This window comes from Hyperoodon ampullatus, assembly GCF_949752795.1.
Source record: "Hyperoodon ampullatus genome assembly, chromosome: 16".
In the NCBI taxonomy this organism is placed as follows: domain Eukaryota; kingdom Metazoa; phylum Chordata; class Mammalia; order Artiodactyla; family Ziphiidae; genus Hyperoodon; species Hyperoodon ampullatus.
In genome coordinates this window covers 28,891,506-29,035,684 of record NC_136929.1, presented here as the reverse complement: position 1 = coordinate 29,035,684, position 144,179 = coordinate 28,891,506, and the positions used below count along the sequence as shown (strand labels likewise).

The following is a 144,179-nucleotide window of genomic DNA, read 5'->3' as shown; positions in this document are numbered from 1 at the left end:
CCCATTTGTTTATTTTTGTTTTTATTTCCATTACTCTAGAAGGTGGATCAAAAAATATCTTTCTGTGATTTATGTCAAAGAGTGTTCTTCCTATGTTCTCCTCTAAGAGTTTTATAGTGTCCGGTCTCACATTTAGGTCGCTAATCCATTTTGAATTTATTTCTGTGTATGGTGTTAGGGAGTGTTCTAATTTCATTCTTTTACATGTAGCTGTCCAGTTTTCCCAGCACCACTTATTGAGGACACTGTCTATTCTCCATTGTATATCCTTGCCTCCTTTGTCATACATTAGCTGACCATAGGTGCATGGGTTTATCTGTTGGCTTTCTATCCTGTTCCATTGATTTATATTTCTGTTTTAGTGCCAGTACCATATTGTCTTGATTACTGTAGCTATTTAATATAGTCTGAAGTCAGCAAGTCTGATTGCTCCAGCTCCACTTTTTTCCCTCAAGACTGCATTGGCTATTTGGGGTCTTCTGTGTCTCCATACAAATTTTCAGATTTTTTGTTCTAGTTCTGTAAAAAATGCCATTGGTAATTTGATAGGGATTGCATTGAATCTGTAGATTGCTTTGGGTAGTATAGTCATTTTCACAATATTGATTCTTCCAATCCCAGAACATGGTTTCTCTCTCCATCTGTTGGTACCATCTTTAATTTCTTTCATCAGTGTCTTATAGTTTTCTGCATACAGGTCTTTTGTCTCCCTAGGTAAATTTATTCCTAGGTATTTTATTCTTTTTGTTGCAATGGTAAATGGGAGTGTTTTCTTAATTTCTCTTTCAGATATTTCATCATTAGGATATAGGAATGCAAGAGATTTCTGTGCATTAATTTTGTATCCTGCAACTTTACCAAATTCATTGATTAGCTCTAGTAGTTTTCAGGTGGCATCTTTAGGATTCTCTATGTATAGTATCATGTCATCTGCAAACAGTGACAGTTTTACTTCTTCTTTTCCAATTTGTATTCCTTTTAATTCTTTTTCTTCTCTGATTGCCGTGGCTAGGACTTCCAAAACTATGTTGAATAAGAGTGGAGAGAGTGGACATCCTTGTCTTCTTCCTAATCTTAGAGGAAATGCTTTCAGTTTTTCACCATTGAGAATGATGTTTGCTGTGTGTTTGTCATATATGGCCTTTATTATGTTGAGGTAGGTTCCCTCTATGCCCACTTTCTGGAGAGTTTTTATTATAAATAGGTGTTGAATTTTGTCAAAAGCTTTTTCTGCATCTATTGAGATGATTATATGGTTTTTATTCTTCAGTTTGTTAATATGGTGTATCACATTGATTGATTTGCGTATATTGAAGAATCCTTGCATCCCTGGGATAAATCCCACTTGACCATGGTGTATGATCCTTTTAATGTGTTGTTGGATTCTGTTTGCTAGTATTTTGTTGAGGATTTTTGCATCTATATTCATCTGTGATATTGGTCTGTAATTTTCCTTTTTTGTAGTATCTTTGTCTTGTTTTGGTATCAGAGTGATGGTGGCCTCATAGAATGAGTTTGGGAGTGTTCCTTCCTCCACAATTTTTTGTAAGAGTTTGAGAAGGATGGGTGTTAGTTCTTCTCTAAATGTTTGATAGAATTCACCTGTGAAGCCATCTGGTCCTGGACTTTTGTTTGTTGGAAGATTTTTAATCACAGTTTCAATTTCATTACTTGTGATTGGTCTGTTCATATTTTCTATTTCTTCGTAGTTCAGTCTTGGAAGGTTATACCTTTCTAAGAATTTGTCCATTTCTTCCAGGTTGTCCATTTTATTGGCAGAGAGTTGCTTGTAGTAGTCTCTTAGGATGCTTTGTATTTCTGCAGTGTCTGTTGTAACTTCTCCTTTTTCATTTTTAATTTTATTGATAGTTTTATTGATTTGAGTCCTCTCCCTCTTTTCTTGATGAGTCTGGCTAATGGTTTATCAATTTTGTTTATCTTCTCAAAGAGCCAGCTTTTAGTTTTATTGATCTTTGCTATTGTTTTCTTTGTTTCTATTTCATTTCTTTCTGCTCTGATCTTTATGATTTCTTTCCTTCTGCTAACTTTGGGTTTTGTTTGTTCTTCTTTCTCTAGTTCCTTTAGGTGTAAGGTTAGATTATTTATTTGAGATTTTTCTTCATTCTTTAGGTAGACTTGTATAGGTATAAACTTCCCTCTTACAACTGCTTTTGCTACATCCCATAGGTTTTGGGTCGTCGTGTTTTCATTGTCATTTGTCTCTAGGTATTTTTTGATTTCCTCTTTGATTTCTTCAGTGATCTCTTGGTTATTTAGTGACGTGTTGTTTAGCCTCCATGTGTTTGTGTTTTTTACATTTTTTTCCCTGTCATTGATTTCTAATCTCATAGCATTGTGGTCAGAAAAGATGCTTGATATGATTTCAAGTTTCTTAAATTTACTGAGGTTTGATTTGTGACCCAAAATGTGATCTATCCTGGAGAATGTTCTGTGCACACTTGAGAAGAAAGTGTCATCTGCTGTTTTTGGATGGAATCTTCTATAAATATCAATTAAATCTATCTGGTCTATTGTGTCATTTAAAGCTTGTGTTTCCTTATTTATTTTCATTTTGGATGATCTGTCCATTGGTGTAAGTGAGGTTTTAAAGTCTCTCACTGTTATTGTGTTACTGTCCATTTCCCCTTTTATAGCTGTTAGCAGTTGCCTTATGTATTGAGGTGCTCCTATGTTGGGTGCATATATATTTATAATTGTTATATCTTCTTCTTGGATTGATCCCTTGATCATTATGTAGTGTCCTTGTCTCTTGTAACATTCTTTATTTTAAAGTCTATTTTATCTGATATGAGTATTGCTACTGCAGCTTTCTTTTGATTTCCATTTGCATGGAATATCTTTTTCCATCCCCTCACTTTCAGTCTGTATGTGTCCCTAGGTCTGAAGTGGGTCTCTTGTAGACAGCAAGACAGTGGGTCTTGTTTTTGTATCCATTCAGCCAGTCTGTGTCTTTTGGTTGGAGCACTGAATCCATTCACGTTTAAGGTAATTATCGATATGTATGTTCCTATGACCATTTTCTTAATTGTTTTGGGTTTGTTTTTGTGGGCCGTTTTTTTCTCTTGTGTTTCTGACTTAGAGAAGTTCCTTTAGCATTTGTTGTAGAGCTAGTTTGGTGGTGCTGAATTGTCTTAGCTTTTGCTTGTCTGTAAAGCTTTTGATTTCTCCATCGAATCGGAATGAGATCCTTGCTGGGTAGAGCAAGGATCTGCTGAGAAATCAGCTGTTAACCTTATGGGAGTTCCCTTGTATGTTATTTGTCATTTTTCCCTTGCTGCTCTCAATAATTTTTCTTTGTCTTTAATTTTTGCCAATTTGATTATTATGTGTCTTGGCATATTTCTTGTTGGGTTTATCCTTTATGGTGCTCTCTGTGCTTCCTGGACTTGGGTGGCTATTTCCTTTCCCATGTTAGGGAAGTTTTTGACTATAATCTCTTCAGATATTTTCGCAGGTCCTTTCTCTCTCTCTTCTCCTTCTGGGACCCCTATAATGCGACTGTTGTTGCGTTTAATGTTGTCCCAGAGGTCTCTTAGGCTGTCTTCATTTCTTCTCATTCTTTTTTCTTTATTCTGTTCAGCAGCAGTGATTTCCACCATTCTGTCTTCCAGGTTACTTATCCGTTCTTCTGCCTCAGTTATTCTGCTATTGATTCCTTCTAGTGTAGTTTTCATTTCAGTTATTGTATTGTTCATCTGTGTTTGTTCTTTATTTCTTCTAGATCTTTGTTAAATATTTCGTGCATCTTCTCAATCTTTGCCTCCATTCTTTTTCCAAGGTCCTGGATCATCTTCACTATCATTATTCTGAATTCTTATTCTGGAAGGTTGCCTATCTCCACTTCATTTAGTTGTTTTTCTGGGTTTTTTTCTTGTTCTTTCATCTGTTACATAGCCCTCTGCCTTTTCATCTTGTCTATCTTTCTGTGAATGTGGTTTTTGTTCCACAGGCTGCAGGATTGTAGTTCTTCTTGCTTCTGCTGTCTGACCTCTGGTGGATGAGGCTATGTAAGAAGCTTGTGCAAGTTTCCTGATTAGAGGGACTGGTGGTGGGTAGAGCTGGCTGTTGCTCTGGTGGGCAGAGCTCAGTAAAACTTTAATCCTCTTGACTGCTGATGGGTGGGGCTGGGTTCCCTCTCTGTTGGTTGTTTGACGTGAGGTGACCCAACACTGGAGCCTGCAGGCTTTTTGGTGGGGCTCACGGCAGACTCTGGGAGGGCTCACACCAACGAGTACCTCCCAGAACTTCTGCCGCCAGTGTCCCCCTCCCCACGGTGAGCGATAGCCACCCCCTGCCTCTGCAGGAGACCCTCCAGCACCAGCAGGTAGGTCTGGTTCAGTCTCCCCTGCGTTCACCGCTCCTTCCCCTGAGTCCCGATGTGCACACTACTTTGTGTGTGCCCTCCAAGAGTGGAGTCTCTGTTTCCCCCACTCCTGTCAGAGTCCTGCAATCAAATCCCGCTAGCCATCAAAGTCTGATTCTCTAGGAATTCCTCCTCCCGTTGCCGGACCCCCCAGGTTCTGAAGCCTGACGTGGGGCTCAGAACCTTCACTTCACTGGGTGGACTTCTGTGGTATAAGTGTTCGCGAGTTTGTGAATCACCCACCCAGCAGTTATGGGATTTGATTTTATTGTGATTGCGCCCCTCTTACTGTCTCATTGTGGCTTCTCCTTTGTCTTTGGATGTGGGGTATCTTTTTTGGTGAGTTCCAGTGTCTTCCTGTCGATGATTGTTCAGCAGTTAGTTGTGATTCTGGTGTTCTTGCAAGAGGGAGTGAGAGCACGTCCTTCTACTCTGCCATCTTGGTTCAGGCTCTGTGTTCTTTATTGTACAAGTATTGTAGCCAGCTTCTAAAGTGGTCCCAGTGATTCTCACGTGATAGTCACTCCCTTATACCTATAAATTGTACCTAATTAACTAGATGCTCTAGCTGAAATGATTTCCAGGTGGAGTGTTAATGTGCTGCCTGGCTTCCTCTTGATGATTATAGTAAGATGTGAAGGGTAAAGTGACAGGTAGAGTAGTCAACATGAGGGGTCACAGGAATTGCTGGTTTGAGGAATTATCCGTCTCTTTATGTTAATAAATGGTGATTTTTTTTCAGAAAAAAATCAAGAGAATTGAGAAATGGGTTTTTGGCAGAGATCAAATGCAGAGCACTGGCAGGAAAACAAGATGGTCTAAAGATGAAGCTGAGGGTGTGGCTGTACAATTGCTTAAGATCTTAGAAAGATACAAAGTGGTGCCTTGGAAATCTGTCTGGTCTAGCAATAGGGCTTCTAAGAAGCTTAAGGGTGGTGTCCCTCAGTCATCTCAGCAGATGAAGAGAAGGGCTTGTCTTGAAGGAATTCATGGTTGTGGCTTTTGTCTGAGGGAGTGAAGTCCAATAAGATTCACAGAAGACGTATGGTATTTTTGAGGGAATTGTATTTGCAGAAACTTTGAGGGAATCGTATTTGCAGAAACGTTGTAAACTTAGCCTGAAAGGGACAGAGGATGACAAAATAAAAAGACCTTTAGTCCTCCAACCTTCTGCAGCCAGGAAGCAGACTGAGAAAGCTGCCCATCTGCAAACACAGGCTACTTTCCAAGGAAATGGAAAGATCATTTTTAAGGTGGAGCCAAGTGTTCGGAGAGTGAAGCAGAAAACCATGAAGGAAGTGTTCCCTGGCCTTGAATCCTAATGAAGGACCTGCCAACCTGTGCTTTGCAGGACTTCAGAATTTCTGTGGACCAGTGACCTTTCATTTCTGCACACATGGAACTGGAGTGTGTCTGTTGGTTACCGTACACCTGTCCTGCCACTGTAGGCTGGGTGTATGGGGCAGGTAACTTGTTGCTTTAATGCACTGGCACTCAAGTTGAGAGAACGATTCCAGGGCTGTTTCTAAGGCACTACGCCTCAGGAGCGTACTGCTCCTCAGCCTGAATGCCTTCCACTGAGCTGTTCAACTTTTGACTTAAGTTCCTGTAATCTTTGACCTCTATTCAAAATGAAGAAAATGAATCATGGATCGCAGCTTGCAGCTAGGTAGTTCACGCTGCCTTTTCCTGATAGTACGTACACTAGACTAACATCCTACCGCTACAAACCGGTTTTTTTTTTAATGCCCCTGAGCTCCCTAACAGCATTGCTTTTCTCTGCCATACCTTTGCTTCCCCTTTCCCTAAGTCCTCTCACGCGCCAAGAACCCAAACTGTTGAATTTAGCCTCCTTCACCTTCCTTCATTTATTTCCCTTTCGATCATTCCCTCCCACGTTGCCATCGCAGCCTGCCTTTTCTTCCTGTGGAGATGAGCTTCCCAGCGTGGGAAGAGAGTAACTGCCTCTCTCCACGTGGCAGAGAGGAGCCTCACGGCCACCTGTTAGGGAGTGAGGTGAGGTTTCAGGGGGCCTGAGAGGCTCACCCCTCAGATGTGGCGTTGCCAGCAGGTGTGTGAGGGGACCAGCCTGTGCTGGCATGTGAGGAGGCCATTCTCTTGCCTGAGAACCTAACAAAGTGAAGGTGAAGAGTTGCGTGGCACGTGCACAAGCTCAACCCCATAAAGGGTTTTGTTTTTTTGTAGTGGAGTAAAGATAGAAGCCCCAGCTAATTCTGCTCACCCAGTGTGTCTCTACTGTTGTCAGTGTTGGTGCAGCTGTTTACGTGAATGAAAAGCCTTGGTTTGTGAATGGAGGATTTGGGTTTTGAAATTAGGTAGGAGGGCAACCTAGATTTTCACGCTGTGGAGGCACTTCCTGAGGCAGGTGCAGGGCGTGAGTAACGACCACACCTCAACTCTGCGGTTCAGCCAATGATCACTGGGCTGCTCCTGGGTCCTATAGTGTGGTTTCCCTGTCTGTCAAGAGCCGGCTAAGCAACCAAACCCAGATTCCAGGTGTGGTATTCCACAGTCGTTCTGTAATTTGTAATCATAGAAACAGAATGTTCCTCCTCTTCTTTCTTCCCTGCCAACAGTTTCTGGGTGGGTGAATGTCAGTAGCTGGAGTTATTTTTAAAGAGGAGAGGTGAGGCTTGTCGTGCAAAGCTGGGAAGAGGGCGTTTGTTTGCAGAGCAGAGCTGACATCCAAGTGTAGATTACTGCTCAGTGACCAGGCACTTGTCCTATAACAGGTAATGTTTAACGTGCCAGTCACAAAGATCACAGGAACAGCATATGCCTGGCATAAGAGAGCACTGCCGTTTATGGTCTGGAAAACTGAAAGGCTATACATGCGCATGTATGAATATTATTTTTTTTACATACATGAGTGGCCTGGTCTTGCTTCCTCCTTTTTTGCTGGCTGTAATTGGACTTTGAAGCTTGGAAGTTGTATCATAAAAATTGATAACCTTTGTCTGAGAGAGAGCTCGGCTAAGCAATCACTTTCCACTTCTTTTCACAGGATAATATAAACGTTTTTTTGAAAGCTTGTGAACAGATTGGATTGAAGGAAGCCCAGCTTTTCCATCCTGGGGATCTACAGGATTTATCAAATCGAGTCACTGTCAAGTAAGTTTCACTGGTTTGTTACATGTTTTTTTAAACTTAGGGCTTGTAGCTTAAGTGTAAATAATTCCTGAGAGCTCTGATTACAGAAAAATTGTCCCTCTGTCTTCCTCTGTTTGCATTCCAAAACAGACCATTTAAGAAATAGCTTAGGGATTGTGAGTGTGAAGCTGTCTGTAACTGAGACCATGATATGTTATTATTTTAAATTCCTGTATTAGCCAAAATGGTGGTTTATATTTTAATGCTTGTCCAACATCATAGTGTTTGGTTGCTAATGGTGAGGCTGCTCATTATATTTCTAAAGAAAATGGAGAAGGTCATATTTTAGCTTACAGAGTAAAAATTATTTGAAATTAAGACATGATTGCGAACATAAAAATGAGAGTGGGACAGTGATAAAAGAGACTTAATATTTGGAAAGCAGCGGTGCTTGGGACCAACATGTACCGCTAATGACTTTTGTCAACTGGCTGATTTCTAAGAATGAACTGTTTTTCACTCTTTTAATAGTATGGATGAGAAAGTGAAAGTGGGGGGGTGAAAACATGTGCGCAGGTGTTTGTGTTGTGTTTTAGATGGAAAATGCCATTTGTGTTTGAGTATATGGTTTCAGGAAATCTGGTTTTAAACTCTTGTAAGATTTTTCTCTTATAAATCTAAATTTGCTTTCAGTGAATCACAATAAACTCATGTTACCAGATCAATGTTACAGGAAAATGATTTAATTTTGTAATAATGACTTCCTCCTTATCATGGCTCTTAAACATAATTAGCATTTTTCCACTGGAAAAAAATAAGCACCTTATTCTATCTATAGAAATAATAGAAATGAAAAAATTAGCTTTTACCAATTCAAAGACTAAGTTTGAAGAGTTAATATCCCTGTTGTAATAGCTTTAAAGTTATTAAAAAATGACTGTAAAATCTTCAATATGGCCAAGATTTTTTTCTAAAGAAGAATAACCCTGTCTATAAATATTTTTATAGTAAACATTGTCTTTAGCCATATAACCTAAAAACCTGGGTAGGATTAATCTTTTAAAAGCAATGATATAGTTTTAAATGAACAAGCCATTTCATATCTATATGCTTCTAGTTCTGTTGAACAAGCATTTCTAAACGACACAGCAGTGATATGTGCATAGCGGGGATGGGTCTGTTAGCATTTCTGGTTAATTGGAAGATTGTTGAGAGATGCTAAGTTTCATCACCAAAATGGCATGTTTACTTCTGCAGTGTTCGAGGTCATGTTTAATTTCCATGAAAAATAACTATGGATGAGTTTATTTTTCCTAATCAGCATTCTCTCATATGACCTATCTGATGGGCAAAGAAATTTTTAACTTTCAAAGTGTTTTTCTTCAGTTGTTGCTGTCTATTAAGAAGAAATGTCTTTTCCCCTTAAAATCATACTGTTTTGAAACTCTGTAGCCGATGTTCGAGGAGGCTATGAACTTAGTAAAACATGTTTGTTGGCTTCTAATAACAAGAGTGCCCTGAGCGAAACTTGCCTGGAGCCTGTTTCATGAGACACTGGGTCTAAAGTGTTCAGGAAAAATCAGTATCTGGGCTCAGCCTTCAATGAAATTAAGTTAGTGACAAACTGAAACCGGGAGGTCACGTAGTTACAGCCGTAGTAGGAAGTATGCAGGACAACTTGTTTCAGTGGAAACCACAAGTCCATAAAAGCAAGATGTGTCCAAGTAGTCCTAGTGAGAACATCTGCATGAGGACCTCGACTCTCTTAATTAAGAACATCACCCCGACAGCTCCGTCTTGTTGGACCAAAGAACACAGGGGCCGATCATGGGGCTGCTGCAAAGGAAGTGGAGGGTGGAGAGTGAGAAAGCTGGCAGACGGCTTCTTTAAACGGTTGACCAGAGCTCTTCTGCCCTGAGATAGCATTTTTTAAAAAAAATTTTATTTATTTATTTTTGGCTGCGTCGGGTCTTCATTGCTGCATGCAGGCTTTCTCTAGTTGCGGCGAGCAGGGGCTACTCTTCGTTGCGGTGCACGGGCTTCTTATTGCGGTGGTTTCTCTTGTTGCGGAGCACGGGCTGTAGAGCGCGGGCTTCAGTAGTTGTGGCATGCGGGCTTCAGTAGTTGTGGCTCGCGGGCTCTAGAGCGCAGGCTCGGTAGTTGTGGCGCAGGGGCTTAGTTGCTCCACGGCATGTGGGGTCTTCCCACACCAGGGCTCGAACCCGTGTCCCCTGCATTGGCGGGTGGATTCTTAACCACTGCACCACCAGGGAAGCCCTGAGATAGCATTTTTATAGAAGGAAGGGAAAATGTGAAGGAAAGCAAATAATTCCTTATGAAGTAGTAATGCATTTCTCTTTAGTTTCAGTTCTTATGCAACGTGGAGGCTTCTGTAGGTCAAAGATCTTGTCCTATATTTATTGTAGATTAAAAGCCTTGGTGTTGGTTAGACTGGTGGTTCTCAACTGGGGGCATTTGGCAACGTCTGGAGATACTTTTGGTTGTTATAGCTGGGATGGGGGTGCTACTGCCATCCTGGGGGTCAGGGATGCTGCTAAATACCCTTCAGTTCAAAAGGGTATTTAGTGGCCTCTGTAACAAAGAATTTCTGATCGCAAATATCAGTAGTGCTGAGGTTGAGAGGCCCTGACTTCAAATTTTTAGATTTCCACTCTGCCAGCAAGATAATTGTGTGGAAGGGAGAATACTGACATACACTTTCAGCTGAAGTGTGACTTTTTACTTACTAGTATAATAACATGTATTTCTGTGTTAGTATGTTTGTTCATTTTACGGAAAGGCTCATTGTATTTGGAGCGTGCAGTAAGGTGTGATTACTTGGACATTATCTTGCCCATCCATATACATTAAAATTAGCAAAATTGTGGCAAACTATTTATTATTTTTTTTTTTTTTTAGATGTTGGGGTAGGAGTTTTTTTATTAATTAATTTATTTATTTTTGCTGTGTTGGGTCTTTGTTTCTGTGCGAGGGCTTTCTCTAGTTGTGGCAAGTGGGGGACCACTCTTCATCGCGGTGCGCGGGCCTCTCCCTATCGCGGCCTCTCTTGTTGTGGAGCACAGGCTCCGGACGCGCAGGCTCAGCGGCCATGGCCCACGGGCCCAGTTGTTCTGCGGCATGTGGGATCTTCCCAGACCAGGGCTCGAACCCGTGTCCCCTGCATTAGCAGGCAGATTCTCAACCACTGCGCCACCAGGGAAGCCCCCTATTTATTATTTTAAATGCTGTATCAAAATCCAGCCCCTAAGATACTGCATTAACAGTTCACAGTCCTGTTGTTGGTCGTCCTGCACATGTAATCTAAGATACATGTTTGCAGAACATACTGAGAGCAAAGAACTACATGTTGGCAAATGTGAGGTATTTTTTGTTGTTGTTAGTGGACAACAGTGTTTAAAAGCATAGGTGACACACGGACCTAGGAGAGTTGTGTGTGGTGAGAATGAGCGGCAAGAGCAGAAGCAATTGATTTAAGGACCCACCGCTGTTGAGTCACTTCAATAATCCAGACCCTAAGTACAAATCTTATTTTCCAGTAGTTTGAGATTTACCATTTACGTTGTAACAATTTTCACTAGTCAACCAAGCTAGGGTACTTTTTATATTTCTGTAATTATACATATTAATTTTCTAACTGAATCATTTTATTTGAAGGAAGTAAGAGTTTGAACTTTTCCAGATAGCTTTGAATTATTCCACTTATTTTGGGACTACATATATGCAAAAGTCAGTTGATACTTTTAAGTTTGACATTCCTGACTTTGATGGACAGGGTGTATCTTTACTCCTTTTCTTCCCAAAAGGGTAGTAAGCAAACTGGGGGCTTAGCCTCCATGAATGGTAGATTGAGGTTGAACCTATCCTAGTTGAGGTGTTTACTGAGGCCATGAAATTTAGCTTCTGCACCAATGATTAACTGCACTGTATTATTAACCATTTACCAAATATCCGTACTGAACTTAGAAACACACACAATCTGCAGAGAAGAGGGGTGCGACTCCCACAGGGCCATCTCTCCACACTTGCTCTAAAAGGCCTGTGGGGGAGCAAGCACAGTGACGGCAAGGCCATGCCACAGCGCACTGCAGAGCTCCTACAGCAAGTGTCATGGTCTTTGTGGTGGCATCTGGTCATTAAGAGGCACAGAACAATGACTCGTTGTGGAAAGCAACTCAACAGAGCAGCCCAGACGTCCTGTATTAGAGGATTGAAGTTGACAGAAAGGTAGAGTTGAACATTAAAGCTTTTAATTTTGTGTCTAGCATTTTGACTCAGCCTGAGTCCTGCATTTAAACCATTGCTCTAAACCAAATTATATATTGAAATCTTTAAGCTGAGAATTTGAACAGATTATAAACGTTTGTTCTTCCCACCCCCTTACCATTCCAATCCAGTTTTTCGCACTTCCTTAGATACATTCTGTTCGTAATACAGTTATAAGCTGGCGATGCTTTTGAACACAATATTTGTCATGCAAAGAAAAAGTATTTTTTAGTGTACACTTACTCTTTCGTTATTTACGATATTAATATTTTAGGTCTAAAATGTGACTTGAAATATTATTGACTGAGTTTTTAAAAAAGGTCTATTTATCAGATGGAGGGTGGAGAAATCAAGAATCTTATTCTTACATGTACTAGTTGCCAAAGGAACAGTAGTTGGAAGCAAAATTAGTGTTAACATATTTCCCTTGTGAAAATAAAGGAGGCTCAAAATGATATTTTAAGGATTTAGCTGACCTCTAAAGCTTCAAAAGGGTGCTTGATTTTGCAGCAGTACTGTAAAGTCATGTCTTAGGAATTAAGTTCCCAGATGGCTCTCTTTTACAGTCTGCCAAATTTGACTTGAGATATGAATGTGTATGTGTATTTTTTTAAGGTTGTTATTCATGTAAGTAAAAATATACCTACTTTGAATTGTATAATTTTCAACTTTCTCTCATTTAAACCTGATTTTGCTACTTTTTTTTTCAGATGTGTCTTTCAAATGAGTTTCTCAATGTCTTAATCTGTTTTAAAAAAACGAAAAGGAAAAAAGCAACCTTAATGGTATCCAAACTTGGATCTGTAACTTGAGTATGGGGACTTCCACCTGTCAATTCATGTTACTATTTTAAAATGTTCCCTCCCTTCCTACCAAGTACTTAGAACAGAATAAAAGAGAAAGAAAGTTTACTGCATCACATACATCTCTATCCCATTCATTCTCTGGTGTTAGGTAGATACCGAAAGGGGGACATTAATTCTTTTGGGTTGCCGAGGTCCTGTTTAAGGCCAGCAGCAAAAATATATGGTCACATTTTTCAAATGATCTTTAATTGCAAAGTTTGAATTTCTAAGAGTCTGCTCAGCTGCAGAGAAGGTGGTGGGATATGAGCTTCAGGGACAAACTGTAGAATAACTAGCAGTTTTATGTGGCATTTATTTCTCTCCATTTCTAGTTCTTAATTTATTACTTTGATAGATCAACACTTTCTGGATGCCAGGTCTCCTTCCTCAGCTCCCCACTCCCTCAAATCCAAAGAGCCATGGGGTCTGATTTTGTCTTGGTTTGCTGGGTGAGACTTCCTGTTATAGACTTTTGTGGCCAGGATCTTTATCTACAAAAGTAACCCATCCTAAATTCATTGCTCCAAAGAATCTCACTTGGTGGCTCATCTTGATTAGCCGTTGTCATGAGTCAGTTCATGGGAAGGTGGTAGAATTTGCTTCCCCTATCAGATAGCATTTGTTTTATAACGTGGTCCTCCAAGGGGTTAAACCAAAGAGATATTTTGGTTGAAGAGATTCTTTTTTCACCTAATTATCTATAGGGCTGCCTATGTTGAATTAATCAAACTTTTACAGTTACATGCACTGTAATATCTGTAGTCCTGTCAGTCATTTTTGAAAATGAGAGCTTCACCAGTCACTGGAGATGTTAAGCATTGTTTTCCCCTGAATTTCATGCTATATTCTGGTCTGATTTAACTGATTATTTGAGTGAAGGGTGTACATGTGAGGTGCGTGTGCTTACATCTGTTTCTGGAGCTACAGAGTAGAAAGTGGCAGTTCATCCAGCTCTGGGGAAATTTTGGTTTCATTCACTTGCCAGTCATACAGCAAGCATCGATTCAGTGTCTTCTCTGTGGCCGGTACTTATACAGACATAAATAAGATGGAGTCCTGCCGTTAGAGGGCTTCACATTATAATTGAGGAAATGTCCTCCTAAGTTAAGTTAGAATACATTGTGTTAAATGCACAGGGTTCTCTGGGACTATAGAGATGAGCAGTAATTTCAGCTTTTTCATCAGGAAACACTTCTAATTGAAGGTGACGTTGGTCTCTCTTCTGGGCTTTCAAAGCCTTTCTTGTTTTTACCTACATCTAATTTTTCCCTAGACTTGAAGCTCTTTGAGGGCAGAGATAATGCATTCCCTACTCCCTTTAATCTCCTCCTGACACCTTAGGTGTTAAATACTTATTTGAAAATCAGATTTTAATTATGAAGGTATCATGGAAATCTGAAAACCAGGCTCTGAAAATGAGACTGAATTTGTCTTTCCCAAGTGCTCCCCTCTTTCTTCCTCATCTTTCAAAATTGCAAAGCAGATCTGGGAAAGCAGTCACTAAACTTGTGGTTTGCTGGGTGAGACTTTTACTTATCATTTCAGAATATTACCACACAATCTGAAACGTATACAGTTTAAAAGAAGAATGTGTGTTTCCTCTCAGTTGTGTGGGTAAAACTAAAATTGGAATTTTGGGCCAGGTACTTTCCAGAGTATTTGGTGGAAGTTTTTTTTTTTTTTTTTTAATATATTTTAATTACCCATCTCTGACACATGGATTCCTACAGCTTATTTTACAGTTTTTTAAAAAATTAATTTATTTATTTTTGGCTATGTTGGATCTTCGTTTCTATGCGAGGGCTTTCTCTAGTTGCGGCGAGCGGGGACCACTCTTCATCGCGGTGCACGGGCCGCTCACTGTCGCGGCCTCTCTTGTTGCGGAGCACAGGCTCCAGACGCGCAGGCTCAGCAGTTGTGGCTCACGGGCCTAGTTGCTCCGCGGCATGTGGGATCCTCCCAGACCAGGGCTCGAACCCGTGTCCCCTGCATCGGCAGGCAGATCCTCAACCACTGCGCCACCAGGGAAGCCCTTGGTGGAAGTTTTAATCCTTACGCTGATGTCAGATGATAAATGCTAATATTGTTTTTAACTGACATTTGAGGGATGTTGTTCCATGCTTATATTTATATGAAGTTTTAGAAACATTTTAATGTTCTCATACCATCACCAATCTAAATGTATGCTTAAGACTTGGGTGGAAAAGTATAGTGGTTACAGAGGTAGCTGGAATATTTTGTAGAAGCTCAAGGGCAAGGGACAGAAAATTTTAAAAGCAGGAATCAAGAGTGGAGGTAACTTAACGGGAAGTCATTAAAGTTACTTTAATAAGAAGTTTTGCCAACAAGTTTACAGGAAGCCTTGTTTCTTCCAAAGTCAGGCTATCTGCCTTGGTACCTCTACTTTTGCCTAGCATTAAACACCAAAGCCAATTTGAAAGAAGTCACAAATTGCCTTTGACTTTGGCATGATAAAAACTATTTGAAGAATATGAGCACACAGAAACATGAAGATTTCTTAGCAATTCATTTGAATTGTTTCTAGTATACTCCAGGCTGAGTTTCTTTCTCACCCAGGATGGAATAGAAGTTCAGTTGATGTGCATCAGTTGTCATGAATATATAATCATCCTAACAATAGCAGGGACTTTAGGTGCCTGATGTGGGTTTAATCCCATCCCATTCAGTCACCTGGTGGCTGAATGACCTTAGACAGGTTAATTTTCCTCCCTGTGATCACTTTACTGCTCAGTGAACAAGAGACATGGAATGGCTAATATCCTAGAGCTTAGCAAATAATACAATTTGGGGGATAGCCCTACCCCGCAAGGACATTGTACTGATTTTCATAAAGTCATGTATGTAAAGTGTATAATGCTTGACATATAGTAGTGCTCAATAAGTGGTACTGAATTATCAATTGTGATCATTTATTTTATTTTATTTTTTTAACATCTTTATTGGAGTATAATTGCTTTACAATGGTGTGTCAGTTTCTGCTTTATAACAAAGTGAATCAGCTGTACGTATACATATATCCAGATTCTTGACCCTATGAAGTGAAGATATGTGTGCCCTGTAGAAGAACATGGAGGGAAAAATTTGGCCCCCAGCTACCTAAATTGTGATGATTGGCTATAGGCTCTTTGTTTTTTTATGAGAATTTTAGCCATTTTAGACTTATCTCTTCTTTCAATTAGGAGCAGATATTAAAACAGATGTTTTTCTGACATGTATGTTTAGTCAGCTTTTTACAGTTTATCTATTTTGTTAGAACAGCAAAACTGGAATCCAGGGGACATATATCTAAGTTATTTACTCTTCCTCCTGTTTATGTGGGACCAACATAATTTTATTAACTTTTTGAGACCTCAATTTTCTGTGTATTTTATGAAATGTTAGAAATATTGTAGTTTGATTTGTTTCCTTAAAAAGTTTCTATTTCCATATTTTAAAAAGCAAAAAAAAAAAAGACATAAAACCACAAGCAGTCTACAACACAAATCCAAATTCAAAACTTTACTTTGGTGATTGGTTTAATTCTTTCATCCCATTTTTCCTCTTCCGTGAAAATTCTTATCGTTTTGGTCATTAGGAGTGGAGAGGTGGTTATCCTTTGGATAGGCAAGATCAGATCAGATGCTGTTCTCTAAAAGTCTTTTGTAGGCCTTATGAATTTTTGGGGGGCGGGCAGATAGGTGTTCATAATGTTTACAGAATTCAAATGCACACTGCAGCTATGTTGTCCCCCAGACAGAAAACTTAGCTGCTCCTTTTGGGCATCTCCCATCTGTGCTGTCCATCAAAAGCCTACTGTACTGATACCATAAAGGTCTTGATTATATTCTCTAAAATATTTGTAGTTTTAACTCTGGACATGAACAATCATAAATATCAATAGGCACTGTTTGTGAGATCATAAGCCTTGGTTCTTATTTAGTTCCAGTTGTACATGGTGAAACACATCAATAAACTAGGAAGTATACTTTCATGTTGATGCTTTGACATAACATTATAGCTTGGTTCTTTTAAAATGAAGAGCCTCGCTATCAAATGTTGAATAGGTATAAAAGTTATATATTGATCATTTATTGGTTATTGTAAAGAGTCTAGGTTAATGGAGTAGTTATATTTTAGGGGTAATTGCCCTGGTATAATTTGTCATGCTGAGCAGCCATCCCAGGTGGGATTGGCTGCTGATGGACTGATTCTCCATTTTTCAGAGACATACCTTCTCCGTATCCCTACTGAACTGAGAGGCGGGGTGATGGTCACTTTTTCTTAAGAGCTTAAAAGCATTGCTTCAGATACTACTGACCAAAATATACACAGTAAACTTAAGAAAACATGTTCCCAAAGTGTTACTGAGAAACCTTTAATTTTAAGGAAACAGTGTACACCTGCTGTATAAATTAAGGATACTTGCCACATTAAATGCATATGATAGTGTAATAAAATTCCATTCAAAAATACGTAGGTTAAAAACATACTTGAATGAACACACTTCAGGTAAGCCAGTTTTTCTTAAGTTAAAAAAGGAAAAAGTGGGGGATCTTGGTGGCCTGGAAAAAGCAGCTGCTTTGAATTAAGCTCTGTTTGCATTAACCACCATCAATTTAAGAAGGGTTTGTGCTGTGTATTTTGAGCACTTTGGGGAGAAATCCCTAGATATCAGGTATCACTGTTATTACATTTCACCATTTCATTACATTATAATAACATTGATGGCTGCTAGACTTTGTTGAAATGCTTTTGTTCTGTATTTTTTCTTTCACATTTACTGAGATAAATGGAAATAATCTTCAAAAGAATCTATGGGTAGACAATTTGGCTGACATGTTACTAGGCTTCTTTTGACTTAATATTGAGAAGGAAAATTCTCTACTAAGTGGGGAGCTCAGACTTTATTTTGTGTATAATGTATTCATGTATTCATGTATAGTGTATTCATCTCAAAAGTGTGCAGTAGAGCACACACGTGTACACACACTAAGAACATATGTGAAAATTTGTAAAAGGCTTCAAAGAGTGAGGCACCAGACCCTGAGGGTCCCTAGATCCTTTTTTATTTTGGTGAAGAATTCATTTCACCAGAAGGGCTTGGTCCCTGTCTTGGAGGAGAAATAGGAATAGTATGATTAAATATTGGTGTCTAAAGCATGCCAAACCCAGATTAAGAAATAGAGCTCTATGTCCTTTCTCATATTTTTCATTCTCTTTTTCATTCTGCTTACAAGAAAGAGTCAGGGTAAAAAATTCCCGTAAAGACTGATATCCATTGATGTAAGCCTTGAGCTGCTAGAGCCAGAGATTACTGCTGCTGCGGTATCTAGAAGCAGCACAGTCCTGATGGGCTGAAGAGGGAGGGTGGGCAGGTACGTGAGGCTTAGCCTAGGGGTACTGAGTTCTCTCATCTGTACACCTTTTATCTTGTGGCTTGTCAACCGCATCCATTGAATATTTAATATGTGCTGTGTACAGACCCTGAATGCTGGGTGAGTAGAAGAGAAAAAAGACCTACTCTTTCTCTACCTCATTCTTAAAACCATAAATGGGGAAGATGAAAAAAGCATTCTTCAGTCTTAATGTTTGCTTTTGTGTCTTAAAGAGCATTGCAATGATTTACAGTTTACAACTGTAAGGGAACGATGGATTTGGACTGATGAATATCAACTAGGTGAGGGCATCACTGTACTAGAGTGTCCAGAGTATTTCATAAATACTCCATCAGGTTTAGACACCTGGCAGACAGCTAGCTATCTGTCAGGTGTTTTACATTAGTTATTTCTAACCTAGTAACAGCCCAGCCAGCCATTTTGCTTCCGGTGCATGAAATGAAGGGAGTCAGAGAGAAGAGTAACTTGCTTAGCTTATCTTGGGCAAATAACAGAGCTAGGATTTAAATTCAGGGGGTGTCTTAGCCTTCAAAGTTTGGATTGCTTCCACTGTATTGTCTAAACAGACTTGAACAGACTTTAAAAACTTGCTGATATTCTTTCTAGTGCTATAGGACTGAAATTGTCTGAGTTGCTGCTTAACCAGGCCAGCTATAGCCCAGATGGATTTGTGTGTATGATTGATATTACCTCATTTGATACATGGCAAATATCTTTATATTATAATTAAAATTTCCCCCTAGTTTGTGAGCTAAGTAACTTCAAATAGACATAATATTACTATGTGCCATTAAATCTAAGATCAGTGCTTTTAAGATCTCCTTATTTTAGAAATGTTAAATAGACACATGTGTGCCTTAGAATAGAAGAAATATGCTACATGTGGTCTGTTCACCCTGTCTAGTAGAGAAATAATAGAGTATTTGGATTTTATTGATAGGCACACATAAAGGTCTTTGTAGGTTTTATGACTGTCACACAGATAGTTATGAATGTTCAGTTGTATTTGCCATTATAATGGAACACTCCTGTTATAGGCTGTGGATTGTAAAACATTAATCTGAATTGCTCAGGATCATACTACCACAATCTGACCTTTACAGCATTGGCATGAAACCTATATTTAAAAACAGAACTGGCAGGAAATTATTCTAAATAAGTTATTTATTTACCAATTTTTGATGCTTCATTTTACTTGTTAAAACCAAACTAAAAAACTCTCCAGAAAGTGGGCATAGAGGGAACCTACCTCAACATAATAAAGGCCATATACGACAAACGCACAGCCAACATTATTCTCAGTGGTGAAGAACTGAAATCATTTCCTCTAAGATCAGAACAAGACAAGGATGTCCATTCCCGCCACTATTATTCAACATAGTTTTGGAAGTCCTAGCCACGGCAATCAGAGAAGAAATAGAAATAAAAGGAATATAAATTGGAAAAGAAGAAGTAAAACTGTCACTGTTTACAGATAACATGATACTATACATAGAGAATCCTAAAGATGCCACCAGAAAACTACGAGAGCTACTCGGTGAAGTTGGTAAAGTTGCAGGATACAAAATTAATGCACAGAAATCTCTTGCATTCCTATACACTAATAATGAAAGATCAGAAAGAGAAATTAAGGAAACACTCCCATTCACCATTGCAACAAAAAGAATAAAATACCTAGGAATAAACCTACTTAAGGAGGTAAAAGACCTGTACTCAGAAAACTATAAGACACTGATAAAAGAAATCAAAGAAGACACAAAGAGATGGAGAGATTTACCATGTTGTTCTCGGATTGGAAGAATAAACATTGTGAAAATGACTATACTACCCAAAGCAGTCTACAGATTCAATACAACCCCTATCAAATTACCAATGGCATTTTTCACAGAACTAGAACAAAAAATCTTAAAATTTGTTTGGAGACACAAAAGACCCCGAACAGCCAAAGCAATCTTGAGGAAAAAAAAACCAAAAACAGAGCTTAAGGAATCAGACTCCCTGACTACAGACTATACTACAAAGCTACAGTAATCAAGACAGTATGGTACTGGCACAAAAACAGAAATATAGATCATTGGAACAGGATAGAAAGCCCAGAGATAAACCCACACACCTATGGTCAACTAATCTGTGACAAAGGAGGCAAGGATATACAATGGAGAAAAACAATCTCTTCAGTAAGTGGTGCTGGGAAAACTGGACAGCTACATGTAAAAGAATGAAATTAGAACACTCCCTAACACCATAGACAAAAGTAAACTCAAAATGGATTAAAGGCCTAAATATAAGACCCCACACTGTAAAACTCTTAGAGGAAAACATAAGAAGAACACTCTGGGACATAAATCACAGCAAGATCTTTTTGATCCACCTCCTAGAGTAATGGAAATAAAACCAAAAATAAACAAATGGAACCTAATGAAACTTAAAAGCTTTTGCACAGCAAAGGAAACCATAAACAAGATGAAAAGACAGCCTTCAGAATGGGAGAAAATATTTGCACATGAATCAACAGACAAAGGATTACTCTCCAAAATATATAAACAGCTCATGCAGCTCAGTATCAAAAAAACAACCCAATCAAAAAATGGACAGAAGACCTAAATAGATATTTCTCCAAAGAACACATACAGATGGCCAAAAAACACATGAAAAGATGCTCAGCATCACTAATTATTAGACAAGTGTAAGTCAAAACTACAATGAGGCATCACCTCTCACCAGTCAGAATGAGCATCATCAGAAAATCTACAAACAACAAATGCTGGAGAGGGTGTGGAGAAAAGGGAACCCTCTTGCACTGTTGGTGGGAATGTAAATTGATACAGCCACTATGGAGAACAGTACGGAGGTTCCTTCAAAAACTAAAAATAGAATTACCATATGACCCAGCAATCCCACTACTGGGCATATACCCAGAGAAAACCATAATTCAAAAAGACACACGCACCCCAATGTTCATTGCAACACTATGTACAATAGCCTGGTCATAGAAGCAACCTACGTGTCCATCGACAGAGGAATGGATAAAGAAGATGTGATACATATACACCGTGGAATATTACTCCACCATAAAAAGGAACGAAATTGGGTCATTTGTAGAGATGTGGATGGACCTAGAGACTGTCATACAGAGTGAAGTAAGTCAGAAAGAGAAAAACAAATATCGTATATTAACGCATATTTTTGGAATCTAGAAAAATGGTACAGAGGAACCGGTTTGCAAGGCAGAAATAGAGACAGAGACGTAGAGAACAAGTGTATGGACACCAAGGGAGGAAAGGGGGGTGGGATGAATTGGGAGATTGGGATTGACATATAGACACTACTATGTATAAAATAGACAACTAATGAGAACCTGCTATATGGCACAGGGAACTTCACTTCGCTGTACAGTAGAAACTAACACAACATTGTAAAACAGCTATACCCCAATAAAAAATAAAATAAAATAAAATACACAGAATCACAAGAGAAACCAATTACACTGAAACATGGTTGTTAAAATAGTTCTGAAACACAAATATGAAATATAATACTATGTGTTTTTATTAATGTATTAAATTTTAAAATACAAACAAATTAAAAATAAATTTATCCTTAAAGACTTAAAAAAATTAAAAATTAAGTTATCTTTAAAAAAAAAAACGACTAAACCATGACTCCCTCCTCCAAACATCCTTGGCTGGGAATACGTGCTTATAAATTATTTATATATATACATATAATATAAATATTTATATATAAATATATATAATATTTTCATTTCAGTTTAGGTTATTGTATATTAAATCTTATGTAAAACCTTAATGCTTGATAATTTGAAGTCCTGTCTGAAAGCTCAAACTAAAAGCAAAATGATAAATTATAGTCATATTACCTAGCTTATTGAATTAAAGAAGAAGAATTACTTCAGTACATCACTGCACGTCCTGCTATCAGCGTGGCCATTCGAGGGTTTGAAACAGGTGGTAAGTACAAAGCACCAAGTGTAACAGTAAATAACACAGTCTAGTTTCGGTAAGATGAAACTCCTGGGGGATCAGATAGTGACTCAGAAAAGCAAAGTCCAAGAAATGACTCAAGCACAGAGACACTTTAAGAATTCCTTTACTAAGACTTATGACAAGTGGAGTGATCACTTCTTCTACCAAGTCATTAGAAGTTATTTCGTGCTAGTTGTTGAATGTAAACCTTTCATTCGTAGGAAGAAGTATTACACTTTTATGTTGTGAATGTGATGTTTTTAGAGAGCCAAAGATAGATGAAACTAATAGTAGCCTAAGATACACGTATAGGAGAAGAATACAAACAAGAAAAAATTTCCTTTTAAATAACTAGTGGGATGGGTTAGATGCAATAATAGAAAACACTTGTTTTAAGGCTGTTGAATACGTAAAAGGAGGAAAAGTACTGCTTTCGAGAGACGGAGTGGAGGAGAGTGGAAAGAAAGTAACATTTGAATGCTTTGCTTAATGCCTTGTATAATCTTACAACCTCTTTATTAGAAAGAGTGGCTGCTTGAGTATACAGGTATGGAAGCTGAGAGGTTTGGCCTCTCACTCAAGGTCATGTGCCTAGCACAAGTGGGAACCCTCATTAGGACTCCAAACCCAGTTTCTCTCCATTATAATCATTCTGCTTCCAAGTGTATCCTAACGAAAGATAGGAAGGTCAAACAAAGGAATTTTGAACGTGTTAACGTGTATCTGTCAGACACGAGCTCCATGAAGTTGGTTGGATAGGAGGGAAGTTTTGGAGATACAGAGGAATTTGTAATTTCTAGAAGCTGTGGATGAGAAATTACCCAGACTTTACTGAGAGTGAGAGTGCTTTAAACAAGTGCTTCTCAAACTTCAGTGTGCACGTAAAACACCTTGGGCTCTGATTCAAATGCAGATTCTGATTCATTAGGTCTGGACAGGGCTGGGATCCTGTATTTCTAGCAAGCTCCCAGGCTGTGCCGATGAGGACCACACTCTGAGTTACATGTATTTAGGCAATTAATGATAGTGATCACACTGGAGTGAGGGTTTAATAAAGATATTGGGGCAGATGTAAGGCTTTAGTGTGGATCTGGAAGATGAGTTGGATTTGAGTGAGGTGGGAGAATACTACAGGAAGACTGGCACATCCAAAGGCACAGAGGCGAGAAGTTCTAATCAGTCATTTTAGAGAGCCCTTTAGATGCAAAGCAATGAGTAAAGTTAAGTAAGATCTCCGCTCTTGAGGCCTGCACTTATTTGCGGAGAAGGGTGGGTATGCAAGGCATGAGTTTCTAGTCTAGGTTGGCAGACTGGAGGCAGGCTGACAGGTAGGTTGGGACCAGCTTGAGTGGTACCTCCAGTATCCTGGCTGGGGGAGTTTGAGCTATCTCTTAGGTAGTGGGATTACTACCAAAAGCTTGGTGCAGAAGGTTACAATGTTAAAATCAGAGATTTAGAAAGATGGGGTAATGAAGTAGTATATAAAATGGATTGACTGAGAACTAGCTTGGAGGCTGAGACAGATGTTGGGAAATTTTTGCAGTTCATGGGTGTTTTGATAAGGATGCAAACTGCTGAAAGCAGTAAAAATGTAAAAGAGGAGAAGATATTTGAAGTAGACATGATGGGGGTTGATTAGAATGAAAGAGCAAGAAGGGCCAGCTTTTGAGCTTGTGCAACTATTAGCAGAAACGGGAAAGGTACCCAATTTGGGGGCAAGATAGAAATGAGGTCTTAACACATTGCACTGGACATGACAGTAGAGTATCCAAATGGAAATGTAGGAGTTGTTAATGCATTTAATCAGAAATTATGGTCTTTTTTCCTTCTTTTTTTTTTTTAAATCCCACATTATTTTTTGATTGCTGGTCACAAACATTAAAGGGATTATCAGAACTAGGCTTTATTTTACTTATTTATTTATTTTTTTGCGTTACGCGGGCCTCTCACTATTGTGGCCTCTCCCCTTACGGAGCACAGGCTCCAGACATGCAGGCTCAGCGGCCATGGCTTACGGGCCCAGCCGCTCCACGGCATGTGGGATCCTCCCGGACCAGGGCACGAACCCGCGTCCCCTGCACCAGCAGGTGGACTCTCATCCACTGCGCCACCAGGGAAGCCCCTTTCCTTCTTTTAAATGCCAACAAAAAGAAGGAATTATTATTTGAGTCCAAAATCTCTTTTCTGTAGTGCCTTCTGGAAGTGTTAGGCCGGATTTCTTGTCCTAGGAACTACTTTGCTTTTGGAGTAAGGGCAGTGGGAATGTCATGCCCTCCCAGGAAACACTGTGGGTTTGGCCTCTGGGCTCAGGTGGATATTCAAATCAGTTTAGAGAATCCAACATCACTGTGTGTCCTAGCCTTGGGGTCCTTAAGTCATAAATACCCCTGTTTGCATGGTAGCCACAATCTGGGCCAGTGTTGGCCATACTAACCCCACTCACTTGTTTTGTAAATTCTCCTACAACCTGAGCAAAAGTTGTCCCTTGTCTTTCTTGTCAACATCTTTTAAATCTAAACTCTGCGTCTCTTGTCAGCAACTGTTCCAGACAAGAATATGTACAGCCCCCCATAGCATAGACCATTCCAGGCACATTGTGTCTAAGTTCGTACAACAAAATGTACTTATCTCCTTGTTTTTTCTCCCACCCATGAAAACCCTACTCCCAAACAACAGCATTGAAAAACAAAACTATGGAGTCTGCAGAACATCTTTCAGCCTGAAGGACTTTTATAACCCAAAACTGCTTCCACTTCTGTTCATCAAGGTTGGAAAAATAACAGTATTTTAGGGCAGGGGTAACACCAGGGAATTTGATTCGATAACTAGATGGATGGATAAATGAATGAGTTTAACAAATATTTATTGTGTTCTTACTCTGTGCGTGGCACTGTTCTAGGGATTGGGGATCCAGTTTTGTGGTGAAAAGGACAAAGGCTTGCCATTCTTAGGCATAAATTCTAATAGGGAGGACAATAATGAATAAAAATATAAGGTGATGGGAGGTGGTGATAGGACTCTGAAACAAAATAAATCAGGGGTGGAGAGAGCACGTCAGGAAGGTTCGTTTTGATATGATATTTTAAGCATAGTTTTAGATAAAATTCTACATTCAGTAGATTTTAAAGATACTAATAAAACTAGCTGTTGGGATTAATGTTACATTTTATTAGAATCATAAAGAGTTTTGGTAAACTTTTCTACTAAAACAAGCTCACTGATTTGAAGCTTTAGTGTATTTTAAAGTGAAGCATCAGAAAGGAGGCCCATTAACCTCTGAAGGTCAGGCTGCAGGTTGGGGTGCGTCTGCACACAAGGCTTCCCCTCCTCTGCACCTGACCCCCATCTGGAAGCCTGATGGCTGGCAGGGCTTGTGTCTTTGCATTTAGGTTTCACCCTCGCAAATGAATTAAGGGTTCAGTTTTTGTTTTAAGATTTTATATGGTTTGAACTCAAGGAAGCTTGCTTTGATCAGATAATTAAATACTTATGGTATTTTGACTCCTGCTTTTCATAAAAGATTTCGTATTTTGTCTGTTAGTCTCCTCAAGTCTCCTATGTGTACTTGCATCATGTATTCCCACTCATGAGCCCATCATGGCTCTCAGTTACCTACAGGTCAAGTCCAAGCACACTTGAGACTTTAATGGAGTTCTACTGTGTAATCATATGTGGCTTATTTACTTGCATTTTTATTTCCCTTCTACACAAGCTTTGTCAACCAGTCAGGCCAGCTTCTTCCCCTGGACAGCCATTCTTACAGGCCAGGCACCATCTTGCCTCATCCAGGAAGCCCTTCCCCCCTCACTAAGAGAGGAAGCCCACATGCCTGGTTATTAGTCCCAGGCGGCCTGTGCTGACTGTGGTCTTTGGTCATTTCCCTTACCCTCTCTGTCCTTCTATTCCTTTACCTGCGAAATAGAGGACAACACTAGTAGCTACTGCACAGGGACCATTGTGAGGATTAAATGAGTAAAGGTAAAGAGCTTAGATGCCTGACACATGGCACACATTCATTATATGCTGGCTGTTAACTACTATGGATACTTTACGATAATATGTTAGACTACTGTGTTCTCTAAATATGGTGTGCATAATCTGCATGATAGCTTTTTTTTATTTCCTACTCCATTTTTTACCTTTATGGTAGATTTTTAAACTCCTAACTTTTAATATATCTAGAGCTAGATTGAATTATAAAATATTTGGTGATTGATGATCAGGTAGGAACAGGAACCCTATGGAGAGAGCAAAGAACACTTAGGGACGGTTCTTGTCTACTTAGAGGAAATGCTTGAGAGGAGGTGATGGACCCAAGGTGCTGAGAGAAAGTACTGCTGAGTTGCTGCCTTTTTTCTTTCTTAACTATCTTAGATATGAGTTAATTTATGAATTTTCTCATAATAATTTCTTTTTTGTTATGGTAAGAACACTTAACATTAGATCTATCCTCTTGATAAATCATTAGGTACTCAAGCCAGTGTTAACTATAGGCATAATGTATCAGCAGATCTCTAGACTTATTCATCTTTTATAGCTGACACTATATACCCACTGAACAGCAATTCCCAGTTTCCCCTTCCCCTAGTCCCTGGCAACTACCATTCTATTGTCTGTTTCTGTGTCTGTTGACTATTTTAGATATCTCATTTAAGAGGAACCATGTCCTTCTGTGACTGGCTTATTTCACTCGGTATCATGTCCTCCAGGTTCATACATGTTGTTGCAGATGGCAGGATTTCCACTTCCAGGTGTCTATCCATAAGAATTGAAGTCAGGATCTTGAGGAGCTCTCTGGACTCCCATGTTCATTGCAGCACTATTCACAATAGTCAAGATATGGAAACAACCTAAATGTCCATTGATGGATGAATAGATAGAGAAAATATGAGACATACATGCTATGTACAATATTATTCAGTCTCATAATAATCTTAATTCTGTATGTTTTCCTCAGTTTAAAACCTTAGTCTCCAATGCCCAGTAATATCTCATTTAATAAGATGCAGTAGAGATGACTTTGGGGTTAAAAATTGTAGGTGAGTCTTCTTTTTTAAAAAAAAATAGATTTATTTATTTATTTATTTATTTTTGGCTGCATTGTGTCTTCGTTTCTGTGTGTCAGCAAGCGGGGGCTACTTTTCATTGCGTTGCGTGGGCTTCTCATTGCAGTGCCTTGTCTTTGTTGCAGAGCACGGGCTCTAGGCACGTGGGCTCAGTAGTTGTGGTGCACGGGCTTAGTTGCTCCGCGGCATGTGGAATCTTCCCGGACCAGGGCTTGAATCTGTGTCCCCTGCATTGCCAGGCAGATTCTTTACCACTGCGCCAGTAGGTGAGTCTTAAGATAGGATTGTAAGGGTGTGTTTCTTAAATGAACTAAGCAATATGAATTTACCCTTGGCGTAATAAGGCAGAAGGGAAGATAAAGGATCTGTCCATATAAGGAGATAGAGGAGGGAGAAAGAGCTGCATATATGGAGAAAGGAGAGGTGTGGCAGAGGGACAAGAGTGACTCCCTCTGCCAGGAGAGAAAAGTGTGACCCAGGTGACATTCCTGTAGACCCAATCTATGCAACAAACAATAATAGGAAAGGAAGGACCTCTACTCTTACCCTTATGTGTGAAGAGGATAGTTTTTCTTTTTCTTTTTCGTTCTTTGATATTTAGAGTAAATGGAGAAGTATCTACCAACTTAAATCTTAAGAAATGTAAGACTACAGATCTAGGGATAACTGATGATCTCTCCATAGTCCTTGGATATTTTGATTACTATGATAACAACTCTAAGCATTTGGATTTATTTTATATAAACAGATAATATCCAACAGTGTTCTTAGGATGAAAAAGTTGAAAGCAAAAATAATTGAATAGCCCGCTAACAATTTATCCTTGCTTTAATCTTCTATTATTAGGAATGATTGTTTTTACTCTTTCCTTAAAGACTTATAAGTGGATAATTTGTCCTCTTAATTTAACAGTTGTGTTAAAGAAAACTATGAAAGTAAGAAGGGCATTATCTCACCAAGAAGTTAGTAGTAAATCATTTTGCTAAAGGTCTCAAGTCTTACTAGTTCATTCATAAAACAGAATGATGTAATCAGGAAGAACTTACCTTAGTAAACTTTTACACTTCTAAATATTCATTTCCCTCCCAAATACATTGTTCATGATTCTCTTCATTCTCTCTCACTCCTAAGTAAATAATTTGACAATCCGGTGTTTGATCCCTTTTTTGTGTTCTATTGAAAGTTTAAGACAAAATTTGGGGTTACATTATTTGAAAGGTTGTTTTTTATTATGTCTGAGAATTGCTTTCAGGGAATGACTTTGAAAACTTATTAATTTTCTGCTATCAATTAACTCACTTGTGATTTCAAAAGCATTTTTAATTTCATAATCTTTTAAAAATTGACATATAGTTATGAGGAGAATAAATACTGTATTCAAAAGTTGTCAACCCTCAACTCTGGAGCACGTTATGCCACAATTGTAATCAAGATAATACATGGGAACATTTATTTATATTAGTTCAAAATGCTTAGTCACATCATGCAGTTGATGTGAGTGTTCACTGTTTTATTTGAACTTACCAGAAAAGCTCTCTAGGGAGTCTCTCTGCTGCCTTTCATATCAAATTAAAAATCGTGGTGGGGGCTTCCCTGGTGGCGCAGTGTTTGAGAGTCCGCCTGCTGATGCAGGGGACGCGGGTTTGTGCCCCGGTCCGGGAGGATCCCACATGCCACGGAGCGGCTGGGCCCGTGAGCCATGGCCACTGAGCCTGCGCGTCTGGAGCCTGTGCTCTGCAACGGGAGAGGCCACAACAGTGAGAGGCCCACGTACCGCAAAAAAAAAAAAAAAAAAAAAAAAATTGTGGTGGGAATATTCCTTTATAAGAGGTAAGGATCAGACTATCAGAGCTGGAAGGTACTAAAGAGACAGCTTCCTCCAGTGCAGTCGTCCTTTCACATGAGAGGGAAAATGTGGCCCAGAAGAGGTCAGGATGCTATTCCAAGGCCACTCGTGAGCCAAGACATGTATCCTGACTTCAGTCCCACCTTCTGGTTTGGGTGTAGTTATTTCCCCCTGTCTTATGCCCAGCCTAGCCAGGGCAGCAAAAGACTTGAACAAGAATAATATTTAATTTCACCTGGCTTTAACCTTTTCTTATTTCCGTGAGTGACTGTCTATAATATTGATACTTTGTCTACATTTTAGTTTATTATTCTACTTCAGATTTAGTAACTTGAAAAAGATAAGGGCTATACTTAAATTTCAAAGGCAACCACCTTCTTTAATCAGTAGACCTGAATATGTTCACATTATTTCACATTTTAGAAGATAAAGAAGGAAATTTACCAATGGCAATTTAATTGGTCTGTGCAAATGCTGTCCACTTTTCTTTATCCATGTTTTGTACCTGTTTTCAACAAGTTGGTCTGTGTTGGTGTTTGTTAGTGTTGCCTTACAACCCTAATATACACAACTATTTTTATGTAAGCTACTTTGGTGTTATAATTTTGTGTGTAGGATTTTCTAATAACGTGGTCTTAGATTCATGCTCATTTAATCTTTCACCAGATGCATTATTCCAGTGTTACTTAATCCAGACTTTCTTCTTAACTGGGGAAAACAAATTAGAGATTAGGTAATACAAAAATAGGTCTAGGCCAGTTTCTCACCAATTACCCTTTTTCAGAGACATATAACAGGAATGTATGATTTTATGAGGAAATTATAAGATGACTGTAACAAAATTAACTTATTTTAACTTTCTGAATAGCATTCATTCCTTTAAAGCTGACAGTGGTTGACTTTTCAGAAAACTTACAGGAGAAATCATTTCTGTCCTTCTTGAAACATGGACATGGTTTGTGTGTTTTTATGTTTGGCTGTTCTCTTCTGGATCCCATGGAGTGGTGGTGCTTATGGACTGTTAAGCAGTGAACTCAATGATCTTCCCTGTCCTTTAGATCCCTGGACCAAGACATCCTAAGTGACAGCTTAGTGAGCAGCGACAGCAACAAATCGAGCGCATTTTTACGGTGCTCTCTTAAGCCCACGCAAGCCCAGGGAAACACATTGACGTTTTTCAGTCAACACTTGAAAATCATTGGCAGCAGTTCCAGGCTTTTCACTTAACTCTGAGTTTCTTTCTGCTTTTTATTGTTTGTTTTTAATTCTAGTTGGGTAAGGCTAGAGGAATTATGTTTCAGTTTAACTTCCTTCTTCAGAGAAGTACCTAAACTAGTTGAAGCTGTAGCTCAGTTAAGCTGTAGTTTTAACTTTGGTATATATTTCAAGGGCACTGACTCTCAATCATTTGCATGCATCAGAATCACCCGGAGGACTCACTAAGACCCAGATTCCTGGACTCCTAACCCCAGAGTTGCTGGTTCAGGAGGTATGGAGTAGGGTCTGAGGATTTTTATTTCTAACAAGTTCTGTGGTACTGTGGATACTGATGGTCTGGAGACCATGGTTTGAGAACCTCTGTTTTAGGGGATAAATCAATGGGAACTACTCAAAGAGAAGGTATGTGACATTATTACCCTAAGAATATTTTTACTCCATCTTGTATAGATATTCAGGAAAACCCCCAGTACAGTTGACCTTTGAACAACATAGGTTTAAACTTGTGAGGGTCCACTTACACGTGGACTTTTTTCACTAAATACGTACTATGGTATTACATGTTCAGCACTGTTCAAAGGTCAACTGTATGTGAATAATGTTTGTGGAAAGAAAATAGTCCTCAAAGGTCCTTTGGAGGTAGGTAGACAAATACACAAGATGTATTTTATTAACGTCAGTAATGGATATAAGTGGATGAATAATGGTATGGCTCTATATTTGTATGAGCGATTGGGACTCTAAAGTGATGGTGTATCAGGGACTTGGCAATGTCCAATGGGAGTTTCCTGGAAATTGACATTTAAGAGTTAAATGTGTGACAGATTCTGGGCATGTTAGGCTGAAGGAATGGAATATATAGCTCTGGAGTGAGAGTAAACAGGTCCTGTTGTGTTAGACTTGTTTGATTAAAGTCAGAATAGAGTGAGATGCAACAGGAAATGGCTGAAAGACGGAAATGGGGATGTAACTAAAATTAAGTTCAACATAAAGCATAAGAATTGAAGTCAGGATTTAGTGGGGATGAGAGGGAGTAAATGGCCCCTTAAAAATGATTCTAGGGCTTCCCTGGTGGCGCAGTGGTTGAGAGTCCGCCTGCCGATGCAGGGGACACGGGTTCGTGCCCCGGTCTGGGAAGATCCCACATGCCGCGGAGCGGCTGGGCCCGTGAGTCATGGCCGCTGGGCCTGCGCGTCCGGAGCCTGTGCTCCACAATGGGAGAGGCCACAACAGTGAGAGGCCCACATACCGCAAAAAAAAAAAAAAAAAAAAAAAAATGATTCTAGATGATTGGTAGGATAGATTTTTAGAAGAGGCGGAAGATCAATCTCCTCTTTCTGGTAATATATATATATATATATATATTTTTTTTGTTTGTTTGTTTGTTTTGTTTTGTTTTGTTTTTATGGCTGTGTTGGGTCTTCGTTTCTGTGTGAGGGCTTTCTCTAGTTGTGGCAAGCGGGGACCACTCTTCATCGCAGTGCGTGGACCTCTCACTGTCGCGGCCTCTCTTGTTGCGGAGCACAGGCTCCAGACGCACAGGCTCAGTAATTGTGGCTCACAGGCCCAGCCGCTCCGCGGCATGTGGGATCCTCCCAGACCAGGGCTTGAACCCGTGTCCCCTGCACTGGCAGGAAGATTCCCAACCACTGCGCCACCAGGGAAGCCCTTTCTGGTAATATTTTAATGCCTATATTTTAAGTACTTAACCAGAGATGAACAGCATTCTGTTTCTGAATTCATGGAGTTCACAGTCCAGTGGGAGAGACTAGGAAGATAATTTAATGGAATGCTTTAAAAGCACTCTGTGCGGAGCACCCATGGGCTCACATGAGAGAGGCCTCTAGAAGATAGGAAGGCTTCAGAGGCTGGTGACATTTGAGTTTAATCTGAAAGGATGAACAATTCAAAAGTGGGGGAGAACAGTCAAGAGCCTTCTAGGAAGAGAAAACCTCCTGTTGTCTCTTATGTGGAGGTGGGAGAGATCAGTGCTGTTGAGAGAGTTCTAGACCTGTTTTATAGAAAAAGTGTCAGGTTTATGCTGGGGCAGGTCAAGAAACGAGGTGACCGAGAGTGGGCAGATGATGAATGTGAATGCTATGTTTTGAACTTTACTTGAGGGAAATAAACCGTAAGAGGTAAGAATGTCAAGATAGGAGACATGGGGCTTCCCTGGTGGCGCAGTGGTTAAGAATCCACCTGCCAATGCAGGGGACACGGGTTCGAGCCCTGGTCCGGGAAGATCCCACATGCCGCGGAGCAACTAAGCCCGTGCACCACAACTACTGAGCCTGCGCTCTAGAGCTCGTGTGCCACAAATACTGAGCCCCCGAGCCACAACTACTGAAGCCCGTGCACCTAGAGCCCGTGCTCTGCAACAAGAGAAGCCACCGCAATGAGAAGCCCGCGCACCACAACGAAGAGTAGCCCCCGCTCACTGCAGCCAGAGAAAGCCCGTGCACAGCAGCAAAGACCCAATGCGGCCAAAAATAAAAATAAAAAATAAATAAATTTATTTTAAAAAAAAAGATAGGAGACATGGAGAGGATTCCATTTTAGGACGATTCTTCAGGAATCTCTGGGGAGGAGGAGGACCAGGGGGAAGACCGAAGACAGGAAATACATCTGAGAAGGAAGCAAGGAATTCCAGAGAGATTTAGAGACTAGAATTGATAGGATTTGTTTGGTGGTGAAGTGAGTGTTCGAGGGAGATGTTGTTTGGCTTAGGCCTTAGTTTTCTGACTCTGAAATTTGGGGCCCTTCACCAGTGGAGAGCATGTGGAAGGATGAACAGGCTCGGGGATTAGATGATGCATGCACTTACGAAGACTTATTCAATTTAAATTCTGAACTGGTGATAGTGGGAATATAAAGGGCATATCTGAGAAAAGTTGCCTGGGAAGTATTATTTGAATTTGGTTTAGATTAAATATGGTGAAGGGGAGAAAGAAGAAGAAAAATCTCACTAGATTCATTGGTCTTGGAAGTTTCAAAAAGGTATTCACAGAGAATGGGAAAATTGAAATTGATTGCAAGAAATGTAAACTACTCTGAAGGACATCGGGATTGAATGTGTATTGAACTTGAAAGTTAATTGAAGAAGGCAGTGTTCTATTAATCTGAATTTGAAAACCAATTATGTTATTCCTTTGAAGCATGTCCATTCTTTCTCAATGATTTATACAGAGTGATTGGTGATACTTTGATAAGATTCCGAAATTTGAAGCATTATATGGAAGGCTAAGAAGGAAATGGCACATCTATGGAAGGCGGTATATGTAAATGGAAATTTTAAAATGATGCATGGTGTTAACTCTCTAATGAAAGACAGGCAGCTTTATACAAATTGCAAGGAAGATAAGTCATAATATGTTTTTAATTTAATATTTGGTCGTTCTTGGAGAGTGAGTCAACTCCTCAGACTTCATTTACTACTCATGAGATTGGTTTTGGTTTCAGCTAATTTTAGGCCCATGGAACCTTGAGTATACTTTATGAAGAGGAATAAGTTAAATTCTTATATCCTCTAAAACAGTGGTTCTCAACGTCGGACAATTTTGTGCCCCAGGGGATATTTAGTAACGTCTGGAGACATTTCTGATTGTCTTGACTAGGGTGAGGCGAGGTGTCTAGTGAATAAGGCCAGGAGTCTGTTTAACGTCCTGCAATGCACAGGGTAATCCCCCGCAGTGAAGAATTGTAAGGTTCAAAGGGTAACATTGTCAAGAAACTCTGTTCTAAATATATATTGCCCCTAGGAACCTTTGGATTAAATATAGTTGTGAAAAATTTGGTGTTTTTTTTAAAAAAAACACTAAGATAAGAGAGGCTAATCTAGAACAGGCAAAATTTAGGACTAAAAATGATTTATGAAAAACTTGGGCTAGGGATTTTTTTGAGGGGGCCGTGGTGCTGATTTTTCCCATGGTGGAATTAAAATTTTGAAACAAGTCTCACTTATAGGCAAAGGAGAATAATGTACTTAAAAGCAATATGGAGACTTTTGAATGTGTAGCATGAATCAATAGTTTGGTATGCACTACTTTGTCAATACCGGTTTGTACTATACACACATAGCACATTTAATATAAACTACAGCTAAGGAATTGGTGTAATGATATAATAACTTACTACTAATAATTTACACCTTATGCTTTCATGTTCATCAGAAAGAAAATAAGTATCTACGTGCTAGGCACTTTAAATATATTTTGTTTAATTTTCACAAACCTAAAGGTAGATTTAGCTTTTTTTTTTTTTTTTTTTTTTTAAGATCAGAAAATGTACCTTCAGGAGGCTAACCAAAATGTTTTCCCATTTAATCTTGCTTGTGCTTAATTTATAATCTTTTTATTTATATTCGATGGGTACTTGCTTTAAAGAAACCACACTCATAAAAGGCTTAGCAGTGATAAGAACAGGTAATCTCTGCCTTGCATTTCTCTCACTACGAGAATTATTGTGATATATTTCATTTACTCAGAAGGAAGTCCTTTAAAAAATGCTTTGGCAATTTTCCATCTGCAGAATCCCGTAACGGGTTGTATGGGCAAGATAGTACAGTACAAATCTAAATTTTGCCAGAAAAGGTAAGGGGGAACTTCTGCCATTGTCTTTGAGAGACAGATTTAGGCAGGAAATTATTGCTGCTATAGATAGGTTTTGAACCAACACTTGGAGAGGATATTGAGAGACATTTATACTTCTCAAGGATGTTACAGACAATTATTTTTCAGGATTAAGAAAGAAGTAAACTATTAAAAATATATTAAGGTAGAAAGGGTGACTGCACTAATACTAAAACAGGGTCTTAATCCATGGCTTTTAGCGTATGGCAAGCATGGATCACATCAAGTCTTAATAGTTTTGTGACCTTGGGAAAGTTTTTAAGCCTTTGGAGTCCCAATTTCCTAATCTATAAATCATTGGATTGTTGTGTGGATTAAAGGAGATAATAATGCAATACGGTCAACGTAATGATTAATATAAAGTGCTTAATAAAGGTAATTATTATTAATATGCATGATACAATTAAAGCATAAAGTGGACTTAAACAGAACACAATTGGGAAATACTTCATCGATACCAGAATTCTTTAAGATTTTAGTAACTGTTCTGCGAAAAACTATGAGAAAGTGAATTTTTCAAAGTATAAGTAAAACAGATCTCTTGTTGTAGGGCTTTTCACAACTTCAATTTTCTGTTATGTGTTAAGGAGAAAATATGCAACACTTTGTAAAAAGTTTAGACCTTAAGCCCCATTCAATCTGCCAGTTTCTCATGCTTCATGGTACACAGTTTGACAAATACTGACTTGGAAAATTCCTCACCTGGCACATTATTATTCCAATATCATGATGCTAAAGACAAGAAGATTTATACCTATAGTTGAATTTCTTGTTGGCTTTGCTAAGTGTGGGCTCAGAAGTCTGGAAGGGCACCTGAGCCATCTAGCTCAGTATTCTCCTAAATTGTATGTTTAGGAACATCAGTGGTTTTGACAAGATTTTTGTTGATATTAATACTTCTTTCTTTTTCTCCTTTGAGGAGAAGTAATTAGTAATTGAGTGAGTATGTATTACATGTGTGTAAGATATTATAAGGGTTAAGAAAAGAATACAGCAGTAATTCCTCAGCGCTCATCCTCATTCCCCTCTCAACAACATTTTTGACTGTTCCCTCCATCTCGGCCTCCTTCCCTCTGGCGTGCCACTCCCATCACATTGGCTGGTCCTTCTGTGTCTGCTTTGCTGGTTTCTCCTCTACCTCTTAGCCCTTATGTGTTGGGTTTCCCAGCCCTCAACCCCTAGACCTCTTCTCTATCTACACTTATTTTCTAGGGGTGTCTCATTGTAGCTTCATGACTTTACACTTAATCTCGATGCTGACAACTCCCCAGATTATACCTCCAACCTAGATTTCTAGCTTGAACATCCTACTTGTATGTCTAATTACCAGTTACTTCACATTTTTACGTTGTCATGTGTCTCAAACTTCCCATGTCTAAAACCAAGCCCACTCTTCCCGTTGCTGCTGCTACCTGGCATTGTTACCTACAGAAGTAGAATGATGGGTAGGCCTGTAATTGACACCCCCTGTAGTCTCTCCCCAGCACATTTTATATAATTGAAGGTCATAACTCCATTTAGTACACGGAGCATATATCATGGATATTAAATTCTGTATTCAGGAATTGTCTGTTTCTGGGTTACCATCTAACAGGGGATATACATGTGTGAGTCTCAAATTGTGAAATCAGTTTTATGTAATAGCAAGCATACTCCAAAAAGTAGAAAAGAAGATTTGCAAAAAGTCTGTGGTTGAAAGAGTTAGAAACAAAACCCACTTTTCAGCTCCTGCAGCAGCTCTTCAGGTTCATTATTTAAGTGGAACCATGTGCCAGTGTCTTCGAACACATGTGGGTTTTTTTTTTTTCCTTTCTCTTCAAGTGAAACTTAGCTATTCTTAGTACTGTGTGGGTGGGGTGTGAAATTTAATAAGAAATGATTTTTAACGAGAGGGTACTTATTCATTTGTCATGTTTGGAATAAGCATTATGTTCCTAGGGCAAAAACTGTTGAATTTCCAAGAGTTTTGTCTCACATAGGTAAGTACAGAAATCATCGTTTATCTGTTTTTGCTCACTAATTATCTCCAGATTTGGTATTATTTTCTCAAGTGCCATTTTTACAATTTCCACAGTCAGGTAGAGCTGCATTTTGTAGCAATGGCAGATTAAAAGCTATGAGTCACATGTGTCTCACATTACTGGCAGATTGTCAAATGGAATACAGTTTCATTTTTAGGGATGAAGGTGGGAGGAAAGGAAGAATTTCAACTTCATTTTTTTAAATGCAGCTTACTTTTTGAGTGCAGTATTCCAAGAATTCGTCTTTAACTTTCATCCACACATTTCTTCCTCCTTCTATTTGCCAGTCATTAGAGAAAGGTTTGCTCTATTTTATGTAATGCAAAGGAAGAGCTTCCATGAATAAAAATGTCTGTTAATAGAAAAAGGAGCCATTACCTGATAGATTCCTAAATTCCTTCTTCACTTCCTGCATTTGGAATAAAAACAGGCCCTTCCCTCAGAGACAGTAGCATCAGAAATTATTATGTCACTATGCTTCTTAAAATTTCACTCAGTATCCTGAGCAACCCTTTCCTCCCATTTGGAGGCAGACCGTCTTGTCTCTTATAGAAAACGATGCCGCGGTTGTAATGAGAAGGGCATCTGCTTTGAATGGTCTTAACCGTCTCCCCTGGCCACACACACGCCTCCTCCCTAACCTCATGCATACCTGACAGATTGAAAGCAGATACAGTCCACACACTTTTTTCTACTGGTGACCGCTTATGAAATCATGATCCAGGACCTCATTTCTTGACATTTTTTTAAAAGTTGTGAACAGGTGGCCAGACTACATAAGCAACAACTGGAGGGCAGGGATTACTTAGTGGCTTGGAGGAGGACCAAGTATTGTGTGAGCCCAGCTTCTCTGATGTCAACCCCGTTTCCCAAGCAGCACATCCCGGTCAGCTGAAGCTGCCCAGGGCAGGGCAGGGCAGGACAGGGTTAGAACAGACTCTGGAAGGGTTGGGTCCACGCCCTACTCTGGGAAGTAGCCTCAGGAAGTGGATGCTTGGGGACATAATCACCCAGTGAGTTGCAGTTGTTCTGAGGAACAAAGGTAAAAGCTTATTTGAGGCCAAGAAAAGGGGATGATCGGGGCTGTAGGATTAGGGATAGAAAGAGGGGTGAGTGTGTATGGCAGGGAGGAGACCGGGCGGGGTAGGAAGTTATACTTGAGTCTCTTATTGAACTCCAGATTCCTTGTAGCCAGAGAAGCCTGGGGTAGTGGCAGGTGGTACCACATGTCTCATCTCTCCTGTTAGGATGTAGGGAGTCTTCCCCCGTGGTATCTGGAGCAAAGATATTCCCACTCTATCAGAAGTTCCAGCATGAGTTTTTCATCACACGCTTCCTTGTATGATGCTTCGGTAAGACAACTGTATTTGATCTTCACCGAGGTTGGATTGGGCAGGGTGTGGGCTGGGATTTAGGGAGGAAGGGTGATTTTGGAGCATGAAGAATTCAGTGTCAAGGGATTTTGATCTTAGGGCAGAACATGACGAGATTGAGCTTATGGTGCTGCCAATGAAGAAGTTGGTACCTTGAGGAAAAGGTGTATCAAGATATGGAAGAAGAAAAAAAACAAAAAGGTATGGAGGAAGAACATAAAGAGAGAATTGGGAGTCGGTGTCAAGCTCTGTGAAGCTTTATCTTATTTGGGGGGAATTTTCCTCCAACTCTTTGTCCTTGATCTGCTGGACTGGCTCTGTGAGTGGCTTTAGGTGACTTATATATGAACATTGGAAGCTTGGCAGCTCTTAGCCAGGCCTGTGAGTCAGGTGTGGTTACAGTTCTCTGCTGTCCACCAGGAGAGATTCTATGAAAGGCTGAGGTGGGTGCATGCATGTGGGCCCAGCGTTAGCTCTTTGGATAAACAGAACGTCTTTGGAAATATTTTTGATGAAGCCCTAGACTACAACTGGCTGCACCAAACTATAATAAAACTAGAATCTCATCCTTTAACATTCTGTTCCCAAACTATGCTATCAGATATGAGAGAGATAGACTTCGGCCATGTAGGCACATTTTTTTTCCCTCAGATTTTGAGCTTTTGGAAAATTGAAGGGTGTTGGCCTAGGCAGTCCCTGGTAGATAAAGTGTGGGTGAGGAGGGCTGGCTTGGGGCCAACATGGATGTTTGGCCAACAACGGTCATACCACACTAGTTTGCCTTGCTCTTTGTTTGACCTTATTCTAGAAACAATTTCTTGTTCAAAGCCTTTCAGAGAAAGAGGGAAAGGAAAGCAGAACATGAAAGAGTGTCTTGAATTGTGCGTCACAGAAATGTCTCTTCTGGGGGAAAATACTATGTGTGGGGAAACTTGCCTGTTCTCTTGCCACTTCCCTTCCACCATACTGTGTGGTTGAGGTGGATAATTGGAGGATAGTCTTGAAGTGTCTCCTTTACTTGATCTGCTTGGGTTCAGTACTTTTCAAATGTCTGTCTTAAGCCCAGTGAAATGGGTATGTGGTTTCCAGGTGAGACTATGGAGACACAGAGTTAGATAAGCCTTGCCACATTCTCACAGCTCCCAAAAGTGGAGCCAGAAATCACACCCAGGAGGTCTGACTCCAGAGCCTGCCCTCTTAGCCACGCTGCTGCCTTGGGGGAAGAATGGGGTCTCCCGATGAGAGCCAGAGCATCCACATGGATTTTATTTCCCTGGTCCTTTCCTTAGAGGTGGTTGGTGCTCCTTGATGGAGGATTTGTACGAGTATTTTAAAACAGCTTTGAATAAAGAAAGGATCAGACCTAGAGTTTCCTGGCTCTGAGTATACCTTGAAGTTAGGATAAGGTGGTTACTGATGGATCTTGTTCACTGATGGGCTTACTTGAGGGTTTATGGCTCTTTTCTTCCTGGCCTCTGGCAGGAAGTTTAGAGCTCTGTGATGAGCACATGTTTTCTGGTCCTTTGTCAGGTAGTGAAGAATTACCAGAGCTTTTCCATTAACAGAGTGGAAGATGATATCTACGTCATACTTGGTATTTCCTGAATATCAAACAATATTTAAATTAGCATGTAATACACAGAGAAGGCTAGCAACATATTCAACATAGTCATTTTTTCAAACTATTAAAGTTTCATCTCTGTCCCTTTTTATGGTAAATTTGGGTTTCAAGGAAGGTTTGGATTCTTTGGCCTTTGTCTTTCAGAGCTCTGCTGGGAAGCTTTTTTATCCCAGAGGCCACCACTTAATCTTTGTACTCAGCACTTTGAAGCTGCCCTTTGTTTTTGAACCTGTGCCTTTTTTGGGTTATTGATCTATGATTATAAAGAATTCCTTTTATTGCAATTTTAAAGAAAATAGCTTTAAAAAAGAAGCCCAGTTATGAGTATCAATACAGTTGGAGTCAAAATTGGATGTTTTAAGTAAGCTAATGTAATTTAGCTGTTCTTTGACATCTCATAGGAATCTCCTGAGCTTTTATCATTTCAGGCTTTCTTTTGCTGACTTACATTTCTGTAAGCTAAATAAATGTGTTCAGATTAGTATTGGTGAACATCTGTGTGCCATGCACTGTGCTAGGCATTTAAAATAAAATTATGGAAATAATTAACTTAGAAAACTTCAGGAACTCAGAGGTTTTGTTTTGGTTTTTGTGTTTTTTGGCCACGCTGAGTGGCATGTGATCTTAGTTCGCCGACCCGGGATCGAATCCACGCCCCCTGCATTGGAAGCATGGAGTCTTAACCACTGGACCACCAGGGAAGTCCCATGTGCTAGGCGTTTTTAATAAAATATTTTAACGTACTTGTCAGGTGGTAGACACTTAAGACACTTGGGATATAGCAGTAAATAAAATCACAAAAATTCCTTTTGGATTATGAAGAGACAGATAATAAACGAATGCATGCAGTTGATGGTTATAAATACAAAAATAAAGCAGGGACGACAGATGGGGAGTGTCAGGCAGGCTGGTTGCAACTTAAATATTGGAGTCCAGCATGGCGTCACTAAGAAGCCTGTGTGGGTAGCTTGGTAAATAAGTTGGGCCCTGCCCTCACATAGCTTACAGTCTAGTGGTAATTGCTGCTTGATGAGCACTTACCATGAGGCTAGGGACTCTGCTAAATGCCTGTGTACTTTTCTTATGATGTCCTGGAATAAGGGCCATTATTTGCAGTTTCTCCAGAAGGAGATGGAAGCTTCAAGAGTTAAGATGAACATAGCTAATGGGACCTACATCTGACCCAAAGACCATGCTTCTGAACATGGAATTATACCATGTCAACTGTTGAAATATCTGTTGTAAGGGAATTAGCCTATTTGTAGATCAGACTGTCTTATTTTCGGTTCTGATGGGTTAGGCAATATCTTGGATGGTCATAGAGAGACTGATACCAGGAGCTTCTCCTCTGCCCTCACGCTTGCTCTATTTGGAAGGCCTTGGGGTTGTGCCCTGTAGCCACAGCAGGGAAAGGAGCCGCCTGGTTACTGACTTGCATACAATGAGATGTGTTTGTTGTGTGTCAGAAGTTGACCTCTATGGACTCCAGCAAATCATTGACTACTTGAATTCCTGGCATTACATTTCAGTGATAGAACAGCAATTTGGCCGGCATGTGTGTCCCTTTGTTCAAGAGCATGTTATAAATGCTCATATGCAGAAGGGATTGTGAAATGAGGGAAAGGTTATAGTGCCAAGGTCACTGCTTATTGTGAGTGTTTATTCCAAAATAGGCCATACCTTGTGTTTACAATTATTGCTTTGTCATAATACAAAGTAAATGAGTGTGTTGGATTAGAAACCTTTAGAGAGGGCTGTGGAAAGGAGGTCAGGGGTTCAAGAGAGCTCTGTTCCTCTTCTTTCTGCCCTCAGTGTACTTCTGAGAAAAGTGGGGTGGTTTGCATTGACCGTTAAGAGTGTGGTGATTTTCAGCCTAATGTATCCTTTTCATTGAGTATTGGTGGTTCTTTGTGCTTTTAACGTCTGAAGTGTGTTTGTTGGTCATTAACATAAAAAGAGGCTATATATTTTATCACTTTTTTTTTTTTTTTGCCCATGCTGTGTGGCTTGCGGGATCTCAGTTCCCCGACCAGGGATTGAACCCAGGCCATGGCAGTGAAAGCTCTGAATCCTAACCACTAGACCACCAGGGAATTCCCAATATAACTCTTTTTTTTTTTATTGTCAGTTTCTAATGATTTATTTTCCCCCCACTTCTTTGAAAAATGTTGATTTTGTTTTTACAAGATGATTTTCTTTTTTACTTAAGAGATAAGCTAGGATTTAAGTACTTGGGCTGTAAAATTTATTTGCTTTTTTGAAGCATGTATCTTTTTCTATATGTGTAGTTTAAGTGTACAATTCACAGACTTTAGAGATGGAACTCACTTAAATAGCCAGCTTACAGATCAAAATATAAGAAATTTTCAGCGCCCTAGAAGCCCCCTCACCTTTTTCCAGTCACTTCCATCCTCCCCCACCAGGACGAACAGTATCCTGACTCCTAACATCATATCTTTGTTATGCCTTTTTTTGTGTTCTTGACTTGAATGAATAATACAGTCTGTGCTCTATTTGGCTTCCTTTACTTCCCATTGTTTGTCAGATTGAACCAGATAGCTGCAGGTGGTTTGTTCTCATTGCTATGGAATATTTCATTGTGTGGATATTCCATAATTTATCCAATCTACTGTTAAAGACATAGATGTAGCTCCAGTTATTTCTATTATAAATTGTGCCTCTATAAAGTTTCTCATATATGACTTTTGGTGAACATCTGTAAGCATTTCTGTTGGGTATATATCGAGGAGTGGAAGTACTAGGTCATAGAATATGCATATACTGTATATTCAGCTTGAATAGATGCTACCAAATGTACTAAAGTAGTTGTACCAATTTACATTTCCACAGTAGGGTGAGAGTTTGTGGATTTTATTTTTGTTATGCTGTTTTGGGGGTAGGTGAGAGGCAAATGTTGTTCTTAAGTTCATTCAGTTCATGTTTATCTTATGGGAAGGAATGGTCGTAGCTGTCTTCATGGATTCTTTGAAAGCTAAGTTAAATGTTTGTCTCCATTTGTGTGCTCACTCTCTCCCCTTTTTCTTTGTCTCCCTGTGTATGTATGTTATATATGTGTGTTTTATATGTCTTACACACATGATGTGTGTGTATACATATATATTTTCTTATAAATGTACTACTTATGACTCTTAGACTGAAAAGCGACCTTGGAGGTCATCTAGCTCAGGCTCCTGCATCTCTCTGAATTAGCAATGATACTGCTTAAGTCTCTGATGGAAAGCACCAATAGTTTAGGGTCATCCATTGCTTTGTTAATTAACTTATGTTTTTCATCTTCAACATTGCGGTGACATCTGCCTCTTTAACTTTTCCCACAAATACCATGCCCTTTTACAGGTGGGGGGAAAACTCATGATGCTTGTAATAGAGTGAAATCTCTTTAGGCAGAGATTCATGGCTATTTTTTAAACTGCACTTTTCAAAATCTGCAGGGTTTGGTCTCTGAGCAATTTCCTCTGGGGAACTTGAGTGAAAAAACCCTCACGCAAAGTGGAAAAGAAAACTCAGGGCAAAATTACTTTTGTTTTTTCCTATTTAAGGGCTTTTTCCCCCATTTCCTGATTTTTTTTTTCTGCCGTGAGCACGCATTGATTTTTTCGCCTTTTGCTTGGGTTTAAACATTGTTTAAAATGAAAACTTATAAATGCAAATAACACATTTAAAAAATCAGACTGTAATGAATAAAGTAAGGAAAAAAGACAACCTTGCTTTTTATAGAAAACTGACAATTATATTTCATGAAATCAGTGAATATGGAAAAATCCTTCTGATGGATAATAAACTAAGGTTTCTGAACTTCCAGGTGGTATTAATATTCATAGAACTTTAGAATACAAATGAGTTTTTTCTAGCTAATAATTAACAATTTAAGGTTCATAGATATTACTAATGGATATTTTCTTTTTTCTTTACAGGCAAGAAGAGACTGATAGGAGAGTGAAAAATGTAAGATATATTTAATGGGACATTATAAATGGTTTTTTACTTACATGTTCTGTGAAAAGGTAGTGGGATCTAAAAATATCTGATATACTCTGTCTTTTTCTAAGTTTTGCTAGAAACAAATTCTAATTGTGTTTAAATATGGTTGAAACATGTATTTTCTGACCTCACAGTATAAGAAGGTGGGTTAAATCTAGGGAGTGGGTCCTTACATGTTAGTAATGTGGTAAAGGCAAATGAATAGGCTGTAGGATTTTTAGGAGAGCAAGTCAGAAACCACCAAACTCAGACTTTAAGGAAAAACATTAAATGTTTAAGGACTCTGGGTAATTGCCCAATGTAGACTTATATCTATAATATTCTGCATATTAGAAGAATTTCTAAAAATGTGACAGCTTTATTGAAAAACATAAGAGCTCAATATCATTATTAGGGAAGCTGAGAATTTTTGATTTTAAGTGTGCAGTCTGTAAGATTGTTGGAAAAATATTACTTTAGAAGTTTAATTTATGTTTTCTTACCGTAAATTTTTTCCTTCTTCATGTGTACCAGTAGAGTATAAATACCTGTTGGGGTCTAGGCTCTTGCTCTGAGAATGTGCTCAGTGATGGAAATCTAAGAAGAATAACATTTTTAGTGACCCTTCTCCTTTACATAATTTAAAAGAAAATCTACTTTTCAACCATAGATACTGTCTTTTATCTAGAGTGCTCACTTGCATTTGAGCTTGCCATTTAGTTACTAAATAGACTGATCTTGTTGTTTCATGGAATTTTTTTTTAAAGGTTTTGATAACGTTGTACTGGCTGGGAAGGAAAGCACAAAGTAACCCCTACTATAATGGTCCCTATCTTAATTTGAAAGCATTTGAGAATCTTTTAGGACAAGCTCTGACTAAGGTAAGGAAACTCTATATGAGACAACTACTCTAACTAGTACTACTTCTCACCTTCCCCTTTCCCCTTCATCTCTTTTTTCCACATGCCCTCTGCCTTCTTCTCCTCCCTCTATAATATATGGCGGCTCTGATTGGGATGGGTGGAGAGGATTGTTACTCATTTGCTGGCTTTGTAAGCCACCACAAGGAGTGAGTAAGTATTTCAGAGCAGTTTCCAGGGTATATGATATAGGTATACGTATTTATTTCTTAAGTTTAGATAACTCAACAAAATACTAATTTACTTTCTTTCTTAGGCACTTTATATAACCTATTATGAACTTAACCTGTAATAGAGAGGTGGTTCAGGGCTATTAAAATGTATGGAAGTTACTCGTTTCTTTATCTTACTGTCTTGCCATGGGTCATATCATATATCTCAAGTGCCAGCGCTGACCAGAGTTGGCCAAATCTTCACTCATAATATTCAAATGGGAAAATGAACTTCACTGTGGCGGTATTTATGCAGGAGAATCTGCTGTGTGCAGAAGAAAATATGTCATCAAAATAATATATGATCATCTAATTAATAGTAGTTGCTTGATGGGTCTTAATGATGATTAAAGGATACTGTACCAGTCAGGCATTTAACATTAGTCTCTGGCACATTGTAAGGATGTAATAAATGTTAGTTGCTATAATTGGAAGATAGAAGTTTTAGGATGAAAATGATCACTTTGCCTTATAACTACTCTGATCTCTAAATAGTTTTGCCTGAACCCAGCCACATACATTATAGGGAGATGGGATTATAGTCTAGAAGGTTAGGGTATTCCTTCTGGATTTTTATTTTCTAATTGTAAAGAGTTGATAATACCCTATTTAAATTCCTTAAAGCAGTTAATTCAGATAACAGTTGAGATAATACCATGCACAAGCATTGTACTAGTTGTTGAGAAAACACTCATACAAGGCTGATGACCCATCCTTACAGCACAACCCTCTGATGTAGACAGATGAACAGGTAGGTCAGTGCAATGGAGGAGGGCAAGGCTCTGAAGGATGAATGTGGCAGGGATTTGAGCAAAGGCAAAGCCTTGCCTTACAGGTATTTCAGCTAAGAAAACATCCAGTTAAAAATAACGTAGGACTTTGGCTCTTGCATTAGTGTTCTCGTTACAGCCTTTGGTTCTTTTTATGGCAGTCTGACTCAGGTTGAATCATCCTAGTAGAGTGTTTGTGCTGGGAATGCTTTATTCGAGGCTGCTTCCTGTCACCAGTGTCAAAATCAGAGTAGATAAAAAAGAATTTTCAGGGACTTCTCTGGTGGTGCAGTGGTTAAGAATCTGCCTGCCAATGCAGGGGACACAGGTTCGAGCCCTGGTCTGGGAAGATCCTACATGCCGCAGAGCAACTGAGCCCGTGCTCCACAACTACTGAGCCTGTGCTCTAGAGCCCGTGGGCCACAACTACTGAGCCCGCATGCTACAACTACTGAAGCCCGTGTGCTTAGAGTCCATGCTCTGCAACAAGAGAAGCCACCGCAATGAGAAGCCCGTGCACCGGAAGAAAGAGTAGCCCCCGCTTGCCACAGCTAGAGAAAGCCCACACAGCCATATGACCCACTCAGAAGACCCAATGCAGCCATAAATAAATAAATGAATAAATGAATAAATAAATAAATAAATTTATTTAAAAAAGAATTTTCATAGGTAAAACTATAGTTGTGGTTCCATTCCATTATTGTGGCGTGTGGAGAGCCATAAGAGGTGAATGAATATATGAGCTGTTTTGCATTGTTCTGTTAAAATCAAAATCATTGTGTTCATCAAACTTTTCTCCCTTAACTAGATAATGCTTAATGGCCAATCCAAAATATATATTAAAAAAAAATACTTGCAGTAAGCTGTTGACCCTTAGTCATCCTATAAATTGTAGATGACTCATTTTACGTGACTTGTCAGAGTAAAGTCCTTGGTGAGGGTTAGGGGGAGGAACCAGGCAACGGGGCCAAACCTTGGTTCTTTTATAACCATGGTGGCACATCATCATTATCTTTAACGCTTACAAGGTCAAAAATCATCTCCTTGAGTTGAACTCTAAGGCTTCAACAAGTGTGTATCTAAGAAACCTGGTAAATCTAAAGATTTACTTAGAATTTTAAAATCTATATTTTTTTAGAAGTATTTTGGTGGTACCAGCACTAAGCCCAGCTTCCCTATCCGCTTGGAAATAGGGTACAAAGCAGGCACTTTCATTTTCATGCTAGGATGTCAACTCTAATTCCGGGGTGTGTGTGGCGTCTAAAATATATGAAATCTCACATAAATCTACTAGACCCTGCTGGCACTTAAACACTTGTCAAACAATTCAACCACGAATTAACATCTAGTCTTAGCCAAAAGTATGCCTGAGACAGCTGCTAATTATTCATTGTAAACATTCTTTCTTCAGCTTTTTAATATCTTGAGAGTGTTCCTAATTAAAAGTTGAAAGAATAGTACAACAAATACCCACCTGTGTTCCATCGGATTTAATCATTAAACATGTCCCATATTGGCTTTATTTATGTATCCATCTGTGTTTTAATTAATCATTTCAAGGTAGATTGCAGACAACTCACCCCTAAATACTCAGCATGCATCTCTTAACAGTAAGAATATTCTTCCATATACCTGTGATGTCTACTAGACCAAAGAACAGTCATGAATTCCCCATTAGTTAATATCCAGTCTATATTCAGAATATCCCAATTGTCTCCTAACTCTCTTTCATAACTTTTTTTCTGAATAATGATTTAATGAAAGTTGACATATTACATTTGGTTGTTAAAGAACCTAGGAATTCCTGGGGCTTCCCTGGTGGCGCAGTGGTTAAGAATCCTCCTGTCAACGCAGGGGACACAGGTTCGATCCCTGATCCGGGAAGATCCCACACGCTGTGGAGCAACTAAGACTGCGTGCCGCAACTACTGAGCCCGTGTGCTACAACTACTGAAGCCCGCGTGCCTAGAGCCGTTGCTCCGCAACAAGAGAAGCCACCACAATAAGAAGCCCGTGCATTGCAATGAAGAGTAGCCCCCGCTTACCGCAACTAGAGAAAGCCCGCGCACAGCAACGAAGACCCAAAGCAGCCAAAAATAAATAAAATTAAAGAAAAAAAAAAAAGGGAGAGGCCACAGCAGTGAAAGGCCCGTGTACCGCAAAAAAAAAAAAAAAAAAAAATGTTCCCCCTTATTATTACCTTATTAAATAATATTGAATACCTCCATATAGTCACATGAGTGCCAAGTATTAGTTGTGGGAAAACATTTACAGATTTATATTCTGATTTTTATCAGTTTTTTTCTGATATTTAATGGGGCAGTCTCATTGCCTCACCTATCAAATGCAGCACAACTTGAGCTATTGCAAATAAATAAGCAATAACTGATTACATTTTTGGAAGTTTATGCTAACTTACTAGTCTTTAAAAAATGTTCTTCAGGCACTTGAAGAGTCCAGCTTCCTGAAGAGGAGTGGCAGAGACAGTGGTTACGGTGATATCTGGTGCGCTGAGCGTGGAGAATTACTTGCTCCTCCAGGCAACTATAAGAGAGAAGATTCATTTGAAAGCTTGGACTCTTTGGGGTCTAGGTCATTCACAAGCTGCTCCTCTGATATCACGTTGAGGGGGGCACGTGAAGGTGAGTTACATTTTGGACTCGACGGTTTATTTTTATTTCTTTGTGTATTGAGAGAAAATTGGGAATTGGAGAGAGTAGAAAAATGGAGTGAAACTATTGAGGCAAAAATTTCGCCAAGAAGTATATTTTTGTAGAGATGGAAATGTAATTGGGGGTGTCTTTTCTTTCCTTCTTTCCTTCCTCCCTCCCTCCCTCCCTCCCTTCCTTCCTTCTCTCTGTCTCTGTTTCTGTCTCTCTGTCTCTCTTGTTCCTTCCTCACTATATTGCCACTGGAGGGGTGATAGTTTCACTTCTTTTAATCTTCTGTTTTTAGAGGAGTTTGGGGAAGAGACAGTTAACTATGACCTGTTTTATCAGCGATAATCTATCCTAATTCTTTTCTCTCCAGATTCAGGTTTAATCATCTCTGCCTCTGAGGCCTAATAACTGATATATCTAAACATAAAAAAGAAAGTAAATAAGATTCTATAAAAGTCTGTTCTAGTTCCTGAATAAGCTTTCTTCCCTTTTCTTACTTTTCTGCAAAAGATAAAAAAAAACAACTTCTAAGAAAAAAGAGGAAAATATTTTAATAATTATCTCTATCTAAGAAAAGAAATGATTGATATCTGTCATGATAGAATATTATGCTAAACTTTGATTAAGTAACAACACTGGCATTGTGTTAGAAAACATCTTTTGCGTCCGTCAGGGTCAGAGTAAACCCATGACAAGTGTGAAAGGAGCGTGTTAATGAAAGTCTTTCTGTTGTGGGAAGGAACTTTCTTTCAAAATCCCAATATTATGGTCAAATCTGTTATTTAAATGCAAGTCTTTCCTCTGGCTGTTGGGTGGTGTCAGAAATTTCTGACTGTATGCCTCTCGCAATTCAAATTGACTAGATTGGAACCACAAGTGAAGTTTCTTGAACTATTTCTGTGCTTCCACCATCAGCATGAAAAATTGAGAGTTCTGGTTGTGAGTTTTTGCTGGATTGTTAGAGAGTTTACTTTGCTTGTTTATTTTGATTATTATTTTTTATTTTAAATGTTTTTCCTAATGTTTTTATTATAAAAAATTTCAGACATCAGCAAAGTTGAAAGAATTTTACATGAATACCCATGTACCTGCCACCTAGTTTTACCATAACATTTTACTGTGCTTGCTTTATCACATACCTTCTCTATGCATTAAAGAGAATGCATCACATGCATTCTCTATGCATTAATTATCCATTTTATTTTTTGAGGCACTTCAGAGAACATTACACTTGTCCTAAATGCTTCAGCATGCAATCATTAGCTAGAATTCAACCTTTATTTGCTGTTGTTCTTTTAATGTAAATGTACATAAAAGCAATGTACAATGAATTTGTTTTTCAAAAATAGAATGAATCCATAAATATTATAACAAAACCCCAAATTCTTTAGCTTTTTGAGTAGCCGTGGCATTTAAACGTTTAAAAAGTGAATGGCTATTTGAGTTAACCTTTACAATTACTGCCGTATTTGTTGGCTGTTTGCTGTCTAGGTTTAATGTTTTCATAGCCCAGATGACTCTTATAATAGTTTAAAGGAAATGAATCAGAGTTCATAATTCATCTGAGTGATTAAAGCTGTAAAAGCAGAGGTTGAAATTCTCAACCCACTATATTACTTTGTCCTGACTGAAGAACCTAACACAGGTGACGTTTAAATTTATATCTGACCAACAAAAATAAAAGGGACACGTATTGAAGGCATGTGGGAGTATACAGACTCCAGCCAGTTCAAATGCAGTGGTCCAGTGGTGTGACTTGAAGCACTGTCCTCAGATAATACTTGTTGGGCTGGGTGCCTGGCCCTTGTGAGGAAAAGCAGAGGGTTACTGTCACGCTGCTTCCTGATCTTGGGAAAGGAGTTGCAGACCATGTTTGAAGAGGGTGGAAGTGAAGACTTGCTAATTAAAACTAAGGAAGAAAAAAAAGAAAATCCTGGGGGCCACCAGGATGCTAAAACTTTTTTGTGATCAGTACGTTGAAATTCTGCTACCTACCAAGTTGTAGTCCCAAATTGATGATCAATATAATATTGATGATAAGATAATATTTTTAGGTTAACAGAATTGCAAAGTCATATTCCTTAGTTTTATATGAAGCCTCTGTTGACTGGAAAAAAAAAAAGCAAAAGCACAATCGAAAGGTTGAGAATTATGTTTTATTCAGCAGACTTCATGAGGACTTAAGCCCAGAAGACAGTGTCTCAGATAGTTCTGAGGGACTGCTCTGCAGAGGTAAGGGTGGAGCCGGGATAAATAGGAGTCTTTGTAAAACAAAACAAACAAGAAAACAAACAAAAAACAACTCACTCAGGTAGTCAGAACATCAAAAGATTACTGTTAATTAAAGAAAAACCAGACATCTCAAGTTAATGAATTTCAGGCTTTCCTATGTATGGAAAGATGAAAGAGCCTGGGCTCACTGAAATCATTCCTTTGACATGCACCTTAACCATATGGGGCGAGTAGCCTGCTTTTCTCCATCCTGAATCCCCTCAGGGTGCACAGTCGGGGACAGGTGCAGTGGCTGCTGGCTGGCTGGCCGCAATATCCTTTGTTTACTGATATGGCAGGTGGCATTTTTCATCCATATCTCTTACCAGATCAAGGATATTTGCCTACTCTGCAGCATACTGTACTGGACTAAAAAAAAAAAAATGTAGCTTAAAAAATTCCAAAGTAGAAGGATCTTTTGTACAAATTTCACATGTACAAAATTTTAGCAAGAATCCTTGACATTTCTCTTATTTTCAAAAAATGTACTAATTTAGGAGGCAGTAAAAACAAAGCACGAGATTATTGACTATTAGTCCTTCTGGTCATAGCTGCTATACTTCCTCCTTTCTTTCCATGACTCTCCTTTCCCTGTTCCCATCTCAAGGGCTCCTGGCTGTGTGTTCAGCCGCTTCCTGTAGCCTCCTCTCTGTCATTACTGTAGACTCCTGCCAGGCACGGGGGAGGGGGCGAGACTGCCTCTGGCTCAGGTCTACCCTGCAGGTGTGCTCCTGCCGAGAGCCCACAGCTCCCAGGTCCTCAGGTACTGTGCACAGCCAGCCTCTGAGAGCTCTGGCGGGAAGCATGCAACATTTGCAAAGTTTCTTAACAGATACACAGAGGCAGGAAGAAAAGGGCAGAATGGGAGGCAGCTGAAGCTTGTATCTATCGTATCTATATCGTATCTATTGTCATGTTTTGTACCCTCATTTCTTCCCATGTATTTAAAAGAACAGACTGACTTTTTTTTTTTGAGAACAGATTAGTGTTTGTATCTATCTGACCTTGAGGTGTACCAAAGTGTATTCTTTCAAATTTGTGTGTAAATGATGTTGAATCAAAATACAAGGTTCCCGATATTTCCGTGACCACCGTCAGAAGAAGCCTCGAGTTCTGTGTTCTGTTAATATTTTGGGGGGACGTTAGAAGTCATTTGGTCCAACCTCATATGTAACGTGTGATTCTTGCTCATAGGGGTCTCACAAGGATCTATCAAACTTCTTTGTGATCTTGTGCTTTTTGCATCTCTTTCTTTGTCTTCCCTTGTCTCTCGCCTCACAGAAATTTTGGATGACTGCATGATTTATTTTAAATGACTGAGTTTCCCTCGAACTACATTCAGATCTCATTTTAGGCATCTTTGACTTGATTGCTAGATTTTATTCACATGTATTCCATCAACAAATTTTATGACAAATCGTGAGGGCAAGGAAGACTGGGAAGAAAAGGGGTTCAGCCATAAACCAGGACTTTTTCTGCTTAGAATGTGCAACAGTGAAAGAATGTCCTGCATGCATCTCCAGTATGCAAAGCAAGTTCCTCCTGATGGGTCTTATCACAACTTAATGACAAATTTCTAAAAATATTCCCTGCAGTTAGCAGTAGAGCCCTGGGTTTCCAAGGGAAAGACAAAAGCAGGCATGCTGTGTGGGTTTCAGTTAGACGAGTAACCTGGAGAGTAAAGCAAATTCTTGTGCCTTTTTTTTTTTAATAGGTTGTGAAAGTGACACAGATTCTGAATTTACATTCAAAATGCAGGACCATAATAAAGATGATATGTCATATCGAAGGATTTCGGCTATTGAACCAAAGTCTGCTTTACCATTCAATCGCTTTTTACCCAACAAGGGTAGACAGCCCTCCTATGTGCCGGCGCCCTTGAGGAAGAAAAAGCTGGACAAAAATGAGGATAACAGAAGAAGCTGGACAAGCCCAGTCTACATAGAAGCCGATGGAACATTTCCAAGGTACTGGGATGCGAGCTGATTGTTGAATTTTAAAATTCAGTCTGCTTTGTGAATTTGCCAGGGTATTTAAATTTGGTAAAAAGGAATGGTCCTTAAAATGTATTTCACAGATAACATAAAACTTCATTAATGAAATATTTCTTTTACTTACCTATATTTTTAGTCATCCGTATCTTGAAGAGATTTCTTCTGTTTTAGAATGTCAGCGTATGATTTGCCGGTTCTTTTTTTAGATGCATGCCTTTAGCTCACTGGTTATCTTTCAGCTTATTGTTCATTGTGAGCTCTGCTGTGTTACTTTCTTCCATTTTTTTTTTTCTGTGTTGACTGATCTCAGTGGACACAAAAAGAATTCTTTAATTTCCCATCAAATCAGCAGAGCAAAGCATGATTTTTCGAATCCAGATTCCTATCAGAAGGAGGTGTATGGTTCTGAAAGTGGATCAGACTCGGAGGAGGAACGGAGGTTGCCGGATGTAGTTTTGGATGACTTAGCCAACCGTAGATTCCAAACGAAAAAGAGGCCCGAGGGTTTCATCTCGAAAAGCATCTCTCCTAAGTCTTGTTCACCAATCTTTTCTCCTGCTGACCCATTAGCCACTGGGCTATACAGAATGACGAGGTCAGAAAAATTTCTCTTGGATTGGAATGTCTATTATGCTCTTGATTTTTAATATGTAAAGTAACACCCCAGATGGTTTGCAATTTGTCTCTCTCTTTTAACACATCTTATAGTTGTCTTTGGCCCTTCTGTATCAAGCTCTTCTCTAATTAAAATGAGATGCTATTATAATGCCTTAACTTTGTTGTAGGAGCTGGAATGATGAGACTGATGAGAATGGGAACTAATTGGCTGCATTCACAGTGTAAACTTTGTGAGACAGAAAGCATGCCTCTTGTGTTCTGTGTCACAAATTGCTCACGCAGTGTCTTAACTGGTTGGATGTTTTGAACAGTAACGAGAGGAGAACTTGGGGCACAAACGTGGAGAACTGGCCAACGGTACAAGAAACTTCCGACTCCTCTTGTTATTTGGAAGAGGCAGAAGAAAAGACAAGCGTACCCAACACTGTAAGGGATGATCTTTATGTGCGAAAGCTAAGCCCAATCATGCCAAGCCCAGGGAGTGCTTTTGATCAGTTTCTTCCCAAATGCTGGATCCCAGAAGATGTGAACTGGAAACGAATAAAAAGGGAAACTTATAAACCATGGTATAAAGAATTTCAGGGATTCAGGTTTGTCTGCGTGCATGTTTCTTTTATTCTGGTGTCCATTCAGTACCCTGGCTGGGTACATTCTATGTGTGCTTTTTATGAGAGAGGTTAATTTCCCTTCAACATCTGTAGAACTGCTAACTGAAAAAACTACTGTTTAAATTTAAACTTTAGGATCTGGATCTTAAAAAGTCCTCTCCGTAGCCAGAGCTTGACATTATTTTGAGTTGCATCGTTCTCCAATTCTTTGTCTTCTTTTCTCTTCCCTTTCGCTATGTCACTCCACGGTAGAAGGAATTCAGACTCTGACGATGAGGATTCAGGCTCTGACGGAAGCTCCGCCATTTTTAGTAGCATACAAAAAGCATATCATAGGCTAGACAGCAACTGTCAAAGATGTTCACTCTTGCTGGAACTGGCTAAGAAATGGACCAGAAACTCCCGGGACACCCATGCAGCCAGGAGAACTAGTGGTGCTTCAGATGAGCCCAGGTGTACCTGCCTGCATGAGCCCGCCTGCTTGGAGTCTGGCCTGTGACACTTGTGCCAGCTTCTGCTGCTACTTTAACCTCTGACCATGATGTGCTGAGTCATGAACACTTAGGCACTTAATGTTTAGTTATAAAAGCATAGCATATGACATCATGCTTTCTGTACAAGCATGTGAGCTTGAAATTCTATGGGATTAAATATTCTTTAGCACAATCACGTACAAGAGAGTATATAGTTACATGTGGCATAGACAGTTCTTGGGAAAACCGTTTTTAAAAGGCTTTTTAGGCAGTTGACCTAATTTTACAGCTGTGCTATGTGTGGAGCTTGGAGAAAGGAAATAACTTATAGACAGACACTGGGACAGGCAAGACTGGTGGGAAAATGCAAAGAAAAGATTCATAGGAGTCTTTATAAAGCTTCAGAGCATTTTATTTAATCTGCTGACTACCTGTGCCTGTTGCATAAAGTGCTTCTTGCTCAGCTCTTGAAACCTTCCAAGATGATTGCTGCTTCTCTGGGAGGGGACTTAGGTCACTGTGGCCAATGGGATGAGGAGGGGGTGGAAGGGAACACTGTGTGTATCAGGAAGCTTCACTCTCTTCCCATTCTGGCCCCATCGCTTGGCCTCAGTGGTGCCCACTGAGAGATACACTCTGCTCTTATTCCTTTAAATGGTATCCAGGAAAGTCATGGATTACGGCATTAAATGCTAATCTTTCTTCTCAGCAAGAGTCCCTCCCATGGCCACCTAAAATAATTCACCCACAGTGACTGGCTAATTAGTCTGCTACCTAATTACCTTTTCTCCCCAAATTTAATAAGATTCTCTCCCTTCCTTTTTCTTTTCTATGCTTCAGTCAGTTTTTATTACTTCAGGCCCTCCAGACATATTCTGATGACATCTTGTCTTCTGAAACAAATATCAAAATTGATCCCACTGCTGGCCCAAGGCTCATAACACGCAGAAGGAATCTCTCTTATACACCAGGATATAGACCAGATGACCTGGAGATGCCAGCCCTGGATCCTGACTTAGAGAATGATGATTTCTTTGTCAGAAAGACTGGGGCTTTCCATGCAAACCCATGTGTTCTCCGGGCTTTCGAAGACTTAAGAAGGCTTTCTGGGCAAGACGATCCTGTAGAGCAAGATATAATTCTGCAGTGTAGGGAAGGTGAACTTGTACTTCCAGACCTAGAAAAAGATGATATGATTGTTCGCCGCATTCCAGCACAGAAGAAAGAGGTGCCTCTGTCGGGAGCCCCAGACAGATACCAGCCAGTCCCTTTCCCCGAACCCTGGACTCTTCCTCCGGAAATCCAAGCAAAATTTCTCTGTGTACTTGAAAGGACATGCCCACCCAAAGAAAAAAGTAATAGCTGTAGAGTGTTAGTTCCTTCCTGTAGGCAGAAGAAAGATGACATGTTGGCTCGTAAGATCCAATCTTGGAAGCTGGGAGCTACTGTGCCTCCAGTCAGTTTCACCCCTGGTCCCTGCAGCGAGGCCGACTTACAGAAGTGGGAGTCCATCCGGGAGGCCAGCAGGCTTAGGCACAGGAAGCGGCTGATGGTGGAGAGGTCAGAGTGTGTTTCTGCAAGGATTTGCTTGTCATGGATGGTCTTGTGTGACTTTTCTTGTGTGAGAAAGTGGCATCGTATTGCCCAGCTCTGCATGTCATGAGCCATTTGGAAGCATCCTGTAAAACGTTGATTTTGCTTTGAGAAACCTTTAGTCTTTGTGTGGAAAAAGTGCAATTCCATATTTGCACATCTCAACATCACCTCTCTGAGACCTGTTTAAGAAGGTGTATACACAAATGTTGCCCTTGGCCTTAAGGATGACTATGATACTACTCTGCCACATTGACGTTCCACGAAAATGTTTTCCAATTATATTTACAGACTTTTATTCTCACGTCCAGGCATTTCTGAAACAGTCTGGTTGTTTGGTTTTATGTGTTTCTCATATTTCGGAGTACATGATTTTTGTGTAAAAATTTCCCTTAAAATATGGCATTGCAAGTTTCATTTAACTTGATTTTGAGTTTTGATTTTGACCTAGACTTCTTGGACTATCAATGTGTGACTTTTTAAATTCATGGTTTAAAGTTCAGTGCAAACATTATTAAAATGCATGAATGTTATTTGCTGTGGACTACACTTTACATGTATGTAATTATGGCCATTTTGATCATGAGTCTGCATTTATGTGTTATGCAACTTGCTGTTTTGATGACTGTTCAGTTTGTTGAACTTTGGGATCGACAAATATTGGGTTAAATGAAATTAGTAGATCTAAATCTAACTTACTAGTTCCTGGCAACAGGAAGCTTTTCTAAAAATGGGTTTGTTGGTTCAAAGGAAATCAGGAAATTCTTTATCTTAATCTGAATTCCTTGAGATATGAGATCAATGAGATTTTGAGACATGATCAAGAATGTGACTGAAGAAGCAACCTTTTGAGATTTGTCCATCTCTAGTTCAACTCTTAAAGATGCTGATTTAGAAACTAACACAACTAGAAAAAATGACTTTTAATTTTTGGTTTTCTGATTTCTTAGACTCTTTCAAAAGATTTACGGTGAGAACGGGTAAGTTTTGTGGTTCACAGTAAAAAAAAAAAAGTCTGCATTTTGTTTGTCCTTTGTGTAGTACGTCTTTGCACTTCTATCCTGGCATGTCACTAAATGGGGGTGCTCTGTGCTGTGCATGAGACTTAAACAATGGGAAATCTTTCTTAATTCTGCAACCAAATGGTAATATTTCTGTCTGAGTGCCCAGTGCATGAAGTCCTATAGGACTGCAACAGTTTGTTTTATTAAAAGTCAAAAATTCAGGTCCTTTTTTTTTTTTTTCCCTTAAGGAGTTGATTAAAAGTCACAAAAACACGTGCCTGAGATTAGGTGTATTTATTCTGGTATCTGATTGCTGCATAGACCAAACCTCTCATTTCTGGATGTTGAAGCCCAAATAACTACGTTTCAGAATATCTATGATGGAAAAAGAGTATTAGCATTTACTTTGAGGTTGGAATGCATGCAGTTGGCATTATCTGTATACTCTCAGTTCAAGGGGAGCTTTGTTCGTTGGGATGGTGAGTGGCATTAGTCTTCCCTTAGTAGGATTTGGAAACATTTTCAAGATTCCTCATTAGGGTAAAATTTTACAACATGGCTGTATTATAAAGGCAAATCAGACTTCCAAAACTGCAAAAAAATTTAAATACTGGTAGTTTCCAATATAGCTGCAAGGACTATATTTAGAACTAATTCCCAGTTTTTGTCTACATTGGTCCTCTGTATCTGAGGATGCAGATCCTGGAACCAATCCCCCTCGGATACGGAGGGGCGACTGTCCTGTTGTTTAACTGTAGTCACCTGGTAGGCATAAAATATGATAAAAATAACTTTCTGGAAATATTTTCCCTTTCTAGAATAACTGAGTTAAAATAAATGCTTCTTTACTTTTAGTACACACTAACTATGTAGACTTAGCCATTCTTAGTGCAGGATAACCAGCTGGCTACATCTTAATACTTTATATCAAACTTTCTGTAACTTTGTGAACCTAACTGCTAATACTTTTTGTTCAAGAAGAAAATTTAAGTATGTCAAATATTTTAATCTGTCTAAGCCTTTTCATCTCTAAGGTTCTCTAATTTTAAAATACTTAATTAATTAATTAATTAATTTTTGGCTGCGTTGGGTCCTCGCTGCTACGCACGGGCCTTCTCCAGCTACGGCGAGGGGGCGGGGCCACTCCTCGTTGTGGTGCGCAGGCCTCTCATTGCGGTGGCTTCTCCTGTTGCGGAGCACGGGCTCTAGCATTGCTCGGGCTGCAGCAGTTGTGGCTCGTGGGCTCAGTAGTTGTGGCTCGCGGGCTCTGGAGCTCAGGCTCAGTAGTTGTGGTGCACAGGTCTACCTGCTCCGCAGCATGTGGGATCTTCCCGGACCAGGGCTCGAACCCGTGTACCCTGTATTGGCAGGCGGATTCTTAACCACTGTGCCACCAGGGAGGTCCCAGTTTCTCTAATTTTGATAGCTTTGGATAATTTTGATAATGTGGAGATCTTGGAAGGTACTAAAAAGTACTATTTAAAGCAATATAGCCATTCTAGATGTCAAAGATGTAAAGGAGCGATGGGCAACTAATTTCAAGTACTTCTCAGCCACTGATTTTAAAAATCAGGCTCCCAGCATGCTTTAAGTGTGCCTTGCAAAGGCACATTATCTCCTATCCAGTTCCTCATGTGTGCTTAAAGCGTTTCCATCAGGGAGGGTGAACAAGGCAATTTTTAGCATGACGCTTAAGCATCTGCTAATCTCAGTTCATCATGGGAAAGCTGTTTTAACTTGATAAATAAATCTCTGCAGTATCAAGCATTTTGAATGATAACTTTCAGAGGAATTTTCTTTGGTAAATAAGGCTTTATAACGTAAGCAGGTTGTTTTTCTTAAAGGGGATACGAATACACTGAGTACAAGTGCTTCATGCAAATGTAAACCTGTACAGTTATTCCAATGGCTGTACCTGTTCCCTCTTAGGAACACACTGTATGACTGGGTTAAGAAAAGAAGAGAAAAACCCAAATGCTGAGGCTCAGCAAGCTAAGGGTTTTCCTGGGCCAGAGCCAGCAGCAGCAAATGCCTTCTGTAGACCCTTTCAAGATTGCTACTTGCATAGTACACTATTTGTTTTAAAGGCTGTTCCCCATGCCGTTTACTGCCAAGATAACACAAATAAAGCAAGGTTGTCTGTAAATGGAGACTGATGAATAATGCATGACTTGTCAAATAATGGAAAGTAATACAGATATATCTTCAGAAAACTGAATTGCATTTTAGACCACTTGCAATTAAAATATATTATTTGGGATTAAAAAAATTCTCTCAGTTAGCAATGTTTTTCTTAAATTGATCTGCAGTGAAAACAAAAAAAGATTTAAATTGGATTGAGTACAGACATTTAATCTAGAATTCAGCTCATGTTTATAAACATGTTTGTAAATGATTATAAACATGAAACAAGTGATATTTCTGGGTGATATTCCTCTGGACATCGTGTATGTTGTCAAGCTTGGAACACTTACCTGGAAAAATCATTATTGCTCAACATCCTGTGATGGAAAAATAACTGCCTGTAACATGAATGCTTTCTTTTTGGTAAGAACCAGGTTAAAGAGAAATGTGCGTCACCTTTTGCAGGCTTAGATTGTTCATTTCTGGCTTGCTTTTTATTTGGCATTTAACACTTCTCACTTTATTTCTAGTAAGACGCTTTGTATGTGGCAGTCATTTTCTCACATGTGCTTTTGTGTTGCATGATTTGTCTTATGGTTCTGTGACATTTGAAAATTTGGTTATGATGCCTCTTGGCAGAAGCTGTTAATGACAAAGAATTTGTAACGGTACATAGCTATAATTTTGTAATATGATTAAGCCATTGAGTCTACTGCCAGTATCAACAGGAAATGAACATTGATTCAAGGTGAAGTTGTAATCAAAGACAACTAAGACACGTATATTTTAGTTATGGGGTTTTGGCCAAAAAATTCTGTAGAACTCTAAGACACCTAAGACAACAAGAAGGAAGGAAAGACAAAGTTGATGTGAGTTACTTTCTGAAGATTTTGCCCCCAGGGGACATTCAGCAATGTTTGTAGACATTTTTGATTGTCACATTGGGTGGGTTGAGGGGAACGTTGCTACTGGTATTTAGTGCTTTTATAGCCAAAGATACTGCTAAATGTCCTACAGTACACAAGATTGCCCCCTGCAATAAAGAGTTTTGGGGCCCCAAAATGTCAATAATGCGGCCATAGAGAAACACTGATTTAGACTCTAAACCTGTAAAGGAAAAGTCTCTTATGTTATCTTATCATTATAATTTATGGTAATTCTAAAGCCTCTTACCCTGGTTTTAGCATTAATTACTCTTCAGAGAATTCCTACAACACCTAATGGAAATATATTTAGAGGTGCATAAATAGGTATATTCTTATTTTCCCTTGAAAGTTGGGGACCCCAAACTTAGCATCATGGAATTTCTGTTTGCCATATAAGGTTATCGGTGATTTTATATTTAGGAAATTTTGCTACATGTTGTTCCTTTTTGATCCCTTCGTTCCTAGATATTCATCTATAAATTTCCTGAAATTGAGCTCTAAAAATATACTCATCATAACACTAGTCCCTGCACTGTGGGAAAAGAAAATAAGATTTTAGTGATCTTGTTTTATAATCTACTCCCTTTTTCTTAAACTTCCCCTTCTTTCTCTCTTCACCCTACATGCTATTTAAAAAAAATTCTACTCAACTGAAAATGCAACATGATAGACCTGTATTTTTTGGGAAAAATCCAAATGCAGTTTTAAATTGGAGCTTTTCCAAATAAGGAAATACAAGGGTAAATGAACTGCAGGGGAATTATTTGCCGGTGAATAGTAATTCATTCTACAAAACATTCTAGAGCTGTGTAGTCCTTTCAAGTTTTCCCAGTCTTCCTGGGAGTATCTCTGGTGCTTATCTCAGTTTGCGGAGGCAGACAGGTAGGTGTTATGTGCATTTTAGAGATGTGGAGAAAGAGAAACAGATGCCACAGCTTTCCCAAGGACCTGCAGCTTCTGAGTTGCTAGAATCAGACTAGGGTTTCGTACAATGAGGTAATCCATGGAGACTGCTCGGCAGTTGTTGTTGGCACGCAGTAAGCCCTCAGAAGTTTAATATTATGCTGTTAACTCTGATAAGGAAGGAAAGAATTCTTCATGATCTGGCTGAAAGACTCCTACACTCAAAAAGTTCTCGATTTTATCAGTGTGGCCTGGGGTGACCTCTCTAATTTGAAACTGCTTTGGGAGTTAGTTTTCAGTAGATCTCTAATGATCATATTTGCCTTAATAAGAATAGTTGGTGTATAGCACCAGATGGCTATTGAAATGCCATCAACATAACCTGACCCATTATTTCTCCTAAAGACTCCTTCCTGGCTTAGCAGACAAGGAACTGAGACTGAGAAAAGTTAAGTGATGTTAGGTGGGGGTGAAAATTGGTGCCTCTGCTGGGTCTTACTTCCTGTCTCATTCTGGTGCCTGGCTCAGCCTGTATGGAATGTGCCAGGCTTTCTAGAGGTAACTTTATCGATCCCAGGGAACACAAGGGGCTCATATTCCTGCCTTCCACAGGGACTTGTCTACTCTAGCCATTGTTTGGCTCACTTTGTTCATATTGGGGGGACCTCCTGTGTGCCCGGCTCTGTGCTTTGGGCTCCCCGGAGGGTGATGCAGCCTTTGCCCATGGTGATACCATGTTTTCTGAAAAGACACATGTTAAGGTTTCATAGTGCAGGAGGGTGAGGGCTGAAAGGGTCTGGGCCAGTTGAGACTGTCCAGCCTTCCTCCCACCAAAAGATTACTTAAAATACTTACATTTCCAATTTTGTTCTGGAATTTATGTAACCTCATGTGTTGGGCATCCAGATTCCCCTCATACCTTCGTCCTGAAAAAATTTTCTTTTTAGTCAGTCTGTTATTGTATTAGCTCATATAGCCTTATTCTTTGCAGTTATGACTTAAGTGAGTTTATATTCTCAAATCATATGATGATTTTTATATAGTCATACCTAGTTAATTATATATGATGTTAACAGCTCAATATATAATTTCATATATGTACTCATATATGTAATTCCTTAATATTCTTGAATAAATCCTATAAAGCTTTCTGTATAAAACTTTGGGGGAGGAGCCACAATTTCTTACAAAATTAGAAACATTTCGTAGCTAGTTTATTTTGCATGATTAAATATGATAAATCATACCTCATTCTTACCACAGATGTTAAATGAGTGTGTCCTGCATGCCTTGTGCTGGGCTACTGTGTTTTCCTTCCAGGCAGCATGTGAACTTGTGAGGGAGGAAAGCTAAACATGCATGCATGCGTGCACACTACATATGACATAATGCTGAGTGTTAAGTGCCACAAGAATGGTATAACGAAAGCATCACTTTTTGCAGGAAGACTTTATCAAAGTGGGAGAAGATTATCTAGATCATTAGGACATTTACGAGCACCTACCAGGGGCTGGGCACTCTTTTAGGCGCTGGTGATAGAGCAGCAAACAAATCAGACAAAATTCCTGCTTTATAATAACCATACAATTCAGATGGTGATAAATGCTATGGAGAAAACGAGGGATAATGTGAGTAAGGGGAGAGGGGCCTTAGCTCTTCTTGTAGGGTAGTCAAGGGAGGAAACCCCGAGGTAACATGTAAGCAGCTGACGGGAAGTGAGAGATAAACCATGTGAATATTCGGTCGAAGAGCATTCCAGGCAGATTGAAGAGCAGGGAGGGAAGCAAGAGGTGGGGCCTGAGCAGGGAAGCCAGTGGCTGGAACAGAGTGTGTGAAGGGGAGCTCAGTGGGGACAAGAGCAGAGAGGTAGGCAAGGGGCCAGGTAGTGTCAGACCTGGAAGGTCTTGGAAGAACCTGCTTTTAACTCAGGTGAGATGGGAAGAAACTGGTGGGTGCTGAGTGGAGTCATGTCACGACCTGAGTGCAATTTCAAAAAGGTCCTTCTGGCTGCTGTGTTGAGAATACACTGTTGTGCAGAAGGTGGTGGAAGCAGGGAGACCGATTATTGTAATAATCCAGGCAGGAGATAGGATGGATCAGGATGGCAATGGTGGAGGTGGTGAGAAGTGGTTGCCCCTAGATATATTTAGAAGGTAGAGGGACAGGATTTCCTGATGGGATCAGTTATGTATAAGAGAATGAGGAATCTGGGATGACTTAAAGATCTTTGGCCCATAATATGAAAGGATGGAGTTGGCTTTTATTGAGATGAGAAAGATACGAGACCATGTTTTTGGTCTGTCAAGTTAAGTTTGAGTTGCCCATGAGACTTCTAAGCAGAGAATGAATACCCAACCAGACTATAGTCTTGCAGGGATCCTGAGGAATGAGTGGCATTTAAAAAGGCATATATTACTGGTGAAGGATTTCTAAGTTGGAGGGAAGAGCTCAGGAGAGACCTTCACTGGATTTGGAGCCTGGGTGATAATTTAAGAAGCTTTTTAAAAAGTCTAGGTAAGAGTTGACTGTGCTCTGATCTAGGGTGTTGGCAATAGAAATGGAAAGAAAAAGACACTGAATAAGAGGACTTGATAACTAGGGAGAAGGGAGAGAGAAAGGTGAAAAATGGTTCTTGGGTTTCAAATGTGGGTCACTGGGGGCAGGTAGCATCACTGACAAGACGAAAAGCAGGTTTGGAGACAAAATTGAGTTTGGCTACATCAACAATAACCATGTGTTTAGTAAGTTACCATTTACAAAATCCTTTCTAGGTCTTATTTCCTTTGATCCTTTTACAGTGGCCATGCAGAGATGTTTATTTAACAAGCAATTGGAATTGAGCCAGAGAGGCTGGGCCTAGGCCGTGGATTTGGGGGAGTCACTTGCATAAAGAATGTAATTGAATTCCTGAGCTGGCTAAGGGCAAGCATGTTATTAAAAAAATGTGGTGATGGCAAAATCTTGGGGAAGGCAAACTTAGGGGCTCAAGAAGGAGAGGGAGAGTTACTTAAATAACTAAAAGTGGAGTCAGTTACAATGAAATAAAAATTCTGAAAGCTTGGTAGGAAAACATTTTGGGCACCCCACGTTTGAAAGCTCTGTGTCTCTCTCTTCTCTCGTTCCTCCTAGCTGCTACTCAGTATTCAGATCTGACACCTCTCTTTCCCGGAGGCTTCCCTCAGTCTCCCTTCTCTGGTATAGCTTACCATACTCTTCTGTGTGCGTGTACAGCACATGTGCCTCGTGGGCGGCACCCCACTCTGCTCACACTACCCTAGCTTGAGCTCTTTGAGACCTAACCCGCAGTACATCCTCATGGCAGGGGTCACACATGGACAAAACGAAAGCTGCCTTAACAAAAAAGAGGATTATAATAGAGGTTATATTGTAACTGGCTCTTGGCAACCACCTGTGGTCTTTGAGACCAAGCCCAGTGCAGTAGTGGGGCAGATGTTATAGAATCTTTGAGAAACCGTGGCACATTTATTCCTGGTATTGAACTTGAGGAGAAAATATCAGGTAATCGTTAAATTATTTAATAAGTGCTCAGAAAAGGCAGCCAAACCTTAAAAGATTATCTCTGGGGGAGATAGAAAAATAAAGACAGGTGATTCTAGGGACTAATAATTATTTTTTTCCTAAAGTAATCTTTTTCTGCGTCGACTACCTAAATATGAGCATTGGATTATTTTTTCAGACGTGTTCAGGGTTCATTTAGCCATTTTGTGAAAGAATTCACGCTTGACTTGAGTGCTAGGCTCTTGTTTCTGCGTTTTGGAAAAACACCATTTATCTCTGTAGTGCTATTTCTGTGATATTATCACGAAAGCGTCTAGGTAGTACTGCAGAATTTTAGATGGAATTTCCAAATATAAGCCCAACCTTCCAGTTTTACCTTAAATCCGGTCACATGAACCTTGGTTACCATGGGTATTTTTGTCGTAGGAGCAAGTCCATGAGTGATGTCAGCGCAGAGGATGCTCAGAACTTGCGTCAGCTGCGTTACGAGGAGATGCAGAAAATAAAGTCACAACTAAAAGAACAAGATCAGAAATGGCAGGATGTGAGTATTATTTTTACTGGGACATGGGGAGGCAGGGAGGATGTGTTTGTTTGACTCTCCCTTCTTTAAAAAGAGAGTCAGTATCCTCAAGGGACGAGTTTCCTTGCTATTGAAGATTTCAGTTCTGTAGAAAATGTGATGTTTTAACCATTTTGATCTATGACTGCTGCATATCTTAAAGGCCATTGTGTAAAACGAAAGCTGTTTGTCTTCTGATATTTTCTGTGAGTTCTCAAAAATGAGAAGCTGCTTCTGTGCAGTATAGGTAACTTGTTTACTTGCTTTGGTGGTAGAATTTGGCATATAACTGTTCCTGATGCTCATGAAAGACTTTGCTCAAGGGTTAGGGAGAACAGGGGAGAAGAGGGTCCAGCCCAGAGACTGGGTATCAGCAGGGAGAGAGGAAAGGGTTCTTAGAGTGAATAGAGGAGGTTTGGGGAGAAATACGAATTATAACTCAGGAATATTTTGGTGGAAAAAGGAGTTATCTAATGTGAACCAAAATTAGGTGTTTTTACAGCGCTGACAGATGTCCAGATGTCTATTTGGATAAAGATTTAACCTTTCGTTTTGTCCCCGGCAGAAGGGAACTCTACCCTTTTAAAAAGCGTTAATTGTTTTACACCAAATGAGTGTAAAGAAATACGATAGATAAACTACACAGAGCAGACCCACAGAACTCTGAGGACAACCTTTTGGTAAGAGGGTTGAGTGGTAGCATAAACAAAAGGGCTAGAGATAGTAAATCTTAATTTTCCAAGGAGTTAAAGATTACATAATACAGATGAAACCTCTGCCTTGGCCATGTTTCTAAATCCCAGTTCCTCTTTTATTTGGGAACTCATTTTAATTGTCAAGAAACAGAAATTCAGTGTTATGTTGCCAAAATACATGATGACTGAGGCTGAAAATGAGAGGTATGGAGGGTTTATCCCTTAGGTTAAGTCAGATGAAAATTCATGCCGGTTACCCTGCAGGACTAATGTGCACTGCTTTCATTCTTTCTGAAAATAGTTCATATGGATTTCAGGCTGCTTTTTGAAGCAGGAACGGCCCTGTCTGCTCCCAAAGGGTGTAAACCAAACCTACTTTATGTGCCCAGGGGATGAGGTTCCTGTCAGTTTGAGAAGCTTACATGAGCTTCTGTTGGGGCTGCAATGCCACTAGGAGTTCTTAGCATGGGATTTCTCTGTTTTGATGACATAGAAAAGTTGGTACCATCCAAACTGTCTTTACCCCTGGGTGTCAGAACCAGCTTAGGCTGCTAGGACTAATTTTAAAGGTGAATTAGGTTGATTGTCCCGGGGTCACCCAGCTAGGTGAGACTTAGGTTCCTGGATGTATGGGAAGCAGATGTCCACTTGTTCCTGTCTGAACCTCCTTACTGCCCTGTCCTTATGGGGAGTTGACCCGCTTTGAAATCACATACTTGAGGCTGGCTTCCCCATTAAAGCCTTTCCAAATTCCGCCTTCCCCTGCCTGGGATAGAATTGATCACTTCCTCCTTTGGATCTCTACTCTCTCACGCAATCCTATCTCACTCATTGTTGAACTGTATTTACCTGTCTGTCTTTCCCTCTAGACTGAGAGTTCCTTGAGGGGAAGTGAATCTTATTCATCTGTGTGTTTGTGGCCCCCTTGTCTCAGAGCAGGGATTGAACTCAGTATTTGTTCAATGTATGCTTCTATGTTTAGCCATTTTACAATCATGTTTCTCTTCCAGTCTGACTAGTGAAACATGTCATTTTGTGTAAGAGCCAGATTATAGGAGTGAGATGGAAATGAATTTGAAACAGTTCCTAATCTTTTCTGACCTGGCATCTAATTACAGGCGTTTAGCATTCTTTGTGAAATGGGCAGTGAGGCAGGCTACCTGGGAAAACAAAAATGGGGTCTATCTTATTAGGTCAGGGCTTTTAGACAGATACATGAGATAAAAGGCTTGGTACAGAAACACTGGCTATAAAAAGCAAAATTAGGGCACCTTGGCATCGAAGTTGGAGTGAATAGTTTCAGCGATGTAATGGGATCCTCTGGCGCGCACTCACTGCTGGAGAGGGTGTGTAGAAATTCAGGTGTGCCTGTGCTGATGTGATTTTCTTCTGTCAGGACCTCGCAAAATGGAAAGATCGTCGGAAAAGCTACACTTCAGATTTGCAGAAGAAAAAAGAAGAGAGGGAAGAGATTGAGAAGCAGTCGCTTGAGAAGTCTGAGAGAAGATCTAAGACATTTAACGAAATGCTGCAGGACAGGTAATGAGGCTGAATGCATCTCAGGGTTGGAGATACCAGTGTTAGAAATAGATATTTTGTGTAAGTGTAGTGGGATGTACATGTGCACCAGTATTAAACTGTCATCAAATGTACATAACCTTCGAGCATTTTGCTCTGCAGTGAAAAAGCAGAGTATTGCTGTAATAAGTAGTGACTTGGATTAATGAAAGAAATGAGTACTTAAGGGTGGTGTACGTAATTTCTTCATTTTACACTGTATATTCACATGCAGGATTGGCTATATATGCAGAAAATAAACAACTTTTTCTCCTTTTAAAGTAAATTTAGGAATGGAATGGTTGGATAAAACCAGCTCTCACTCTTAACTAAATTGTGTAAAAGTATAGCAAAGTTCTTTCTCATGTCTCCGTGGTTCAATTAAAATTGTATTTTTAAAGGAAGACTATATAAACATCAATGTGAGGGTTTATCTTTTTTCATTGCAACATAACAGGATAAAGGTCCAATGTATACTTGCCTGTGGAGCAGTTACTGTGTGAAACCTTGAGATATTTACTGGTCAGGGAGAAGGCAAATAGGCTTTAAGGATAATGTCAAAAAGGAAATGTGCTGTCAGGTGAAATTAAGCAAAGCTCCTTTGTCCCCTAGAAGCCAATGGTAGACACAGTTTCATTCACTTAAACGCAATGCAGTTGGCTTGAGAGGTACTCCTTACTAAATGGTAGCCGTGAGACTGTTTCATCAGCCTCTCTATAGACAGGAATGGTGACTTTTAATCTGTAATAATTGTCCATGGAAATTCTATCAAGCTGTATGAAATTATATACTAACTTGATCTTAATGAAAGTCTGAGTCTTTTGTGGTCTTCTGTTTTTATGAAGCTATTGTAAATCGTGTACAAGAAAACTCTCAACCCTGTTAAGAAATCCACATCTTTGGAGGGTTCAAATTGGTTGTCAATTAGTTATCGTTATAGTGTGTTAATTTTGGAAATGTTATACACTTGTGGATGAAATTTTGAATGATCCCTTATTAAAGTTTTCTTATTTTCTTATTAAAGTCTCTTTACAATTGCATATACTTCAGGGACTTTTTTTTTAACCTCTTTAAGAAAAAAAAGTCAAGCTCTTAATCTTTCTTAGTGTGACATTAAAAATTTGCATGTATTTATTCTCACATTCTCTTAATATTGTGTTATGATATGAAGTCAGCAGTCTTTTTGTTCCCACCCATTTTTTTATGTTAATGACCAAAGTAACATCTGTCTCTCCACCTCTGTGTGTCAAATGCATAACTTTGTGGTTTTGGCGTTTCTTTCTGCTAAGGGAATCCCCAAATCAGATGTCTATAGTTACATCGAGGAGGAGACTATATTCTTCCGATGATGGTGTGAATGAAGAAAAGCTTCCCCCTATGCTGACTATGTCAGAAGCAAGTTCCCAGAGTGAGAGAGTAGAAGAGAAGGGAACCACTTATCCGACAGAAATTCCTAAGCAAGATTCTACAACTTTTGCAAAAAGGGAGGCTACTATCACAGCTGAAATTCAGCTTCCTTCGAAAAGCCCCGTGGAAGAACAACGCCCAGCCTCTTTGTCTTCTCAGCATTCACTGAATACACAAATGGAGTCGACTCGAGTTTCAGCTACTCTCCCTAGAAGTTACCAGAAAACTGATGCGGCCAGGTTAACGTCTGTGGTCACACCGAGACCTTTTGGATCTCAGTCAAGGGGAATCTCATCACTCCCGAGATCCTACACGGTAAACGTGTTCCTAGTTCACTTAGTCTGTTCGCCAGCGCAAAACACCGGTGAACTTGTGCAGAGGTTTGAGTTACAGATACTTGATGGGTAAAATAACTTGTACATAAAGCAATTGTATTTTTACCAATTTAGATTCAGTAGACATTTAATGCTTAAAATATAGCAACGATGCAGAACTGATTAAACTTTAAATTCAATGAAAGTCGAGCTGATACATTTTAAAAAATAAGTAGTCGACATTCTAAGGCAGAGCATTTATTTTTTAGTGTCATATTTTCTCGAATATATCTTTTGTAAAGTATTAGGTTGCACTGTATGAATTTGCCAGTAGTCAGTTCTTTTTGACCTACAAAACAGCAATTTCATACGGTTTAACCTAAATATTTTCAGGTGATTATCACAAAGTTCTATTTTTCCTGATTTCCCACTTCATTAGAACTTGATATATTTGATTGTAGTTATTAAAATGTATCTCATGGTTCAAAAAATACATATTTTTATTGGGGTTTTAAAGGATATAGAATCATTTGCCCTGAGAATGAAGCAGGGCTGAAAGTGAGTGTGTTATTTTGAATTATTTAAAAGGAAGCAATACAGCCTTGAGCACATTGGTGTTCAAATTCCTTTTACCTCTGCCAATGAGGAATCCTAAAACTCGAAAGTAGAAAAAATTTGATTAAAAAAATTCAAGGTGAGGGAAGCCTGCCTAAACTAGCCAGAAAAACCGCTGACCATTATATTAAGTAAGTACAGGCATATTTGACAACATAAAAATTAAATTTATATGATAGACACCATTAATGTAGTCCAAAAGACAATTTATATAGGCTCAGAAAAATATTAGTAAAATGTATTTTATATATAGGTTTAATATCCCTAAGATTTAAAATGCAAATTGATAAGGAAAGATAAACAGTTGAAAAGTGAATATAGAAATGAATAGTTCAAGGGAGAGGGAATTTAAATGGTTGGTAACATAAAGTACTTAGAAGCATGTTCAGTCTCATTAGAGCAAGAATGAGGTGTACAACTTTTCACCCATGAGATTGACAAAGATTTAAAACATTCAAAATGTCTAGTGTTGGCAAGGATGCAGGGACAGAGACATTCTTATACATTACTTTGGGAGTGCATTGCTACAATTTTTAAAGATATATATAAACAAACAAACAAACAAATAAATAATTATATTTTATACAACATACCTAAAATATTCCTTGGTCCAGCAAGTCTACTTTTGGGAATCTGTGCTATAAAAATAAACATTCTGGGGGCTTCCCTGGTGGCGCAGTGGTTGAGAGTCCGCCTTCCAATGCAGGGGACACGGGTTCGTGCCCCGATCCGGGAGGATCCCACATGCCGCGGAGCAGCTGGGCCCGTGAGCCATGGCCGCTGAGCCTGCGAATCTGGAGCCTGTGCTCCGCAACGGGAGAGGCCACAACAGTGAGAGGCCCGCGTACCGCAAAAAAATAAATAAATAAAATAAACATTCTGGTTATAAAGAGATGTGCAATATTTTTGGTACACTTTAAATGACATTGAATGCATATCAAATGAATAAACTGTAGAGATCCATAGTGTGAAGTATTCAATAGATTTAGTTTAGATTTCTGTCTGTTGACCTGGAGTGATGTAGATGGTCAAAGCAAGTTTCAGAGGTCTGTTTATAAAATAAACACTTTTGTAAAAAATAACTACTCCTACCACTTCATATGTACAGATCTGTTAGTGTGACAGAACATGCTCCAAGCTTTTAGTAGTAGTTACTTTGCTGAGGGAGGTATATATTACTTTCATGACTTGAAAGTATTAATTTAATGTATACACTTTTTAAATAGAAATCTAACAGAATACGAAGTTTAAAATAATGTTTCCTATTTAGATGGATGATGCTTGGAAGTATAATGGAGACGTAGAAGGCATTAAGAGAACCCAAAGCAGTTCAGTCAGCATCTCTGTGCAAAGACCTGACACGAGCCAGCTTGCGTCCAGGTCATCCAGCGAAAGAGAGGCAGCAGCATCCAGAGAAAGTGTGACGAGGCTGCTCTCTCCTACACCCACCTTCTCATCTCCTTCCCAGGGGCAGGCTGCCACTTCGAAAGACACATTATCTTCAACATCTAGCCCTGATTTAACGTCTGAGCTTGGAGAAGGGAGAAGCTCACCACAGACAGAGGTCTCAAGATCACAGGTGAGTTTGGGAAGGCTTTTCAATCACCTGCTGCCCAGAAACCGAAGTATTTAAATCAGGAAATCACGTTTCTAACCTCTAGGCACTACAGTCTGGGCTGATAACGTAGAAAATGACATTGCATTTTATTTGTAACAGATCTTGGAGGAAGTAGATCTCTTCCAACTCTGAGTTGATGGATCCAGATGACCCTTGTGATATGGGTGTATGGAGACTTTTTGTACCAGTCTCCCTGGAGTTGGCTGGCTTTGCTCTCTACTCCCCATTTCAGCAGCTGTTGCCTTGCACCGTTAGCACTCAGTAGTCCGGGTTCGGGTGCAGGAATCACTCAGGAGGTTTTAGATGCAGGTCTAATAGAAAATGGGTAATAAAAGCCCCTTCTCAGGGGAGTGAACTGACCACAAGGAGAAACTGGTACACGTGAGAGGGGCTGGCCACTAAGGACGGGGAACTTCTTTCTCTACCATATGAAAAATCTAGTGACTTTCAATACTAATTTGTACTCTGGGAAGCCTAGAATTTTGTACCACTCCTTGTCTTTTAAGGGGAATATTGAGGCTTAGTTACAGTATGACAATTGCATTCTTTAGCATTTGGAGTCCAAATAAAATATACCATCAGATGAAGAAGGACTGGGGGCATTTGTAGTTTTTCCTACTTAAAATCCCACAGATGACTCTAAGAGAATGATTAGGTAATGAATGTTCTTCTAGTTATGTTTTACACATAGGCTAAAGAGTTGTTGCTTGTCTAGAGAACAGAAAGAAACTTTTCTCTTTTAGAGAAAAACCTTCAATAAGCAATTTGATAGTTGTGTGAACCCCTTAGTGTGGAGATGCTTTTATGGTCCTGTGGCTTAGTCTAGCATTTTCTGATGCCTTACTAAAGTGTATTTTTTCCCCAAGGCACAACATCAAGTATATAACTTGGCCCAAGTTATATTAATGAAATATCTTTGTGTAAAATATGATACAGCATATTTTAGTATTGTTAGTTTTTATTAGTACAGGAAAGCTTTACAAGTTTAAACTAAGCTTTTTTTCTTTGTGATTATAAAGTACTCTGTGCTTGAGAAAACTTGGAAATGCAGGAACACATACGTAATAAAAATGACTTGGTAATCCCATCATTTAGAGATATTCTGTAGCATTTAGATATATTTCTTTCAGTTTTCCCATGTATATTTACAAACATATCTAAATCCAGTCTCTTCAGGTTGCTAAAATCATTGGTTGTAGATTATTTTTTTAACTTCACTTTTAAAGAATTGGGAATACGTAATTAGCATCATAAGTCTCAGTGGATGAGGGCAGTAGCCTCTGTTATACTTGGGGAACATAAGGTACCAGTGGATGAATAATAAAGAGAGAATCAAGGTGTCTTTTGTTTTATGGACTTGCCTGTTTGCCCACGCCTTTTCAAATAGCAAATCCCACAAAGCAGCCTGATTATTGTACTGTGTGCTCAGTGGTGGTAACTCCTTCAGGGTGGCAGTTGACTAGCTGCATCAGTGGATTAAGAAAAAGAGGCTAAGTGTGGGTGTGGCTTTCAGGTTAGAGCAGTTCAGAGGAACGTGAGTTAACATGGTGTGGTTTCAGGGGTTTTTTTGTTGTTTTTTTTTTTTTGCTGTACGCGGGCCTCTCACTGTTGTGGCCTCTCCCGTTGTGGAGCACAGGCTGTGGACGCGCAGGCTCAGTGGCCATGGCTCACGGGCCCAGCCGCTCCGTGGCATGTGGGATCTTCCCGGACCGGGGCACAAACCCGTGTCCCCTGCATCGGCAGGCGGACTCTCAACCACTGCGCCACCAGGGAAGCCCATCAGGTTTTATCATTAGTGGATTTATGATCTTTAGTCACCCAACTTGAAATGGAATGCTACCGGGCAAAATTAGGCTTGACTTAATAAGTGGAGCAGTTGGAATTCTTGAACAAATGTATATATCATATGGTGACTTGCCTATCCCTGAGATGCTTGGTGTGTCCACTTCTACACTCCGAGGAAAGTAGCTTATGTAGCATCACCCTGCTCTTGTCACTGAGAAGGAGATTACTGACTTGGGAAAAGGACTAGGAATGCACAGAACAGCCTAGGACCGGTATGGCCAGGGCATATGCAACACTCCTCCAAACTACCTAATTCTAGGAGTTCAGAAAAATAAAAAATGGTGTCTGGCTGAACATCTAGATGTCTTTCTCTCTTTTTTTTTTTTTTTGTGGTACACGGGCCTCTCATTGCTGTGGCCTCTCCCGTTGTGGAGCACAGGCTCCGGACGGGCAGACTCAGTGGCCATGGCTCACAGGCCCAGCTGCTCCGCGGCATGTGGGATCTTCCTGGACCGGGGCACGAACCCGCGTCCCCTGCATCGGCAGGCCAACTCTCAACCACTGCGCCACCAGGGAAGCCCGATGTCTTCCTCTTTTAATTGAAGCGTACTTGATTTACAGTATTATACTAGTTTCAGGTAGACGTCTTCGTAGCTTTGTAAAAGAGTGTTCTTCAGGTCCTCTTCCTTATGCACACTTGTGCTGGCAGTGTCCTTTCATTTCTTCCTACAGCATCTCCTTTGATGTTGTTACCCTTTTCTATCCCTGCTTCCGCTACCCTAATTCCAGCCGTTTCCCTTATCCATGCAGACCCTTTGTAAATAGTCACATCTTTGTGCATTCTACACAAGGCTGGCACCAGATTAATTTGCATGATGCCAGGCTGGACTGGGTAATTTCTCTGCTTCAAAGCCCCCAGTGGCATGCTGTGGTCTGTTCAGTGAAATTCAAAGCACTCCGGGGAACACCGAGGTCTCTCATGACTGTTCCCAAACTCCCTCTGTAGTGCCGAAACGGCTAATGTTTACTGAGTAGCTGCTATGCCGACCAGGCTTCGCAAGGCATTATTTTATTTAATCCTCACAGTGACCCTCTTATTGATGTTTTATAGCCATGAAAATGGAGGCACGAAGTGGTCATGCTACTTGCCCAAGGCCATGCAGCATACCAAGTGGTGGAGTCAGGATTTGAACTCAGTTAGTTTGTCTCAAGATTGCCTCCACTGCCCTGTGTTGTGAGAAAGAGAGCAGAAGTAGATGATATCTAGCCACATGAGACTGCTTGATTTTTCTAGAACATACCCTATACTTTCATGAACACATCATATATATTTTTATTCTTATTGTTGCCCTATTTAAAAATGTTCATTTCACCCATCTCTGTATTTTGAAGTCCTCCTGTTCTTCAAAGCACAGGAGGGTCGGTTCCTTCATGGATCAAGAGATCGCCTCCCCCTTGTTGGAACTGAACTTCCTACCCTTGCAAGTTTCATTCACTGAATGCTTCCTTTTCCATATGTTCATTTCTCCTTCACTGGTATTGTTTATACCCTCCATAGCCTTTACCCGTAGTTGGCACTTAAGTATTTACTGACTTGAATTACATTCAAGGCCTTGATTACTAGACTAAAGAATGAATTTGATTCAGCAGGTAATTTAGGTCTTTATAGGTTCTTTAAGATTAAGGGGTGTTTTAGGAATGTGAGCACTGTGATGCTATATAGAATTATTTTAAGGAGGCGAAATCTGGGGGCAGAGGTGGGCTAGGAGCCTCTCACAGAATTGTGATAAGAAGGGAGTTCATGGCATAAAGAAGCAAAGACTTAATGAGGGAAGAACTTAAATGACCTCATTTAAAACCTGCCCAGGGGGCTTCCCTGGTGGCGCAGTGGTTGAGAGTCCGCCTGCCGATGCAGGGGACACGGGTTCGTGCCCCGGTCCGGGAAGATCCCACATGCCGCGGAGCAGCTGGGCCCGTGAGACATGGCTGCTGGGCCTGCGCATCTGGAGCCTGTGCTCCACAACGGGAGAGGCCACAACAGTGAGAGGCCCGCGTACCGCAAAAAAAGAAAGAAATAAAACCTTCCCAGGAATTTCCTTCTCACCTCCATTGCTAGTCTGGAGTTCTGTTTCTCTCTCTTCCCTTTTCTCACAGACTTCTCTTATGGTACTGCTTCTTTTCCAGCCTCCCCTGCCAGTCTGGGCTGCCAGGGCAATTCTTGGGGCACCCGAGCAAGGGGAGGCAGTGGGACTCCCAGAGTCCTCCATCCCGCTCCAACTGCCTCGCAGATATGGCTTTTCCCCCAAATTGGTGTTGCATACAGGGTTTGGTTTGGTTTTGTCTTGTCCAAGCCCTCTGCGCCCAAATCTCATCCAAATCCACATTTCAGGACCTTTGCCCCAGATTTTTAAATCAGAACCCAGAACTAGGATGATACACGTGGAAGGAAGGAAGCTTTTTACACTTCCTAATGCCCAAGTCTACGAGAGTACCTCTTTTAAGAGTACCCAGGGTTTACCTTATCACAACTTCCTCCTGTGCATTTTACCTGCTTGTCACCTTCACTAGACCCAGGGTAGGAAGCAAGCCTGTTGTCCTCACTGTTAGTATGGTGCCTGGATCTGTAATTATACAATGAATGCTGACTGAGTTCTATTAGCTTTAGAGCTACATGCGTGAGAGTTAAATAGGATTTTCTTTAGTCCATCTGGAAACTGCCTAACCAGCATATATTATCACGTATAACATTGTTGCCATGGGAAAAAGAAGATAATTACTGGGCATCAACCATGTGGCTTGGCACCTTTTAAATGTTTCATTTAATTCTCTCAGTAACCTAGCAAAGTAGGTGGTATTATCCTCACTTTCACCAGTGAAATACTTGAGAGTTGAAAGTTATGTAACACACCCTGGGCTAGTTAAATGCTTAGGCCCCATTTGCAACTTCTCTGACGCCAATTTTTTTTTGAAATGTGACATGCTTAAATTTGAGAACTGCCTTAAAACACCAAATGTTGACTTAATTTAACTTTGCCATGTCTCTAGAATTTTAGAGCCAATATGGACTGAAATATCTTCTGGTTCATAAAGAGAAAATCATTCTTAAAATTATTTTGAGGAAAGGTAGGTATGTATCAAAACTTACCTGAACTGAATCTAATTCTGAGGTGCCGACTTCAAACTCTACCCAGCAGGCAATAAGGAGCTACCAGCAATTTTAAAACAGGGTATGATATAATAATTGGTATTTTCTGTAACTAAAGTTCTGGCAGATGCGAGCAAGATGGGGGGAAAGAAGGGTTGGAGGCGAGAGAGGCAATTAGGAGGTGACCCACAGCAGTTTAGAGGGGAAACCATGACCTGAGTTAAGATGAGAGCCTGAAGGAGAATGGAAGGATGGGATGGTTCCAGATGGATTTATGGCTTGTGGACTTGCTAACACTTTATTAAGTGCATGTGTGTGGTGGTGCTTGGGAGACCACGGTGTAGAGGTGGGGTGGGGAGCACTTAGGGGAAGGAAGGAAGAAGAGGCCCAGAAAGAACCTGATGTTTCCAGCTTGGGTATCTGGTTAGACAGTGATGTGGTTAACCAATATGTGAAAAACACCAGGTGGAAGAGCAGGTGTGGGGAGGAAGATAATGAATTTAATTCTGAGTATGTTGGGCTTAGATAGTAGTTGATGACAATGCATGAGGTTGACTCAGGAAAACATGTGGTCAAGAAGGTGGGAGACTGACTAGGGGTGAAGAAGAGCAACAAAAAGAAAATAGAATAAAGAGGAACACACTGATGAAACTGAGAGGTGGCCAGAGGGATAGAGGAAAAAGGCAGGAGAAAGTGGAATAATGGGTGACTTGGAAGACCGTTTCCCGTAAGCAAGAATAGTTCGTAGTGCCTGATGGGATGAGGGCCGAAAATGGATTTGGTAGGTAAGAGCTAAGCTGGGGAATGGGTTGAGTCAAGTGGTAGAGCTGGAAACACCACCTGCCTCTTTGGAACGGATAATGGAGAGGGGAAACAAGTAGGTATAGACGCATCTTTGGTGAAGGAGAGTAGCTCCAGTGCCGGAGCTGCACCATGAGTTGAGGGCTACTCACTATGTTCTCATTCCACTAAGACCCTGAAAAAAGAAACTAAAGAGCCATGTAACAGAAATCAAAGATTATATATTTCCTCTGTTATTTATGATTTTACAGCCTGAATCTACTTTCAGTGTTATTTGGTTTTATCAACTTAAGTAGGCTTTCTTTAAGGGAACATGTTTATCTAATTGAAAAAGTTTGAGGAGAATAGCCATCTGATTGACCCTGTTGTTTATTGATTCCCATCTGTGTTGATACGAGAATCTTAATTCATCAGATCTCATAAAAATAAATCTTACCATTGCTATGCCAGATCACCATGTCATTGTTTAAAAGTCTCAGATTGAAGTGTATATTTCTGTTTAACTTGTACCTAAATTGAGGGAAGTTATTTTTATTTTAGATGCTGATATGTTGGTAACTGTATTTTGTCTTTCCCCGAATAGGCAACTGTAACCACTTGGGATAGTTCTTTATCAGTCATCAAGAATCTAGATTTCTCCCAATAATTTATATTCCTGGTTCCATCCAGTTCAAAAGGAAATTCCCACAGTGTCATCTTCTGAAACATGGACCCTTTGTAGAATACTCACATGGCATATATCTTGCAAGGAAAAATAAGGAAGTAGAAATCCTAATCATTGTTGAATAGTTTATGCTTGACTATAATTATAGATATATTCACCTGCAAAAAGTCTCAAGGATAATTTAATTCAAGAACCCAGGATTCCACAGAGATGCCAGAGAAACTGTCATGGCGGGGAGGCCATGCAAGAGGGGCCTCTGGGGCCCTTTCCCTGAACTGCCACCACCTACTTTAATCCTTTCTGTGGTGTGGGAGGGAGATGGTCTGCATTGGAAGATAGGGTTTTGAAAACAAAAAGCTTTAAAATTAATGTCACTGTGAGAGAAAATTCTCTGGCAGACTCAGTGACATGCCTGAGGCCACCTGGCTGTTGACAGAAATAGTCCCGTAGTTGCTCACATGGTTCTCTCTTCTTTGCCTGTGTGCACTCCCAGGACCCACGTGACAGGCTGCCAGGCTGGAGCCACAGTATGGCTGACCTCCTCTATTAACTATTTCAGAGAGGTGGTTATCTGCCTTTTTATTATGTTCAAGTGGAGATTTATCTCCAAGGTAAGAGCAGTCCTTTGGAGGACAGTTCTTCTGGTCTAATACAATTGTGACACTGCCATCTAGAGCTTAAGCTCATTCTCTTTTATCCTATGTTTGGAGGAAAAGGGTAATGTTCACTTGCTCTCTCCCACAAAGTATTCTTTATTGTAGTTTGAAACTATTTATTAAAACTCCATCCTGTCTCTTATTCTTCAGGATAAAAAAACCTCAATTAGTGTCTTGGAATTTCTAACCCATCCTTTGTCTCTGTGCCCTTATATAGCAATAGATTCTGCACTCTCATTGGCTTTAGGTCAGAATTTGGCAGGGGGATTAGAGTGGGGTAAAAGTGGTGAAGACGACTGTTTATTTTCATTGAGTCATCTCTAATTTAAGTGCGTGGTGGTTTTGGTTAAGGAGTAGAACTAACCAGTAATTTTTTCTATTCATAGCAGAGTTTTGATATACTCTGGAGATTGGTATCCATCAGGCTGATCATTAATGACTGTTCTCACTATCTACTTCTGGGTTCCCATATTTCAACTGCTTTACATGATGTCTGATGAAAACGTTTCTATATTATTAGCTACAATTTTTTTCTTAAAAAATTCTATACCCACTTTGAAGAGTCAGTAATTATTTCTTGAGAGCAAGGACCATGCCTAATTCCTCTTTATTTCCCAAGTGTTTTATGTAGAATAGATGCACAATAAATGTATGTTGAACAAATAAGTGTGTATTGTTACAACACTTAGTGCTCATATCCATACAATACAGTAAGTTCTTGATCCTTTATTCAGTGCCTTCCTTGTCTTCCTTCTAATTCTTATATAATATCACAGTGTTTCTTAGAATATAGTCACTTAGATTTCAAACTCGTTCTAAAGGTAGAAAAACTTATGAATTGCCCTGTTGGTCCTAGGTCTGGATTTAACTGCTAAATTAAAATAGAGGAGTTATAGGCCTTTTTCTGGAAAATAAACTGGCTTTAGGAAGAATTTTTCTTTTTAAACAGTTAAGTCTAAGTTCTTGATAATTATGAATCAAAGAACTGGAAACACTAGTCTGGGAAACAAACACATGCTAAAATTTATGTCTGCTGTTTATCCAAAACAAAAAATGTAAATTATGGAAGTTAATTAAATTTTTCACAGACCTAGTATACTATACGGTAAAACTTAAAATATTTGTTTTGGAAAAGGGCCTAAGAAAGTCTGTGAAACTGAGAATTTGTGGCTGTGGACTGTAGGGATGGAGGTGAAAATAGAGGTCTGCATGTTGTCCAAGTTCTGGGGCCTGCAGGCTGTTGTTACTTAAAGGAGGTTGTGGCCTGGAGCTCATGGTGTCTCAGTGGGGCCCTCTTGGCATCTTACTGGTGGTTCCTCAGGCATGACCCAGTTCTGCATTTTGTAGCATATGTAGCAGCTCTGCCTTTCCCGCTCGATCTTCATGCAGCAGTAGGACAAGCAAAAATGCCTTTTGCCAAACTTTCAGATACCCATTCGGGGGTGGTACCAGTCCTAGATGAGTGATTCTGGTAGCTGAATTTTGTGTCTATGAACCCCTCAAAATTATTTGGCTAAATATATTGAATGTTGGAGGTAGTTTAAGTATTGTGACATTTTAAAAATAAATGATTTAAATCTTTTTTGCATTTTCAAAGATGCCATTTTATTGCAATGTATTTGAGATATAATGTGTAAATTTTAAAGGTACAGCATGTTAATTTGATACACTTATATATTGTCATGTGATTGCTGTTGTAGTGATAATTAACATCTCTCACATTACATAATTATCCTTTCTTTTTAGTGGTTGGAAGTTCTAGACTCTTAGCAAATTTCATTATAATAAGATATTGTTTATATGCACAGTACTGTGTATTAGATCTCTAGGGCTCATTTACTATTCACTGGAAGTTTGTACCCTTAAACAACATCTGTCCTGTCCCCTCACCCCCATCCCCTGGTAACCACCACTTTACTCCCTGTTTTATGAGTTTGGCTTTTAGACTACACGTATAAGTGATATCATACGTACTTGTCTTCCTCTGTCTGACTTACCTCACTTAGCATTATGTGCTCAAGCTTCATCCATATTGTCACAGATGGCAGGATGTCCTTTTTCTCACGGCTGAATTCCATTGTGTGTGTGTGTGGGGGGGTGTACACACACACACACACACACACACACACACACACACACCACATCTTCTCACTCACCTTCATTCCTGGGTAATAAAAAATGGTCTGTAACTTAGACCCAACTGTATGGTGGGCGAAAGCCTAAGCTTTATCAATATAAATCAACTGACTTATAGTATGCACGTGAAGAAAAATATCTATGGATATGAAGATTTCCCTGATTTTAGTAGCAAAATAATAAACTCAGAGATATTTATGTAAGTGAAGGTTTTACCAAACCCAAGGGGAAAAGAATGAAGCTTCCGGTTTATCATGAAATAATTCAAGTGTACCTTGCGTGCAGCCTCCCTTCTTTCACGGATAGACTTTCCTCCGTGTGGGCGCCAGGGACACTTGATCCCACCGTTTCATGTTTGGTTTCAGGATCAGTTCAGTGATATGAGAATCAGCATAAACCAGACGCCTGGGAACAGCCTTGACTTTGGATTTACAGTAAAATGGGATTTTTCCAGGATCTTCGTAGCATCAGTCGAAGCAGGTAAATCATAGATTGAGCTCTACTGAAGTTTCTTCTCCTTTGTTGTCCTGTGCTGTTCAAGAAGCCCCCACAGAAATTAGTTTCTTTGATAGAGGAGGAGAAAACACATGTGAAAAATGCAGCAGTAAAGTGAAGAGGCTCATCCTCTTCCCAGAGACTGATAGTTGGAGTTACAAATTACATATTGTTTGATCTTGCCTTGTTAATTTTAGTTTTGAAGAGTTGTCATTTTGTGACTTTTACAGACTTCATTTTTCAAAATTTTAGGCTTAATATTTGGAAATACTAACAATCAATGCTAAATTGAAAATCCAGAAAGAACTTTCCCTGATCATTTGTGTTTGTGATGGATACATAGGTGCTATATAATCAATATTTTCTGAGCGTCCTAATGTATCTGTTGCACAAGGACTCCTGAGGATGCTTTGGGACTTTTACAAGAGCACTGCCCCTCCTCCACCAAATCAAGCCCAGAAACTCTTAGCAAAATAAAGACCTAAAATTAAAATGAAAGCTATTGTATTTATGAGGACTTCCTCATTTACATATTTTAGCTATATAAAAATGCATGTGAACTCTGGTTATTTCTTTGAAATTTCAAGGCTGCTTTAATTAGATAATGGTAAGTAGTCATTTTAAGCCATTTTAAGCGGCCCTGTTTTCTTCTCCATTCTAGAGTGCATTTGGCTTTGGAAGCTCAGCTAAAGCGGAATATATATTTCACATTTTTAATTTAAAAATAATTTAAAGTTTTCTTCTTAGGAGGTTAATAAAGAAATTTTATTGAACAGATGGGTTTATCATTTCTCTTTAAACGTTAAGGAAGATACATTCTATAGGATTAAAAAATGCCTTTGGTTGCTTTGTAATGTTGTAGCTGCTCAAATATTTGATAACTTTAAGAAATTTTGTGACTCCTCTGTACCTGAAAAAATATGAGAAATGATTAGGTGAGATTAAGAAGTCATTTTTCTCTTAATTTAAATAAGCAGTGACTAGTAGGGCATATTTTTATTTTTTATTGGTAGTTTAATTTATCTTGCTTTATTTAGGTAGCCCAGCAGAATTTTCTCAGCTACAGGTAGATGATGAAATTATTGCTATCAACAACACTAAGTTTTCATATAAGGACACAAAAGAGTGGGAGGAAACCATGGCTAATGCTCAGGAAACTGGAAACCTAGTAATGGATATCAGGCGCTATGGAAAGTCTGGTGAGTTGGTTATACCACCGTGTTTGGCTTTCTAAATTGGGAACTGGTCTTTGGCAAGTGGTTATAACAGCTTGCTTCAATAACATTTTCTTCTCTCTTCATTTCACTTTTTTATTTTTTGGCTTAAAGATGTTTTGTGGTTATGTCGAGACAAGTCTTGAATGATGCTTCTTTGGATGTTCTGTCTGAAAGCTTTTCACTAGCAAATTTACTGAATTCTGCATTATTTATTGACTGATTTATATGCTGGACTGGCTTTGAATGCACATATCAGCTGAAGGCTCTTGTAATTATATCTGCATTTGGAAGTCATATGATGATATATTAAGAATTATACCATGGTTTCACTTCCTCTACAGCATCATGACTGTAACTGGTATAAGAGAGAGCACAGTAGGTCAATATCCCAGTTGTTCATTCTCGAAGAACTTTCAATGTACATTTCATTATTGTGTTGCTTAATTGTTGAGGTTAGATGGGGAAGGGTGTTAAGCCTTCCCAGACCTACCAACTTATGATATCAAAATATTATTATATTTTGTCCTGGGTTACAGAAAGATTCAGCAAATTTGCCAGTCTTTTCACCATTAACATGCTCTAACCCTCTGTTTTTGGAAGGTGATCTGTTGGTAAAAGGCCTAAACTCTTCATTTCTTTCACACACTGTCTGACTTGTTTGTCTTCTGTGTGTGTATTTTGTATATGTACATTCAGTAACTTTGTTCTTTCAACTTCAACATTTACGTGTACTCATTTCTTGATCTTCGTGTGCCAATCAGACTGGGGCAAAGACCAGCCTTCCCTGCCATTTACACGGCATAAAACCCTCAATCTCACCAGTATGGCTACCAAAATTATAGGTTCACCTGAAACAAAGTGGATTGATGCAACTTCTGGAATTTACAGCTCAGACAAATCTTCAAATCTATCAATAACAGCTGATTTCTCAGAAAGCCTTCAGAATTCTGTAAGTATTTTGAGAAGTGGGAGTATTTGGGTAGAGCAAAGCAACTATAGGAAGTGTGTTTGTGGGGGGAAAGAATCTGCTTTCTTTGAACAATTTTGATGCTGTTTTAAAAACATAGATAATTGAATAAGGTAATTTATAGTAATGAGAATAAAATATATTTTTGAAAATCATAAGGCATTTCTCATTAATAGTTTAGAGTAATAGTGAGTTATATAATGAAAAAAATCAAAAGATCCATAGTGATGTTTTGCAGGTTTTTTTTTTTTAACATACGTACATACATACATAATACATTTATTTATTTATTTATTTATTTATTTATTTATTTATTTATTTATGGCTGTGTCGGGTCTTAGTTGCAGCAGATAGGCTCTTTGTTGCGGCGCGTGGGTTCTGTAGTTGTGGTGGGCGGGCTCAGTTGCCCCGTGGCATGTGGGATCTTAGTACCCCGACCAGGGATCGAACCCACATCCCCTGCACTAGAAGGTGGATTCTTAACCACTGGACCACCAGGGAAGTCCCTGCAGGGGTTTCTTACCAATCCTTCATCATTATACCCCTCTCTCAGATCTTTGTGAATGTGAAGTAGTTAATTATGTAAAATTATATGCTATAACTTTTCTATGCTTTCCTTAGTCTTTACTGGTAAAATAAATATGGTAATTGTGTGCAGTTTTAAAACCTCATGAAGCAGTTTTAGTTCTTGTGTGGGTGAATGAGATGGGTAGACTTACATATGTGGTTAAGAGATACACAGTTACATTAATTGATTTAAAATAATTATAATGTAGAAATTTTCTAATTATCAAAGTAATAGTTAAATTTAAATTTGCAAATAAATGTGTTTATATTGACTCCCTAGATATAATTGCTGTTATCCCAAGATGCTCCCTTTCATGTAATAAGGAGATCCTGCTACCTTGTATAAGAAAAGTTTAAATGTTAGAGAATCCTATATAACTGTGTTGCTTACTCATAAATATAAACCAAATGGACCAATGATTATTTGGCCCATCATGTTTCTTGGAAAATTAATGACTGATTGAACTTAAAGCTATTCATGCTTACAGTTGGTCATTAATTCTTCCACAAATATTGAAGAACAATAAAAAAAATTATGTTTTATTATATGTAAAAGGCTGTAAAGAATATATTCATGTGAAAAACTCATCTCATTCGAAGATATTTTCACTAATGAGAAATGCATTATTTAAGCCTGAAGTCCAATTGGAGAGAATATTGTTAACTGGCATTTTTATCCTTTCTAGAATACTGAATCAAAGGAAATTAATGGAATTCGTGATGAAAGCAATACTTTTGAATCAAAAGGTAAACATTACCATTATAGCTTACATTTATAATATAGGAGAAGTCATTGCACTCAAGTTCTGCTACTATAAAAATTAATATCTGTGAGTGAAAGCAAAACTGATCCACTGCAAGTTGAAACTCGGAGGTTAGCACACAGATCCAATTGCAGCCAGGTGGAAGGGCATTCAGTTCCAGTGTTGAATAGTCCAGGAACTGCAAACAAAGCTTTGGCAGCCTGTCCAGGAGCTTTGAGTGCCTGTGTGTCTAATCCAAATAAGAAAGACTGGTTTTCCCAAGGCCATCAGCTTTCTCTCTATGGTGTGCTGGCAAAGGGAGTCTTAGTTAAATACGAGGTTTCCTTTCTCCCTTTTATGTTGTAAAAGGGACAAGCCTGGAAGCAGCTAGTAATAAGGGAATGCCAGTGGCAGTAACAGTTGTTAGCAGAAGTACCCATCTGTAAGGAAAAAGCAGACATAGCATCTAGGGAAATTTTGCATTATGGAGTCATCACTTCCTTCCTTCTGCTGTCTATCTACAAATAATTGAGCTACCACATGCTGTGTGCTATGGCTTAGGCATTCAAAATAAATAAGAAAGATCTGGTCCACATAGGCAGGGAAAGAGACCCAAAGAAGATGAAGCTTCTCTTAGCATGAAACTAGACTGCCAGGCACAGGTCTAGGTTTTCTCAGTGATTTGGTGGTTTTGAATCTGCATTTGTCAGTTCATAATACCTTATGTCAAAATCAAACCAAGTTTATAAATTTCCCTTCCTTTATTGATTATTTATGTATTTATATATTTATGTATTTTATTTATGTATTTAATTTCTGATAATTATAAGTGACTATAATTATAAGTGACTATATTTTAACTGTTTGATATTGCATTCTTTGTCAAAGGAGTTTTTAAAAGTGAACATGACTGCTTTTTTCTTCGTGATATTTTAATCTAAGATGTGCGGGTCCCGTTCTGTCTGTGACTCAGCAGAGCACTTGTTAGTGACACAGGCCCTGTCATTTGAGGGTTTTGTTTAGATAAGTAAATATCAACTAGTGTCAAATAATAATTACATTTACATTTACATTTTATGAATAAACTGAAGTATAATAATCCTTTGCCATAATCCTGTGACAGATCTGTAGAAGTCAGAATATTTTCTTTTTCTTTTTTATCTGATTGAACTCTATTTGCTTTATGTAAAGTTAGGGGCTATAAGATCTTGGAAACTAGGGCAAAATAGTCTAGTTAGAAGAATATTTTAATTTTAGCATTTGGGGTTTTTTTTAGAATTGTTCTGTGGATATTTATTTTCTTGTCCTCCTCCCCATTATTTTTTAGTTCCTTTTTTACTTACTAGTACTATGAAAAATCTTAGTTACAAACAATTCTTCCTGTACTAGAAAAGATTTTGAATTGATTAACCTAAGCAAAAACAATTTAATTTCCACTTCCCTAAAGGGGTGTGATCTAGCACGGAAGATGTTACTTCAGCTTCTATGAAACTGTGATGCTACCTGCTAAAATTTATTAATCAAAATATTAGTTCCTTTTACTAATTTGAATGTAGTATAGACTACTAAAACTATGTGTGTCTTTGTGCATTGAAATAATCGCTATCTTCTATGGCAATCAGTTTTATCATTTTAAAAATAATATTGCTACAGAATGGAAAGATGTATCAAGTATCGTTTAGTTTTCCAGTGGTGAGAGATAAAATGAATGACATGGTATTGATGTGTTTTTTTTTGTGTTTGTATTTTTCAACTAGCCTCTGAACCTATTTCTTTGAAAAACTTAAAAAGGCGATCACAATTTTTTGAACAAGGTAAACTGCCAAGCTAACAATTCATGTACTTTCATGGAATTGTTCCCACTCTCCACTCTTTTCCTGATAGTCTGTGGTGCTGGGCACTGAGCCTCTTCTATTTGGCCATCATTATGACCAAGCAACATAACCCATTTCCATTCTTTCCCTAGGGTCATCAGGCTTTTCTTACAGTTCATGGGTCTACCTCTGTGGTAATGGGTCTTTGTGTGTCCTTTGTATACCTCTGAAGTTTTTGGGGTTTTTTTAATTAAAAAAATTGAGATGCTGTTTAAACACACACTACTTGCCACTGGGTGACAGTAAGAAATGAGGAATTTCATTTATGCCTTACTGCTTCCTACAAATTGCATAATATTAGATTACACCAACATACAATTGGCCAACTTTTAGAGTCAAATTTTGGGTTTTGGAAAATGCTCTGCATAAAGAACAGAGTTGTTGATTGCTATTGGGATGATGGCTTTGGAGTGTTAATAGGACCGCTCTGTAAATTTGGTCACATCTGTAAACAAGTACATTTTGAGATTCTCTTTGTTGGTGTAGTCGGGCAGTGCTGCATTACAATGTGCCGTGCATGTGGCATTTCCTCCCCTTTCACGTTTGTCTAATACTCTGTCTCATGAATGCAGTTTGAACTCTGTGCTTTGCAGTCAAGAGCTTAAAAGTAATATCCAACATTTGAGATGCAATGGCACAGTCAGTAGGGGGTGTGCTGTTGGTGTCTAAAATGTTATTATTTCTTACTTTTAAGATTATCAAAAATATTTCCAAACTTGCCTTATAACATGGTACTTACTGGATTTGTGTATTTTGTGTTAATCTATTCGTAGTCTCTTTTGGTGAATTAAGATCTCTTTTTGACCATAAATAGAAGTAGCTTACCAGCTCTGCATGTACAGGGGTCCATTTGTGTCAGTGTCCTTTGTGTTTTTGATAATTTTTGTTCAACTGTTGTTATTCTATGGTAATTTAATTGAAACCGTGTGATACGCCTAGCTCAAATTGGCTAAAATAAAGCAATTCCTTTTCTTTCTCCATTTTCACACACTTTTCTTCAACAGACTATTTTAGGGAAGAATATTTTCTTAAATCTCAAAGCAGTTTTCTTAAAAATATGATTGTGTAAGTGAATAATTTATTTGACAGCTGAGGTTTCAGGAAAATTTAAAAATACAGTATGGTAGTGTTTTTTATGAAATTTGCTTACATGTTTATAATCATTGTACTACATATAGGCACACACAATTATGTAGGCCCCCTAAGAATAAAAAGAATAACATTCTGCCCATAGGTTTACACCTGAAGTCTGAATATTTTGTTTTTCAAATAATAGGAGTGGAAAGGGAAATGTTTCTTGAATATGTTTGTTGGTGGCTTATTTCAGAAAAGTAGCTCCTTAGCAATAAGACCTGAAAAATGTGACTTACACCTGTCACCATGTAATTGAATAGCAGCCAGTAAAAAAATTGGGTTTGGTAGATGTTATAATATTTGAAATTCAGCTTTTCTTCTATTAGGCCAAGTTATGCGAATACTATCCACTCTATTAATAAAAGAACCCTGAACGCTTAGAAATAAGTACACTAGTATCTCAGCTCTAGCATCTAGAGATAAGATGAAACTTTGGCATCCACTGTTTCTCTTCTTTTTACTGACTTTGAATTTGGAAGATGAGTAACAAACAGATGGGACTAAAGAGAAAAATGTACTTTTGTTTGAAAAAAGTGATGTCACTTAGTATACTGGCATAGACACAGTTAGTGATACAACTTTCTGAAAGGAATTATTTCATAGAAATGAAGATTTATATTGTTTTCTTTTTCTTTCCTTGCCCACGTGCTGTAATATAGGAAGTTCCGATTCTGTGGTGCCTGATGTGAGTAGTATTCATTGGGTTTTGGAATAAACAAGAAGGCCTGGGTGGGACTGAATTAGCACACAGTAGCATTGCTTACTGTTATTTTAAGCCGCATAAGAGTTTATCCAGGAGTCTCTTTCCAAGATAAAGAGGCCTATTTTTTTTTTAATTGAAGTATAGTTGACTTACAACGTTGTGTTAGTTTCTGGTGTACAACAAAGTGATTCAGTTATATATATATATGTATGTGTATATATATATTCTTTTTCATATTTTTTCCATTTTGGTTTATGACAGGATATTGAATATATCAATAGTTCCCTGTGCTATACAATGGGACCTCCTTGTTTATCCATTCTGTATACAATAGTCTGCATCTGCTCATCCCAAACTCCCAATACAACCCGCCCCTGCCCCTTACCCCCTTCCCCCTTGGCAACCACGAGTCTGTTCTCCATGTTTGTGAGTCTCTGTTTCTGTTTCGTAGATAAGTTCATTTGTGTAAGAGACCTATTTTGATATATAAAGCCCACCCTCCTTTAGTACAGCGTAGGCCAAAGGTGATATGAATAATTTATGTATGCAGAAGTACTTCAGTAGATGACTTAATGAAGTAACATATTCTTCTCTGTTTGCACCTTTTCTCTTGTAACTCGGCAGCTTCCAGTCCCGACCATCAGTGCCCCGAGTCGCTGGACGTGGGATCAGGAAGGGGAGCGGAAGCGGCAGGAGAGGTGGCAGAAAGAGCAGGACCGCCTGCTGCAGGTAAAGCAGGGTAGTGCGGGTCAGCAGGAACACCGTTTGCTTTAACAGCTTTTCCTGCTCAGTGTCAACCTACATTAAGAAGCAACTTTAAAAAAATTAAAAGCCAATAACCTCATAATTAACATCTTTTGATATGTAGCACATTTTTTAAAAAGTAATCTATTTATTTATTTATTTATTTCTGGCTATGTTGGGTCTTCGTTGCTACGCGCGGGCTTTCTCTAGTTGCGGCGAGCGGGGGCCACTCTTCGTCGCAGTGCACGGGCTTCTCATTGCGGTGGCTTCTCTTGTTGCGGAGCACGGGCTCTAGGCGTGTGGGCTTCAGTAGTTGTGGCACGTGGGCTCAGTCGTTGTGGCTTGCGGGCTCTAGAGCGCAGGCTCAGTAGTTGTGGCGCAGGGGCTTAGTCGCTCCGCGGCATGCGGGATCTTCCCAGACCAGGGCTCGAACTCGTGTCCCCCGCATTGGCAGGCGTATTCTTAACCACTGCGCCACCAGGGATGCCCCTGTAGCACATTTTATATGAAATACTTTTCCACTTTGAAAATTTCCAGAGTCCTCCATTAAAATTATTTATTAGACCCTTTGTATATTTTTAGAGTATGTGGCACCATCGTTTTATGGATTTTCTTATGCATGAGAGGTGTAGAGATTTGTCAGGACCTCCACCTGCATCAACTGTGTGCTTGGTCCACTGCACAGTAATTCAGTGCCCCTTCCAGTTAGCTAGGGGCTTCGATGAATTACAGCCACAGTCAAGAGTGGATATGGGTTCAATTCGGAATGTCTGCCCTTTCCCAAGTCTGCATTTTAGCTCAGTATAAGCTATGATCTACTTAAGGGGTGCAAATCTGATTGGTTAAACCAATATCTCTGTCTTTAAAGATGGAGGTAGAGGGTAGAGCTGGAAAAATGCAAATGAGAGATTAACATCATTAACCTATTAACTAATTAATATGCCATCTCATCTTGTAGGAAAAATATCAACGTGAACAGGAGAAGCTAAGGGAAGAGTGGCAAAGGGCTAAGCAGGAGGCTGAGAGAGAGAATTCCAAGTACTTGAATGAGGTAGTGTTGGCCACACCCTCTTCTTCCTTCTCGACCTTGTTGGTGAAATTCGCTGTAAAATGGAAGCTACCCTGTTTCACCTGGCTTTTGTCACACATTCACCTGTGTAGTTCTCTGAAAATACCAGGCTCTGGTTTGTCAGCATTTCACTTTGACGTTTCAGCCTTTCTCCTGGTTTCTCTACTGTATCACTAAATAATCCTATCACTAGGCTCTAAGGGCATCTTCCTCTTCTGTGTTACAGCTCCACCACCCATGTGTGATTTTTGTTAGTGATAAAACGTTTAACGTTATTTCAAGTGGAATTCTGGGCCAACTACAATAAGTATCATTTAAAACTGAATATAGACATATCTGTGCATAGTACAGAAATGCACAGATTCAGATGGGTTTCTTTTCTCCCTGGTCACGTAGGAGCTAATGGTCCTAAACTCAAACAGCACTTCTCTGACCACACGGGAGCCTGCTGTGGCCACCCGGGGTGAAGAGTCCAAGGCACCTGACACAGAAGGAACCCCGGCAGAGGAGGAAACGAGGCAGCAGCAGCAAGAGAAAGACCAGGAGCAGAAGCGGCACGAGGCAGAGGCAGAGGCAGAGGCAGAGGTAGAGGCAGAGGCGGACGAGCAGAAGCGCCAGGCGGAGAGAGAGAGGGAAACTTCTATCCAAATCTACCAGTACAGAAGGTCTGTCCCCACGGCCGAAGGGCGCGTGTGCTCTTTCAGTTGATCTGACTTGGGTGCCTCTGAAGTGGGGAATGGATACAGCTAACTGGTCCCCCTGCTCCCCGCCATCCGTCCTCCACGCAGGGCCACACAAGCAGAGGTGAACCTTTTTCACTGTCAGTGATCCTGTCACCTAACTTCCCTCCTCAAAGTTCCCATATGGCTCCCTGTCACGTTAGAACATCATCCAGAGTCCTCGCTGTGGCCCCGATGGCTTGAATGGATGGCATCTCGGCCTTCTTGTCCACCCGGCTTCCAACCACTCTTCCCCTCACTTGGTCGCCTACAGTCACACCGGCCTCCTTTTCCTTCCATGAAAATGTCCGACTGACTCTGCCCCGGGACTTTTGCATTTTCTAGTCCCTGTACCTGGAGAAGACTTCCCTCACGTGTTTGTGTGGCTTACTCATTTTCTTTAAGTCTCTGCTCCAATGTCACCTTCTCAGACTTTCCAGAATACCTCATCAGAAACACGTCTCTTCCCCGCACCCTTTCTCTCTAGTGTGCACTTGCCTGCTTTACGTTATGCGTTTATTTGCTTGTCTGTTAACCTGCCCCATCCCACTAAAAAGTATTATGAGTCCAGTAAGTTTGTTTTGTTTACTTCGGTAGCCCAGCCCTGGAATAGTACCAGAACATAGCAGGCACTCAGTGTATGTTTGTGGAATGAATGAATTGCAAATGTCTGTTGGCGGTAGTAGGTCTGTTTTCTGTAGGGATGGGTTGAAATACTTCTGTATGTTTAGTTTTCAACTCAGAGACCATTCTCATAAAGAGGCTGGAATAACATTACTTTGATATCCATTTCTTAAACTCTGAGAAGGCATTAAAGTCTAATACTTTGAGCATAAACTCTTTTTCCATCTTTTAGACCTGTTGATTCCTATGACATACCAAAGAGAGAAGAAGAATCTTCAGGTTTGCTTCCTAGTGACAGGTGTGTAGAACTTTAATTGTAATTTGGTTGGAGTAATTGGCTTCAGAAGAATATTTGAGGTCTTGCCTAGATGTTTCGTAGGACTGCTTTAGCGCCTGCTCTTTTGTGGGATACAAAGATATCCTGCTGGTTGATCTTTGCATCAACTGGCTTTTGCTGTGTAACCAACTGCCCCTAAACTTAGTGACTTGACTTACGATTTCATAGGTCAGCATTTTAGACTAAACTCAATTGGTGGTGCTTTTAATTGATTGGGTCCCTAGTGCATCTACCACCAGTTTACTAAGCAATTCTGCTTTTGGGAGTTGACTGGCTGTCAGCAGGGACAGTGAGAACAACTAAGCCATGTGTCTTTCAACATCCAGCAAGCCAGTGCAGTCTTCTGTACATGGTGGCTGGACAGAGAAAAGAGAGAGAATTAAAGAGAGAAAGTGTGCGAGGCATCTTGCAGCCTAAGGTCTGACCTGGTACACCATTGCTTCTGCTACATTCTGTTATCTAAAGTCACAAGGCCAGCCCAAGTTCACAGGAGAAAAACCCTATCTCTTTGTGGGAGGAGCCACAGTGCAAGGGGAATGGACACAGAATAAGACGTGTTCATTTTTGCGATCTACCCAAAGCTTTATTTTAAAGAAGTTATAAGCAATGGCATAAGCTTACCAAAAGTTCCATGCAGACATCTGAAATGAGAATTGTAGCCTTTCTCTTAGTTTGATTAGAACTACTAGTTGGTTTCAGGGAATGAAGATAGGATTTCAGATACCTGAAAAGTTATATATTTCCTAAAACATTAAATTTAATATTTTAAAGGAATTTAAAAAATGTTTTGCACTCTTGAAATCACTAAGGACTTCTGAAAAGTCTGTCTATATATATATCCAGTGTATGACCATTAATCTGTGTTTTCACAGCTAAAATTTCTCCTCTAGGAAGTTCGCCTTAGAAATAAGGAAAGACTCATCTCTATAGGCAATCAGTATGACTAAATAGGGCTCAGAGTAGATAGGGAAAAGAAAAACAACATACATAAAGGTACTAATGGGCTGACATTAAGCTAGACAGAAAATTCTAGTGATGGATAACCTTATTTATAGTGAATGTTTCTGGGTAACTATAGATCATTAAAATGTGTATCTCTCTTTTTTAAAGCTATGATTTATTTATATATATATAAATAAGCTTTATGTATGTAGTTCATTACCTTGAGAAAATAAGTAGATTTTAGGGAAAGGAAACTTAACGAATCCTGGAAAATATGAAACACTCGTAGGTAGTTGTGATAAAGCATGCCCTAGAGGCATTACGGAGTGTAGCTAGGCATCATGCATTAAAAGTATTTTCTTCTATGTTAATACAAATGAAACCATTCATGGATGTTGCTAACAGTTGTGATATATTGCGTGTTACACATAATTATATGTTGTATTGATATATTATAAACATCTGCATATACCTATGTATGACAGTGTATATTATTATTATATAATATATTATTATTCATTATTATTACTAGTATTTGAAGTTATTATGCCTAGGAGAGTGAGAAAGAGATGAGCATGTATTGGTATATGGACCCAAGGTTTATCATTACAAAGTCAGGCCTTTTCAGAAGTTGCCTATGCCAGTGTGCCCCAGTACCTCTTTGGAATGCTAGGATAACATTTGTTGAGTTGCTGTTTCAGAGTAGGACCCTAATGCCCCCAAAGATGACTTCTTGACCCTCGGGCAGCATGAAGGAAGTGCTGACAGTCTGATGTTAGGTGATCTGATGACAGATGCTTTGTACAGCCTGGTAAGATTGATGTCTGGAAGAGAAGAGAGTCAAAGTATTCAAGCTGGTCAAAAAATCATAGGCTTTAACTGACATCAAATTGGAGAGAATTTTCACATGCTTCTGTTTCTAGCATCAAGCTCTTTTCTCTTTAGAGATGTCTTGTTTTCTGCTAGTTTGTGCAACATGAAAAATGCCTTGGTATGAAAATAAATAATGGCTCTCAACAGACATGAGAAATAAATCAGCTGCTTTAAAAAGTAATCTTTTGGGGGTTCTTACTTCATAAATATGAAAAGGATGTTCTTAATGAGATGTATGTAATCTGTTCTGTGTTTTAGGAATAAATCCAGATCCACTACTGAACTGGATGATTACCCCACAAATAAAAACGGTAAATGGGAATTTTTTTCAGAATTCTTCAGCGCAATTGCTTAGTTATGCTATCACACCCTATGATCAGTATTTTTAAGGTCAAGATATTTCAGGTTGATTAAGATTACATATTTAAAATACTACAGATTTTGAACACCCCTTCCTATTTGTGTATAAAAACAAAATTATCTTGTGCTTATTTTGGCTTTATTTTATGATGGAGGGAGTACTGCAAGATTAAAATGATTATAAATAGCTAAGGAAATCTGTGGAAATTTTGCCAAGTGATGCTGATATGATTTTGTATAGTGAATTTCATCTTGCCTCCAAAGAATTGGGACAGAAAAGTTTTCTGCAGAGTACCAGAGAAATTGTATATAAACCTGAAATTGCATATAAACCTGAAATTGGACATTTAAATGACAAGATTCAAAAAATTCAGAATGGGGCTTCCCTGGTGGCGCAGTGGTTGAGAGTCCACCTGCTGATGCAGGGGACACGGGTTCGTGCCCCGGTCTGGGAAGATCCCACATGCCGCGGAGCGGCTGGGCCCATGAGCCGTGGCCGCTGAGCCTGCGCGTCTGGAGCCTGTGCTCCACAACGGGAGAGACCACAACAGTGAGAGGCCCGCGTACCGCAGAAAAACAAACAAACAAAATTCAAAATGATGATTTCACTAACTTGGCAAAAACAATTTGGAGCCTGATATTTTTAGTATAAAGTGTATTTCTAGGAACACATGTTAACTGAGGTTATGTCAGTAAGGGAAGAAAACTATTGAAAACCCCATTTTAAGCAGGGTTTGCCTACCAGGCTTTGAGTAAGTAGGGTGCTGGTCAGTTATGTAAATGAATGAAGATCCAGATGAAGATGGAGGTGAACTTGGTGGACACGCCTGTTTAAGTGGACAGCCACTCCCTGGCTCCAGCTTGTCACTGCCACATGGGAAGATAGAAACCTGTGATTGCCAACTCTTTCTGTTGTAAAATAGAAGTTAAAAAAAAAAAGTCTGGATTTTTATGTTGTCTTTTAAGTGGTTGACAAGGAATTTAAAAAACCCTCTAACGCACCATTGTAAAGCAATTATAGTCCAATAAAGATGTTAAAAAAAAATTTACAGCCCTCTGTGAACAAAACAACATCCACAGGCCCCAATGGTCTGATGGCAGCTCTGGTTAAAGCTTGTAGAATTTACAGTTTCTAATAGGTTCTGTAATCACCCGTCTTCCCTCAACACAGAGGACCTTCCATCGTCTGGTCCTAGTTTAACTTTCCAGCCTATTTTGCTGTTTTCCCCATTAGGGGCCCTTAACTATAACCAAATTGGTCTCTCTCTCATTTTCCAACTTATCAGATGCTTTCTGATCTAGTTCCTCTGCTCTCACCTGTTTGGATTTCCAGTTTCTTCTCCCCTGAATTTGCCCCTAAGCCCCCATTAAAATTAAAGTTTAAGTACTTGAATCTGCCATGAAACATGTTTAACCTGCAGTGATCACATTCTCTCTTGAACGTAAACACAGGACCTGTTAGTAATAACAGGTGTGCCTCTAAGAAATAGTTTTGTTAATATTTGTGACTCGTGTTATTAATCTGCCTATTTTTCTATGTATGTTTTCTCCCCTTTACTAACTGTAAGCTCTTGTATAGCCCACGGTAGACGTTATTAAATATTTTATTGAAAAACTTGGCTATGCCGGTAAGGCATCTTTAAAATAGAAAACATTTTATTCCAAATCTGACCAAATTGATAAGCTGTGTGCATACACCAGTGTGAACATAGGCGTGTATAAGAAACCTTTGGTGGCCTTGTTCATTGCTTACTGGAAGATAAGCTAAGGCAGAATGAATTTTGAAAGAAAGACAATAGCAGTGAATCTGGAGAACAAAAGAAAATAAATCCTTAGATGAAATTTTCTAATCCAAATTAAGATGGGGAGGGTACATCAAAGTTATGGATGTTTTACCCATATCAGGAATTAATCAGCAAATCCAAGGAGACAAAGCCTTCAGGATAAAACCTGACTTAATTGTCATTCATCCAAATTATAGTTCTGTCAGTTCCTTTACAGGAGATACAAGTCTGATAACATCCCTTGGTTATCATTTGGACTACTTGGCTATTTTTCAATTTCACAAAAGCCATTTCAAAGGTCATTGAATATGCTCTCATTCCTATGATTTGGTCATGACTTATTCTGTGACTTATACCATGAAGACTCGAGCCATGTTAGCTGGAGATGCATGCATTTATGTCTTCGCTCTCTCCACAGGGGGAGTGTACGTTTTTTGAAAGAACAGAGTGCCCTGTTCCCTTGCAGAGTTGTCACAGCAAGCATTCAGTGAGCAGGTGCTTGATTGATTTTAATTTAGGAAGGAAGGAAATAGTGGAAGAGAAACTTTCTAGATGAGCAGTTTGTAATGTAATACTGCTGAAATCAAGGCTGGTTGTTTCCTTTTTAGGCAGCCCTCTGGTATGCCTCTGGGTGTGGAATTGGAATATCTAGGGACAGGAGACTGTTCCTTTATGTTCTGAGGCAGCAGTCTCATTGAGAATTGATAATGTGAGCATATGTGCCCAATGTCACTTTTTTTTTTTTTTTTTTGCTCCACTGTATTTGGAGACTTATCCACTATCCCTTTTTTTTTTAATGTGCTAATCCCAGAGCTTTTGATGTTTTTAATTTAGGAAGCAATAGATACTTAGACCGAACTGGGAGCAGTAGCTCATCACAGAAAAGCTCCAAGAAGGAACAAGTCCCATCAGGAGCGGAGTTGGAGAGACAACAAATCCTTCAAGAAATGAGGAAGAGAACGTCCCTTTATGATGACAACAGCTGGATCCGACAGCGCAGTTCCAGTGTCAATAAAGAGCCGATTTGTCTGCCTGGGATTATGAGAAGGTGCGAGACGTCTTCGGAATTATTTCTTCTTCTGTACTGAGGTGCAGATATTTAATGTCTAGACGTGCTGGCTGCTTTGGACAGAAGAGATGTCATCATTTCTTTTCTTATGTAAGATTTAGTGGGGGAAAGAGAAGGAGAGCAGATGTCACTGGGCACCTGTCACGGAGCACTGCTTAGTGCCAGACACGTGGCAGGTGCTTTGTCTACATCATCTCACTTAATCTGGAAAGAATGTCTTGAGGCAGGGATAGTAATTCTGCGTTTCCATACGAAGAAGCTGTGACTAGAGCAAGAAATGCACTCGGACAAAACCACACGGCTAATAGGTTGCCAGGCTGCCTGTGGAGCTCTGATGTGTGATGCAGGTACTTAAATAATTGATGTGGTTCTTAGTGCATCCTTGGATGCTGAACCAAAAAAATAAATAAATAAACATCTGTTTATAATGAGATCATGGTTAGATTGGAATCATGAAAGTAGTGTTCACAAAATGTGGACACCTAATTTTTGTAACTTTAAGGAAAATACAGAGATATAAATTAATTGGAGATGAGAGGATGAACTAAACAGATGTATCTTGGGTAAGTGAAAACTGAAGCTACTTTTATTTAGTATTTCCACAGCTGACATACTGAGGAAAATTACTGACAACACATTACAGACAAAGGGCTAATTACCTCAATGTAAAAGTAACTCTTGAAAATCAGTAAATAAACCCTGACAACTTTATAGAAACATAGACAAGTGATATGAACAGATAGTTCATAGAAAAAGAAACAAAGTCAGTAAGCATATGACAGATCAACACTTGTAGAACAACAGTGGTATGCCTCGCTCATGGGATTTGTAGAGTTAAAAGGTTGATTAAATCTAGTATTGATTAAATTAACTTAAATCTAGTATTGATTGAATCTAGTATTGATTAAATCTAGTATTGACAATTGTATAAGGAAACAGGAATTCTTGTTCCCAACTGGGTGGACAATTTTTTCAGTGTTTATTAAGCAAAAGTTTTTGCGTATACCCCGTGAGCACTTGAGTTTCTGGCACTTTATCTTCTGGGTATATTTGGATAAGTATGCAAACATATCTCAAAGGATGTACACTTAAATAGTATTGGCAGTAGCGAAAAAGAGAAATAATCAGAATATCTACAAATAAGGGTGTACTTAGTGCTCATTAAATAAATAGTGGCACCCTGATAAGTGGAATACTATACAACTGTTAAAGAGTGAAAGAGACATCGCTCTATAATATACCACCTCAGCAGCGAGTGGGTTAAAATAACAATTCACTACTCTCAAAATTCTGAGCGTTGGCTGGGCAGGTCTTTGCATGGTATTGTTTGGGGCACTTGGCAGCTGTAGTCATTTAGAGCTGGGGTTGGCAAATTTTTTTGCACACAGGACCAGATTGTAAATAATTCAGGCTTGGTAGGCCACCCAAGTCTGCGTCATGTATTTGTTGTTGTTGTTTTTTTTTTTAATGACTGTTTGAAAAGATAAAATACCCTTAGCTCATGCATTTTACGTATCCTGGCAGTGGGCTATAACTTGCTGACCTCTGATACTCCACTGAGAGCTCAGCTGGAGCTATTGGCTGGGAGCTGCTGTTCTCCAAATAGGCCTCCCCACCTAGCTGCTTGGGTTGCCTCATAACCTGGCACCTGGATTTAAAGAGGAAACCTTGCAAGAGGTATAAGCCCTGGGCTTCCCTGGTGGCGCAGTGGTTGAGAGTCCGCCTGCCGATGCAGGGGACACGGGTTCGTGCCCCGGTCCGGGAGGATCCCACATGCCGCAGAGCGGCTGGGCCCGTGAGCCATGGCCGCTGAGCCTGCGCGTCCGGAGCCTGTGCTCCGCAGCGGGAGAGGCCACAACGGTGAGAGGCCCGCGTACCGCAAAAAAAAAAAAGAAAAAAAAAGAGGTATAAGCCCTAATGTACAAGTGCTTATCAAACCTCCATTTGTCTCATGTTTGCTAATGTCCCATTGACCAACATGTCACATGGCTAAGCCCAGAATCAGTGGGAGGGGACCACGCAAGGTTGTGGATACCAGGAAGATGATCCACTGGGGGCCACCAAAGTACCTTCTGTCACCTGAACTGACATGAAGATAGTTCTAAGAAAATGTATATTACATGGAATAAAGCAAGTTATGAAGAATATGAGTTGTAGAATAATCCCATTTGTTTAAGCATGTTAAACATATGGACACATTACATATGTATATAGACATGGTTATACCTACATATGTAAATTTGTATATGTATGTAAATATATACTTGCATGTGTGAGGAAAAAGTCTAGAAGGATACACAGTTAACAGTGGTTACCTCTGGGGATTAGGGCAGGTAAATTGTAAGTAAAAGTGTGTATACCCTGCTATATTGCTTGGGTCTTTCTCATCATGATGATATAATACTTTTATAATTTGAAAAAAATACATATTTCAAACTTGGGATAAGAGAGAAAGTTAACAACAAAGTTGACCAGGTAGGAAAAAACCCTCATAATTTGGAGTCAATCTTTGTAGATCAGAATTAATGTCAAGTACATAACGATCTTATTTACAAAGCGGAAATAGAGACACAGACATAGAGAACAAACGTATGGATACCAAAGGGGAAGGGGGGGTGGGGTGAATTGGGAGACTGGGATTGACATGTAAACACAATTGATACTGTGTATAAAATAGATAACTAATGAGAACCTACTGTATAGCTCAGGGAACTCTACTTAATGCTCTGTAGTGACGTAAATGGGAAGGAAATCCAAAAAAGAGGGGATATATGCATACGTATAGCTGATTCACATCGCTGTACAGTAGAAACTAACACAACATTGTAAAACACCTGTACTCCACTAAAAATTTAAAAAATTTAAAAAAATAAATGAAGGTTAATTGAATATGAAACATCATGATGCCTTTGATGAAAAGGAACTTTAGCTGTTAAAGGTAATTTTATATGTAACTGGCCTTGTTAGATTCATACCTGCTTATAAAATACATGGATATTTTAATGACTGTAATGGTGTTAAGTGGATTTCTAGTTGAATGTGTTATGTAACTTGGATAAACCCTTTCTGTGTTTCAGAGGTGAATCTCTAGATAACCTGGATTCCCCAAGAGCCAGTTCTTGGCGACAGTCCCCTTGGCACAACCAGCCTTCAGGAGTCTATGCCACTTCTTCTGTCCAAGACTGCAGTCGCCCCCCACCTCAGCTGCTGTCCACTTCGAACCGTGCCTACATGCGGAACCCCTCCTCCAGCGTACCCCCTCCCTCAGCGGGTTCTGGGAAGACCACCACCCCGTCCCCCATACCGCGCAGCCATTCCCCTGCGGTTCCGCAGCCCGGCTGCCAGCCACGCAACAGGTGAGGCCCTTTGGGTTTTCCCTCTTCTTCCCTTCATCTCAAGGGGTAGCTTTTCATTAAAAATTTCCCAAAATCTTGTCCAAGCTTTCCAATGAAAAAAGAAAAACAAGCCTTTTTGAGTGTGTCAGATTCAGTGTTCCTTTCCCAGATCAGTTCCTTGCTATCTTTCCATGCCAACCCAAGGGCATTTATGGATGTCTTATGAAGCCATTGGAGGCTTTTAAAATGTTTACTTCATTGCCACTGCCTCGTTTACTTGGGCCTGTGGTCAGTGTCTTAGATGCAGACGGACCTGAACAGTTCTCACTGTGGAATCATAAAAATATACAGTAGCTCAAGAATGCATGACAAATTGATGAGTAAAAGCGGTATTGTAAAATGTTTGACTGTTTTGATGAGACTGTAATATAAAATCATTTTATAGGAACTGAGTATAAAAGGAAAGCATTATAACGCAGACCTATCGTCTGTGGAACTTTGAACAAGCTGGCTTAAAAAATTCTTAAGTTAGGGCTTCCCTGGTGGCGCAGTGGTTGGGGGTCCGCCTGCAGATGCAGGGGACACGGGTTCGTGCCCCGGTCTGTGAGGATCCCACATGCCGCGGAGCAGCTGGGCCCGTGAGCCATGGCCGCTGAGCCTGCGCGTCCGGAGCCTGTGCTCCGCAATGGGAGAGGCCACAGCAGTGAAAGGCCCACATACCACAAAAGAAAAAAAATTCTTAAGTTAGATATGGCATTTTGGGTTTTTGATTTCCAAGACCATTGCTTGTCTCTTATCTGGTTTTCCAACATCTTGCTCAGACTACATCAACTGAAATCTGCAGGTCATATGCTGTGGGAACTGTGTGAGAGTTATAATGGTGGGTCTTGACACGCCTTTTGGTATGGGTTAAAGCTCAGATTATCAACGTGTGTTGGGGTGTTATATCTGTGTAGCTTCTCCACAGATCACTGATGCTTCACAAAGCCACATACAGCAGTGTTTCTGTTGAGACCTGAAGGGAGTTCTACTGGCCTGTGCTACTTTTCATCACTATTGAAATACTGAAAAGTAGAAACACAATGATTAATATTGGGATTTTTTTAAAGCTATCAACTAAAGGATTTCATTCAGAGAAGATATTGTTATCTAGCTAAAATGTTGCTTGTGCCAGGATTTATAAAATGTGTATCAGGGAGCTTAAATTAAGAGAAGAAGAGAGGATTTTTGGTAAATTTGGGGGGAAGATAGGGACTGCAGAGTCGGTGGGGGAGCCAGAGGAGAGAGTACCTGTTTCCTTACTGAGAACCCTGCCCTCGGAAAGCAGAAAGGAGACGGGGCTGTGGACTTCTCTGCCCTGAAAAGGTCTCTATCTAGAGCACGTGGTGCTCTAACGTGAGGCACTCAACAGCTATGCCCTTTCCAATGTCACTGAAGTGCTGTGCCAGTCCAGTGGGATGCAAAGATAAGAAGTAGCCTTCACCTTTCGGCCTGGGAGAAGAGATAAGCCTTGTAAACAAAGCAAAGTAGAAACTTGCCTTACCTATCTAAATGGTAGCTGTCGGGCAGTTTTCATGTCATTCTTCGAAGAGGCAGTCCTGTAAGCCAGAGGCATAGTCAGGAAAGCACTGATACTTCTGTTTACCTAGAATATCGGGTGAATGAGAAAGAGGTTGAGAAAATAAGGTTGAGGCGGTAGGTTGAATAGACTTGCAACACCTCTCGGAAGCAGGGCTGCTCTTTCAGTGTTCGATGAGCAGAAGACATGATTAGAGCTGTGCCTTGGAGGGTTTACCTGGCAAGGTGATGTCGGCTGCATTAGAGGAGGGGGGACTGTTGCCGAGTACAGATGTGGTCTGAGGGCGATAGCGTCGCGAAGTGCAGAATGGACCGATTACACGGAAATCGTTCATGTATGTGACTAGGTGTCAAGGGTTCCAGAGCCGTCGTGGAGATCCATCAAGGTACAGTATCATCAAAGCATACTTTGGTTGGCTGGTGAAAGTTTTCCTGCCACAGGTATATAAAATAAAGAGTTTCGTAAACTATGATTCACGTTAATACCAGAGTGTGATTTTTTAGATAAGAACTTTGAGCTACTCAGATGAAAGCCACCCTTCCATTCTTGTTCTACGTCTAGGTCGGTCAGTGGGAAGCGCGTGTGCTCCTATTGTCATAACATTCTGGGCAAAGGAGCCGCCATGATCATCGAGTCCCTGGGTCTTTGTTATCATTTGCATTGTTTTAAGGTGAGACTGAGCCAAACAGCCTGCAGGGCCGCATCGCTTTGCTTGGAGAGAGCATGGCTTCTTGCAGCGCTGGGTGTGGACCTGCCACTAACAAGCTAGGTGCTGCCTCTGTCGGTCTGTGCTGCACTTTGAATCACACATGGCCTGCTACTGCTACTAGGTTCTCAAACCTTGAACCTGGCTTCAAAACTTAAAGCCGGAAGCACTATGCACTTCCTATTTCCAATCTAAGATTCTATAAGTAAAATTTACAGTGCGTAAATGCTTTCTCTAACATGCTGCCACGGTTATTAACAGCATGGGGACATGAATTATAACAGGGTCCAAAGCCTAGCTTTGAAGAGGGAGAGTATGAAAGGAAAAATAATGTATTTTTACAGTTGCACAGTCTGCTTGCACCTAAGGGGCTCTTGCACATAGGAAAGAAGTAGGGCTCTATGACTACCTTAGTTTGCAGTATCTGTCTTTAGAGACACATCTGTTTGATTCTTGAACTTGCCGTTGGGCCAGAGAGAGAAATTCCGGTGGTTGATCCTGGAGTCCTTCAGAGCTCAGCTTGTTTAAGCTTGTCTATCTCTGGCTTGGGTTGTTCCTAGGCATAGCAGAATGAGTCAAAATTATTAGTGTTTGAGCACATGGAACCAAAATAACCCAGCCTTGAAGGGAAAGCACCCTGAGTGAGCCTCACCGAATTGGTGCTGGGGGGAATGCCTGGGGTGACCCACCCCAGGGCACAGAGCCGGAAACCCAGTCTTGGTGCCCTTCACCCGTTCCTTCCTGTGGTGCTTTATCCTCTCCATTCTGCTGGGAGAAAGGAAGACGCAATTTCTTTAAACCAATCAACGAGTCATTTCTATTCTTGGTATATTTAGAATGATATCTTGGCTCTTCTAATTGGCTTTATGAATTCTTTAATGTCTCATCTGGCAGGCTTCCTTTTAATCTAATTATCTTTGGGCCTTTTTTTTTTTTTTTCCTTTGCTGAAATGTATCTAAGAGCTTAGAAGCTGCATTTTGCTCAATTTTTTTTTTTTTTTTTCTGGGAGTGCCCCAAGCTTTCTTGAGCTAAGTGTGGACGTTTCCTGTTTTTGCTTTTTTTGTTTGTCTCCCAGTGTGTGGCCTGTGATCGTGACCTCGGAGGCTCTTCCTCAGGAGCCGAAGTCAGAATCCGAAACAACCAACTGTATTGCAACGACTGCTATCTCAGATTCAAATGTAAGAGAGCAAATCAGGGAGAAAATTTCTTGTCTTTTACAGAGACCACGGGTTCCCATGCATTTCCCTGAACCTACCACCAGCTCCTCTTCAAGCTCCCTGCCCCAGAGCCCCGGGCTTTAGGAATCTCAGAGTATCCCCTTCAAAGAGGGTCCGGTGAGCGGGTCAGTGGGTCAGTGCTCAGGACTCCAGCCACGCAAGGGTGGGTGTAGGACCAAGGAACCAGAGAGGGATGCGTGCCGGGAGTCAGGACAGTGTGCTGTGCAGTCTGCTGGGTCTGGAGAAACTTCTGATGACTCAAGCATACAAACCAACCAAGACCGACAGTCAAAATGAATCTTCTGTATAGACTCTCATCAGTTTCTTGGCTAAGAAACTCTCATCATTTTAGCTGATTTCTGTTATTTACCAATGGGGTCTGATTATGTGATGTAGAATATGACCAACTTTAAAAACTGTGGTTTAAAAAGGTAATAAAGAATAGTCAGTGTATGCTTTGTTACTCTATAATCATATGCTATCAAATTATACAATAATTGAAGCATTAATTCTGATGACATAGTGTTTCAGTGTCATTTTTGGAAAAATTGAGTTTTTCAAACACTTCACGTGCTATTCTGTGTCTAAGCATGTTTTTGCCTGTAAGTGTGTTATAAACATAGGGTAGCGTAAGTAGATTGCATATCGTTTATAGCTGCATAAAGACAACCATTCCTCCTTTTTATATTTTGAGCCTTGATGCTGGTAACATGTGTTTCTTCCTTATTGTGAAAGGGTGTTTGTTACAAGTGGTATCAGCCAAACCATATGCTTTTGAGCTCTGAGGTATTTATATGGCCTTTATGTGAAGAGTGCTTTGGAAATGGCTTCAGCCCAGTCAACTCTCTCTTATCTGTCACCGTATTTTGAGCCTTCTCACCCCATTGGTCCAGGCCTTTCCTGGATGCCAGCACTGAGGTTGGAGAGTGTCAAGGCTGGGCATGGAATGGGGGGGAGTGTGTGTATGTGTGTGAGCTTTTCTCTCTTTAGTCAAAATTCCAAAGCCAAATATAATTGATTTTTGGAATCATCATGGAAAAATTGCCCATGCCTTTTCTCTCCTCCAGTACAAATAATAGAGAGTTGAGTGTAACTTGTTTGTATATCAGCAGTTAATTTTTACTCCATTTTTTGCAAAGAAAGATTTGTAGAACCCAGAGGTGTGATTTGCCCAGTTTTATCCTAAGTGAGTAACAGGATAACTCTTTCTACCTCATGGGGTCATTCTCTGAGCAATTCCTGCTATGTATCCCAGGTGGCGATATTCAAGTGTTTCTGAATCTAAGCACTTTTCTTTCTTCTCTCCTTGCCTGATCAGCTGGACGGCCAACCGCCATGTGATGTAAGCCTCCACACGAAAGCACTGTTGCAGATAGAAGAAGAGGTGGTTGCTGCTGATATAGATCAATAAATATACGTTGTATGTCCTTTTGCTCCCTTTTTAAAAAAGAATAATACTTTTTCTGGCCTCTTTAGATTACATCAGAGCATCATAGTCTTGGTAGAACCTGTATTTTTGTTGTTTATTTATAAGAAGGTAATTATGTGTGGGGAAAAGTGCAGTATTTCCTTTTTGAATTCAGCATTATAAAAGCACAGGGGAAAAATAAGAACTTCAAAATATTTTTTTGATGCTGATAATGATCTAGTTTGACTTTCTAGTGGTGTTTTGAGGAGGGTTATTTTATTGTTTTTTTTTTAAGTTTTGGAAACATTATTTGAAATAGTTAATATAAATATATAATTGCATTTGCTCTGTTTATTATAATGTATTCTAAATTACTGCAGAACCATACGGAAAATTTCACTAAAATCCACCCCCAAATTTGCCTTCTGTATCCTTCATTTCATTTATGTAATATTATTAAATTTTTTTTTAGCTTATATGACATTTTATTTGCTTGATGAGGGGAGCTCTATTTTCTTCACCAGAATTGTCACTAAGCAATTCCCAGTAGAAATTGCTTCTTTTCATTCATGGAAAATCATCATGGTTTGTATGCCAGAAGTTTTCTCCAGAAACTAGTGAGCCTTTCTGTTCAACTGCATTTGTAAATAAACTTGCTGATGCATTTAAGCAGTGGTTCTTTTTCTTCTGTGTGTGTCTGTGTTTGTCTACCTTCCAAGCCTTTTAATTATGTTTCAGTGTGTGGCTTTTCTTGATACTGTGTTTTATTTAGCATATTTACTGAGGTATAAATTGACATACAATAAAATGCACATATTTAAACTGTACAGTGACAGGTTTTGACATGTGTATATACCTATGAAACTATGACTGCAATCGTGATATTGTTTTTCCTGAAAAATTTTAACAAGAAACTTTATTTTTGATGGAAAGTTGTTTTTGAATGCAGTACGTTTTTATGGTGAAAGGTGAAGTGAATGGTGAATTGTTGGATGATTTGCATAGAATCTTTACATATTCTTTTGCTTCCTCAGTGATAAGTTTAGAAAATCTATAGGATAAAAAAAATCTATAATGTTTTAGAAATCTGGAGTGAGAGTGCAAGAACGCAAGACTTTAGCATGTTTTGAGCAAAAATATAAGCTTGCTTGAATCCTTTATAATAAGGAAGCTGGAGTGGTTAATTCTAGGATATGAGAACTGTACTGGGATAGGTTAGAAATATATAAGAAGCTGTAGTGTGGGAGAAAATAAAAAAATTAGTTCCAGTTTTTATTTTTGTTTAGTATTCTTTATTTCTGATTATTAGAGTAATGTGTGTTTTCTGATGAAAATTTATCAAGTACCTAAAGCGTAAGGAATATAATTCTCAATTCCAAACTTCGAAGACAAGAGCTCTGTGTTTAAACTCAACCTGTACATAGTTATTTATCCTGTGTTCCTAGTTAACATTGGCTTGTGAATTTTTTCATGTTCTTAAAGCCATTTCTATATATTTTTATTAATGGTTGCATAATGCTCCATTGTTTGGTGCTGTTAATACTTATCTGATAGTTCCTCTACTGCGTGCATCTCAATTGTTTCTAATATTTAACACTTTTTTTAAACAAATAGATTTTATTCTTTTTAAAGTGATATAACAGTTACTTTTATTTTTTCCCCATTATTTTTATTTTTTATTGGAGTAGAATTGCTTTACAATGTTGTGTTAGTTTCTGCTGTACAGTGAAGTCAGTCAGCTATATGTATACCTGTATACCCTCCCTCCCCCCTCCCCCCCCATCTAGGTCACCACTGAGCTGAGCTCCCTGTGATATATATAACATGGTTATATATACTATATGTATGCATATATTTCTAGTATAAAGTCTGTGATGGACTCTCCATGATCATATCTATTTTTTTATATTATTTTCATAGACATGAGGTTACTGGCTCAGAGGTTATGCATCTTAAGGCTGTCATGATACATATTGCCACAGTGGTTTCCAGAAAGATGCTACCAACTTAGACCCCCACTATCACCACACAGGAATTTCCGTTGCCTTGTTCTCTGCCTGACATATAGTAGCCCTCAGTATGCAGTAGCTGAATAAATTAATAAATAAACCACTGCTTCAATTTCTGTCTTGTTAATTCTGCTTGTTCCTGCCTCTAGTACAAGCTTTAATTCTTACCTCACATTTTTAGTTTTCTCATCCAACATCTTTACTGATCAGTACTCCTTTTCATCTAAATCCTTTGTCTTTTCATCTTAACCTTGTATACTGTTTTTTTCTTCTCTGTACATTCTTATGACTTTTCTCCTCATCTCTCATATTATCTCGTTAAGTGATAATAATTTTGTTAGTACAAGTTGTTAGGACAGCTTTCAGAGATTTTCTTCTAAGACACCGGTGTTATAGCCGGTGTATATGCCCATGAGAATTTGTAACTTCATTTAGGAACAAGGAAAGATTCAGTCATTCAACATTCTTTATTCAAGCGGTATGTGCCAGGCACAGTTTTAGTTACTGTAGATAGTGCAATGAAGAAATACAAAGTCTTGTCTCTGAGTGGGCTTAGATTTCTAGTTGGGGGAGACAATGATAAACGCAATAAAATGTAACATGCATGTGGAGATAAGGGTGTTGAAGCACAAATGAGCAGGGCAAGGAGGCTCCACGAGTGTTGGAAATGAAAGTTCCGTGGTGCCTTTTTATATGGGTTGTAGAGACAGCCTCTCTGATATTTGAGCCAAAGCCTGAAGGATTGAGGGAGCAAACCTTACAGATATCTGAGGGGAATGCATTCCGGATATAGAGAATAGCAAGTTCAAGAGCATTGAGGCAGGAGAATATTTGGTGTGCTCAGGAAGCGACCATGTGGTTGGGACGGATCAAGTGAGAGTGATACATGAGCAAGGAGGTGTGGGGAGGAGGATGCAGGTCTGCTGAGCAGGACAGAGACATTGAAGGGTTGAGCTGGGGAGTGAAATGAACTGACTTATGTTTTAAAATGACTGCAGACCACCACATAAACAATAGGTTGCAGAGGAGTAAAGGTAAAAGCAGGGAGGCGAGTTCGGAATCTATTGAAATTGTCCAGGCGAAAGATGTTCTCTTCAGCAGGGCGGGAGCAGGGGAGGTGATGAGGAGTTGGCAGATTACACAGTGTGCATATGTATCTCCAAGAGGAAGTGACAGAATTTGGTGATGGATTGGATGTAGCATAAGAGAAAGGGAAGAGTCCAAGTCTCAAGTGTTGTCTTGAGGAGCTGAACATGGAACCACCACTTTCTAAAATGGATAAGGTGGTAGGTGGAGCCCAGTTGGGGTTGGTGGGGCAGGGAGATCAGAGTTTGGATTTTAAACATGGTGAGGTCTGAACAGTCTATTAGATAAACTAAATGACAGTGTCGAGTGGGCAGCTGGCTGTGCAAATCTGGAGTTCAAGGCAGAAGTCCAGGCTGGAGACGTAAGTGTAGGGTCATCAGTATATAGATGGAATTTAAGCTGAGAATCAAGAGGACATCACCTGGATTCTGACTGTAAGTAGAGCAAAGAATATCTCAGAAGGACCAATTCCTGGGGTCCTTCAGCATTGGAGATCAGAGCTGCAGAGGCAGGAGAAGAACCCACACACTGGTGTTCTGGAAATCAAGTCAAGAGCATGTTTCAAGGCGGAAGGGACCTGCTGTGTCAAAGGCTACCCAGAGATTCAGTAAGATGAGAACCCAGTTGATGACTGGAGATCATGTACATTTTGGTGTTGGTGGATTGACCACCTCAGATGTTCAGTTGGGGGGTCTTTCACGTACACAGCGCCCAGCCCAACTTCCAGTGCCTAGCAACCTCTGAATGTCCTGATGTGTGGTCTATTTACCCAGTGAGATGAACTGAGGGAGAGCTTGGAAAGCCATCTCCAGGCCATGTTCTGTCTGTAAACACGCCCGCCGCCCGTTATATATTAGGAATCAGAGCTGCACTTCCCAGTGTGTTGTGAGTTCCCTTGACACATGTGCTGCTTCCCCTTCACCACTTGCCCTGTAGTTTTGGGGGACTCTCAGAATGTCCTGGAAACAGAGGTACTGGGGTTAGAGTGCACTGGCTGCTTCCAGGGGCACAGACAGCCAGCTGGGTTCTGTCTGTCCTGCCGTGTTCTGAGACGCAAACTTTGGGTCTCTCGGCTGAGGCCCCGGACCGGGTCGCCCTGCCTCACTTCAAGCTACAGACAATCTTTGGTCCTTAAATTATGATTCACAGTTGAGTTTCATGGTAGTTGATTGAAATTCTGTACCCTCCCACCCCCGGAGTCTAGCATTGCCAGTGGTAGATCTCAGTGTTAAGACTTTTCATCACTTTCAGTGTCTCCATGTATGCTTTGTGGGAAGCAGGGAGAGGCCAAGTCAGAAATTGCCATCTAGGTGCCATATATTTTTTAAATTAATTAATTAATTTTTGGCTGCATTGGGTCTTCATTGCTGCGCACAGGCTTTCTCGAGTTATGGTGAGTGGGGGGCTACTCTTCGTTGTGGTGTACGTGCTTCTCATTACTGTGGCTTCTCGTTGCAGAGCACGGGCTCTAGGTGCACCGGCTTCAGTAGTTGTGGCACGCGGGCTCAGCAGTTGTGGCTCGCGGGCTCTGGAGCGCAGGCTCAGTAGCTGTGGCGCATGGGCTTAGTTGCTTCGCAGCACGTGGGATCTTCCTGGACCAGGGCTCAAACCCGTGTCCCCTGCATTGACAGGCAGATTCTTAACCACTGCGCCACCAGGGAAGTCCTAGATGCCATATTAAGACATAAGAAAGTTCTGTTTTAAAATTTTGTAAATATTCTTTAAAGTTACCCTTTATAATCTTGATTTAAAGAGGCAGTAGGTACATGTGTATTATCCAGCCTTTCATTTGTTTACACATGAGAATTATTTGTGTGTGTATGGGGAGGAATAATCAAGAGTGCTGGGTCCATTGGGAACCTTTACTAGAGGCAGGGATCAAAAAATATCACCGTCATTTCTGCTGGCGCACTTCCTGCTTCCTCCTACTTGAATTGAGCTTAGCAATTGAGTAGCCAAGAGAAGAGCTCTTTGTCCTCTGTGTTTGTGGGAGAACCACATGGGGGGAGAAGGTGGCACATGGCCTGTGGACAGGCAGCTTCATAAGACAAGGCCAAGGAAGGATTGAGGGGCCAGGCCATTGGTGAGTGGCAAATTCTAACATTCAGTCTGTCCCAAAGAGGTGGTGGGGAGGAGTGAGTGAGTGAGAAGTGTAGAAGGAAGGGATGATTTCTTCAATATTTTTGAGAAATCAAAAGTTTTTATTTTATGGGTAGGCATGACTGGTAGAGGAGGGGAGAGGATGCTTTTATCCCCCAGTGTCATTAAAACCCGGAGCCTCTGCAGTGCCAGATTCAGAAAGGAAAGTAGCATGAAAATTAAATTTGTTCTATTCAAGAATATAATCTAGGCATTTTATTCAATACTTAATTTTCATTTCTATCATGGTGTGAGAAGTAGCAAAAAAAAAAAAAAAAAAGAAAGAAAGAAACTAGCTGGGTTCCAAGGAATAGGCCTGGAATAAAAACTACTGCCTGATTGTTAGTTGAGAGACAGCTCTAATAGTGTATATGCCAGGGCTGGGATTTTACTCATTTTATTTACCTCTCTAACATCAATCCTTGCAATCTGGAAGAGGAGTTAAGGTGTGCTAATGCAAGTCCCAGTTAATACCAGTAAAAATGGAATAAAAAAAAATTGAACTGTTTGTAGTGAGGTGGATGGACCTAGAGTCTGTCATACAGAGTGAAGTAAGTCAGAAAGAGAAAAACAAATGCCATATGCTAACACATATATATGGAACCTGAAAAAAAAAAAGATTCTGAGGAACCTAGGGACAAGGACAGGAGTAAAGACAGAGACGTAGAGAATGGACTTGAGGACATTGGGAGGCGGAAGGGTCAGCTGGGACGAAGTGAGAGAGTGGCATGGACATATATACACTACCAAATGTAAAATAGATAGCTAGTGGGAAGCAGCTACTTTGCACAGGGAGATCAGCTCGGTTCTGTGTGACCATCTAGAGGGGTGGGATAGGGAGGGTGGGAGGGAGATACAAGAGGGAGGGGATATGGGCATATATGTATACATATAGCTGAATCACTTTGTTATACAGCAGAAACGAATGCAATATTGTGAAGCAATTATACTCCAATAAAGACGTTAAAAAAGTGGCATTTAAAAACCCTAGTATGTGTTTAAAATCCATGTGTACAGGACAGGGAAAAAGCAATTTTCAGATTAATGTCATAAAACATGGAGGGAGTGTATTTGATGAATACAAAGCAATCCTTATTCTCATGGAGGGGAAAGGCACATACCCAAAGTATTCTAGTGCCTGGTAGAAAAGACCAGGGCTATGAGAGAAATCCAGTGTGTGAGAATCCATGAGACATTTACATTTACATTTACATTTACTCAATTGTGAAGCAACTTCACAGCTGAGTTGATATTTGAACTGCATCTTTTTTTTTTTTTTGCGGTATGCAGGCCTCTCACTGCTGTGGCCTCTCCCATTGCAGAGCACAGGCTCCGGACACGCAGGCCCAGCGTCCATGGCTCACAGACCCAGCCACTCCGTGGCATGTGGGATCCTCCCGGACCGGGGCACGAACCCGTGTCCCCTGCATCGGCAGGCGGACTCTCAACCACTGCGCCACCAGGGAAGCCTGAACTGCATCTTTAAGAGCAGACATAATCTTAGCAGATAGAGCATGCAGAAGGAACAAAATACCATTTCTGAGTTGGGATCAGATCCCCAGAGGTGCCTCCCTTACGTTGTATTCGATCAAAAGCATACACTCCTTCGCCTCTTTCCTAGAGGAATGAGGAGATCCCTAGATACACTATGTGGGATCATGTCTCCATGGAGTGGTGTAGATCTGACGTAGGGTGGTGAGACCGCAAAAAGGAATAAGCCAATGGATGAGAGATCATGACTCAAAGACATGACACGACCTAAAGAGAAGCAAAAGAATAACTGGAGGACCCCAAGCCTGGATAGTGTAGAGACTGATATTGTTGAAAAAGGAAATGAGTTCTGTTTCGGACATGCCACAGTACTACAGGGTTGACATACATGGAGAAGAAGTAGGTGAAGGTAGCTGGAAATAGGGGTTTGGGTTTAACTAGAAAGAAATGACATCCATTAAAGTTGGTTCGTTTGCAAGCTCAAATTGACTTAGATATAAGTTTATTTCCTCACCTGAGAGAAAGTCAAGAAGGTCAGTTCATCCAGCAGTTTAATAATGTCATCAAAGACCCATATCATTGGGCTTCCCTGGTGGCGCAGTGGTTGAGAGTCCGCCTGCCGATGCAGGGGACGCGGGTTTGTGCCCCGGACCGGGAAGATCCCATATGCCGCAGAGCGGCTGGGTCCGTGAGCCATGGCCACTGAGCCTGCGCGTCTGGAGCCTGTGTTCCGCAACAGGAGAGGCCACAACAGTGAGAGGCCCGCGTACCGCAAAAAAAAGAAAAAAAAAAAATAGCCAGGATATAACCAGGAAAAGAGGGTGTCTTTTTTTTTTTTCCTAACTACTGCTGTGGGCCTTAATTTTGGAAAGCAGCTTGCTACTTTAACCCCTGTGGTATAAATAAAGTATTATAATAAATTTTAGTCAATTTGAAAAATCCATCTACTGCATTATTGCTAAATATTTTGTTGTTTGTACTAAGGGACAAGAAAAAGAAAAAAAAAAACCCGTATCATTCATCTCAGGCTGTTTGGCCATCACAACGCTGTCTGCTCCGAAGGCTGCTTATTACAACGGTTGCAAGATGGCAGACAGGCTCCACGCTTCTTTTTTCATATTCACTGGAAGAGATGCCTCAGCATCTTCATTGCTCTTCAGCGTATAAGGGACCTTTTCCAGAAGCCATTAGCCAAACTTCTGTCTTCTCATAGGCCAGCCTTGGGTTATTTGACCAGTTTTGAACCAGGGGTCCCCCTTAAGTGAGAGTCAACTTCCTGGTGATGCTACTGCTGACTGATGGGAGTTTGGTGGAGTAAATGTTGGGGGTTAAGCACAACATTTACCATAGTTAGCCTTTATGAATTCTCTTAAAAATTGCGTACTTGTATCAATATGATGTGAGACCCTGTCTCTCAAAATTAGAACCTTGTAAGTCCGCGAGTTTCTTAAGGAACAGTATAGAGAGCACGGGAGAGGACAAGAATATTTCCTTCTGTCGTACCCACCAAGGATTATGTGAGGGAGTACTTGAGAAAATTTGATCTGTTCAAGCAATCATGAAGAGATCATGGTGGTGATGAGGTGAAAAATTGGTAACCTGGATAATTTGTAAATACTTGTGAATACTTTGTGAATATAAAGTGTGAAAAATAGTCTCATACTTTTTCCGGTTTCTTCTGTAAAAATTCATGAAAGGGAATGGTGAGTTAAATGCTCATCTTCTTATGATTAAATTTTAAACTTAAGATTGTGGGTTTTAGGTACTGTAATCCCATGAGATTGTTTAATACATTTAGTTGACCTAGTAATTCTCTTGATGATTCTGTTTGACGATTCTGTGTGAAGCTCTTTAATGCTTACGCTGTAAAGATCCTCAAAGCTCGTCATGGAGAGTATTTTTCAACACCAGTTTTATAACACAATCCTGTGAAAGATTATCAAAACTCCTTGCTATTAAAATTAGATTGGGAAAAATAGGATTTATTGAAAACTCCATAGGAGAGACCTATTAGAATCAGGAAAAGGATGGAGTAGTGCTTTCTAGGTTACATTCAGGCTTTTAACTTACATATTTTTGTGTGCTACTTGCTGTTACTTAAGGTTTTTTTTTTGTATTTTTGATAGCTAAAGTGCTTTATTAGATCTGTAATGAATTCAGTGTCACAGACGTGCATGGGAGGCGTTGGTCTGCCTATTGCCATTTCAGGCTAAATAGAGAGTTCTTACATTTGTCAGAAGCTCATTTGCCCTTTCAACCTGCTCTACGGCAGCAGGAAAACATCCATCACAGATGGCCAAGAGAGCTCCTGGGTCAAGCTTGCAAGTCCTCTGTGTTCTTTTTTTTTTTTTTTTTTTTTTTTTTTGCGTTACACGGGCTTCTCACTGCTGTGGCCTCTCCCATTGCGGAGCACAGGCTCCTGGATGCGCAGGCTCAGCGGCCATGGCGCACGGACCCAGCCGCTCCGCGGCATGTGGGATCCTCCCAGACCGGGGCACGAACCCGCATCCCCTGCATCGGCAGGCGGACTCTCAACCACTGCGCCACCAGGGAAGCCCGTCCTCTGTGTTCTTAAATCCATTTCTACCTCCAAATCAGACTAGCTTCCTGGGAGCCCTTAGTCGTAAAATACTGACTTTGTGTCAGTTTCAAGTTCGGATGTATAATGAGGTTTAGGATATCCATGTTGCCTTCTTTCTGAATACATTTAAGTTCTAGGGTCAGGAATATAGCTCACAGCTGAAGAGGAGGCCAATGGAAGTGCAGAGAGAAGCCAAGAAAGAGCCTCTCCCATGACCTCAGTTCACCTTAACAAGTCTTTACTGAGTATTCACTGTGTGCCAGGTGTATTAGGGACAGGGTACAAGTGTGGTATTTTCATACTATAAAATAACTATGAATTCAGCCATGAAAATTAACATTTTTATAATTAAAATTATTTACAATTTTATAGTCAAAATTAATATATACTTAGAGCCCCATTCCACCTGAAGGCAAGAAAACTCAAATCTAGTCTTGCCTATTTCTTCTCTCCAGCTTTTTCAGATTTAAGTCCAATCAAATCAGGATATTCCCTAATCCCTCTTCTGCCCCACAGTTGTTACCTGACCTTGGCTTGGTTTACATGGTGACAGAGTCATGGCCCCGTGGTGGGCCTGTGGTAGCACCTTGTTCTATGCACCTAGTTGCTATGCCAGTGACCACTGCAGCACCTAGTATCCTGTCTGGCCTTTCTACTTGGTTATCCCTTCACGATGGCATCCACTGGGGTGTCAACTTTCCCATCTGATCCATGGCTTGAAGGACCATGCAGCATAAGTCACCCAGTGTTCAGCTTCAGCCCTCATCCCTTCATCTCAGGCAGGTCATCTCTTTGGGTCAACAGGTCTGCTCTGTCAGCCAAAGGTCCTCTCTGCCCCTAGATCCTGAATCAAATCTGCAAAGTCCCTCTTTCACATAAGAAAACATACAGCTTCCAGGGATTAGGATGGGAACATTATTTGGCATACCACCGTCACTTTGATATTTACCAACTAAAACCAGGAGTTAGTATTCTCCCCTTTTGCCACTATTTAAAAAGAGATCATTAGGATGATTCTGACTAAAAATGTTAAAGTTTTTTCTCAAATAATATTTATAAATGTGTGCTCATCACTAAAATGTGTAATAAAATGACATTTGTCATCTCAGTAGGCTTAATTTTCAGTGGGATAGTGGTGGTTCCAGTGACCTCTGCGTTGCCCGTTTCACCTCATTTCTTTGGGAGCAGTCTCTACAACGATGGGCAAGATGATCCATTGTGCTGTATGAAGAACATATTAGAAAATTTATTTATATGTGTTTTTATATTTGAAAAGAAACATTTTAAGCATTTCTGGTATTTCATAGAAGGGTTGACACAGACACGCTTGTCATTATGGCTGTGTTAGTCACGTGTAGTGCAGAATGCGTAGCGTAGTACGTAGATGTCCTGAGGGCTGAATGGGCACCCCACCCTGTGGCAGGGTGGACAATGGTTTCTTCATTTGGCATGTTGTGATGTATTACAATTTATTTATGTCATCACTTTGCAAACAAGATTTTTAGAAACATGAGGAACATGAAGAAGAACATTTACATTTTTTCCAGTGATGCTTAAAGTCAAGTAAGATTCAATCTCTCCTTGACATACTACATACAGTAATAAATGTTTACAGCACCTTTTTTTAATTTTTAATTTTTAATTTATTTATTTATTTATTTTGCAGTACACGGGCCTCTCACTGTTGTGGCCTCTCCCGTTGTGGAGCACAGGCTCCAGACGCGCAGGCTCAGCAGCCATGGCCCATGGGCCCAGCCGCTCCGCGGCATGCAGGATCCTCTCGGACTGGGACACGAACCCATGTCCCCTGCATCGGCAGGCAGACTCCCAACCACTGTGCCACCAGGGAAGCCCCTACGAGCATCTTTTGAGCTTACGTAATAGCAGATGCATATAACGGCAAATCCCCTTGCTCTTCCTACTGAGGTAAAAATGGCTGAAATAAAATACTGGAAATAACATGGAAACTGACACAACTATATTCCTTCATCAGCAAATATTGCTGGAAGAGGCACAGAAAACATCACTGACGTAGAGAAGAAACAAGAATGAGAACAAATAATTCGGTGTGAGACGTTTGCTCCATAATAAGGTGTCTCCATCGTATCTCAGCTTATGGTATTTGCTAAATTGTTTCAATGCTGAAATACAGAAAGAACTATTTATGAGCCATTAAAATGTTTTAGGAGACTGATACGCAACAGTAAGTTACTTCTTTATTAAAAACAAGGGGCTTCCCTGGTGGCACAGTGGTTAAGAATCTGCCTGCCAATGCAGGGGACACGGGTTCGAGCCCTGGTCCGGGAAGATCCCACGTGCCATGGAGCAACTGAGCCCGTGTGCCACAACTACTGAGCTTGCACTCTAGAGCCCACGAGCCACAACTACTGAAGCCCGTGTGCCTAGAGCCGGTGCACCGCAACAAAGAGTAGTCCCTACTCGCCGCAACTAGAGAAAGCCCGTGTGCAGTAACGAAGACACAGTGCAGCCAAAAATAAATAAATAAAAATAAATAAATTTAAAAACAGTTTATGGTAAAACTGGGTACATTTACCCATTGATGGAATGACTATTTTGGAATAAAAAAGAGATTCCAGAATATAGTTACAGAGTCTCTATAACATTACTATATTATTATTTTTTTAATATTATTTTTACTGCATCATTTATTGCAAGTTTTAGTCTCAAATTGTAGTCAGAAATTAGCAAATGTGGTTCATTTAATTAAAAACAGGATCTTTTTTCAGCTTTATTGAGGTATAATTGACACATAAAATCGCCAGATATTTAAAGTATACAACGGGCTGATTTGATACACACGTACATTGTGAAAGGATTTCCCCCATGGAGTCAATTAACACCTCCATCACCCCACACAGTTATCCTTTTTATTTGGTGAGAACATTTAAGTTCTACTCTCTTAGCAAATCTCAACTATACAATACAGTGTTATCAACTATAGTCACTATATTATACATTAGATCCTCAGACCTTACTCATCTTATAATTGAAAATTTATACCCTTTAACCAACACCTCCCTATTTCCTCCACCCACAGCCCTGGGCAACCACTTTTCTACTCTTTAAAAGCAAGGTCAGCTCGGTGCTTTGTGACCACCTAGAGGGGTGGGATAGGGAGGGTGGGAGGGAGGGAGACGTAAGAGGGAAGAGATATGGGGACATATGTATATGTATAACTGATTCACTTTGTTATACAGCAGAAACTAACACACCATTGTAAAGCAATTATACTCCAATAAAGATGTAAAAACAAAAAACAAGATCTTGCTCCAGTGTCTCGTCTGCAGTCGGTTGTGTGGAGGGAAGCGTCTTGGTCCGTAGGCGTGAGGAAGGGAACAGCATCTATTGTCTGTGTCTGACTCCATAGTTTGGTTCGAGGCCTCCCGGAGCTTTCCCGGGGCGGTCGGCAGAAGCCGCCAGGACCGCCCCGCCCCTCCCCTCCGTCCCTGGGACCAGGAGGGACCCAGCCCGCGTCACGCCCCTCGGGCGCTCGCCTTTCCCTTCTCTGTCGTTGCGTCCGCATCGCGCCCCCGGAATCAGACGGTGCCCCTTAGATGGCCAGCTTTCCCCCGAGGATCAACGAGTAAGAGATCGTGAGATCACGTACTACAGGTGAACTTTTAGCTCCTGCAGATCCTTTTGACAAGAAATGGGGTCGTGAAAATTGGACTGTTGCTTTTGCCTTAAGAACTTTCTCTTGCATGGCACGAAGAATATCACCAATTCAAGCAGTTTAATATTGTCAAGACAAAACAGTGATGGTGGTCAAAAAAATAAGCCTCGTGAACATATTATAAACTGTGGCGATATAGTCTCAAGTCTTGCTTTTGGATCTTCAGTTCCAGAAAAACAGAGTCGCTGTGTAAACATAGAATGGCATCGATTCAGATTTGGACAAGATCAGCAACTCCTTGCCACAGGGTTAAACAATGGGCGTATCAAAATATGGGATGTATATACAGGAAAACTCCTTAACTTGCTAGGTCATACTGAAGTGGTCAGAGATTTAACTTTTGCTCCAGATGGGAGCTTGATCCTGGTGTCAGCTTCAAGAGACAAAACTCTGAGAGTGTGGGACCTGAAAGGTGACGGAAACATGATGAAAGTATTGAGGGGCCATCAGAACTGGGTGTACAGCTGTGCATTCTCTCCTGACTCTTCTATGCTGTGCTCAGTGGGAGCCAGTAAAGCAGTTTTCCTTTGGAATATGGATAAATATACCATGATACGGAAACTAGAAGGACATCACCATGATGTTGTAGCTTGTGACTTTTCTCCTGATGGAGCATTACTGGCTATGGCATCTTAGGATACTCGAGTTTATATCTGGGATCCACACACTGGAGACGTTCTGATGGAATTTGGGCACCTGTTTCCCCCACCCACTCCAGTATTTGCTGGAGGAGCAAATGACCGATGGGTACAATCTGTCTCGTTTAGTCATGATGGACTGCATGTTGCAAGCCTTGCTGATGATAAAATGGTGAGGTTCTGGAGAATTGATGAGGATTATGCAGTACAGGTTACACCTTTGAGCAATGGTCTTTGCTGTGCCTTTTCTACTGATGGCCGTGTTTTAGCTGCTGGAACACATGATGGAAGTGTGTACTTTGGGGCCACTCCAAGGCAAGTCCCTAACCTTCAACATTTATGTCGCATATCAATCCAGAGAGTGATGCCCACCCAAGAAGTCCAGGAGCTGCCGATTCCTTCCAAAGTTTTAGAGTTCCTCTCCTACCGTGTTTAGAGGATGCTGTCTTCCCTAGAATTAGGGACTGACAACACACTTTACGCAAAACTCGAGCTTTACTGACTTCAAGGTTTAGGAGATTTATTTAATTTGATACATTCTTGTATTGCATTTTGATCAGTTGAGCTTTTAAAATATTATTTATAGACCTTAGGAGAAATATTTCTGAACATATCAAATGTAAATTTTTTTCTAAAATGTAACTGAAAACATATACATACATGTATATATTTCGATATAAGCTGCTGTGTGTTGAATGGACCCTTTTGCTTTTCTAATTTTTAGTTCCAACATGTATATATTGCTTCAGTAGAGCCACAATGTGTATCTTTACTGTAAAGTGGAAGGAATTTTTTCATTCTGGGACACTGAGTTAGATGGTAAATACTGACTTAAGAAAGCTGAATGCCTCATAACAATATGTGTATTTGGTTGGGGGGTGGTCAGACAACTGACCTTCAAGTAAAACAGCTTTTGTCTAGGGAAGGATTTTGTTTTCCTTAGGAGTGGCAGCTGAGAGGTAGAATTTGAATGTGACATTATTAAATGAAAAATAGCCAGGATGGGCTTCCCTGGTGGCGCAGCGGTTGAGAGTTCGCCTGCCGATGCTGGGGACACGGGTTCGTGCCGCGGTCTGGGAGGATCCCACATGCCGCGGAGTGGCTGGGCCCGTGAGCCATGGCCGCTGGGCCTGCGCGTCCGGAGCCTGTGCTCCGCAACGGGAGAGGCCGCGGCAGTGAGAGGCCCGCGTACCGCAAAAAAAAAAAAAAAAAAAAATAGCCAGGATATAACCAGGAAAAGAGGGTGTCTTTTTTTTTTTTTTCCTAACTACTGCTGTGGGCCTTAATTTTGGAAAGCAGCTTGCTACTTTAACCCCTGTGGTATAAATAAAGTATTATAATAAATTTTAGTCAATTTGAAAAATCCATCTACTGCATTATTGCTAAATATTTTGTTGTTTGTACTAAGGGACAATTATTTTAAGACCGTGGTGGGTATTTTTGCTTTTTGTTTATTTTTTACACATATCCTATGTTTCTGCAGGGGATAATATTGGTGACTTGCCAAAGAGCATCAGTACAATTAGTATATCTGTTTTTGCCTTCTGTTATTTATCTTACCTGCAGATATTAAGAATGTATGCATTATGTAAAATGCTTGATTATATATTTTTGTTGAGTTTTTTAATTAAAGACTTGTAAAAAACAAAACAAAACAAGATCTTTACTAGAATAAAATAACATTTTGTAATGAGACAGGGAATGCCCATGAAAATATTTTTTTGCTACACTTGATGGCAGCAACGTTCGATGGCTTTGTTTTCTTTACTTTGGCAGTGGTTGAAGATATTCTGCATTTTTTCCTTTGCAAAAAAAAAAAAAAAAGAAAGGGGGTTTCAAATTTGTTGAACTTTTCCCAAGGTGGCTGCCTGTAGTTTTCCTAGTAGATATTTAAAATACAAAAACAAGCTTAATAATCTTGTACAATAAAGGTGATAAAAACAAATACAATGCATAACCCCTTTTGAAAGAAACATATGCTATGAGAGAACAGTTTGAAAATTAAATGTGTAAAAAGTTATATAGTTTTGTTGCACATATAACAATTCTCATTAGAAACTAAAATGTTTAACAATATTTTCAAATGATATATTTTTAGCAGAATTTAAACCAGTTTGTTTAAATATACACAAAAGGCAGAGGACTCAGTGAGTGAAGGTAGTGGGATGGAAATTAACTAGCTCATCTTATTTTTTAAATAAATTTATTTACTTAGTTTTGGCTGTGTTGGGTCTTTGTTTCTGTGCGAGGGCCTTCTCTAGTTGCGGCGAGCAGGGGCCACTCTTCTCACTGTCGCGGCCTCTCGTTGTGGAGCACAAGCTCCAGACGCGCAGGCTCAGTAGCTGTGACTCACGGGCCTAGTTGCTCCGCGGCATGTGGGATCCTCCCAGACTAGGGCTCAAACCCATGTCCACTGCATTAGCAGGCAGATTCTCAACCACTGCGCCACCAGGGAAGCCCAAAGCTCATTTTTAACAAAATGTCTGCCTAAATGGTAGATGGCATTGAGCAATGAGTAGCTGCTTAGTAAATTACTAAGTGTGACTCAGTAAACCAGCCAAGGTCAAACTCCTTCCACCTGTCCCTTTGTGCCAGCCATGCACACCAAGGATGCCTGTACATTAGTCCACAAGAAAATCTTCCAATCTTTGTATCACCAATCAAGATATTTTGTAAGATCAGAATATTCAGTCATATTGTGTTCATAAAAATATCTAGAAAAATAAACATTTTGAGGGAGAAAAAGCTTTATTTTCTTGCAGCAACGAAGACCCAACGCAGCCAAAACTAACTAAATTTATTTAAAAATAAATACATAAATAAAATAAAAATGTTTACAGTTCTGGCAACTGAAACCGAAAGAAGTAAAGTATCTCAGACCAGAACTGGAACTTAGGTCTTGTCCTGTTTGGGGTTTTCCCATCTTAAATCTTTTAAATGTATTTTTTTTTTAACATCTTTATTAGAGTGTAACTGCTTTGCAATGCTATGTTAGTTTCTGCTGTATAACAAAGTGAATCAGCTATACATATACATACATCCCCATATCTCCTCCCTCTTGTGTCTCCCTCCCACCCTCCCTATCCCACCCCTCTAGGTGGTCACAAAGCACCCATCTCCCTGTGCTATGTGGCTGCTTCCCACTAGCTATCTATTTTACATTAAATGTATTTTTTAAATTACTCCAGGTGAAGGGAATTGCACTAAAACACACATCTGTTGGAGAATTGGAGCATTAGCAGTGGGACTCACTCTATTGTTTGGTTATAATACACATGGGGTAGAAACTTGAACTTTCAGAGACACAAATCTCCATGTGGAAAGCCTTTAGTGATCAAATGAAGCACTCGGTCTCATCCTGAATTTTGCATTTCTCCATTAGGAGCTGTATTTACTTGTCCCCCAACTTGTTGATGGTTGGATCCAAGTTTTCTAAATATTTTGTATCACCTTCATGGCAATTAGCACTTAGAATGAGGGGCAGGACGCTGTGATGGTTAAGACAGCAGTGCTGAGTCACAGGGGCTGTGGCTCCCTGCTTACCAAGGTGTAACCTTGAGTGACTTACTTTCCCTCTCCGTGCCTCACTTATGTGTAAAACAAAAATAATATGGGGATTACTAATAACCTATATCTCATGAGCTTCTTGTGACCAAGAACAGTCCCAAGTCAATTCACGTAATGCTCTTAGGAAAGTGGCTTGCCAATAGAAACAGATAATGCACGTTAGCTCTTCAGCTGAATGGCAAACGCTGAGTGTTGGAAGAAAGAATAAATAATCAATCTTCTAAAAACTCTATTTCGGCTTTTGAGATGATACAGGGTTGACACAGTTTTAGAAAATCAACAATAAGTAACAGCTGAGAGTGCAACTATGTTCCTAATTCCCCATTTCTTTGGAAGGATTTACTTCCTTTTATGTATTTTTAACAATAGGTGGCAGTGTTGGCACAAGATGGGGAAAAATCCACCAGGTTTTTTTTTTTTTTTTCCTTTCCCCTTCATGTTTGATAACTTTCTGATTTAGTTTTTGAATCACCGATCAGTCCAGTATTAGTAGTCTGGGCACACCCCAATGCTAAGTCCAACAAGAGAGCGGCTGAAGGATTAACAGGAAATTTAAATGATCATTGCTTCATCAGGAGAAAATCTGGGCTGTTGCCATGTGGAGAATCTAGGTCCTTATTTCTCTATCAGATGATTACACCCTATTTTAGGGCTTTTTTTTTTCTGCACGGGAGTAGATGTAGGAACGCTTCAGCTCACTAACCGGCGGTCTGGAGGCTGTCCCGGATTGCGCTGCCCGCTTAGAGAAGCTGTCCTGTCTCAGGCATCTCCATGTTTCCTCAGCTAATGAGCCACTTACAATCTGCCTGGGGGATTTTGTTGCAACCATTACTGACTCTCTTTGTGGGAGAGGCAAGTGACTGCCAAGACATTCGGGTCTTGCTTTTAAAAATTACCAGTTTTTAAAATAATTCTCATATTGTTTTAAGATTTTTCACCTGGAACTTCTCTGAGAAGGGTGAAGGTAGATTATCACCTGTTAAAATGAAAAAAAAAAAAAAAAAAAAAGCAACTGACACAACTGGGCAAAGGCATGGGGCCCACAGAAAGATGAGGAGGATTCCTCTTCCTCCTTTGAATTGGATTTTTACAATGTTAATTGAGCCCAAAGATTTCCCATCAGGCAGATGAACTCTTTAATGGATTTGGGCATATATATCTGTCTTTATATCCACACACACACACAATTTTTATTCATTCAATCCACAAATATGTTTTGATTGCCCACTATGAGCTAGGCATTGTTTACTGAAAAGCAATATATGATCTTAAAGTTGAGAATTGTTTTATTCGGTGGACAAAATTGAGGACTTAACCCTGGATGGCAGCCTCTCAGATAGCTCTAAGGGGTTTCTCTGAAGAGGTAAGGGAGGAGCCAGGCTTCCAGAAGTTTTGCCACAAAAACCAAGTAGTCAGAACATCATAAGATTGTGAGCTCCCTGGTGGCCTAGAGGTTAGGATTCAGGGCTTTCACTGCCATGGTGGTTGGGTTCAATCCCTGGTCAGGGAACAGAGATCCTGCAAGACGTGCAGCGTGACCAAAAAAAGAAAAAAAAAAAAAGATTACTGTTAATTAAAGGAAAACCAGACATCTTAAGTTAATGAATTTAGTGCTTTTCTCTGGATGGGAAGATGCAAGGGTCTGGGCTCACTGAAATCATTCCTTTGATAGGCACCCTAAGTACTAGGGCCAGTAGCCTGCTTTTCTCCATCCTGAATCCCCTCCGGGTGCACAATTGGTGGTGACTGCAGTGGCTGCTTGCTTGGTGGCCACAACATCCTTTGTTTACTGATATGGCAGGTGACATTTTTCATCCACAGCACTGATATCAACAATGCAGATAAAGCAGTGAACGAAACACATAAGTCACCCCTCTTGTGGTGCTTATATTATAGTACACACAAATGTGGCAGGTGGTAAGTGCTGTGAAATAAGTGGTGTAAAGTGATAGAGAGATAGGGTGGCCAGGCAAGGATTCCTGAGTGTGGTGACGTCTGAGCAAGCCCCTGAATTACTATAGATTGTTCCTGTCTCCCCCAAATCCATATGTTAAATCCTAATGCCCGACGTCATGATATTTGGAGATGGGGCCTTTGGGAGGTAATTGGGTCATGAGAGTGGAGCCCCCCATGAATGGAATTAATGCCCTTATAAAAGAGACTCCGTAGAGATCCCTTGTCTCTTCTACCATGTGAGGACACAGTGAAAAGATGACTATGTAAGAACCAGGAAGTGGGTCTTCCCCAGACACCACATCTACTAGCACCTTGATCTTGGATTTCTCAGCTTCCAGAACTATGAGCAATAAGTTTCTGTTGACTAGAAGTCACCAGTCTATGTTATTCTGTTATAGCAGCTCGAGCAGACTAAGACATGCGTGAAGTGAGGGAGTGAAACAGGCAACGTTCTAGGGTAAGACTATTCCAGAGGAAAGGGCATCTAAATGCTCTGAGGAAATGGGGTGATAAGGCACTGAGACAGGGGCAGATGGAGATTGATGGGGGCTGAAGCTTATGAAAATTAGCCACCCGCTTTAAGAGAGAATATAAAATTAGAGACAAAAGTGCATATGTGAATAAAAATCCCAAGAAATGACAAAATTATAAAAGTTGACAAACTGTGTAAGCATCAAAGTCCAATAAAGGCATTTATACTCATTAACTGCCCGACACACCTATGAAATAGTTTTTTCCTGTAGTTTTGGCTACATACTCTTTGATTACTTCTTCATACGACTCTCGTGGTATAATACATTTTTATAGAGATAATAGATAATTTAGTCTTTCCTTTAACATCGTTGAGCAGAATATTATGAACAGTTTATAAATTTCTTTCCACTTCACACTTCTTTTTGGTGATGCCATGTAAATTTTCAAGATTCTCAGAGTTGAAAAAAATCTCAAAAATTTATTTGAAATGTGAACTGTTAAGATTTGGAAGAATTTTCCACAGAGAAAATTCTGGTTTTGTTCATTTCCACTATGAATACTTTGAAAACCGGATGCTGTGGAACCACATTCATATCTCATTTGACTTTTGCCCTCCCGTCTTCACATCCCGACACTGGAGGGTGGGTCAGCGTGGAGAGGGCCGGGCATTTCCTGGAAGCCCTTCGTGAACCACAGCAACTACCACGCACAGAAGTGACTGCAAGCTGCAGGGATACACCTCACACAGATCACATGCCCTTGGATCTACCGCCCCTTAGCCAGACCCCAAATGCCCACGGACACGCCACTGCCCTCTGACAAGAGGGGAGATGTATCAGAGGGAACTTAGGACTGGAAAGGAGACAGAGGCCTTAACTGATTGGGGTTGAACGATTTTTCTTTTGCAAGCTTTACAAAGCTTATGACTACATTGACACATTACTGTACAAGTAAGGGCCCTGAACCTTAAGCTTCATAAACTCCATGGAAAACCCACCTCTCCTAGAATGTGAAGATACCTCTGCCCTACCCTTAGGTCATTGAAGGCAAAGGAGGTCCAGTAGTGTGGGATTTGTTTGGGAGAATAACTTAATATAACAGAGTTCCAAAACATACCCAATAAGCCATGGCAGACAGATTTCCCATCTTGGGCAGTTGTATTTCCCCAACAGGGGTGGGTGACCTGAGACCATGGGATGAACACGGCAGCGTCGGGGATGGTGACTTTATTGGATGTCTGGTGGTGAAGACTGAAGGGGAGGTGGGTTTGGTAGTTTCACTGATAAGTTACTAGTCATTTTAATTTTGAAATATTTAAAAAAATATGTCAATCCCATTTATAAGTTATGCTGATTGCATGTGAAGTTTTAGGTTAAAACAAGCTTCCAGAAGAACTTCTCCCTTGCAGTGGCCTGCTGTAGGGACAGCACGATAGTCTTTTCACAGTTAGGGCTTCCTCAGTAGGAAATTTAGGGAAATGTATTCAGACTAAATGTTCCATCCTGTAGTGGTCTATGATCCCTCATTTACCAATGTGACACTCCGGACAACACTAGAGCTGATGGTCTTTCTTTATAGTTTCGGTTATTCACACGACCTATTTGTATGGTTAAGCAATACAGCACAGAGGTTAAGGGTGCAGATCTTTGGCGCCAAAAGTCACAGAGTTGTTATGAGCATCAGCTGAATTAATTTTGGGCATTAGTCATTGGTTGGCACAAAGTAATATAGTGCTTGTCAGCTGCTTGACTGATTTCTCCAGGAGACTTCTCCTCAAGCTCTTCCCTTTGCCCCGTCAGTCCTCACTGATTAGACCAATCATTGGCATTCATGGTGCCACTTCTGGAACATGTGAGAAGGCCCGACTAATTAGGATGGGACCTGCCACCAGGCCTTATGAGGGCCATGGTCTAGCCTGGTCATATTTTTTAAGTTGTCTTAAAGCAGAAACTTTCCCTTCCAAATAAAATCTTATAAAATGCAGCTGTTCAGGTTGGACCACAGATGGGGGACACAGAAGCCCACCTCTTTGCCCTATATTACCATCCCTCCCTTCCAGAGAGCCCTGGGAACCCTCCAAAATCTTATTGTTTCATAGAACACTGTTTGGAAACCCTAAAAATCAGCAAATTCTCTTTCTTAAATGTCAAAAGAAAAGGCAGATATTTTTCTAAATATAGCCATGACTGCTTGTCATGTTAATGGGGCCAGGCTTACTGAGGGCTGTTTATCCACCTGTAAATCCAGAGTCGTGATCTTGTGTCTCAATCAAACCTTCTAACCAAACTGTTGAGTGGACTGACTTGAGTTCCTTTTCTGGTTCCTGCTCTGTGTATTTTATGGTTTGGGGGTGGACAATGGCAGGAAGAAAACTGAGGGTTAGCTGTTTCCATTTTAGATTCAACGAACATTTATTGAACATCTAGACATCATGCCATGAACTCTCATTATTAACCTGTAAAGTATGTTTTCAAAGGAATAAAGTGAGCTCAGAGAGGTGAAGTGCTTCCCTCACCTCAGAACCATAATGACTTAGAAGCATTTCTTAAAAAGTTGTATATTTTATACCGACAGTCCAGCATGATGTGAAAATGGTAACAACTTGCATTTATTTGAAGCTCTATTATGTGCAAAATACTCTGACTTTTGAAAATTTTGACATGTGGTTCTCAAATATAGTTTCTTTCCCCCCCAGTTATTGGTCTCAAACTAGGCGTAAAGACTGAAACTGCACAACTCAGATTAGGACTTGAAACCACTGTCTCTCTATTTATTTATTTTTTTTGTGGTACATGGGCCTCTCACTGTTGTGGCCTCTCCCGTTGCGGAGCACAGGCTCCGGACGCGCAGGCTCAGCGGCCATGGCTCACGGGCCCAGCTGCTCCGCGGCATGTGGGATCTTCCCGGGCCGGGGCACGAACCCGTGTCCCCTGCATCGGCAGGCGGACTCTCAACCACTGCGCCACCAGGGAAGCCCGCGGCGGTTAATTTTTATGGGCGGGGTAATTTCATGGGCTAATGAGTGGGAGGATTATTCCAACTATTTTGGGGGAAGGGGCGGGGATTTCCAGGAATTGGACCACCACCCACTTTTTGGCCTTTTATGGTTGACATTGGAACTGTCATGGCGGTGCCTGTGGGTGTGGCCTTTAGCATTTGCTAATGTATTACAATGAGCACATAATGAGGCTCCAGGTCTCCTGGAAGTTGAATCTTCTGCCATCTTGGGCCCAGTTGGTTCTAATCCGTTTTTGCTTACCCTCACGTGCTATGTCATTCTTTTAAAGGTTGTGCCCTGCCCCCTTCCTTTCTGTTTGAAGACCACAGAGCAAGAAGAGATACAGTTCGGAATCCAACCAGTTCATCTGGCTACGAGCCCAGCGTATCACCCAGGTGAGAGGGCTTACATCCCTTCTATCCTATCCTGACCAGTTTACTGGTAGAAAATGTTTTTGGTGATTCTAAGTCAGGATTTTCTTAATATGCTTTGACTTGGCTGCTTCTGCCCCTGGGAGTCCAGCCCCGCCTGAAGCACTGCAGGCTTCCTTTTTTTTTTTTCAACAACAATCGTGCCTGACTCCATGGAAGGTTAGCCAGGTGGCCGGAGGGCCTGGCAACTTAAACCCCTTCATTACCAAAGGAAAATAGCCTTATTGCCTAAGGGAGGTGAAGCGAAGGGAGACCACTATGTTGTATTCATTAAATGTCCAGCTTAAACTTCCCTCAGCCCTCTCCAGCCCTGCGGTGGATAGAAGAAAACATGGAGAGGAGTGACGAGAACTGGATTCCAATTCTGCCTTTTAGTACTTAGTGACCTTGGGGAGGTCACTTTACCTCTGCAGCCTCTGGTTTCTAGATAAAGAATAAAATGAGGTATTTTGCCTCATACCTGAAGTGGGCTTATCTTACCACGAGGGGGCAGGCAAATACAACCCGTGAAGTTCTTGCATCTCTCTCACACGCAGGAGTATACAATGAAAAGTTATAATACAAATAAATTTGTAGACGTTTTAAAAAATTGGTACAGTAATATACGGATTTTCTGATAGGGTGTTTGAGGACTCTCAACTGTAGGTTACACCCTTCCTGTTGTGTGGGTTTAGTTGCCTGTATCGTACGTTGCAATAATGGCTAGCATTTATTGAGTGCTTGCTGTGTGCAAGGTGCTGTGTTGTACCTGTTACCTGTAATCCACACAACAAACTGTGCAACGTGGGCATTATTCATGCTTTACCCAGAAGGACCCTAAATCTCAGCAAGGTTAGGTAGCTTGCCCAAGGTCAAGCAGCCAGCAACTGGCAAAGCTAGGCTTCAGATGTAGGTCTGATTTCCCCTCAGCCAGACCCTGCTTTTATTCCCACAGTTAACTTCCTTCCACAGCTGCATGAGTGTGTGCACGTGGCCTCATCCATCCCTGCAGTCATCCAGAGGCACAGAGATGTCATGGAAATATTCAATATTTCTCTCTTGGAATGAGGGACTCTGATTTCATAAAACCACAGAAATCGCTAGTATAGAAAAGGTTAAATCATGACATTCTTTCTGGAACATCATTGGATTCACCTGTTCTGTTTCCATCGGTCCCACAGAGCTCCGAGGCCCGCACTCCACATTCCCACACAGCCTGCTCCCTGGAGGCCTTCCTTCTCCAGCTCCTCTCCTGTCCTCTCTCCTCGTGGTACCCAGCAGGAGGTGGCAGCTTGTGGCTCTGTACGCTCTCTATTGGGAGCCTCTAGACGCAAATGCTGAAGGATTCATTACACGGGCTTCCATCAGCCGTCTCTGTTCTCCTTCCGCCCCTCCTCTCTCACCTTAGCTTAGGACCTGCTACTTCCAACTACGCAAATCAATGTACGTTTCCTAAAAACACCCAGCATTTCAGATACCTTCTCTCTTCCTTGTTGCCTATCAGGGTTTTGTGTGTGTGTGTGTGTGTTTTCATTTTAACATCAGTTTCAAAATGTCTGCTTCGAAATGCTTTCCTTGAGTATCACTACTCCACCCTGAACATGGCTTTGCTTAGCTTTCAGTTTCCATTTTGTTCATTTTGTCCCCTTGTACATTGCTTCTCAGATCTCCCCTTTCATGAGTTGGTAGTATATTTCTTTTCTTTTTTTTTTTTTTTTTTGCGGTGTGCAGGCCTCTCACTGCTGTGGCCTCTCCTGTTGTGGAGCACAGGCTCCGGACGCGCAGGCTCAGCAGCCATGGCTCACGGGCCCAGCCGCTCCGTGGCATGTGGGATCTTCCCAGACCGGGGCACGAACCCATGTCCCCTGCATTGGCAAGCGGACTCCCAACCACTGCGCCACCAGGGAAGCCCCATGAGTTGGTAGTATATTTCTAACTGTACTGTAAGTTCCTTGAAATCACTGGAATTTGATTTCTCTCAGGATTTAACTGAGTGTTCATAATAATACATACTGAGCTGGATTGCATCCCTGATCCTCATTTATGAGGCAGGGATTAGGGTGCATCATTTCAGTAGCTCAGGGGACCATCCGTACGCCCACTGGGGGTATTTATGAGCACCTATAATGTTCCCAATTCTGTGTTTTGTGCTTTAAGCCATGGTCTGGTATCATTTACTCAAAAACCCAGTGAGGTAGCCACCATTATCATTCCTGGTTAACAAATGACATCTCTCATGGTCAGTAGTCTTGTCCAGAGGCAGAGTGCTGGCCAGGGCAGGATTTGAATCCAGGCAGTCTGACTCCGAAGGTCATGCCTTTAACCACTGCTCTATCTGCCTCATGTCCAGGCTTTGGTACCGTTTGACCTTCAGAGCTGGGCTGTGACAGGGAGGACAGGAATGATGATGACAAGAATGATGAACGCGGAACAGGGTAGCTGGTGGAAGTCTATTCCACAGTGTGACTCTCCCTGGGACCCCGAACACCTTGAGTAAACTCTACTAAAATTCATGAAACGTTTGAGACCAGAGTTCTTGCAGAAACCCTGGGGGAAGGCAAAGTAGCTTGACAAGATTCAGGCATCATGGGGAGAATGCTGATTTTATCTAGATGTCTAAAAGGAGTGGGCACCTCAGCTGAACAAAAATGACTATTTTGGCACTAGTCTCTGAAACAGAAACAAACAACAAGAAATATGTATCACCTTGAACTAAAATGACTCAACAAGAGGCCACATCTCTGTCGAGGGAGAGAAAGTTCCCAGCTGATCATCACTAGGCTTCCAGCACTGCTGCACGGTTACTGTGGGGACCGCCTTGGGTGCAGTCAAGAGGGGAAAAGCAAAGGCTCCCTTACCCTTTCTTTTGTTTCTTTGCGTCTGTTACAGTTGCTGCAGAAGAGCAATCCCATAACTCAAAATGGCTCCAAGTCCCTTCTTACTCATTTGTTAGTATTGGTGTTAACATTGAAAATACTGAACACCTGGACTGGCCCAGGCAGTGACCCTCAGAACAGATGATAATTATAAACAACTCATGTAAGTAGGAAGTGTCAATTAAATATTAGATATGGTTAGCCTAAACATTGGCTTTACTGTTTCTCTGATCACAGGCAAACAAGGAGGAGGTGGTAAAATTAGCTCTTACCTGGACTTCAGGTGGCAGAGAAGATTGGGATTGGCTGTCACCATCGGCGACTCTGGTGGGTGTTCAGGAAAATACTAGGGGGTGATGAAATTTTACGTGGCATCGCAAGACAGAAGGTCAGGTAAGTGGTACCCAAACCTGGCTGATTATTGGAGTTGCTTTGTGAGGTAAAAAAAATACAGATCGCAGGTTTTGCTTAAGGCCTGTTGAACTTTTAGCCACGGGGCTACATTCATAAAATAAAAATTCCCCAGGTAATTTCTGATAATCAATTTGATCAATAACTGATTGGAGGAACACTCCATTATTGTTATTTATTTTTTCTTGAGACACCTCCCTCATTTCCTGATTGAGATCCAGAACTGTTTCTCTGGTTACGAAGGTCAATTATCTGAGCAAAGTGATATGTGGATAGGGCATTCAGAAGGATTTATGCCATCCTTTGTGTGTGTGTGTGTGTGTGTGTGCGTGCATATAATGCATTTGAAATATGACTTTTAGTCTATAATTAAGCCCAATGAAAATGTGATATTTTAAGCCTTGGTTTCATTATATATAAAATAATAATGATCATCATAAAAATGATGATCTATGTAAACCATCTCAATGGCATCAGTTGTGCATCTCTGCCTAGTACATGGCTGTTGCAGGTAGAGTTTTGCTAATCCCACAATCAGCCTCAGGTTTTGTTTTTTGTTTTGTTTTCTTCTAGGTTAAGATAGTTATGATTTCTTTTTTTTTTAAGTGTTGTTTTTTTTTTAAACATCTTTATTGGAGTATAATTGCTTTACAATGGTGTGTTAGTTTCTGCTTTATACCGAAGTGAATCAGTTATACATATACATATGTTCCCATATCTCTTCCCTCTTGCATCTCCCTCCCTCCCACCCTCCCTATCCCACCCCTCTAGGTGGTCACAAAGCACCAAGCTGATCTCTCTATGCTATGCTGCTGCTTCCCACTAGCTATCTATTTTATGTTTGGTAGTGTGTATATGTCCATGCCACTCCCTCACTTTGTCATGGCTTACCCTTCCCCCTCCCAGAGTTATGATTTCTTTTCTCCCTAAACTTTTAGTCTCTCATAGACTTCCCAATGATAGAAAAAGACTAGTACAATTCCCTTAATGACAGTTGCCCTTTTCTCAGGTTTTCTAATGTAGGGAAGCAGTTTTTGAGTCAATAGATTGGCCAGTGGGAAGTCTATACTGAAATCAACATCATGCCTATAAGTTTGCTTGGGGATTACTTCAATAAACTCTGGGAAATAAAACTCTTTCTGCAGAAGAATCGATCATACTTATATGGCTTGGAGCCAGTTCTGAAACAAAGGGCTGTCTCACTAGATATAGTACTGTTTCTAAACTAAGTGATATAGAATGTTCTTCATCGTCAGAAAGTGATAAAAATAAATATGGTGATTAGATACCCATTGTGTTTATCAGGAACTCCAAAGCAGAAAAACCACTGTTGGAAATTCTGTGATCACTATAAAAATAAACTCAAAATAAATTAAAGAATTCAAAGCTGCAATTCTCAGTCAGGTGTCTCTAAACTAAATAATGAATGGGGAAAGAGACTTTTAATTTAAAAATTCTAATAAAAAGCATATGTCTACTATGCAAAGACCAAATTATTTGGTGGATATTTCTTGGGAAAGAAAACTTTTAAAGATTGGGCACATAAAGGTATAAATGGAAATAATAAATGTAGAAAGGTTAAAAATGGTGAAAAGTTTGCTTCAAGGTGTTCATTATTCAAAAAGAAACTGGGTTCCTTGGATCTAATTGCATTTTATAAGATAGACTCGAGGATAGTGGACCCCAACTTTTTAAATGCCTCAAGCTCATTTTTTCCCCTAATACACTCAACACAATATTATTTGTAAATTTATCTTAGAGTAATTGTGGTGATTCATAATTACAAGACCACAATAAATAGCTTTTCATATAAGTGGCATTTCATAAATCAGAGCAGCACATATAAACTATATAAGATTTAAAAAAAGTAGCAGCTATATGTGCAAGAAATGTATGTCATCTACAGACAATGTTTGAGGACATATGCTTGAAAATATAGATTCTTCCACCCCTCTTTGGATTAGCTCTCCAAATCTCTAGGTGATCCATGGCCCACATATTTGGGATCACTAATTTATCCAGTGAAAACAAGAACAGTGCATGGTTTAAACTCTCCCTCAGATACACTGTCTTGAAAGGCTTTTGCCTGAAATGTATTTTTTCCTACTTTTGTCTGTGCTGACCACCATTCACATCTGGTCATACCCATCTGGCTGACCGTGATCCTTGGCAATTTTAGCCTGTGTCTCAACAATATGGTGTGGGACTAGAAAAAAAGAACTAAGGGAGAGCGTCCAGATTCTAGTGCTGGGTTGGGACTTGGGGTTAATCATTTTGACTCCCTTTTTATATGCAACATAAAGACTCCAATGCTCCTGTTATTAACACAGCTCACAGGGGACCTAGAGGAATAAAGTTAATACAAAGGAACAATCTGAAAGCTTTGGCTGAAGGGTATTATTTAAGCCACTGGAGAAAACTCTCCAATTATGGAAAAGAAAGTAGTACGGAGGTGAACTTGTGGGTTTTTTCCATTTACGTAAATTAATGGTAAGAGGTCTAGAACATACAATTTTCTTACGTATATTTTATTCCTTCACTAGTAGATAGAAATAAAGGCGCCCAGCCTGCAAGAGAAAGTTGGGAATAGTGGGGCTGAAATGGCTATTCTTGTTATTTTCCCTTCCCTGGAGTTAGCTTCATGCAATTCATGCTTCAGGGTCTGGCTGAACCTCCCAGGGCATTGCAATGCCTAATACTCAGTGGAGTATAAAGATTCTTTGGAAGTTTTTTAGATGAATACATAATAGCTTTTCATACATTCACAATACCTCTTATTCCTTGAATTCACAAGGGAGAAACACTAATCATGGCAATATTAAGTACGGTAATGAGCACAAGGTAGCCTATGGACCCTGGGGTAAACAATTTCTGTACTGTTGATGTACTTATTTGATTTTCCTGTAAAACGTCCACGACCTGAGCCATTGCTGCAGAATACAAATACAGGTTTTCAGTCTAAGCCACACATTAAGATTCTTTCTTTAAAAGAATCCAAGTGTTCTCTGGAAAGACAAAGGAAGGCTAATTAGTGTCTTGGGCCCTGGAAACCAGTGTTTTGCAGTTTAAGTGAGTTTTTGAGGATGAATCCTCTATAAAGAACGCCACAACTTCTATCAAGACACCTCCAATATGATTTCATTTCCAGATGCTTCTATTTAGAGTTCAATATCTGCCTGGCATTCTGTTGTATATTATCACATCATGAAGGTATTGAGGTATGATTTCTTGTCTTCAAAGAAACACGTAATATTTACAATATTCATATAATTTCTGAGAGTTCACAGAAGACATACAAACATATAAAATGCAAACTTAAATGCCTCAGGGGCCAGGCAGATAGCGTCAATGTGTGGCGCTGCCTGGTATAAGACAGTAGGGTGTGGTGGGGACTGTGGCCAACTGGGAGATGCATTACCCTCAAGTTCAAAGTCACATGTAAAGAAAACTGCTCTGCTGTTCAAATGAAACATATACGTGGGCTACGTTTACCCTGTTGACTTCTTTTCAGATACACACAATCTCTTTTGAGCCTCTAGCAACTGTTCAAAGTTGACTATAGACACCATTTTGCAAAAGAGGAAACAGAGGCTCTGTGAGGTAAAAGTCTTGGGCAAAGTAACTCAGCAAGTAACTGGGAAAGCAAGATTAAGAAATTGAAGTTCTATGCACCCAAGCCCAGTTATTTTTGTAAAAAGCTAGTAGAGTAGGAAGGGGCAGAAATTGCTATTTACTTTGAGATTTACTCACTCTTCTCACATGTAACTCATCATCCAAGGGCTCCTCCACTGATTTTGGTTGCCCTTTCCCCATATTTTTGTACAACATTAAAGAACACAGTATGTGTGTGTGTAATATCCTCTAGTCAACATGCTTCCGATTTGTCAGAAGTCTCTGGGCTGCTTTCAATACATTGATTTGCTCTCCAAAGACAAGAAGAAATTGCTGAGGAACATAGCTTGATGCAAAAGGTTGCTGCTGTCATCGGAGCCGGCTGGTCAATCCAGGGTGGACCCAATGCAGAGCTGCAGACCTCACTAGGGCTGACTGTGTACGATGCCTCAGAGCATGGGTACACATCACAGACATGAAGAGCTATCCTTGTAGCCAGTTCAGGTGGCAAAATATAGGCTTCAGAGTCAGAAAGAGTTGGGTACAAAACATCTTGTCCTGGGTGGCCAGGGCAATCTAATTAAACCTTCACTATCACTTTTGTTGTTTGAAAATGGAGGAGACAATTATCGTGGGGCTACACAGGTGAATGTATTTGGAACAGGTGTTGGGCAGTTGTTACTGAATACTAGATGCTCAGTAAATGCTGGCTCTCCTCTCTCCCTCTTCCATTCCCCTGGCTTCATGCCCAGTGGAGGAGGCTTAGGCCATGCTGGTAAAATGAGATGTTGGGAGAAGATGTGCTTTGGGAGCTGGAAGACCACAGTCCTCATTGCCACGACCCATACAGTGTTGACAGGGACAATATCTGCCTTGGGATGCTCCAAATACTTTGTCACTCTTAAGGGACAGTGAGTAGGAAGTAAGTTATGGAAAGTGAAGTAGAATTTCTGTAAACTGCTGGCGTACAATCTCTGACAGGGTCACATGCAGATTAGCATAATTTTTGTCCTATTTTTGTCCTGTGAGATACTTCTTTGAGTTTCATTGTGCCCATTGTGCGGCTTTTGTTCTGAGGCTATGGGTTTAATTATTTAGTTATTTATGAGTGCATCTGGGCATAAATGCCACAGTTTTATTTCAGTGACAAATTTATGGTCAGTGAATTTTAGTAATGAATGAATAAATTATTTCTCTTTCATAAATGCCCCTGCAATTTGTGATCTCCATGGCAATTCATAATACTTAAGAAAGGTTCTTTATTAGTTGAAAAAGCCAATGCTAATGGAATCAGGAAAGGGGAGATTTTAAATTGCTTTAATTAACTGTGTTAATTAATATTCAACATGTGTAAGATATTGAATTGACTTTGGTTGGCTCGATTAGAATTTAGTTGCTTAAAATCTGTCTAATATATAAATGTTCTTTGTTAAAGGACATTCTAATTCTTTTGTGAAGTAAATGGCAGGAATAAAAGGATTTCCTCTTCTGTAATCTTTGATTCCTGGTATGTTATTGAAATAATGAAATTACTGAAATTTGCCAAAAAAAAAAAATCAGCACATGCAAAAAAATCCACATCTTGGCTTTCTAATAAAGAAACCCTTAAAGCCACATTGTGATGTGATTTGAAGGAATTAGGGAAGCTTATGACTGATTGCATATTTCAAATCTTTTTCAAGAAAAATCAACACAAACAAAGAAATTTAAATAAACCCTATTCTCCACAAATCACTGCACTAAGTGGACTGGGGCAAAAAAAAAAAAGATGAAGAAGGCTAATCCCTGCTGCTGTGGAGCACACAACTGAGTGAAGGTGGGAGACTCACAGTTACTCAAATGAGAAGTTGGGAAGAGTGTTTGAAGAAGGAGGAGATACTGAGTATGGTTTCTGTGCAGAAGGAACAGACTGTTTCCTTGAGGATAGTGAATGCCCTATTTTTAGATCCTCCTAGGCTTAGCATATGTTTCCTCAATGGAAAACATCAAGACTCATTCTTGATTTTTCTTTTTCTTCACACTCACATCCATTTCATCAACAATTCCCATCAGCTTCACCTTTAAAATATGTATTGAATCTACACACTTCTTATCACTTCTACCAATACCACATAGTCCAAACCCCTGTGCAGATTTCCTATTTCATCTAACTCTTCCCAGGGCCTGGAGAGAGTTAGCAAGTGCAAAGGCCCTGGGCCCTGGATATTCCCTACGCTGGAATAATTTCCCTTTAGATATTCTCAGGACTCATTTGCTACCTCATTCAGGTTTCTGATCAAATGGTACCTCCTCAAAGAGACTTACCTGACTACCCTATCTAAAATAACCTCTTGCTATGTACTTGTCTGACTTTTAAAAAATCATCATACCTGTATCAGTCAGGGTTTAAGCACAGAATTACATATATATTATATAGATATAATATATATATATAGTATTTGCATCTGGCACTTAGTGTCCCCAGGGTGGTGGTCAGGAGGGGAAGATGGATGTGGAGTGGGGAGATCAAGTGTTGGCTGGAACCCACAAACATGACCTGGAACCCCATGGGGATGGACTAAAACCTGTATCCATTTTTTTTTTTTTTTTTGCCACTGGCCTTGCTGACAAGGGTATCCTGCAGAAGCCAAGGCACTTCATCAGGGAGCTAAACACACGCACCTGGCCCAGGAGTCACTGGCTCAGGTGTTAAAGAAGCCGCAGGAGGATAGGGAAAGGCAGTCCAGCTACTGCTCTATGCCCCTGGGATATCTCAGCAGATCAGCAACAATGGGTGTGAGCTACAAATGGGCAGCTGCTTCCCTCTGCTCTCCACATCTCCCGGAATCTTCCCGTGGTCTAATCAGAAAGACACAAGAAATGGAATTCTGGAAAATGTAATTCAGCCCAGCCACACTGACATGTTACAAAGCCATCACGGTATCTATAGTACCTAACATTGTGCTATATACTTATTTGTTCCATGAAAGCAATTATTTTTATCTTCTCAACAGAGCAGATTCAGATATGTGATTTGTAACAGAGTCTTTCTAGATTGTTACCTAATTTCCATACATCTCCCCCATCAGCCTGTTGCTACTGTCTAGAATAATATTACTGATTCTTTCCTTGGTGTTATTAAGAATTTGTCACCAATTTGACAATGCCCAGATGACCTCCTCATTCAACTGACTAATGTGACAATTTTGTGCTAAGTGTCTAACAAATACTTCATTTAGTTAGTCCTCACAACAACTCTGAAAGTAGATGTTATTATCTCCATTTTACAGATAAGGAAACTGAGGCTTAGGGAGGTTAATACTCCAGTGAGGTCACATAGTAACAAAGCCCTGCAGGATTTGAACCCAGGTCTCATTCATTGAGAAGTTTGTTCTATTAAACTCTATATGTGGGTAATTATAGTATAAATGTTGGACTAATTAAGATCACTGTTATCCTTTTGAGAAGTGGGAATCAGCCACCGGTGTCTGGGTCTAGTATTCTACAGTGTGAGGCAGGATGAGAACCTGCTGGTCATTGCATCTTATTGATCTAAAGCTAAAGTAGTTAAAACCAAACGGGTTGCAAAATCCAGAAGATGGACTAATGTAACACATGTGATCAAATACAATCAATAAAAATGGTTCAAAGGATTGGTCCCTGACAGGAATTATTGATTTAAGAGGGAACAAGTTAATATGGATTTGACAGCAAATCTACGTTCTAGGCAGCCCTTAATGAATGGACTCTTGGATGATGGGTAGAAATTACACATCTTCAATATCTATGTTTTTCCTCTCTTTCCCAGGCACATAGCTGAACTACATTTCCCAGATCCTTAGCAGTTACTCTGGGGCCATTTGACCAAGTTCTGCCTAATGGAATATGGGTAAAGTGAAGCCTATCACTTCCCTGCCTGACTCATAAAAAGCTCTACGCATGACCCTTATCTCTTCTTTCTGTACTGCTGCATCCTCAGAAGTCACTTTATTTTAAAAAAATTTTTTTAAATAAATTTTTTTATTTATTTGTTTATTTTTGGCTGCATTGGGTCTTCGTTGCTGTGCACAGGCTTTCTCTAGTTGCGGCGAGCGGGGGCTACTCTTCATTGCGGTGCGCAGGCTTCTCATTGCGGTGGCATCTCTTGTTGTGGAGCACGGGCTCTAGGTGCTCGGGCTTCAGTAGTTGTGGCACGCGTGCTCAGTAGTTGTGGCGCACGGACTTAGCTGCTCTGAGGTGTGTGGAATCTTCCTGAACCAGGGCTCAAACCCATGTCCCCTGCATTGGCAGGCAGATTCTTAACCACTGCGCCACAAGGGAAGCCCCAGAAGTCACTTTGAAGTAAAGGTACTTTAAGAATAAAGGAGTCTGGAAGCCTGGGTCCCCCTATTATTCACTGCTTCTCTCTCTCCACTCCTCACCCTGCCTCACTGACTTATGTTGGACTGTGGCATGAGAGAGAAATAAACCTTTGTTGAGTTAAGCCACTGAGAACGTGGACTTTTGGTTATATAAGCCAATGTTATTTATTCTGTAAGAAGAGCATGCTCAATGGCTCAAGCTCACTTCTCCTTGGAGTATCAGTGCTGCTACTGGATTTTCTGCCTGTTCTCTCCTATTGCTTTCTATTTTTTTTTTTTTTTCTGCACGCGGGCCTCTCACTGTTGTGGCCTCTCCCGTTGCGGAGCACAGGCTCCGGACGCACAGGTTCAGCGGCCATGGCTCACCGGCCCAGCCGCTCTGCGGCATGTGGGATCTTCCTGGACCGGGGCACGAACCTGTGTCCCCTGCATCAGCAGGCGGACTCTCAACCACTGTGCCACCAGGGAAGCCCTCTCCTATTACTTTCAATACCAGAACTCAAAGGTGTCCAAGCACGTAATGATAATCAGACCTTAGATGCTAGAACCAGGAGCTAAAGCACAGGTTCCCTGAGTCTGGGTCAAAGCACAGCTCATATTCAGCATTTGTGTCTGCTCGGGTCCTTGAAAAAAATAGCAGGCCTTTGATGGGAAAGAGGATTGTAAATTCTGCGAGGGTGCAAATCATGTCACATAACATTTCATATCTTGTGTTGAACCATGCTGGTGGGTGAAGAATTGATGAGATAGAAAGGAGGGAACTTTTGTAGTTTTGGAAAAGAACGGCCACAATAAATGTGGTGTATAAAATGAGTGGACCCTGAGAGGCAAGTACAGACAATGGAAGAATTAAATTGTGAGTTCAAAGATCAAAAGAAAGCAGTGAATGCAGAGAAAGGAATAGATCAAGAGATGCTTTGAAGGAAATAAAACAAAGTTGGTGACGATAAGCATTAAAGATGGGAGGGAGGTGAGTCAAAGATAACTTAAAAGTTTCAAGGCTTGAAGATTTGGGAAAATAAATGGTAGTGCCATTGGCAGTGACAGCAAAATTTTGGAAGAGGCATAATTTTTTTAGTGCCATTTAGTTGACCTGTGATGTTGGTTTCAGGTGTACAACATAGTGGTTCCATATTTCTATACATTACAAAATGATCTCCACAATAAGTTAGAAACCATCTGTCACCATACAGTTACTATTACAATATTGTCGACACTATCCCCTATCCTGTACATTACATCTCCATGACTTATTTATTGTATGAATGAAAGTTTTTACCTCTTAATCCCCTTCACCTATTTTGTTCATTTCCCCACCCGCTTCTCCTCTGGCAACCACCAGTTTGTTCTCTGTATCTCCAACCCTGTTTCTGTTTTGTTTGTTTTGGTTTTTAGATTCCACGTATAAGTGAAATCATACTGTAATTGTCTTTCTCTGTCTGACTTATTTCACTTAGCATAATAATTTCTAAATCCATCCATGTTGTTGGCAAGATTTCATTCTTTTTAAAGACTGAGTAATATTCCTTTGCATATATTTACCATATCTTCTTTATCCATTAATCTATCCTTGGACACTTAGGCTGCTCCCATATCTTGGCTATTGCAAATAATGCTGCAATGAACATATGGGTTCATATATCTTTTTGAATTAGCATTTTTGTTTTCTTCAGGTATTTACCCAGGTGTGGAATTTCTGGATTGTATAATAGTTCTAGTTTTAATTTTTTGAGGAACCTTTATACTGTTTTCCATATTGGCTGCACCAATTTACTATCCCACCAACAGTGCAAGAGGGGGTCCCCTTTCTTTACATCCTCACCAATGCTTTTGTTGTCTTTTGATGATGGCCATCTGACAGGTGTGAGGTGATATCTCATTGGGTTTTTTTGTTTTTTTTTTTTGCGGTACACGGGCCTCTCACTGTTGTGGCCTCTCCCAATGCGGAGCACAGGCTCCGGACGCGCAGGCTCAGCGGCCATGGCTCACGGGCCCAGCTGCTTCGGGGCATGTGGGATCTTCCTGGACCGGGGCACGAACCCGTGTCCCCTTCATCGGCAGGCGGACTCTCAACCACTGTGCCACCAGGGGAGCCCTCATTGTGTTTTTTCTTTCTTTTTTTTTTTTTTTCCTGTCAGTATTTTGAAATTAAGTTTAGATGAATGTTTCCTAAATTGTGAAACAGTAAGTGGTAAAAGAAAGGATTTTTACATTGAAAAAAGCAATCTTTTAAAAACTGCTTTAATCACTTACATATATTTCTGTTTGCTGAGGTCTAAAGTTCCACTGGAGACTTGCATGCACATCTGCATTAAAGGTGACTTTAATGATGCAATCCTTAACAGGTACCATGTTTTCAATCTGGTCTGATGCATGACCTGCTACTGCCGATCCTCCAAGTCCAGTAGTCTGGCAGTAGAGCCTGTAAAGGGGCACGGCGGCGTAGGACACCCCCTGCATGCCCACGGCCGCCGCGGCCACATACGTGAGGACGGTCTTGTTCCGCCGCCGCCAATCCTCCTCCTGTACGCGCGTGAAGGGGTTCGTGCTCTTCGGCCGCCGCGGCGGCTGCACCGCCAAGCTCGGGCGCCTCCATGTGCCGAGCCGTCTCAGCTCCCTCTCAGCACCCCCTGTCCCGCTCCTCCCTGACTTGAGACAAGACTCTACCCTCTCCGCAGCCCTGGTCGGGTTTCCAGGGTGGTTCCAGGGCCACCCGCACAAAGCCACGCGCGCCCATCCCATACCCCAGAGCCCTCCCATCCCTCATTGTGTTTTTGATTTGCATTTCCCTGAGGCTTATTGATATTGGAGCATCTTTTCATGCGTCTGTTGGTCATCTGTATGTCTTCTTTGGAAAACGTATATTCAGGTCCTCTGCCCATTTTTTAATTGGATATAAACCCTTCGGGTTTTCAAAGCCAGACATTTTGTGGGCTTGTCTTCCCTGTGCAGCACCCTCAGGCTGGGGAGCTCGATGTGGGAATCAGATTCCTGGCTCCTTTAGGAGAACTCTGCAGTTGTGATTTTCCTCCCACTTTTGGGTCACCTTGCTGGGGGCGGGGGTCCAGACTAGATGCCCCTTTTGTTGTTCCTTCTTTATATCTTTTGTTTTGTTTTGTTTTGTTTTTTAGGGGGTGGTTCACGGACCTCTCACTGTTGTGGCCTCTCCCGTTGCGGAGCACAGGCTCCGGACGCGCAGGCTCAGCGACCATGGCTCACGGGCCCAGCCGCTCCGCGGAATGTGGGATCTTCCCGGACCGGGGCACGAACCTGTGTCCCCTGCATCGGCAGGCGGACTCTCAACCACTGCGCCACCAGGGAAGCCCCCTTTATATCTTTTGTTATGGAAAATCCTTTCTGCTAGTCTTCAAGTCACTCTCAAATATAGCTGTTCTGTAAGCAGTTGTAATTTGGTGTGTCCGTGGGAGGAGGTGACCTCAGGATGTTCCTGCCACCACCATTTTGTTCCAGATTCCAGGAGAAGAATAATTTTTGATGGAAATGTGATGATTTTTTTTGTGTGTGTATGTAGAGTTTCAGTGACTGAGACATTTAGAAATGTCCAGTAAGCAGTTGATAAATTACTTTCTAATCAGGCTGACTTTTCTTTTTCTTTCAAGTATAGTAAAAACTAGCCTTCTGATTATTGGAGTCTTTTTTTTTTTTCAAAACTGAAGTTAAACTAATACCTTCCAGGCATTTGATATATACCTTACGATGGTGACAATGCTTAATAACTCCATCATTTTGCTGCTGTCTCTTGTTCTATTTCCCTTCCCACCACAATAATTAAGGATTCTATACTTTGCCCACACTGCTAATGTATTTATAAAGCATGGCCCTGCTGCTCTTTCATACCCTTCCTAGTTGCAATGTATTTTGTGACGTGGCCTTTTGACTTGGCCTGTGCTTGTGTCAAATTGTCTTATACACGTCCTTGATCTTTTGCCCTGCTAACATTTTACACACTATTACATTTCAGAGTTTGGAATCTTCAATCATGCAGTAAACACTGATGCTGCATTAATTTTAAATTCAAGAGATTGAAAAAGGGGGAGATTGAAAAAGAGGTCAACTTGGATCTAGAGACTGACTGAATTTCTGTAGGAGTCAGAGCACCTTAAAAGTGTGCATTTCAACCAGATGATTTGTGAGTGAGCCTTGTGGCTGATAGTCAGAGAAAGAAATGACTGATTTGGAGGTGAGAGCCAAGATGGTGCCTCACTGCTGGTCAGTTTCTCATCATCTTTGGAGAATAAAGGTAGAGAATATCAAGGACTGTTTGGACCAGAAGAACCTGGTTGGTTAGGACCCCATTGGATCTCCAGATTATGCCAGGAGAACGGGAATGTGTTCTGTGAGGAGCCCGTTAGTGCTTTTTCATCTCCCTACACATAGCAGAAATATTTGGAAACAGCTCCATACTCTCCCTGAACTCAATTTCACTGGCCTTACTGCTCAATGCTTTCTTTTCTTCAATGCCTTTCACATGAACAGTGCAGATCCAACAGAACGAACTGTCACTGAGTTTGGTGATTGTCAGCAAGGGGGGTAAATGTCTCTTTGATGGCTGTTTTGATGTGCTTGTTTAAATGTGCCCTCTGTCCACTGATGCTTGTGGAATGACCTCTTGTTGTCTCAAAGGCTGGCCTCTCTTATTTCTGCATGGGAGGTAGAAGTGTGTTCTTCCTCCCACCCATTTCAAGTCTTGTCAAAGCAGACATCGAGATGAATATTTGCCCTTTCTTCCCTTCTCAGGTCAGCTCTGCAAACTAGTAACATTATTGACATGGATTGTGTAGATATAAAAACAAAGAGATAAAATGATACTTAGTACTAATGAGCATGGGGTAAAATAATATATGTCTGCAGTGTGACCTGAGCTGTGCACCAACAAATGCACAATGATATTTTTCAGATTATCAGTGGACAGAGGGCATATCAGAATAAATTGGGGGACTCTTCTTCAAATATACTTACCAAGGATACATCTCCTCTATGACAAGCAATGACAGATGATACAGCTAGAAATGCACTGTGTATATGACCAGCATAGAGGAGAAAAAAGTTGAGCACCAAATCCTGTGTGATTGATTAGAATAAGATAAGAAAACCTTTGT

General features: G+C 40.3%; 2 protein-coding genes, 1 long non-coding RNA gene and 1 pseudogene across 4 annotated transcripts; 3 read left to right on the top strand and 1 right to left on the bottom strand.

The window, feature by feature from the left end:
* Window positions 1-38,268: 38,268 nt before the first annotated feature.
* LOC307065232 lies at window positions 38,269-44,590 on the top strand. Its single transcript, XR_013811327.1, has 3 exons — window positions 38,269-38,359; window positions 43,715-43,745; window positions 44,528-44,590. It is a non-coding gene; the product is annotated as an uncharacterized lncRNA (long non-coding RNA).
* Window positions 44,591-52,330: 7,740 nt separating this feature from the next.
* On the top strand, window positions 52,331-105,452 carry LMO7 (LIM domain 7). The gene is made up of 23 exons (XM_079721616.1): window positions 52,331-52,560; window positions 53,517-53,795; window positions 55,127-55,846; window positions 56,830-56,859; window positions 64,782-64,899; window positions 67,009-67,151; window positions 68,459-68,891; window positions 70,776-71,084; window positions 80,676-80,790; window positions 81,843-82,004; window positions 82,865-82,971; window positions 84,243-84,303; window positions 86,057-86,113; window positions 87,967-87,992; window positions 88,635-88,739; window positions 89,713-89,805; window positions 90,220-90,488; window positions 91,399-91,464; window positions 93,577-93,629; window positions 96,297-96,510; window positions 99,609-99,887; window positions 103,228-103,330; window positions 104,688-105,452. Exons 1-23 carry the CDS (start codon window positions 52,346-52,348, stop codon window positions 104,778-104,780), a joined length of 4,050 nt encoding a protein of 1,349 aa, XP_079577742.1. The 5' UTR covers window positions 52,331-52,345; the 3' UTR covers window positions 104,781-105,452.
* Window positions 105,453-117,658: 12,206 nt separating this feature from the next.
* Window positions 117,659-118,851, top strand: LOC307064863 (WD repeat and SOCS box-containing protein 1-like; annotated as a pseudogene). Its single transcript has one exon. The product of its transcript is annotated as a WD repeat and SOCS box-containing protein 1-like (transcript).
* A 16,494-nt stretch (window positions 118,852-135,345) lies between these two features.
* Window positions 135,346-141,819, bottom strand: LOC307064895 (cytochrome c oxidase assembly protein COX11, mitochondrial-like; the record flags this gene model as incomplete). The annotated part of the gene is made up of 2 exons (XM_079721615.1): window positions 135,346-135,693; window positions 141,313-141,819. The coding sequence occupies 2 exons, from the start codon at window positions 141,817-141,819 to the stop codon at window positions 135,346-135,348; spliced, it is 855 nt and encodes a 284-aa protein (XP_079577741.1).
* Window positions 141,820-144,179: the final 2,360 nt, after the last annotated feature.

Bases quoted from the DNA above. Each gene is read 5' to 3' on its own strand.
- LMO7 (XM_079721616.1), top strand. From the start codon at position 52,346: ATGCAGGACCATAATAAAGATGATATGTCATATCGAAGGATTTCGGCT. The intron at 53,796-55,126 runs GTTTGTCTGCGT...TCTATGCTTCAG, and splicing joins AAAGAATTTCAGGGATTCAG to TCAGTTTTTATTACTTCAGG. The intron at 67,152-68,458 runs GTAATGAGGCTG...CTTTCTGCTAAG, and splicing joins AACGAAATGCTGCAGGACAG to GGAATCCCCAAATCAGATGT.